Source organism: Natrix helvetica, assembly GCF_964273705.1.
Source record: "Natrix helvetica genome assembly, chromosome: 1".
In the NCBI taxonomy this organism is placed as follows: domain Eukaryota; kingdom Metazoa; phylum Chordata; class Lepidosauria; order Squamata; family Natricidae; genus Natrix; species Natrix helvetica.
In genome coordinates, this window is record NC_138548.1 from 129,387,244 (window position 1) to 129,509,139 (window position 121,896).

General features: G+C 43.0%; 1 protein-coding gene across 1 annotated transcript; it reads left to right on the plus strand.

Moving 5' to 3' along the window:
- Positions 1-59,230: 59,230 nt before the first annotated feature.
- Positions 59,231-109,424, plus strand: IGFBP5 (insulin like growth factor binding protein 5). The gene is made up of 4 exons (XM_081971180.1): positions 59,231-60,323; positions 101,574-101,803; positions 103,027-103,146; positions 103,734-109,424. The coding sequence occupies exons 1-4, from the start codon at positions 59,993-59,995 to the stop codon at positions 103,863-103,865; spliced, it is 813 nt and encodes a 270-aa protein (XP_081827306.1). The 5' UTR covers positions 59,231-59,992; the 3' UTR covers positions 103,866-109,424.
- Positions 109,425-121,896: the final 12,472 nt, after the last annotated feature.

Consider the following 121,896-nt stretch of genomic DNA (forward strand, 5'->3'; position numbering starts at 1 on the left):
AGCCATGGAGCTTACTGGATTTTCATAGTTGCAGAATCATCTCCCAGTCTGATCTACCTTCCAAAGTTGCTGTGATGATAAAATGGGAAGGCATAAACCCCTCCAGGAATGTCAGAAATCAATCGTGAATAATACTGAATAGGCCTGAAGATATACAGTAGATGGCTAGAGAAGGGGTGGAATTTCCTGCATAAGCTCTGTCAAAATTCCTTTGCCTAATATGCTAAACTGTATACTTGCTGGCTCATTCCAACACTGGTATTTCTTTCCTCTCCAAGTTTTTATTTGAGAGCCATCAAAAAGTTCCCAGACATTTAATAGATGTGCATTCACATAAGCAGATCCTATTTCCCTCCAAATATAGCCTCCAAAAAAGTAAGCAAAACTTTATCCTGCATTCTCATGATTTATTTGACCTTTACCAGTTTGCTTTTTTGTGGTTCACCAAATCCTTCTCTGGCACCCCCTGTGAGAACAGTCAAACGGCTTCAAGACATCATGAAGTCGGATAGCTGAAGGAAATGAGAAGGCAGGTAACAGCAGCAAAATGTCTCCCACCCTTCCTAGGAATTTGACCGTAGGAGAATTTTACATTTAGTCATTCTTCAGTCTCTGAGTGCACAACCTCTCTACCATGGCAAAAAAAAAAAAGTTCTCAGTTCTCCTCATCTTGAAAATCCCACCACATCTGGCAATTCTTATAAAGCAGGGATGTCAAACTCTATTTCCTTGAAGGCCACATCAGGGTTGTGTTTGACCTCAAAGGGCCGGGGTGGGCGTGGCTGGGGTGGGCGTGGCCAGCTCAACATCACTCATGTCGGGGGCGCCTGTGGAGGCCCGAGAGCTTTGCCAGCGATAATGGGCTCACAAGCTCCGTTTTTGGCTGCGATGGTGTCCTGCAACCCTCTGCCAGTGAAAATGGCTCTCGGGAGGGCTGCACACGGCCCTTGTAAGCTACGTTTTCACTGGAAGAAGCATCACAGGTCAATCCTTTGCTATTTCCAGGGCGACCCCGTGGGTCAGATCTAAGTACCCCGTAGGCTGGATCTGACCCCAGTCCTTGAGTTTGACACCCCTGTTATAAAACATCTACAACTTCTTCATTGCAATCATTTTATAAGTACTGTACTCTGACTTTAGATGGGTTGATATTTTGCTTCACTGGCTTTATGAAATACTTTTTTGCTTTTTTTCCCCAACAAAATGAGAAAAGTATTTTTTTCTGTTTAAGAACATGAATGTGAGTAATCAATATAAATGTGTGAGCATACATGCATGGAGACAAACACACTTGGCCTGAGTTTCTAGGAATCAGAAGAAAGCTATATGGAACCTGTGATGATGGGTAATTCTCCCTCTTGGGAATATTTCAGGATCACGGGGGAGCAAGGTCAAACAAACACACAAAGCTTTCTTTTTTCTCCAAAGCTTTCAGATCTTGAACTTCAACCAGCGTGGAATAAAACTGCCTAATGAAGAATGTAGTAAAAACAGACATTAAGATGGAAAACTCTCCTCTTCGCAATCTTTCATCATTTTGTTTCCAGAGAGAAAGTTTGTCACATCTTAGCAGTTTCTTCACATCTCCATAAATTCATCTGTACAATTTGTTACTGCCATGCACTCTTCACACTAATGGAAAATCATAATGAGGTATAATGAGACTTTTACACGGTTATTCTACATGATCTTCATTCTTTTGGAGATATGAACTTAATGACATGGATTCCTCAGCATCCCTGGACCTACTGACCATAAGGGAATATCAGGGTATGCATAGAATATTAATTATGTATTCTGTAAGCCTATTTGTTTGTTACTCTGCCTGCTTTTTTTACAAGATTGCTACTTTAAAATCATTTACCTTTGCTTTCTTCACAGGTACCCTTGCATAACATGCTGTGACTCTCTTTCTGGTAGGATGTACAGCATAAGTATAATCTTTATTGTCATTGTACTTAAATGCGATGAAATTGGTTGTATGTAGTCAGTTAGGTGCTAAGCTTTGTTTTTCTCTGTAATGGATTTCCTGTGAACAAATCTCCTTTCTATTATTTGTTTATTTATAAAATTTATAGGCCGCCCATCTTACCTCAAGGAAACTCTGGGAGGCTTACAATCATTAAAAACTAAAAACTATATAAACTAAAACCATAAATAAGTTAATATAAAAATCCAGAAATTCATGGCTCAGTTAAAAGATGGGGGAGGGAAGCAGGATGGGGGAGAGTTGGGATCTGTTGTTAATTCATCAACCACTTCTACTGTGATACTCCCCCATTAGTGCCCCCAAGCTAACTGGCAGAACTCTTCCGGAAAATCAGGAGGGTCAGGGCTGATCTTACACTGAGGGGAAACATGTTCCACAGGACTGGAGCAAAGGCAGAGAAGTCCCTCTGGATTCCACCAGCTGGAATAATTGGGCTGATGGGCCCCACCACAGCATGCCTCTTTTACCAGCACAGGTGGGTCAGGCCAATCCCAATGGGATTAGACAATCTCTCAAGTAAACTGAACCTACGGCATGAAGAGGTTTAAAAATGATGGCCAACACCTTGACATGCACCAGGACGCAGACCAGTAGCTAATGCAGCTCATGGAGCAGGGTGTTACACCGGTCATTCTTGAGACCCCAAGAACTGCCCATGCTGCTGCACTTTGCAACAGCTAAAGCTTCTGAATGTTCTTAAAGGTTAGCCCCATGCAGTAGTTCAATCGAGAGATGACTTGGGCCTGAATGACTGAACAAGGGACTCCCAATCTAGGAATGGCCACAATTGGCACACAACCCAAGTTGCACAAAGGTTCTCCTAGCCACTACAGCCACCTGCTCTTCAAGCAGGAGTCACAAGTTCAAGGAACCCACAAGTTGCTAACTGGATCCATCTGGGATGATGCAATTCCATCTAGAATTAAAGATGACAAAGTCCCAGATCTCGGTGGCTCATGCACCCAAAACCATTTGGTCTTGCCAGGGTTCAGTCAAAGCCTGCTGTTCTTATCCAACCCCCGCCCAACCTCCAGGCACTGCAAAAGGGCAGCCGCAGCATCACTTGGATCACCAGGGATGGAGATATAAAGCTGAATATAATCAGCATACTGTTGACCCCTCAACCCATGGTGACAGATGATCTCACCCGGAGGTCTCACTTAGAAGTTAAAAAGGAGTGGAGAGAATACTGAGCCCCTACAGCATGCCACAAGATAGTAGCTGAGCTGAACCTCTTACTTCCTATTAACACCAATTGGAACTGGCCTTGGAGAAAGGAGCTGAACCAGCTTGATACTATGCCACCCAGCCACAGTCCTCATAGCCAGCTCAAAAGTATACCATGGTCAATGGTATTGAAGATCACTAAGAGGTCAAGAAGATCAAGGATGGGTACACTACCCCCATCATTTTCTCACCAAAGATCATCAACAAGCATGGCCAATGCCATTTCTGTCCCATAACCAAGCCTGATTCCTAATTGGAAGATTTTATCGTTATGAAATCTGCTTCACTAATCCTCGCTCTCGTTAAATTCTAACTCTCAGGAACATTCATACACAGAGAGAGAACATGTCATTGACCTATAGAATTATGGGCTACCATAGCTGTAGTACATGTGCAATGAAAGTTGTTGTGGAATTGATAAATTGTGAGTCTGCTAAGTAGCTCAAGGAAGCCATAGAAATGAAAGCAGACAAGTTTCAAAGATGGAATCAGGGAATGTTCACTCATGGAACAGCTGTAGGGACCAGAATTTGACTCTGCTATTGTTCATTTACAGGATTTAAATCTGAAATCTTTAAATTTGAAAAAAAAAAAAACCTCTCAGACTTATATGAGAAAATATCCAGGCTTTAAGATGAGTATTTTCGAAAGCTATTCAATAACCATCTGGAAGAGAAGAGGAGAGAGTCTAAATCTTCATGAAACTCATATAAATAATACTGCAAGTTTATTTGATCAGCTAACATTTGCTATTCGTTTTCACTTTGAATTCATTGCCTAGAAGTTAACAAGCTGTGATGCATGCAGCAGAAAATGGAAAAGGAAGAAAGGCTATAATCTGCATGGTCCAGAAGAGCAAGATGTGGACAAAAAAATGGGCTTTTTTGGAGGGGGGGAGATGGGGGAGGAAATGCGAAAGATTTTGGTAATTTGCAAAACCAATTGTCCTAAGACAGGGGTGTCCAAACTTGGGAACTTTAAGACTTGTGGACTTCAACTCCCAGAATTCCCCAGGGAATTCTGGGAGTTGAAGTCCACAAGTCTTAAAGTTCCCAAGTTTGGACACCCCTGTCCTAAGAACAAAGGAGAGAATAAACCTGCTACAATGCATTCCAAACATAGTGAGTCATATCAGCCAGGATAAAAATAGGCCAGAAAGAAGATAGATAAGAGTAATGAATTGCACATGGGTCATCAATGACATCTGTTTTAATTCTGAAGCAACCTCTAATTGCATTAAAGAGAAAGAAAGTTCTGTTGAACCAAATTAACATAAATTTGTCATTTCCTTGACAAATGGACAAAATGTCTTCAGCTGAGAAGAAGTTCTGTAAGATTCCACTGCACATTAGACAAAAGGCGCTCAGTTTAACAGATCTGGTGTCTAGTCTGTTCTCAGTAAACTATATCACAGAGAAAGAGGATGAAACGAGAGTGAGGTTTAATGGCAACCATTGTTATGCAAGCAATAAATTGCTGCGGTCACAAAAATGCATTTATAGCAGTGGGAAAGGGGGCAAAGACCTACAGTGATGACTGTCAAAGGGGAAAGGAAGACACAATCATGAATGCTTCCTGAGAAAAGGGGCCACCTCTTTTGTACGTGCAATGTGATGTCAAAAAGTGGTGGAGTTTGTGTTGTGATGCTGTCATCGTTCTGATGCCAGCAGAAAGGTCCACCAGAGTCACAGAGATGCTGTTTGTAATTTGAAAGTTTTAACCAAAGAACATGTTGCCATGTATAAGTCAGTCCAGGCAGGGGTAGGCTGCTGGGGGTTTGCAGGGGTTCAGGAGAACCTCTAGCTAAGATTCTGTGCAGTTCGGAGAACCCCCAAATCCCACTCCTGGCTGGCCACGCCCACCGCGCCTCTCCCAGGAGTCCCCACATTGCCCAATTTGGATTCAGGTAAGTGCAGGGCACTTGCGGAGGCTGAGAGAGGGTGAAAAACTGCCCTACCGGAAGTTCAGGAAGGCTGGAAATGGGCCCGTTTCCAGCCTCCAGAGGGCCTCCAGAACTTGGAGAGGCTGTTTTTGCCCTCCCGGAGGTTCGAGAAAGCCTCCAGCACCCAGGGAGGGCAAAGCACGCACACCCACCATGGTGCAGGTGGCCAACTAGACCAGGCCCACCATGGTCACGCCCACCCAGCAACTGGGCAGAGAACCCCTTGCTAAAATTTTTGAAGCCCACCCAAGTTCAGGTGTGCATAAAGTACAAATGCGAACAGAAGCGTCAAGCTCATAGTGTCACATTATCGTCATGTGATGTACCACAATTTCCCCCCCTTCACTAAACCAGGGGTGGGCGTGGCCAATGCATAATGCATCTGGCCCATGGCCCGCGGGTTTGACAGCCCTGGCCTAGAGCTAGTATCCAATAGCTTCTATGGGCCACAAATAGCATTCTTTGGAGGGATCACAAATTAGCATGATGGCAGATGGGCCATGATATTGCAAATTCCGCCCCTTTTGCATATGCATCGATGTACATTCCGGTGCTCAAAAAACAATACAGCTTGCAATGCAGTGTTCCATCTATCATCCTACCAACGCTGGCTTTGCTCCACTTCCTCAGATGCCGCTGGGTGGAAACAACTATTTTCCTCACATGCACAGGCTGTTATGCAAGATTCGGCTTTTGCTGTTGCTCAGTGAAAAGAATCAAATGCTAGAGACTTTTTTGTGGCGCTTTCAGATAATGTTCAAGTATTGCACACACCGTCAATGGTGGGGAAATATATATATATACACACCAGGTCCCAGTGTACCTTAAAAAGAGCAAAGGACTGTGCATTAAACCACAGTAACCTGACCCCAGAAAAATAGGGTACGGCAAAGATGAAGAATCATTCCCTAACTGAAATAATGAGGAGCATGTTAGAAGATGCAGAACTGGGAGATTAGGAGGGAGTGGGGGGGAAGAGAAGCAATTCACTAAGCCAACTACCTGCTGAACAGACTCCCCGCGAAACGGCAACTGCAGATCCACGGCAGAGAAGGAAGGCCAGCCTTGGATACATTAAAAAATGTTTGGTGCTAATGTGTATGCATGGGGGGTGGGGTGGGGGGTAAAGGCTGATTTATAAGCAGTCGAAACCAAGCTGTGGGCTCCTGCCAAACCATATAGATGTGGTGGCAAGACAAACAGAAGGCTTGCGAAGCTGCCTGTGTCAACATAAACACCAGCACACGTGATGAGGTTCATGGAGTTCAGGCAAACACTCCAGAACAACAGGGAAGCGAGTGTAAAGTTTAAACCACACTGAGAATGGATCCAGTAAAAAGAGAGGAAGGTTACAAAAGAAGCGGGGAGGGAGGGGGGGAGGCAGAGAGAGAGAAACATCTCCTCTTGCTTTCAGCCATTTTGTCACTATGGGCAAGATTGGAAAGAACCGCACACATAATTCTCAGAATTACAGGATTAATAGAAGCGGGCAAAGTGTGGCTTTCTGAGAACAACAAACTTGCAAACTTGCAGGAATTTTTTTCCCATGCAAAGCCATGGAGACCGAGCCCAACTACGTGTTCCTTTTGTCCCTTCTCTCCCCAGCTTCTTTGTGCCTCCTGCCCCAAGACTCCTGGGAAGTTCCACCAAACAGAAACTCGAAATGTGGTTTGAGGTTTGCAGGGTTCTGCAAAAGAGGATGATCTATGGTCAAAACCTACACTTAGTATTTATTTACCAAAAGATTCTCGTTTTGGGATCGTATTCTGCCCCATACATCCCTACGACCCATCCGCTCGCACAGAGAGGGACTTCTCCAGGTGCCGTCCACCAGACAGTGCCATGGGGCGGCGCCTAGGAGCAGAGCCTTCTCTGTGGCGGGCCCAGCCCTGTGGAATGACCTCCCCCCGGATATTAGGACCACTACTGACCTCCGCTCCTTCCGTGTCAAGCTCAAGACCCACCTTTTCCAAATAGCTGGCCTGGCTCAACCATAACTTCGTATCGCTCCTGATGGGTTTTTTAATTTAGTAATTTTATTTAAGGGATTTTAAATTGTGTTTTTAATTGTCTTTCACTTATAAGTCAACTCTCCTCCATGCACATATGTATATGTCTCTGTTCTTTTTGTATATATGTTTGTCTTATGTGTATTTTTATTCGTTTTGATTGTACGCCGCCCTGAGTCCTTTGGGAGAGGGTTGCGGCTAATCAAATAAAATTATTATTATTATTATTATTGTTGTTGTTGTTGTTGTTGTTGTTGTTGTTGTTGTTGTTGTTGTAAAATAGCATGGCGCAACCACAGCATGGGGTTGGTTGCAAAGGGTACCATTGATGGTATTTGGGAAAGCATACAACCAATCACCTGCCTGGACTGAGTTTTTTGCTCATTTTTGAACAGAATCTCTAACTGAACTCTGGGTGAGTGGCTGCTTATTCCATTACAACAAAAGCTAACAAAACTCCTCTTAAGGTAGCATACATTCATAGAAATCTAAAGTAATCTTTTCCCTCCAATTCATCCAAGTACATATTTTAGCAACTTGCTCCTGTGATGTCAGAGTTAATCATCATTGTCCCCACCCATTAAGTGTGTCTGTGTTTATTAAATGCAAATATTTTTAAACCCACTGGCTGAGTCATGGATCAGCTCCTATCATAAAACTAACAGATTTTAATGAGTGCGTGTTTCCTGGGCATATCTGTTGTCAAAAAGGACATGTCATCCTGCAATAACTTTCCAGCTCCTTCCCCTGGGGTTCATTAAAGGTGGCTGGACATTTAATTTATTACAGAGACAGGTGCCATAGACAGCAATGGGAAGGAGAACATAAAAACTGATGGGCCAAAATCAGAAAAGCATAAAAAACATATAAGCCTCTACTCTCCTTTCCTGAAACAAATACATATGGAGTTTGGCTGAGTTAAGCATCAGTTCTCACTTGCCATGAATTGCCTATGCTAACAACATACTGGCTGGAGGATTTTTATATATCCCAAAACTGAGCTCCAAACTCTCTGCAGGCTACAATCATGTCCCTTTTTTCCTCCCTCCTTATCTTTTCTTGCCTGCCAAAATCTTACCACCTCACTTCTTTCCATTGTATTGCAAACATTTGGAGCTTTATTCCAGCCATGAGGCCAAAGACTCTCAGAAACAATGACATCCACAGCCTAATTTTAATTAGGACATAACGCCAGTGGAGTAAAGTCTTTGTAATTAATGTATCCATTGGGAACAAAGCATTTGAACAAAGGAATCCATGATGTCACTTTGAGCCTATTGAGTCAACTCTCTTTACATTCCACCTCCTTGTTTTTCTTTTATTTTGAGTTATTTTCTATTGAACAAGCATTGCGCTTTATTTTTCTCCACACCCTTGGTTCTTTCTAGCTGGTTGCTCAAGAGTCATGTACCTGCAGCCCTCTCCAGGTTGGTGCCTTTCAGATATGTTAAATCAGAAAGGTATAAGCCTGGGCAAACATAGTGATTGGGATGCTGGTAAACAAAGTGACCACATATCTGGATGACGCATTGGTGGGATTCAAATAATTTAACAACCGGTTCTCTGCCCTAAAGACCAGCTGGGTAAGCAAGGCTCAATGGTCATGTGAGTGGGTGAGCATGGCCAATTCAATGTCACTCAGGTTGATGGGCACTTCACCTTAGCTGTTACAATGTAATAAGGGTTAACCGGAGAGGCAGTTTCTGTAAGCAATCAAGTTTAGGCTAGAAACAACACCAGAATGTTTCCTTCCTGCCTCCCTTACAGGATTAGCCCTGTAATGTGAGAAAAAACAAAATGAGATTTCTTCCAACAACTGGTTCTCCGAACTGCTTAGAAAGTTAACAACCAGTTCTCCTGAATAGGTGCGAACTGGCTGAATCCCGTTATCCCACTGGGATAACGTTAGGAAAGCTGTGTTACATAGTCTTAGTTCCACTGAAAAAAAGGATATTTACACATTATTTCTATTTGGGTGGTGAAAGTCTCTAGAAAGAAGATAACTTTGTGACATAAGGAACTTTGGATTACATTTAAAGCAGGGCTGTCCAACCTTGGCAACTTTAAGACTGGTGAACTTCAACTCCCAGAATCCCTCAGCCACGTATACTGGCTGGGGAATTCTGGAAGTTGTTGTCCACAAATCTTAAAGTTACCAAGGTTGGAGATCCTGATCCAAAGGTTCATACAACCCAGAAATTAGCTTTCCAGAACAATAAACTGGGTAATGAGGTAGAATAGACCTCTTATATTTTTATTCATCCAATCATTTGCCAAGAATCTGTTGCCTCTGTAAACGAAAAATTGCATTTCAGAAATTTGAACACAGAGTCATAGGTGGCTATAGTTATCCATTCTTTTCCTCTTACTTAAAAAAAATGCACAAGAAATTTACATACTTACTTCCATGATTTGATCCTACAGGGCTACAATACTAGTGTGTGAATTCCATTACCAACTGAGTGGGAACTGATCTATCCAGGGCTGGCTATTGGCATCCCATTGCTCCAAACAGTTGTGCAATGCAATTTGAGAAGTTCAACTCAAGGTCCCTTTAAATGTCAAAGGGGAGGTTGGAGCATCATTCTTGGAAAATGCACAACAATGCCTGACTAAAGAATACCCTGGCATGCCTTGAAATATACAAGAAACTTGAGTAGATCTCTGATGGTGCTTTAAGGATGCCTATAAAACCACTGCTATTCCAAGCAAATACTTAAGTTAGGGGTTCTATGGGGCTAGCCCTGCATTTGTTTTTCCTACCCAATCATTATCCCATTAGAAGAAAAAATAATTGGATGGAAAAGCCATATATGCTTGGTCTGGCACTGGTGCTTTCTGTATTTGCAAACAAGCTGCTAGGAACATGAGTTTACACTACACTTATGTGGCAAGTGTGGGTCCATAAAGCAACACACCTATAAAATGACAATGAATTCTAGACTAGCATGCACCAATCATTTTATTGTTCCCTAACTTCTCATGCTGTCATACTTCCAGTTATCTTTACCCTGTGTCCATCTTTAGTTTATTTTGTTTCCCTTCTAAGGAGAGAAAACTGAAATGGTTTTAGCCTTTTCCGTAAGGAAAAAAAAAGCAATTTCAGCTTCCCTTGATCTTTTTAGCTGAAATTTCCAAGAGACTTGTAAAACTGCAGTACACCCTTATTTTCCATTTGATTCTCCTGCCGAAAAGCCAACATTCCCCCCGATCATCACAATAGGTTTCCAAAAACTAACATATTCTTAATGAGCCATGTAAAAATCCATAAGCATATAGATGCCATAAGATAGGAAGAGGGGAGAAGCTTTGGGAATGGCTGGAAAGTTACCTCAGGCCTTTGCCAGTTGGATGGCTACATCTACATTCCAAATATTGTGATCTACTTCAATAATTTGATCCTTGGCAACATTTATGTGAAAGTAAATGTCATGGATATCCAAATAAGAGTGTGTGGTCTCGGTCAGTCAGAGATATTGACCATATGATTTGAAAACATTGTGTGCCAATTTCTTGGGAAGGAAGGAAGGAAGGAAGGAAGGAAGGAAGGAAGGAAGGAAGGAAGGAAGGAAGGAAGGAAGGAAGGAAGGAAGGAAGGAAGGAAGGTTTCTACAAAACTTATTTTCAGGTCAATGTTACAGCAAGGAAATCTGGAGAAAGAATGAGATGAAGCTGAGCTTCTGGTTTACATCTTCTAACATTGTTTGTAGTTTGTTTTCATTTATCATTCATCAATAGAGTCTTTCCAATCACTAGGCAGAGAGATCAAATCTGTCTTCAACAGCAACAATTCCACATACTGTATATAGGAAATATAATCCCACCAAGACCAGACTTTCACTTCCATCAAGCATTATACTCAGTGGTGGGATTCAAAAATTTGAACTACCGGTTCTGTGGGCATGGCTTGGTGGGCATGGCAGGGGAAAGTTACTGCAAAATCTACATTCCCTTCTGATCAATTGAGACTCAGGAGGCAGAGAATAGAGTGGGGTGAGGCCAGTCAGTGGTGGTATTTACAGGTTCTTCAAACTACTCAAAATTTCCACTACCGCTTCTCCAGAACTGGTCAGAACCTGCTGAATACCACCTCTAATTATACTGCTGAGATATTTCTGAGTGGTACCCAGAGTCTCAGCAGTGTAGTGCTTGATGGAGGTGAAAGTCTAGCCTTGGTGGGAATATATTTCCTATATACAGTATGTGAAATTGTTGCTATTGAAATGTTTATAAGCATTTTAATGGAAAAAGACTTGAAGAAAAAAATTGGAACTTTGATCTTATATATATTGACAGCAGAAAGACTATTGTATGCACACAAATGGAAGGACAATTTGATTCTCACTAAGGACAAATGGCTACAGAAGCTGATAAGAGTTGGCAGAAATGGCTAAATTGACCGTTTTGGTTAAAGAAAAGAATATAAGTACCTTTGTTCCCACATGGAAACTGTTTCTGAACTTTGTGCTTGAAGTGGAAAAAAACTGAAACATTGATTTTGGGTTTTACCAATTAGATTGATATGTTTTTTATAGAAATGACTAGTTTATATTATGTGTTTGATGTTAATGCTTTACTGCAAAAGAGGGAATCAGAAGTCAACGTTTCTTCTTTTCTTTTCCCCAGTTCCCCCTCATCTTTCTTTCCCCCTTTCCCTCCACTCTGTCTTCCTATTTACTTTTGTATTTTGTATTTTATTATATCTTATAACCTATGTTTAAATCATCAGAAATGTTTATAAGCATTTTCAGATGTACATCTATAAATGATCTTAATTAATCATGGAATTTGGTTTTTCTGATCTTGGGATTATGGGTTTTCTCATACAGTCAAAATTGGATGGAATTAAAATCAAACAGTTTACAGCGTAAGACTTCATGCACTAATTTCCTTTTGTGATATTCAAATATAAACAAAGCAACAATGATTTCAGTATGACGATGGATACGGGGTATACTGTTTTGTTAAAACAAAAGCTGCTTACTTTAAAAAGGAAAACTACAACTGCAAAATATGTACAGTAATAGAAACTGCTATTCAAAGAATTGGAAATTTGTTCTTCAAGTTAATACAGAGTAAAAACAGGATATCCAGTAGTAGAGATATTATAATTGTCCTGATTGTTCCTTTCCAGTTTACCCTGTCTGTCTGCCTCAGGGATGTCAAATCACATCATCACGGTGTCGTCACGTGACGTACTGTGACTTTTTCCCCCTTCACTAAAACATGGGTGGGCGTGGCCAGCAAATGACACATCTGGCTAGCGGGCCGCAAGTTTGACACCCCTGGTCTACTTTATACAGTTCACTTTATGGCTCAAGCATTGTTTCATAGACTCGTAAAATCTGAGATGTATCGGGAGGGGAACTTTTAGAATTGCTAGTCAGCAGAGCCAAGGCTAGCTAGCTTGGGAAGTTGAAGATATATCACATCTGGAGGGCAACAGGATGGGAAATGCTTATATAGATATATTATATTTTCCTCTTCTTCTGTGTCTGTTTCACATTTCTGAAAATGTAGTAGAACCAACCATATCAAATTCTGGTATGTTCAAGTACAACATAATTAACTGTTAAATATTCTCTGGAAGCTGCCCCATTGATATCATGCTGCTGTTTTAATATGGTGCTAAAAAGAATGACAAATCAGATAGAAAAATGAAGGGTGAAAGGATTAAGGCCTTCCAACTTCCCTGGTGTCATTACCCCTATGGAATACTCTAAGTGTCTTCCTTTCAGAGCAGATATTTGAAATGTGATAATGATCAGCTGACACATTACACCAAAGATAAAACAAATTAGGAACATATTTTAAAAACTTCTCATTTATCCTAGCCTTTGGAGGGGGCATATTATGTAATATTAATCTAGATTAAGGAAGCAGGCACAGGGTTTAGGTGTGAGAGGCCTGAGCCATAATTCTTGGCTGCTGTAATGGATTGTGGATATTCTCTCCTGGCTTTTTAAAAAGAAAGAAGAACTCACATACTTGAAAGGGCTTATTTGCAACATCTCATCATGCCACAGGCGTTTTCTGGCAAAGCCTCACGCTGAGTCACTTAGAAATGCATTGAAACAAAATGAAGCCTTATATCTCCAACCACCGCAACAATCCAGGTTGTATAGGAAGAAGAAGCAAAGAATGTGTGACAGTGGCTAGATTCCAATGGAAGAGAATATCTGTAGGTAAGGGTTGAATTGTGGAGTTCACACAAACAACCAAGCCCAGAGACCATCAACGACTCAACAGTGCATAGATTGGCAAAAATCCCAAAACATATCTCAACAGCTTCCCACAGCTGCTGCTCACTTCCACTCATTTGATTGATGATTATCCAGTCAACTGAACCATTGGCTATCTTGTGTATTACATGAACTATACTTCCATTCAACTTTGAGTAGCAGAGACTGAAAATTCTGAAGATCCAAAAAGAAACAAATTAATTTAAGTAGCCAAGAACTTCATATTCACTATGACTCTCATCTTAAGCTCATTCTGATGAATTAGTCTCTGCCAGATTGTCTGCAGATGTATTTCTCTGTTTGAGATTAATTTGTTTGATTCCAGATTGTATGCTTGGTCCATCTATCTGACAATACAGGTAGTCCTCTTTTAACAACTCGCTGCTTAGTGACAATTTAACATTGCAACAGCCTTATAAAGGATGCTTTGCAGCATGTTGTGCCACTGCATGCTTGGCAACCAACTTACATTTATGACCAGAGCAGCATCCCACAGTCACGTGACCACAATTTTTGATAGCCCATTGGATATGCTGGATTCATTCAACAAAAACATGGTTCACTTAATCATGATGATTCCCTGTATGGCTATCATAAAGATAGTCATAAAATTGAGTCAGATTATGTGTTGATACATTTAGCAACTGCCCTGGTTTATGACCCAAAGTCTGGGTCCAGTCATGGTTGTAAATCAAGGGCTACTTATATCTATCCACATATGTGGACTTTCTAATCCTATCTGAATATATCAGATAATTCTGTCACATGCAAGCATATCACCATCACTTCCTGGTCTGGTTACTGAGGGAGAATAGGTCTCAGCTATTGGGACAGTGCAATTCATGCCAACATGATTTTTACTGATTCAAGGATGGAGAATAGGGATCTTGGAGTCCTAGTGGACAACCATTTAAATAGGAGCCAGCAGTGTGCAGCAGCTGCCAAAAAAACCAACACAGTTCTAGGATGCATCAACAGAGGGATAGGATCAAGATCACGTGAAGTGTTAATACCACTTTATAATGCCTTGGTAAGGCCACACTTGGAATACCGCATTCAGTTTTGGTCACCACGATGTAGAAAAGATGTGGAGATTCTAGAAAGAGTGCAGAGAAGAGCAACAAAGATGATTAGGGGACTGGAGGCTAAAACATATGAAGAACGGTTGCAGGAACTGGGTATGTCTAGCTTAAGAGAAAGAAGGACTAGGGGAGACATGATAGCAGTGTTCCAAAATCTCAGGGGTTGCCACAAAGAAGAGGGAGTCAAACTATTCTCCAAAGCACCTGAGGGCAGAACAAGAAGCAATGGGTAGAAACTAATCAAGGAGAGAAGCAATTTAGAACTGAGGAGAAATTTCCTGACAGTTAGAACAATTAATCAGTGGAACAGCTTGCCTCCAGAAGTTGTGAATGCCCCAACACTGGAAGTCTTTAAAAAGATGTTGGATAGCCATTTGTCTGAAACGGTATAGGGTTTCCTGCTTAGGCAGGGGGTTGGACTAGAAGACCTCCAAGGTCCCTTCCAACTCTGCTACTGTATTGTATTATAATAGCATTTTAATATAACCATGAAGAGCTTCAGTGCAGTAATGGTTTCCCCTTATCTTCACTACTGTTTCGGAACTGGAAGCACATGCGTGCTGGAAGCACAGGTGCCGAAATATCTGCACATGCACAGAGCATCCACGATGTTGTCTGCTGGGTGGGCGGAGCCTCTCACCCCCACCGCTACCAGTTCGCCTGAACCGGGATGAACCAAGAGAATACCACCTCTGCTTCAGTGTTTTCCCATCCAAAGTCACAACAGACATGCAGCATTAAGAGCCGCAGTAGCATAGTGGTTAGAATGCAGTACTGCAGGCTACTTCTGCTGATCACGGGCTGCCAGCAGTTTGGCAGATCGAATCTCACCAGGCTCAAGGTTGACTCAGCCTTCCATCCTTCTGAGGGGAGTAAAATGAGGATCCAATATGCTGACTCTGTAAACCGCTTAGAGAGGGCTGTAAAGCACTATGAAGTGCTATATACTGTATGTCTAAGTGCTTGTGCTAGTCCTATTAACACTGCTATAGTAACGATCATAGGTGAAAGGAGAAAAGGATTAGGATAGGATAGGAGAAAAATTGCAATTTCCTCAGCTCAGATTCCATCCTGTTTCTTCTAATCAATTTCATCAGGCCTGGCATCCAACATTCACTTGGCATGCCTCATTCTCAGTTATTGAAATAACTGAGATTCCTTGGGGCAGTTGTTTGTGTTTCTCTCACATTTATACAAACCATATAGGTTAACTCAAAGCCAGTGCAGAAAATATCAATTTCAGACACTATTGAACTACTGGAAGCTAGACAGTAGATCCTCCAAAAATTTAACCAAAAGGGCCAACAAGTAACAGACTAGTACTTTGATTTGTTTGATGTAAAAAGATAATTAAGAGTTTATTATACAATCTTCATTGCAATGGAGTTGATGTTGTGAAGAATAGTGACAGACACACTACTGTCATGCATTTATGCCAATTTCCTGATAAATAACCTTCTAACGGTGTATGGCATCATGCTAGACATTCACCATTTTCTCCTATAATAATGTGCAAAATCATATCACAAATCTGTCAGAATCTTGCAGAATATGAGAACGCCACTGGGAGCAGTTTTAACTAAAGAAAAGAGTAGATATGCAGTAAAGGAATAAGCATACAGAGTTAGACTTGGTCTATCGAACTAGCTTTCCTCAGTGTAACATCTCCAGATAAATTTAAGCTTAGTTTAGTGAATTTAATTTTAATGTAATTTTAACACACATTCATTAGTTTAATAATCTTGTGAAAGAAATGAAAAGCTTAAATTTAAATCTTGTTAAATTTGAGGACCACAATAGATGGAAGAGCTGAATGTTAAACTGAATGGGGATCTGAAGATACAGCGGTGTCCTTGTTGATAAAGACAAAACTTCAAAAAAGAAAATACGTTTAAGATGTGAAACTCTCTCAAGGTACGACGAGAGCTCACCCATCTCTGAAGATCAAACCTCGGGTGTACTGAACAGAATGTCCCACTCTTGCCTTGAAACCTGAAACAACTACATGCAATCTGCATTGGAACCAGTTTTGAGACTGCTGTCGAAAATTTCCTTGCCCATGTTTAATCATGGCTCCTCTCTCTGTCAGTGATTGGCAAAGAGTAGTGCTTAATTTTCTCCGAAACCAGCTTCCTTGCATTGGCAGACATTAGAAACGATGTGGAAGGGACGGAGGGAAAGAGAGAGCCTGTTGGGAGAAATGACATTTCATCCATTTTTAGTCCTGCCAACATTCCATAGACCTCGAAAGCCTGACAAACTGGCGGCAGAAAGAGATTTTTATCAGGTAAGTTATTTCAGAGAACTGTCAGGTGTGTATCTATGTTTAGGTCTTTTGCAGGGTGGTGATTGTTTGGGGATCTACTGCAAAAAAAAAGTGAAAGTGTCCAAATTATGGCTACAAAAAGCCAAGATGACAAGAGATGACTTTTATTGGATTATGTCTTCCATTATGTAACCTTTCATGACTGTGATCTCCCCCTTAAAAGGTTAAAACTCTCCCAGAGTCTTTTTTAATAACTTGCATGGGGCTGAAATGTAGCTGAGGTCCAAGGGAACTGTGCACTACTTTCTTATGCTGTTGAATAATCTCAACCCAATGTCTTACAGGCCACCCAACTTGACTCATCTTTGTGTAATCAGGTGTTTAAAAGCCAGTTATACCCAATTGGGTATAAATTAACTTTAAACTATTGTGAGAGGAAAGTAGGAAGAACAGTAAACCTCTAGAGCAGGGGTGCCAACTTACATCATCAACGAGGTGTCATATGACATATAGGGACTTTTTTTCTCCTTCACTAAACTGGGCATGGGTGTGGCCAGTGTGTGACACATCTGGCCCATGGGCTGGGAATTTGACAGCCCTTCCGTAGAGTATTACAGAAATCACCTCTGCTGCCTTGCGTTTAAATTAATGATGCGGTGACTCAGTGGCTAAGCCGCTGAGCTTGTTGATCAGAAAGGTCGGCAGTTCGGTGGTTCGAAACTTTAGCACCGCGTAATGGGTGAGCTCCCATTACTTGTCCCAACTTCTGCCATCCTAGCAGTTCAAAAGCATGTAAAAATGCAAGGAGAAAAATAGGAACCACCTTTGGTGGGAAGGTAACAGTAATCCGTGCACCTTCATCTTTTAGTCATTCCGGCCACATGACCATGGAGACATTTTCGGATAGTGCTGGCTTTTTGGCTTTGAAACGGAGATAAGCACCATCCCCTAGAGCCAGGAATGACTACCATATATGTCCGAGGGGAACCTTTACCTTTACCTTAGTTCCAGATCAATTTCCATAAAAAAATTGTTCTGTACTGATTCCCAGTTCTGGTCCTAATTATGTGCAAAGTATCTCTTACCTCTAAGTAAGCATCACAGTCCTTCTCCATGTCTATATCTCACTTCAGGGAAAACATATTCCAAGTCTGGAAGAAAGAAGTTATGGGGTTCTGTTATATACAGATAAGGTTGTAAAGAATTCATTTCAGCACAAAACCCATTCCTCAAACAGATTCACAAAATGGAAAGGCTGTGTTTCCTTAGTTTCATGGAGAACCATAAGTAGGCCTGTCATGTAAGAATATGGGAATTGCATTACCCTTCCATCTCACTTTTGTATAATAAAAAGAAGGGGGGGGAAGTTATTCGACGATACACTATCCCTCCCTTGCGTCTAAAATGAAACTTGATGCAACTTAATATCTACCTCTCTCATGATATTAATTTCAATAATACCAGATGAGGAACTATAACATGGTGCATTTAACATTAGGAAAATGGTCCCCATATTTCAACCATCAAATCTGGCAGAACAGGTATAAAATCTGATCTGGGTTTGTTTAAAAAAGATTGGAGGTGTGGGGCATTGGTCTTATTAAATAAACCAACAAGCAAGCAAGCCAGAGATTAAGCAGTGATAGGTTTCAAAAAATTTTAGAACCTCTTCTGTAGGTGTGGCTTGCTTTGTGGGAGTAGCTGCTGGCCATGTGACTGGGTGGGAGTGGCTTGCCAGTCATGTGACTGGGTGGGAGTGGCTTGCCAGCCATGTGACCGGGTGGGCATGGCCAACTTGTAAAATGTGGGGAAACTCACTTGACAACGCTCTTGCTTAGCATCCAAAATGTTGGCTCAGGAACTCTGGCATTAAAGCGTGCAAGTCTTAAAGCTGTTAAGTTACAAGACCCTTGCACCCCTAACCCTTCAGAAGAAAAACCCAGGGGTGTTCAAACTTGGCAGCTTTAAGACTTGTGGACTTCAACTCTCAGAATTCCTCCTCTCGCTCTTCATCTTGATGATGTGTGGATGGGCAGGGGGGAGGGAGCTGGAACTGGTTCTAAACGGCACTGTAGATTTGTGGAACTTCTTCTATAGAAGAGGTTACAACTGGCAGGAACCCACCCCTGATATATATACATACATACTTCTGCAACACATACATACATACATACATACATACATACACGCATACACACACACACACACACACACACACACACACACACACACACACACACACACATATATATATATATATATATATATATATATATATATATATATATATATATATATATATATATATATATATATATTTGTTTTCGTAGATTTTCATGGGTGTAGGTATGCTGGTTTGCTGGTTTTGTTGTATTCGGGTCTTTTCCCGTGTAAGATTGAGATTGTCTTTGCAACATTTCAGCAAGATCTCACTTGCCATCTTCAACCTTGGGCTTAAAATGAGAATGGAGCTGCCGTCTTTCTGTAAATCTTGGTGGGAGGGGAAGCCAGCACCCCATCCCCGTTCCCATTTTATATATCTGCCTTGCATGATCAGGTACGTCCAACAGCCCCTCAGCTTGATCCACAAGCTGAAGTGCTCCAAACAACATCACAGCTGTCCCAGCCGGATCCTGTGTGTGTGTGTGTGTGTGTGTGTGTGTGTGTGTGTGTGTGTAATACAGCCCAGGTTCAATTCCCAGTAAGGGTATGGCTAGCTGATGAGAGCTAAATAGCTTGAAATAGATCTACACTAGTCTCCCTTTATTTATTTATCAGCACAAAGCTCCTGGTTTGCTCAGGGATGTGCTGCACATGAGCGCTTCACATGAATGCACTACTACAAAATGCTTTTGTGCATGCACAGAAGCAAAAAACAAGATGGTGGTGCCTACGGCTCCGCCGAGAGAACCGATTCGGGGGTGTGGCAGGCTGAGTTACTACCTACTTGGCTGAACCGATCCAAACCAGTAGGAACCCACCTCTGCTCCTGCTCTGCAAGCAATGGGTTTCTTCCTTACAGCCCATCTGTTTGCCTCATAGGAAGGCAAAGGCAGTGCTTATTACAGCCAATCAATGCTTGGGATTCTAACTACAAAACGTGGACTGAGAAAAAACACCCAGCCCTGGGATACAGTGAGCAAGATTTGTTTGGTCATGCATGAGTCACTCACATGATTGACAGCTTCTGTTTGTGCTGAAAGATTCCTTTGAAAAGTAATGTTTAAAGAAGGAAGCAAGATCAGGCAGCTGTACTGCTCTCCTTCCTGAGTTTGGGTTGCATCATCTAAGGGCCACCATGGGTACTCCAGACATTCCCATCAAAGATAATAAGAAATGCCTTTTCCATCTAATACTTTCCTACATGTGAGAAAGTGGAATAAGATTAATAGCTTCACTGAAAGTTAAAATTCATGATAAATTCTCATTTGGGAAGGCGTGGAATGAGGATGCAAAACAGACAGTGGTTTTTGCTGTGATAATCACTTTTACCAGACTACAGCAGTGATGTTAATTAGTTATTTTAATAATCTATAAAGTCCTCTGCAAAAATCTCCAGCAATGTATATATTAGGAGAGTGGAGCTGCCCCATGTGCCCTGCACTGGCTTACCTCAAGGCTCTGGCAGCCCCATCCAGCCCCATCCAGCCAGTGGCCTTTAGCAATTTTTACTACCGGTTCTGTGGGCGTGGCTTGGTGGGTGTGGCAGGGGAAGGTTACTGCAAAATCCCCATTTCCTCTTGATCAGCTAGGACTCAGGAAACAGTGAATAAATGGGGGTGGGCAGTCAGAGATGGTATTTACTGGTTCTCTGAACTACTCAAAATTTCCACTACCGGTTCTCCAGAACTGGTCAGAACCTGCTGAATATCACCTCTGCCTCCAGTCCAGTTCTTCTACTTGCTCACAGCCACAAGAGAGCAGGCAAGCCAAGAGATGGTGGGGTGGAGTGGGTGGGCAGGCACGGCAGGCTCCTCTTTGTGGCTGTTGGTTTTCCCGCAGCCCACATGGTGCACCGGGATCACCTGCCTTCCCCCCCCCCCCGGCCGTACCTCTGCCTCCATCTGCTGCCGGTGCTGTGTGTGAAGACAAGCCTCCCATGACAGTCCGCCTGTTCTGGCCCACCGACTCTCGGCTTTCCTGCATCCCATGCATTGCATCCATTGCATGTCTCTCCCCTCCCATGCCTCTGCCTGCTGTGGACAACTCTCCTGCACTACACAGGCTGCAGCTTCGGCGGGACACCATCAGCCCCCGTATTCATGCTGCCTCCAGTGCTGGCCATACACCCTGCTGATGACCTTAACTAGGGCTTATTTTTGGGGTAGAGATTATATTAGGAGCATGCTAATTATAAGTGGACTTACTTTTGGGTAGGTCTTATTTTAGGCGGCGGTGTGTGTGTGTGTGCGGGTATATTTTCATTCATTCATTCATTCTCCAGAGTGGGGTACTTGTACATAATATTAAACAATGCCCTGGGGGGAAAAGCAGGGCAGATACATGCAGATCCTCAACGCAGGAGCCATTTCCTTGCAGCCCTAGCGCTTATCAAAGAATCTCAACCTAAGAAGCTCTCCTCTACAGCCGAACAGCTATTTTACCTCCAACATATTTGTTGGCTTCTGGAAAAGTGGAACGGCATCCAGAGCATTGTCCGAAGATTCCTCATCTCATTCCACCAGTTCAGCATGACGCCTTTCAGTCTCTGCTATTCCCCCTGCACTTTTCAAAGGCTAATGGCTTTGATTTTGGCAGATATTCAGCGGGCCACATGTTGGGTTTATCTGGATGATGTGATTGTTATTGGGAGAACTTTCCAGGAACATTTAAATTGCCCAGAGGATGTGCTTAGTTGGCTTTCGGAAGGCTGGGTTTTGAAAGCACAAGGTTATCTAACTGTGACGACATCTTCCCGTCCCAGGTGCAAAGCCCCAGCCACATTTTTTTTTCACAAGGGCGTCTTCTCTGCTCTTGCCAATATCAATATTATTAACAAATACACAGCCTATATACCAGCAACAGTGACAGAGGATATAAGTCTTAGGTAGCTTATTCTAATTTTTCTATTGCTCTAACTAAAGCATTTTTATTCCAACTCTGCAAAATTAGTTTACATATGGGCCAAACAAGGCTGCTAAATATTAAGTTATATCACATAGCATGATGTCTGGAACTGAGTTTTGAGAATACGAGCCTCCTCAGCTCAGTTAGAGCAGTGGAGAGGAATTTATTTCATTTGAACCATTCACCATCAACCTTTTTTTCCCCATTTATGTGTAAAAGAGGCCAGGATCTTATAATGCAATATTATTTCCTGATTACCTTTCTGAAAATATATTCCAAATTCTTGGAATGATTTCATAGATTTAAAGCACTTTTTTTTTACAGGTTGTAATTTGGAGCACTGGAGAAAAGTGCTGGAGAACTTGGAGAACATTGAAGAAAAATTTGGAGAAAAACCAGGATAAAGTTCCTGGAAATGCAGTTCTAGTAAAGATCCCCTGTGGTTGCCTTGAGAGGCAATGGATGTCTTTACAACTAAAGCCCATGTGCCCACCAGCACTGTGGCAATGTAAAAATATAGAGAAAGCTGGTTAGGCGAAAATGCTCTATGCTTGCCAGACCTCTGCACACATATCATTTTACTAGCTGCAAAGGGGAAGCTTCACCAATGCACTTTTCCCCCAGAGATAAGTCTGCAGGCAGCCCTGATGCCAGTTTCTTTTCCTCTTCCACCTGGAAGAAAAGATTAAGTCTTACAGGTTATTACTTTTTCACAGGAAAGTGGATCAAAATCATTGTGCCTCTATGTACTGTGTGAGTGCACATGCAGCAGAGGTGGTATTCTGCTACTTCGCACTAGTTTGGGTGAAGCGGTAGTGGCGGTGGCGGGAGGCTCCGCCCACCTGCCCAGACATCATCACGGACGCTCTGAGCACGCGCTCCTGGTAGCGAAAGTAAGAGGATTTCATGCCTGACATGCAAGTCTATGTCTGTCAGAGGAGAAGATTCCAGACTCTATAACTGTTATTGTTTTATCAATCTATAAAACACAAAGCAAAAGAAAAATAGGAAATTAAGGGGAATGGGGAGAAAAGGGGAAAGAAAATATGAGGGACAAGGGAAAGAAAAAAGCATTGACTTCTGACTCTTGTCAGCACAGTACAAGATAACAACATTACCACCTCAATTTTGTACTTTTACACAGTGGTATATAACTAGCCATTTCTATAGCAACAAATCTATCTAATCGGCAAAACCAAAATCAAAGTTTTATTATTATTATTTTCATCACAAGTACATAATCCAGAAGTGATATCCAAATTAAAAAACACAGAAATATATGTTGCATATGACGTTTGGAAGAGATTCTCCATGTGCCTCTACAGGAATTTGTATATGTGCTTGTGTCCCTAGGTGTGTAGCTGTAGTCAGTGTAGATGGGTGTCAGAGCAGGTGAATGAGTTTGCTTCAGCTTGTCAGTGAAGGAAATGGTCAGGTTGTTTTCCTTCATGAAGCAGCCTTTAAAGCAGCAATCCGCAAACTACGGCCTGCGGGCTGGATACATAAAGTATCCGGACTGCAGAGTAGTGGGATTCAGCCCAACCCCTCACCCTACCCCTCATCTTATCTTCCAGTGAGCATCCACTCCAGCTGCTCTTCTGGTTAGTTATTTCACTGGTTGAGCTGCACTTCTGATCACACCGCTGCTGCCGAAGATAAGGCCGAAGGGTGTGGGGGAGGGCTAGCTGACTGAGGGATGCTTTCGCCAGTGCAGCCACATGATCCAGGGATGGTGGGTGAGTAGGGGAGGGGCTGCTGCTGGCTTGAAAAGTAAGTGCTTTAAAAGTCTTTAAAAATGTTTTAAAAACACTTTAAAAACAGCCTTTCAGGATGTTTTTCCATAGCCATATGATCCAGGGCTGGTGGGTGAGTAGGGAAGGGGCAAGTACAGTGAGGACAAAGGCAAAATGGACTGATAAATTGGCCATGCCCGCCCAGTCACATGACCACCTAGCCACGCCCACTCAGCTGGTCCAGCCCCCCAACAGTCTGAGGGTCCATGAATCAGCCCTCTGTTTAAAAAGTTTGAAGACCCCTGCTTTAAAGGATGCTTTGCTAAAAATTTCATTGTTATCATGAGTAAGGGAGCAAAAGCTCTTTCTTTTTGATTTTGGCTTTTCTTTTTTATAGAAAACCTCAGGAATGGAATTAGATGGCTTGGCAATTTGAAAAAAAAAGTATTTTTATAATGTTTTTTGTTATCTACTTGTGATGAAGACCCACCTAATTCAGCAAGAAAGGAACAAATGTAAGGGGCCTGCTCTATACCATATTGAGATAAATGGAAATGTATATTTGGACTATCCATGTTGACAAAACTCATAATTAACCAGTTCAAAATACAGATTTGCCTTTGCTCATAATAGAAACAAATGAACTAATGTTATTTTGGTTAGAGGTCATTTCCAGGCTGGAATGGCAAATGATGTAACAGCACATGCACAGGAGAACTGCAGTGCAATCCACAGGTTTTTAACTCTTAAGTCTCCGGTATCTATATCAGAAAGGCAGACTTCCTTCTCTCCTCCTAAACCAGGGGGTGTCAAACTCGATTTCATTGAGGGCTGCATCAGGGTTGTGTTTGACATGGGGGGGGGGGGTCAGGGGGTGTGTCCAGGGTTGGCATGGCCAGCTTGACATCATTCATGTTGGGGGCGCCTTTGGCGACCTGAGTGCTCTGCCAGTGAAAATGGACTCCCAAGCTCTGTTTCCGACTGTGATGGCCTCCTGCAACCCTCTGCCAGGAAAAACGGAGCCCAGGAGGTCCACATGTAGCCCTCCTGAGCTCCATTTTTGCTGGCAGAGGCACCACGGGCCGGTCCTTTGCTGTTTCCATGATGGCCCCTCAGCCAGATCTAAGCACCCATGGGCCAATTCTTGGACCTTGAGTTTGTCGCTCCTGTTCTAAACTTTGCAGTGCACAGTGAAGATCTGGGAGATAGTCTCTTGAGTCACCAAGATCTTAAAAGATCATGAGCAGGATAGGACAAAGCTCTAAAGACATATAAGTTGATTCAAGCATTTTGAAATATGCATCAGCCCAGATTCCTCTGAATCTGGTATCCACTCTCTTTAATGGGTAAGCCCGGTGAATGCATATAAAGGCATATGGCAGACAGCATTTCAGTTCTCATTGCCGTAGGAACTTTGAAAAAATAGTGGTGAGCAGATCAAATTTATTGTCAATTCATCTTGTTGATTTCTCCATTGAATTCAGTAGTTTGGAATGTTGATTTGGGAAATGCTAGGCTTTGCATGGCTGGATCCGCTGCCCCCCAAAATACATTTTAAATTTTAAACTGACGGTATACATCATCTTCAAAAGTGTTCCATGGGTGAAGCTGAAGCAATTTTATTCATCACAATCACTTTAGGTTCTTGTTTGCTCAAAACCAGAGCTGTATCAGTGCCTGTACTTAGTCCCCATCTTTGCATAGCCTCATTGTTTGATTGATAGATATTCACTAGTGACATAGAAATCTCCTGATTCTCATCTCTTCTTCTTCTTCTGCAGATGCTTGAAAGCATGTAAAATAAGGTTATCAGAACAACTACCCTGGATTTGTAATGGGTTTGACTTTTATTTGTCAAAGGAAATAGAGTTTGGTTGAAATTTCAGCACAGAGTACATATTATGAAATAGGAGGTGGATATAAAGAGTGTATTGCTGTTGCAAACTGTGATGTAAAATGAAGAAAACTGTATAATATAAATACTTAAAAAAAGAAAAGAAATGGGAGGTATGTGAGGGCATCTCCCATTATATATCCATCACTCTAATGATTTGCAGCCTCACTGGCTGCCCACACTTTAATTAAATGCTAAAAAAAAATAAGGAAATTCCCCTGATGGGACATTTCCAGAAGGAATTGTGGCAAGCCAGAGAAGCTTCAGAGTGAGGAGAAGATGTATCATAAAAACCAGCAACAGTTGTGCTCACTGTCATCTCCAGCAAGCTTGGAAATAAACGAGAAAAGTTGACCGAAATTCCAAAACACCTTTAGAAGGGGGTAAATAGAAGCCTCTTCACAAAGGAAGAACACATCTAAGAAACTGTCAAGTAGAGTTTAATGGGAAGTCCAAGCCCATGTTTCATTCAGATCCTTCCTGCGCCAATTACAACAAAACCCTGTCTTGTTATGTGGCTATTTAAGACAGAGATTCTGTCTTTTGCTTTGCTTTGAGTGTAAGTCAGGAACCTTTTCTTTGGCACATGAGCCATGCTGTGTTAAGGTGGCTATTCCAAGTGCTATAATCTAGAAGGACAACACTCTGGAAGGATGCCATGCATTTCCCCAAGAGTCATGGTTTGAAGTCAATTTCTGTGGTTCTTCTAGGACTGTATGGATCCAGCACGCTTTTGGAGCCAACATAGCAATGGTTTTGCAACTGCCTTATTATTTTCCTGCTTAAAAAAAAAGAAGTTTAAGTATCCAGGAGGAGGGGAAAAAAGCAGCATAAATGAAACCCACATAAATATACCCACTTTAAAAGGCATCCAACTGCCATAAAATGATTCAGAGATCGGAAGCCAGGGTCATTCTGAACATCAGTGCTATTTTTCCTCTTCTTGTTCTTTGGAAATCTGTTCCTTGCAGAGGGAGTGTGATCGTATCGCCCTGACTCCAAAGGGGTTTCTCCTCACCCCTCCCCAAGCCACCACTGCCTTTATAGATATTGACTTCAGATTTTTAAAGGCTAGTAGCAAATTATATAGTTCATGCAGCCTGTATGCAACAGGATTTTTCTGGAAAAGCTGGCTCCAGTGAGTCTGGCACCCCATATCATTAGAAATATTTAAAGCCACTCTATGGAGCCGAGCAGATGGCAATGAACTTATCTGAAACTGCCTTAACTCTGAGGAGTGAGCTGATGTCTTGAACTCTGTGAACCAAGACGCTCACTGAGAAAGGAGGGGGGGAGGGGGGGCTGAAGAAGTTACTTTTGCTTTTGGGGATGTTGTCATTTTCACCTCTCAAATGGGAAGGTTGTGGTAAAAAGTGGATTTTTTAAAAAAAAAAAAAACCTCAACGTTCCATGACTTTGGGTAAAAGTTTCTTTCGCATAAGTGCGCAGTACAACAGTTAGAGCTAATGAGGTATAGAGGTCATCTCGCTTTCCAGGGCTGTTCACAGCAGTTTTGCACAGCTCGTTTTTATTACACGTTTATGTGAGATGTTTTTGGCTCTCCCAAATATGCCATTTGGCTGGGGGGGGGGGGGATCTCACAGACAAAGGGCTGGTTGCATGGAAGGATGGCCCAAGCTCCATCATTATCTGTCTCTAGTTTTAAAAGTCAATGGGAGAGATTTCCCACCTGTTCTAAAAGGTAAGGTAAAGGTTCTCCTTGCACATATGTGCTAGCTAGTCATTCCTGACTCTAGGGGGCGGTGCTCATCTCCGTTTCAAAGCCGAAGAGCCAGCGCTGTCCAAAGACGTCTCTGTAGCCATGTGGCCGGCCTGACTAAATGCCAAAGGCACACAGAATGCTGTTACATTCCCACCAAAGGTGGTTCCTATTTTTCTACTTGCATTTTTACATGCTTTTGAACTGCTAGGTTGGCAGAAGCTGGGATAAGTAATGGGAGCTCACTCATTATGCGGCGCTAGGGATTCGAACCACTGAACTGCCCACCTCTCTGATCGACAAGCTCAGTGTCCTAGCCACTGAACCACCGCGTCCCACTGCATCCCACTGTGCCACCACCTGTTCTAAGTCCCTACAAAAGGAAAGCTAAGCAAAAATGGACAGGTCAGTCTGGCCAGGAAAAGAGGATTCCTTATCTTCAAATTGTGCAACAATGCTGCAAGGTTATAAGTACACTAACTAACCCATCCTACCCTATAAAAGAAAGCAACCTACAAGGCTGAATTATTTTTGCCATGCTTACTCATTCAACCATTTCTTCCCCAGTTTTCTATAGATATACTGCCCAGCATATAACTTTGCTAAAAGAAATCCATAGAATAAATATGTGATTAAAAGCAAATCCAAAATCAGTGAAAAGAGAACAGCATACAAGAGCAGGCTAAAACAAGTCACTAAAAATCAAGTGGCCATTTTTTTTTTGTTAGCGTACCTTAAGGTATGTGTGTCTCTGTGTTGACTCAGGCCTTTTGTCTAATGGTTTTGAACAACCTCATCTATTAAGCTCTCCATCAAAACCACATTCTTACCCAGAGCTTGCTTCACATTCACATACACACGCAAGGATAGTCCAACTGAATCAAATGATGAATTACAGGGCAAATTGGATATGTAGCAAATTATATGTGCTGGAGATCTGGATTCAATGAATGCATGACTTTCCCCTCTAGTGATTTAATAGTTATGTGTGCTGTGGCAAGGGCAGCCATTCTGAGTTAAGTTGTTGATATTGCACAAGATGAGGGATTTTCCCTCCCTCCTCTAAATAGCCCTGGAAACAACAGCTGTACTAATATGGATTGTTCAAGATTTCCAATAATCCAGGTGGTGGAGGGAATATTTAGAACAACAAATTGGCTGAGAACTGGTCTATACTAAAAGTCAGAACTAAGCCAAAATGATCTTACTAGAGTTAGAAAAAAAAAAGACTGCGAAAATCATACTGTAATGACATTGTACAACTAAACACAAAACTCTTAACAATAGCATTTGTAAAAACAATCTTGGAAGAGAGGTTGCTTACAAACTGAATATCAGGCAATATTGTGATGTGGATGCAAAAAAGATAAATTTGGTTGGAGTCTGCGTCAACAGAGATATAGTTTTCAAATCACAAAATGTAATCGGTCCACTTTCTTCTGTATGAGTCAAGCCCATCTAGGATATTTTGTCCAATTCCATACATCACATTTTAAAGGCGGATTTAAACAAACTGGAACAGATTTAGAGAAGGGTAATAAGAACACCGAGGAGACCAGACACTATGAAGATAGATTGAGTATGTTTAGCCATGGGGGGAGAAATCAGGGAAGCTATAACAGCACTCTTGAAATACCTGAAAGAATATCAAGACTTTTCTCTATAATTCTAGATTCCAGTTCAGAGAATAAATGCACAAGAAGGGACACTTTAATTAAATGTTTAAAATGTTTCTTAACAGTAAAACCAATTCGTTATTGGAACCAGTTGTTTAGAGATGTCATCAGCTCCTCTTTGTTGGATTTACACCAGCAAAGGCTGGCTGGAAAATTACTAGAGATGCTTTAATATGGATTCCTGTACTAAAGAGGGTGGTTGGCTTATTAACATCTTCCATCAGAATAGAATAGAATGGAATAGAATGGAATAGAATGGAATAGAATGGAATAGAATGGAATAGAATGGAATAGAATGGAATAGAATGGAACAGAATGGAATGGAATGGAACGGAACGGAACGGAACAGAATGGAATGGAGTAGAGTAGAGTAGGGTGGGACGGGACGGGGCAGGGCGGGGCAGGATGGGATAGGATAGGACCTTGGATGTCTTCTAGTCCAGCCCCCTGCTCAAAGCAGGAGACCTTATACCATTTCAGAGAAGTAACTGTCCAATCTCTTCTTAAAAACCTCCAGTGATGAAGCGCTCATGATTTTTGAAGGCAAGCAATTCCACTGGTTAATTGTTCTCACTGCTATGATGTTTCTCCTTAATTCCAGGTTGCTTCTTTCCTTGGTTAGTTTCCAACCACTGTTCTTTGCCCTGCCCTCTGGTGCTTTGGAGAATAATTTGACCCCCTCTTCTTTGTGGCAGCCCCTCAAGTACTGGAATGCTGCTATCATATCACTCCTAGTCCTTCTTTTCTCTAGACTAGCCAAACCCAAATCCTGCAACTGTTCTTCATATGTTTTAGTCTCCAGACCTTTGATCATCTTAGTTGCTCTTCTTTGCACTTTTTCCAAAGTCTCAACATCTTTTTTGGAGGAGAAGGAGACCAGTTTCTTTGTCTCTGATGTATCCTGTGAAGAAGGAAGGCATCCAGCTTCTGAGACAACAGTGTTGTCTAAGCAACAGCATGCAATATACCAAGAAAAGAGAGAATGTGAGCCTTGTCAATAGGATATTTCCCCTCTTATATAAAACCAAACAAATATTTGTTATCTGTTAACAATGAACACATTTCGTCATTTCATCAGATGCAGAATTACCACCCCAAAATAGGAGTATATTAATTTATATCCATGGCTAAGAGGCAGGTGGATAGTAAACAATGAAATCAAGGGGCCGGGGGGGGAGGATGAAATGTTCCAGGAATTCATTATGTATGTTACTTTCCTGATCATGGTTACTCTTAGAAAACTATGATCAAAGTCTACACCTTTTTTCCCAAGCATCCCTTAGTGGACTTTGTATGTGGGCAGATAGATGCACATCCCTAGCACTACAAGTGTGAAATATGCCAGTTTTCAGGAGAACTGTGAACAGGCCAAAGAGTTAATGTTGCAGTCCTGGTCCGGATTATCCCATTCCTGTTCATGCTTTTCATTAAAATAAACACATCATGTCATTGTTCACACTGTCTGGTCTTAATAATATTCTATCTGGTAAAACCTTAGCTCTATGCCAGGAAAAAAAGCCCTGGAGGAAAATTCTGGGTTTGAGGTGTAGGACAAAATGTCTTCTGTTCAATTAGCGGCAACCCTGTCCCTTGTCTCTTAAACTCTGCCATATTATATGTAGTAGATTGTTCTCAACATCAGAAAGAATTTACCTTGGTTCCATCATCTTAATCTTGTTAAACTATCCTCTGGCAGAAAGAAATACACCTACAATCCTTTCTTAACTCCTCTTGTTTCTTATTTTGATGGGACTCATTGTATTGTGTCATTGATCTCTATGGCATCCTTTGGGAGGGAAGGAGTGTCATGCAAATATGACAGCGATCCCAAAACATGAAGTGCACACCATGGAAGCATTCAATGGATTCAACGTATTTCATTCATTTGGGACAGTGTTATGCCATCTCTATGAACATGATGTATCATAAAGCAAAGGCATGATACTAGTTTCAGCACATAATTTTTCCTTCATTACTAATCCATTGTGACAAATGTCTTATATTGTTCTTTCTTCCCCCAGGCACAGAAAGTCTTTCTTTCCCCTCTCCTTAACCCCACCCTGAGTTGTCCAACCTCATGTTAAGCTGTCAAGGTTGAATCATATCTCATGTATTAAGCTTTTAGTACAATATGACCACGGTATGTGACTCTAACAAAATGGTGGCATGAGCCAAGGAATGGCAGCATAGTGAAACAACAGCCAATCGCTGGCCATCAACACACCAATCAGCCAATAGGAAGGCACCACATAAATATGAAGCATAGAATAGCCCAAAGCACATATTCCAGTAAAGAAATTCCCTATGGATGAACTCCAGTACGAAAACTCATAAGACTAAACTTCTGATCCAAGTGACTGACCCAGATTGGATTTTGCAACTCCACTTTTTACTTAGCTCAGTCTTAGCTCTGGGTTCTTTTGAAGATATCACATCATCTCATCATATATCAAACAGCAGCAATCTGAGTGCAGGAATTAATACTCTGCAGAAAAATTATGTCCTTTATTTTTCCCTTTCCATTTCCATTCAACATCACGAAAAAGAATTTTGAATTTTCTTTTAGAAGAAAAGAGAACTTTCATGGGTAAAATGGAATGTCTCTGAACGGATTTAGCAAAAAAAGGGCCACGGGAACATGTGAGTGTTCTGCTTTTCATTGGATAATCGTTGTACAATCATATCCTCTGCTGCCTCTCTGGCTTCCCCCACTTCAGTGAAAACCCAAGGTTTGGAAAAGGGAAACAGCCAAGGAAGCTGCAGACTGATTTTAATAGCAATAGCACCTAAGACTTATCGTGTTTCCCCGAAATTATGACATGTCCTGATAATAAGGCCATGCCATATTTTTCCTGTGGGCAAAAATATACACCCTCCCCCAATAATAAGCCCTCTGGACAAACCCCCCGATTCCAGCCAGTCAGAGCGCCATTCACCAACCTAGCGATATCCCGAAGGTGCAAAGCCGCAGGAGTCGGGCGAAGGGGTGGCAAAGGCACTCACATACCACATATCACTACTCTCACAAGCAGCCTCCTGGCAACGCCCCTTTCTGGTGGGACAGAGAGTCTTCCCACAGTCAGCCCACAACCATAGAGCGTAGTCCCAGAGTGGCCGCTGCTGGAAGACTCGGCAGTGTATCTCTGGAGTTTGGAAACCGGTTATGCTCGGAGCATGGCGGCGGCGGCGGCAGCAGGGCGGCGGCAGCAGCAGGGCTATGGTGGTGGCAGTACCCTGGCCCGGCCCTGCAGGGAGAGCTGGGCATGGTGAGGCTGGGAGGCATGTGAGCTGGAGGCAGAACAAGTGCTCACGCAACCTCTCTTTCCAGCCGGGCAGACCGCCATGCGGCTTAGCGCCTTTGGGATAATACTGGGTCAGTGAGTGGTGCTCTGCCCTGCTTGAAAGGGAGGTTGCCAGGCAGCTGCTCATGAGCATGGTCACCTCATGGTGGCTGCAACACAGTCGTTTGCCCCTGAGGCTGTGCCAGCTCTTCGGGCATCCGCTCACAAGAGAGCAGCCACCCGGCAACCCCAAACCAATAACCACCACCACCCCAATAATAAGGCCCAAGCAACATTTGAGGGGGGGGGTCAAAAGAAAATAAGACCTTGTCTTATTTTCGGGAAAACATGGTATATACCACTTCACAGTGTTTTACAGCCCTCTTTAAGTGGTTTACAGAGTCAGCATATTGCCCCCAACAGTCTGGCTTCTCATTTTACTGACTTTGGAGGGATGTAAGGCTGAGTCAACCTTGAGCCGCTCAGAATCAAACTTCTGGAGTGAGCAGTGAGTTAGCCCTGCAGTACTGCATTCTAACCACTGCATCACCACGGCTTTAAAATGAGAATTAGAGAATCACAACACCAAGAAAAATTGAAAAAGATTCTCAAGTACCCCAAGAATAAATATCAAGTAGAATTATCTTTGGCAATCTTTTCGGACACAAGATTATAGAGGTTTTTCATGCATTCACTCAGCTGTAGCATGTACTGAATCTATCATTTGGGGTGAATTAGTTGTATGAATGGGCTGATATTGTACTTCTCATCTTTGGCTAGTTACCACCTCCTTTTTAAAAAAAAATCATTTGTAATAAATGGGAATGTGGCAGCTGATTCCTCATCATACAATAAAGATACAACTGCCATCAAGGATGCAAAAAATCTGAAAAGGGACACACTTTACATTTGGCCAAAGGGCACTCTAATAGTGAACTGCTGGTCTTATATTTAAAATAAATCTATTTAGCTTTTTCATTAAGCAGGATTAAATGATAAGTGGATTACTTAAAGAGAACCAACAAATAAAATAAATGAATAATGAAATATGCAAGAAAACACCCTAACTTTATACCTTTAGTAATGCCACAGGGTCAATTTTTGCCAATCCTGCCCATAAGACTTCCTTATGTACAAAAGAGCTGGTGTCTTGGTTTTGTTTATCTAAGTAGCAGCATTCTGCTGTACTGTAAGTTACATGAGCCAAATTTCCCTCTTCTGCAGGGAGGGTTTTACAGATGCTTTGCATCTGCAACAAAGAAAGTCCCCAAGGGGGTGGGGGTGGGGACACTGGAAATGAGTGGTTTGAACGAAGCCTCCCTGTCAGGGCACCCTTAGTTGCAAAGTCATTGTAAGACTATAGAATGTGGTATCCTAAACAAAAAGTCTGTGCTCCAAATCTACGGAGCCTAATAAAGTATACGTTTTCAGTGTACCTTGGAGGCTCCCTCTTCTGTCATACTGATGTCCCCCCCTCCCCTTCCTCTCCATTCTCTTCAGCATCTGGACATTATAACTTCATTACATGGCAAGCTGTTTCCCCTGCAGTTAATGCAAAGCACACCAGCAGAAAATTGTCCAGTGTGATGTAGTGTTTTGAGTGTTGAACTAAAGCCGGAAAGACCGTATTTAAATTCTCCGCTCCCCTCAGATGTGAAACTCACCTGGTGACTTTGGGGCAGCCACTATCTCTGGGGTTAACTTACCTTCCAGGGTTGTAAGGATAATATATGGTCGAGGGAGACCAATGAGCCCCTGGAGGAAAACTGAGATTTAAGCACAGCTAGTAAATAGTCTGCTGTGAGGCACGTTCCAACACATCCACTTTTCTAAAGCTTTGCAACTGCTGCTCCTGGTAGCAAAATTACCCTGCCGTAGCATAACAAAAAAAAAAAAAAAGGAAAGTCACAGTTGCAGGACTTTCTTATACAAACATATAGAAAGAGTTTGCTTTCACCTAGAGATTTCACCTACCCATTTCTGCCGATTCTACATGTTCTGTTCTGATCTGATTCTTTCAGTGTGGGATCCTTGGTGCTCTCTCAGCTTGCTTGTTTTCTTGCAAATGTTTCATTACCCTAACTAGGTACCATCATCTAGCACTAGTAAGGAGTGCTGTTGACTGTCGGTTTATAGTCTTGTGTCTTGCCTGTCTGTTAACTAAGGTTAACTTCAGGCCAACAATCAAGTAAGCAATACCCCAATCAAGAAACTGCCAAAAAGCCATCAGTAAACAATCCAACCAAAGTATCTTACTAGCACTCATGATGTTACCTACAGTAGTTAGGGTAACAAAATGCTCAGAGAGCACCAAGGACCCCCACATGTCGACCCTGAGCTACAAATATTCTCCTTTACTGATTCTTTCAGTGTTAGCAATTATCCCTTCATCCAACAAATTACAACTTTAGAATTCAGAAACCTTAGAAAAATGTTTTTTACATATAGGACTATGTAATGTGGGTAGAGGGGTGGAGACTTCAGGTCTTTGACATGGGTTTAGTGTTTTGGAACTAGGGAGACTGTTATACATTTAACAGTACAATGCCCCTCTGCTTAGCCTGGATTGCTTTTTTTCCTTCCTTGTATCTTTCTTAGAATTTTCAGTCCATTACTTCTACTCTTTTTGATTTGGCATGCAATGCATATTTTTAATAGCTGGCTTACGCTTTCCACAGGATATGCTTTGCTGGTAGCGTTATTGCGGAAGCACAAGACAGATGGTCCTCAGTTAGTGACCATAATTAAGAATGGGAATTCTGTCACTAAGCCAGCAAGGTTGCAACTGGTGATTTACATAGCTGCGGGATGCTGCAACTGTTGTGATTGCGTGCCGGTTGCCAAGTGCTCCAATTGTGATCACACGCTGTGATGGCCACAACTTTGAGGACCTGCTGTAAGTCTCCTTGTCCATCACTGTTGTAACTCTGAACAGTCATTGAATGAGTGGTTGGTAAGCCTTTAATGATAAAGAGTTCAACTCCATTGGTGACTGTGTTTTAATATAGTCTGTGTCTTTCCCATCTCCATACATCCAACAGGAGATGGCTGGAGAGACACTTAAAAACCTGAAAAAGAAAAAAAGGTTTCACTTTAGCAGGATGGACAAAAGACATTCAGAGAACATTGGTAATACCTGGAACTTTGTTACTATACATATACCATACAGCAAATTGTATGCGCAAGAAATGGACAGACACTTTGATACCTACCACAGAAGAATGGATGCGGAAGCTGATGGAATTGGCTGAAATGGCAAAACTGACTACTCTGATTAAAGAAAAGAACGTTAAGTATTTTTGTTTCCACATGAAAACTGCTTCTGAATTTTGTGCTTGATGTGGGAAAGAATATAAATTTGACTTTGGGTTTTATAGACCAGATTGGTAGATCTTTATAGAAATGACTTGTTCATATTATTATGGAAAAACAAAAAGCTGTGATTTGATGCGAATGCCTTATTTTACCGCAACAGAGAGAATCGGAAGTCAATGCTTCTTCTTTTTCTCCCCCTACCTTTCCTCACTTCTCTTTCCCCTTTCCCTTCCCTCCTCATTGATCTTTCATTTACTTTTGCATTTTATAATACTTAATAACTTAATTTAAAAAATGTTTGAGAGCTAATACCTGGATAGGATACTCCCTCTGCTTTTCCTGCCATTGGATATCAGCAATTTCATTTGCCTTTACTTCAATCTTCCTATAAACCTGCAGTAGCTAATCATTTTGCAATCAAGAGTTGGTTCAGCATATTAAAAAAATAAATAAAGTTCAAATCTGCAGCAAGGAGAGAAGCAACAAGATATCATGGAAGCACAGTAACTTCTTCCATCATTATTCCATACCGATTTATACTATGTTGGTATGTTTTAGGAAATGTGCTATAGTACTGACACTATTATATTACTTTATTGCAGATACTGGCTTTCTGATTCTGTGCAACACTTAGACAGAAGTGCATGCTAAATAAAAATTACTACCCCTGGTGCTTTTTAGAAGTTCTTTCCAATGTCATGGAATGTTGGAAAGAAATTATGTAAAGGAGCTCAGCCCTTCATCCGTCAGCAGGATAAGTCTCCGAAAACAGAATAGAACAGGACCAAACTTGGTGTTGCGGGGAGAAGCTAGCTAAAGAAAGATCAGGTTGGAAAACAGGCTGGATCATACCCAGGGCTGCGGGGTGGGGGTGGGGGTTGGAGGATACAGAAAACACTTCCCTGGAGTCATAGCTTTGGTAGAGGCAGATGGGCAACGGCTTGGAATGATGCCAACTGCTCCACTTTTAAGCCCCCTCCTTCCTCCCTCCCTCCTTCCTCCTGGTCATGTGACCCAGAGGCTCTGCAAACCGTCCGTACCTTGTTTTAGTCATTTATAGCAATATAAGAGAGTTGTTAAATCTGCCAGTTGTTAATATATCTTTTCTTTATATTCTTTATATATCTATTCGTTTCCTTACAGTTCTCTCCACATAACAGGTCATGTGTCCATTCTGTGGCAGCTGTGGCCAGAATTTCACTTGGGAACTCACCATTTCTGCTGGCTGCAAGTAAAAATAATAATGATAAAAAAACTGGGGCTGGGGGGGGGGGTTGTTCACCTCCGACCTAAACTCTAAATGCCATCTCTGTTCAGATTTCCTTTAATCCCGGCCTTTTCTCTCTGTTTCCATCATGTCATCTCTCTCTCCACTTACTTGTATATGTGTCCATCCAGAAGTCAGCTCCCCAAATTCCTCAACAAGTGCAGAACACCAGACATATACATTATGCTCTTGCATGCAGCTCCAGATGTTTCACATCTGCCTCTACACTTGTTACCCTGCCAAATTGCTGAGTCTTCATGGCAGGTTTACAGTAAAGAAAGATTGTAGCTATAAACAGTTTTATGACAGGTTGACATTACAGGGAACTGGCTCTCTGCCTAGTGTCTCGAAGGCTGTTATGATTCCACAAAGCCAAGCCATTCCCAAACCCCAGAAGCCCAACAGAATAAGGGACCTTTGAACTTACCATATGACCACACAGGTCCTCCTCGTTCTGTAAATCTGCAAGCACCTTGTGGATCTTCCAAACTGCCGGCTCACATCACCGCCACGGGGATAGGGGACATACGCTGACCATGACAGTTTGATAGGAAATGCAGCATATTGTCTTATTCTGCTCGTTGTGCTAAGTCTTCGTTTGTTCAGTCATGATTTATTAAATAATCCACAACTGTCTGGGCTTCTACTATGTGCTAATTTGTAAACTATGGCTTACAAACCACAAGGGCCTAGGTTCAAATCCCATGCTACCTGGGAACCAAACAAGCAGCATTTTGGCTAGCAGGATGTATGAACCTATTTCCTGAGTTCCATTTTCGAGGGAGTCAGCATTAAAATTCATGGGACTAAATGCCTTGAAAGAAAGAAAAAAGACACATCCACTAATTGACCTTCATGAAGACAAGCAGAGAGGGACCATGCTTGCAGCTGTCTCTTACCCAAAGGTTGTATTTAGCCAGTTCTGACAGGTTCTGGAGAACCGGTAGTGGAAATTTTGAGTAGTTCGGAGAACTGGCAAAGAGGCTGGCTCTGCCCCCCGCTGCCTCCCAGCCTCCCAGCTGATCTTTTTTGGTTGCCCTGAACAGGAGAATGGAGCTGGAAAGCAGGTTAGTGGGGTGGGGAGGGAATGGGGATTTTGCAGTAACTTTCTCCCAGGAGTGGGGAGGGAATGGGGATTTTGCAGTATCCTTCCCCTGCCATGCCCACAAAGCCATGCCACGCCCACAAAGCCACACCCACAGAACCCTAACCCACCACTGCTCTTACCACAATGTGCACAGTACATGAAGATTTGAGGCTCCAGGCACCACGAACAAGGACACAAAGAGCAAAGTTAGCATACATGACTGTGTTTGTTTCCAATATTTCCTCACTGAACCCCTGATCCAGCAAGCAATTCCTAAATAAATGAACTGTTTCCTTTGATACAAGATGTATTTGGTGACTGGAGGGATCAGTATGGAAATCTGAAATTCCTTTCAAGGTACTTCCAGGGACTGATTTGTTGGGCTGTCATCCTGCTTCAATGACGGCTTTTTTATGAATGCGTGTATGATTCAGGTAACATGGTTTTCTACTTGGAAGCCTACCATATTTTCTCATCATTTTCCATGAGAAAAATATGTTACGAGGGGAAGGCAGAAAAGCTTCACAACATCTTTTGATGGATAGCACCATCTGGAAGCACCCCGTAGCTGTGATTCTTTGCCCACTTAACTGAGACAATGTGTTGTCAAATATTGGGATATACTTCTAAGTAAACATGCAAAGTATCGGATTGCACATCTCAGCTATGCCATCAGTATGTCTCAAAATGTTTTACAAGTTAGTGTTTCCTATGCCTCTTGTAGCTGCCTATTGCTCCATTGCCAACTCAATCCAAGCTACCGGCAATTGTGTAAAGTTGTGATCAACCTTCCTTAAAGTGATGCTTCCTGAAACTTTCTTTGAAACTACGCATCCCAGAGTTCCCAGCCATATAGAAAATGCTTTTGTGGAAGAAGGTTGTGCGTAAAAGGGCTGACATGAAATTGAAACCTCTATTTCAGCATGGCTGGCTGGGGAATTCTGGGAGTTGAAGTCCACAAGTCTTAAAGTTCCCAAGTTTGGACACCCCTGCTCTATACCAAACCAGTGCTTTACAACTGATTGGAAAAAGAGGCATCTTTTAATTAATTGATTACAATGCAAGTTTCATGGAAGTTTTAGATTGTAAGCAGCATGGTGGCCTAGAGGTGAAGCTCTTGCCTCACTATCAGGAGTTTGCGAGTTTGATTCTAGGTAGTGACAGCTATTTCTCTCTCTGGGCGCAAAAAGAAAATATCTGCTGTGAACTTTGCATAGGCGTCAGGAAGGGCATTTGGTCACTAAACACCCAGCTCCATTCAGTTGCCCCAATTCCACCCCAATGCAAGAGATTACGGGGTTGTTAAAAGGGAAAAAAACCTGGAAGTTTTAGATTATTCAAAGAACCATGCAATAGTCGATTCCTTCATTTATTTTTGAGGAAAACAATCCAGTGTAAAGTTCAACATTCTGATGTTTCTACAATAGAAAGCAAGGCACTGTAATAAAATAAGTGTACAGTAAGGAATACTAAGAGAAGGAAAGTGGAGATATGGGTAAAAATATAGTATGCTATAGAAAGATCATAGAGGATATCAAGAAGGGGCCTTTAAATTAGATTATGTCTCATGTCAGTCCAGATCAGTGACAAGTGTGATGAACAATAATCAAGCATCACACCGTAATTATGAGAGCACTGAGGAAGCTTAAATAGTATTTCAAACACAGGTAGTACTTAACGTATGACCAAAATTGAGTCCAAAATGTCTCTTGCCAAGTGAGGCAGTTGTTAAGTGTGCTTTGTCCCATTTTATGACCCTTTGCCACAGTTGTTAAGCAAATCATTGCAGTTGTAAATGAATCAGGCGGTCCTTAAGCAAATCTGCTTTTTCCATTGTCTTTGCTTGTTGGAAGCTGGCTAGAAAGATTACAAAGAGTGATCACATGACCGCAGTGCCAGTTGCCAAGCACCCTAATTTTGATCCTGTGACCATGGGGATACTGCAACAGTCGCATGTATGAAAAAATGGTCATAAGCCACTTTTTTCAGTGTCATTGTAACTTCAAACAGTCACTAAATGAATGCTCATAAGTCAAGGACTATCTGTAAGAAAAGCTTTCTAGATGTACAAGTCAAAGGATGGGTGAGCATCAGGAGGAAAGAATGGATGAGCAAGAGAGAGAAAACACCCAGAGCTGTTGCAAAAACAAAACAAAAAAGGCAGAAGCATTTCCTTGAATCCTTGAAAAGAAGGGAATATTAGGAACAGATTCAGTCTGATGACTTCTCTCTGATTCAATGGGGAATAAAAATAGGGGGTTGGGTGGGGGACACGATCAGACTTGCAAGCTTCTGTTAATATGGCCTATTTCAATAAAGCTTACTTCTGGGTCTTCTTGTGGAGCTTGAATAACCTTGAAGAGTTGACATGGGCTGGTCCTGCCATTAGGTGGAACAGGCAGCAAATGGTTGCCTTTCTTTTTTTAATGAGTCCTACACAGTGGTGGGACTCAAAAATGTTTACTACCGGTTCTGTGGGTGTGACCTGGTGGGTGTGGCAGGAGAAGGATACTGTAAAATCTCCATTCCCTCCCAATCAGCTGGGACTCGGGAGGCAGACAAGAGATGGGGGTGGGGCCAGTCAGAGGTGGTATTTACCGGTTCTCTGAACTACTCAAAATTTCCACTCCCGGTTCTCCAGAACTGATTAGAACCTGCTGAATACCACCTCTGGTCCTACAGCAGCTAAGCTACCTTGAAGTTTCCATCCGTTGAAGATCCTATCCTTTCCGAATATTAAGGTGACCAACTGTCCTCCTTTAGGGAGGACAGTCCTTCTTTTGTAAGTTCTGTCCTCCCTCGAAAAGTGTCCTCCTATATGTCCTCCTTTTTGATATTTGAAGACTAATCTGTTGCGCGTTATGTGACGTATTTGTATTTGACATGACAATTCGTCAAGACTCAAGAATTTTTATCTAAAGAAATGCTAGACATTAAAATAGACGACAATTGTCTCTTTGAAGAAATTAGAAGACTGAATGTATATTTAAATTCTGAAAAATTAATACAATGGGAAAATCAACATGATGAAATTGATAAAAGATGGGTGGATATTTTCAGCCATTTCAAAAATGAACATATTCCATGTGAACCTTTATTTATACTTGTTCAATTTACGTTGTGCTGCCCTGGAACTAATGCAGCAGTTGAAAGAGTTTTTTTCAATTGCCAATGATTTTTTGACAAGTGACAAATCGAGATTGAATGTTGATACTCTAGCTGCAGCACTTGCCGTAAAATTCAATATGAAGGATATTTCTTGTTCAGATATTTCCAATATATTGTTAGAAGATGATACATTGACAAAAAAATTAATTCAATGGAAAAGTACTCATTTAAATAATAATTAACAGTCATGTAAGCATAATTACAATATAAAATGTTGCAAATGTTTTTATTATGCATATATCATATTTTAGTGTATTATTGTTGCAATGAATAAAATATTTCTTTTATTTACGATATATTTTTTCCAATTTATTTGTCTTCCTTTTCATTGTAAAAAAGTTGGTCACCTTAGCATTTTGGACAATAGAACGTGTTTTGTCCTCCTTTTCACTGTAAAAAAGTTGGTCACCTTACGAATATTCAAAATAAAACTGTTAGATCAGGTAATGGATAGGCACACACAGGCTAACGGTAACAGTAGCTCTTTATTAAATGCAACAAGTGAGAACAATCGAGCGAAGGTTCAGTCTGACAGCAGCCCTTTTAAAGGGAGCTGTCAGACCCTTCGACCAATGAGATTAAACCTCTGTTCCCGCCGGGACAGAGGACCTTGGTGGAAACCATTATAGCTGATGCTAGTATCTAACAAAAACAATATCTGGACTATTGAATTCTGACTCAGCTGATGTGCCTCTTGCATCAATATGATTTGGGGCACCCATTCAGTTTTGCAGCTTGGATAGTTCTGTGTAAGACAACTGGTCTCATACATACAAGATTAGTGCTTCTGCACATTTCTTTAAATATATAGAAGAGGGCATACTTACAGCAGATGTTGCTTGTCATACGCAGGCTATAACTGTGGGGCACTGTAACCTTTGGAGGAAGTAATATGAGAAATAGGGGGAGGGGGAGAGTAGGGCTACCTCTTTCCTTACATTCATTTTTGAATGCCTGGAAAAAAAATTGGCTCTCCTCTTAATGCTGGGACCTTGTCATATGGAAGGCAGCATATTTATTTCTGTCAGTTTTTAGCAAGAAAACAATGTGTGAGTAGACAAATCCAAGCATTCTGCAACAAAACACTGCAATGTTTCTTCTTTCCACGTACCAACTCATAAAGAGAGAATGACCTGTTCAGCTTCCTGGAGAGCAGACTGACCTGAAAGGATCTTTCTTTTCTGGTGATTTAGTTCTCATTGTCAAATGAAACAAAGCCCAAAGTCAAGGAAAGACACATTCATCTCTCAGGTTTCTCTCTTTTCTCTACTCATTTTCATGTCTCCCTCCACTTCTAAAATGTAATTGAGAGTGGAGCAGGAGGATCTGCTTAACTTACTGCAATTTTGAAGTGTTCAAATAGTGGGTTGTGATGGGCCTCATGGAGTTCAATAAAAAGAATACCATATAAAAAATAGTAAAAACGAAAAGTCAGATTGTCTTCAAGTTGGGCTTGTATCCCAGTGACTTAAAAGTAAAGGTAAAGGTAAAGATAAATATTCCCCCTGTCCATCGTGTCCAGTTCTAGGGGGTGGTGCTTGTCTGTTTCTTAGCTGAGGGAGCCAGCATTGTCCAAAGACACGTCCGTATTTAGATGCACAGAACGCCATTACCTTCCCACCAAAGTGGTACCTATTTATCTACTTGCATTTGCATGCCTTCTAATTGATAGGTGGGCAGGAGCTGGGGCAAGTAATGGGAGCTCACCCCATCATGCAGTGCTTGGCTCTCAAACCCAAACTGTCAGCTTTCCAGCTGATAAGCTCAGTGTCTTTAACCACACAGCAATCCTGCCCCCCTCTTCCTGATGACTTACATCCATGCATCCATGCAGTTGCTTTGCAGTAATAAGGCAGTAGTTTGTTGTCACCTTCTAATAGGATGTTTTCAACTGAGATTTCCAGGTGAATCCCCTTTCAAATATTTACCAGGGTTGACACTGCTTAACTTCCTAAATTACCCAAGGGCAGCTAAGTGCTGCAATCTGGGGAGGCAAATATAAATAAATACTTTTTAAAAAAAAGTATATAGCAAAACCAGACTATTCGTTTCTGTAAACGGCAACGCACATGATTGTTGCCATAAATAATAATGAAGAATGTATCCAGGAATACTCCATTCATTCCTTGGAAGTGCCTCAAAAGGCCCATTTGCCTACTTTCTCTGTTTCTCTAGCTTCTTTTCACACCCTCTTTTAGACCTGGAAGGAAGATCAAGCAGCTTCCTAGCAATGGCCTTACTAGGTCCCCTGCATGGTAAAAGAAATTATTTACACAGTGCCTGGAGAACTCATGAGGTTAAAGCATCTGCTTTGTCTTTGGAGAAGACCATGCTGGATTTATACTTCCTTTAAAAAAAATATCAATATCCTTTGCTGTTTGCTGACAGCGGTTTTTGCTTGTTTTTATGAGATGCAGCTGTTGTCTGCGCTTCAGGTGCTGGTCCTTTCCCTTTTTCCTAGCCAGCTTCAACCCCAGTTTCTATTCTCTCACCTTTTGGAGAATAAATGATATGCAGGAGGCCAATTCTGTGGCTTCAGCAGATGGAGGCAACCCCTCTCTTCCGTTCCCCTCCCTACCTCACAGCTGAAAACCAAGCTGCATTTCTGTTTCCGATGACAAAGGGAGCAGTTTCAAATGAAAAAGCGAGATGAGGAGGAGGAAGAGGAATATTTCCCCACTCTATGGTCCTGTTCATGCAACACACTTAAATGGGTTGGGGGAGGAAATGGGAGACACAGTACTGTAAGTGCATCTTGCCATTCTAAACAGGGCAAGCTAATTAACCCAGAATTAAATAGACTTAGCCCAAACAGACGTGAGCTTGTTTGTGAATTAAATTAATTCCTCCTGTGCTGTGCAAATGACTTATTGGCGAATAAATAGTTTCTTTCAAGGTCCAGGACCGAGATGAAATCCTAGAGCGGCCACACATACGTCTTTGTGGGTAGTAAAAGAAAAAGAAAAAAAGAAACAGTGGGGCAGAAACAACCATTCAGTTTAGGCTAATGATGATGATGATGATGATGATGGACTAGAAATCAGAAATCTGAGAGTTCTAGTTCTGCCTTACGAGAGAAGTAGCTGACTGGGTGATTTGTGGCCAGTCACTTTCTTTCAGCCTGACCACCTCAGGAGCTTGTTGGCATAGGAGGCAGGAGGATTTGTCATGTACGGACCCTAGAGCTTGTTAGGGTGTGAATTTCGCCCTGAATTAAGGAGATGAGGATCTTGGCATTCCTTGTAGCATACTTTTGAATAAGCGAAAATAAACCCGAAGCAAGATCTAATAAAAACATTTTTAATATAAAAGAAAATAAAAATACAAAAGTGCTAACTCAATTAACTACATTTTGGCAAGAGCTATGTGCCTGCCTCCTGGCAAGCAAACAGAAGATCAGAACAGAAAGTAAAGGAAGGAATGTGAAGGAGCAGGTGCACTAAATCACTTGCAGATAAGAACTGTGACCTGCGCAGTAAATTTTCAGCGCAGCTAGCAAACCAATTAACGCAGTGACAGAGCTGACCAAAAATAAAAGTGGGACAATAATGTAATAAATATGGACATGTATTCAGTCCCACCTATCATGCCTGTAGCTGTAGCTCTCTTATCAGATTACTATAGATCAGTGATTGCCAATCTTTTCAGTACACGCACATCCTTGTCAGGGCCGCGCTTTGGAAAAGCCACACTTCCAGCCACACTTCCAAAGGACAGCTGATAGCACACACATGCCCGATGATCAACTGGCCGGCGCACATGCGTAGGCCGGTTTTCATCACTGCCACACGTGCAAAGGACAGCTGATAGTCATGTGCACATGCACACCAGAAACCGGGAAGACAAACAGGCAAGGCTGCGTGTGCCCGGCTATATGGCTTCATGTGCCACACGTGCCGTAGGTTCGCCATCACGGCTATAGATTGTTTACATTTTTCCCCCTGGTAGGTGGGAGGGTCTAGGAAGCTGGGAGGTGGGAGGTGGGAGAGAATAGGATGCTGGGTAAAATTAATAGTCTTCCAGCCTCCTTTCTAATAGCTGGGAAAACTATTAACCTGTATGGCTGATCTAATCACCTGGGGTGATCAATTGATACAATATAAGTGAATTAATTGACTAAGAGATGGGATGGTTGGCCTGAACAAGGTCAAATCTGTTGGCACAATAAACACAACCTAGTTAGAGAATTTTCTGGTTCCACGCTAGGTCTAACAATAAACCAACAGGCTGAATCCACCCATTATGTTAAAATGTACACTAGCCAAGATTAGAATAAACCAAACTGAGTATGCTGTGTCTTGGAAGATAAAAGCCTTTATATTATTGTGCGTGACTGACTACCCAAACAGTGTCACGTTGAGATTTTAATCAGTGTAACTGGCCAGGCCTACATACCTTGTAAGCATAATTTACCTGTTATGGGTATATCTTCCTTCTAGCAATCTAATAGGGAAGTTACCTGGGGGGATGGGGTGTTACACATAACCTCCCTCTAAGATAAAATATTTGTTTTTCTAGGTTTTTCTGTTAAATGGTATTATGTTTTTATCTCTGTGTGCCACCCAGCATTCCACTGGTTAGATGGGTGGCTATATAAATTGTTAAATAAATTATTTTTATAGCTTAGTGCAAAGTCAAACTTGATTTCTTTTTTCAGTCTTAATATATCATGCTAATCACTTCATTACCTTGGAGCCTGTGATCCACGAAGCTCAATTCAGCCTACACAGTTACATACAATGTATTTCCTGGTATTATAGTCAAAAGGGGGAGAATTGTTGTTTGGCAAGCTGTGATTCACAGCTCCATGTTTTCCTGGATCAAGCCAATTATAATGCAACCACTGTGTCAAGTTGTTGACATTTGCGCTGACTCCCAATCCATTTCTGGACTCAATCCCATGAATTGACTTTAAAAGCACTGTTTGATCTGAAGGTGACCCAAAGAAGCACTTATTCCCATTTTTACCTTCCTGAAACTTAAAACCTTTATTTTATCTTCTTCTGTTTTTTTATAAGTGTCAAATGCAGTGAAGACAATTCTTTTTTTTTTTCATTTGTGGCTCCTCACTGTGCCTTGCCACTCCTAAAACAGTTCTTGCTCAACATTTACATCTTGGCCCTTTCAACACCAAGACCTTTATGAAACTTTATGAAATTATGAAATTTTTAAAAACTGTGTAGAATGCTTTCACATTTTTGGAACTGCTTTATTTTTGCAGTAGGTTTTGTGCTTTTTTATGTCCCTTGGTGTTTTCATTGCATGATGCCAGTGTTTTCTAATGTATTGTTTGATACTCATTGTTTATTTTGACCTTTTAGTTATTAATTTAACACTATGCTATGCAGCTGTCAGTTGATCCAAAGAGGAGAGAAGCATTTATTAATTTATTTATTAAACTTAAAGGCCTCCCATGTCACCTTTTATATATTTAAATACATAAAAATCGAATGATTTCCCCTCCCTTTTTATTTGCTATTTTATTTATTAAATTTATATGGCACCCATGTCACTATCAAAAAAAACCAAACACTTTATCAGTTTATCAGTGGAATGGCATTGGTTTATGAAAGGCTGGGGCATCTGCTGAGAGTCTTTCAGACTGTCTTGGCTTGAAAGTTGGATTCAGATGCAGGGGTGTTCATATTTAGCTCCTGTCTACCATTTGGATAATCCTTAGATGTACTGCATACATTTTCAGAGAGGAGACAAATTCAATAGCAAAGGCAACTTATTTTGCATTGAGACAGACAGCCCTGGGCTCTACCTGTAGGTCTGACTTCTATATAAAGCACTGGAGACCAGTGGGAAATTGGTTGGGGAAGCCATAAATTGGAGATCTAAGCACCAGATCTACAAAGATGCAGGATAAAAGAGAAGTTTGCAGAACATCTCTATTACTTCTCCATCTCGTGCAAATTCATTTGCTGTCTCTTGGGCATTCATACAAGCCCCACAATCTTTCAAATCAGTCAGAACACTAAACTTCTATACTAAGTCAAGAAGAAAACATACTCCCTCCCAACCTAGCAATAAGTAATAAGGAGCCAGCAAAATTCAAATGAAGGAAGACTATTTGATGAATGATGGCTTTAGCACTTGGTGCGAGCCACGTTGGAGGCCCCAAAGTGTTACAGAGAGCCAGCAAACTATATGCATGATATATGTATGACAGTGACATGCGGTGAGGTTTATGGCTGGTGAGGCTGGTGATGTCATCAGCGCAAGCCGCGGTCCCCTTCATGTTGACTCAAGAAGGCGGGGAATGGGACCACGTGTGCAGGAGGCTGAAGCTGCCTCAGCCTCCTGCACACATGGTCCCATTCTTCGCCTTCCTGAGTCAACATGAAGGGGACCGTGGCTCGTGTTCTGCGGTCCCCTTCATGTTGACTCAGGAAGGCAGGGAATGGGACCACATGTGCAGGAGGGAGGCTGAGGCTAGAGGAGCCTCCTGCACATGTGGTCCCATTCCTCGCCTTCCTGAGTCAACATGAAGGGGACCGCGGCTCGTGTTCCGCGGTCCCCTTCATGTTGACTCAGGAAGGCAGGGAATGGGACCACATGTGCAGGAGGGAGGCTGAGGCTAGAGGAGCCTCCTGCACATGTGGTCCCATTCCTCGCCTTCCTGAGTCAACATGAAGGGGACCGCGGCTCGTGTTCCGCGGTCCCCTTCATGTTGACTCAGGAAGGCGGGGAATGGGACCACATGTGCAGGAGGGAGGCTGAGGCTAGAGGAGCCTCCTGCACACGTGGTCCCATTCCCGGACCACGTGTGCAGAAGGCTCCTCAGCGCCTTTTCCCTTTTCCCCCTTTTTTTTTTTTCGTGATGAGAGCGGTGAGGCTCTGCCTCCCCTGCCTCCCCTGACCGCACGTCCCTGATGTATGATATAGATGATATTTGGCTGCATAGTACTGGGCTGACAAATGATTTGTTGTGGAATAAAGCAACTTAGATATATACTGTTTAATTTTACCCATGATTTTACTCTCAGAAACTTTCCCTGGCAAAGAGGATCATGATAAGCAGATTTTACATGGATATTGTGGCCATACTTTTCCATCTTCCGTTCCAAGGTGATGAATTTCAAAGTGTGGCCTGCAGACACTGCTCTCAGTCTTCCCGTGGTTACAGGCCAAATGATTTAGCAACCGGTTCTCTGCCCTAATGATTTCTTCCAACCACAAGCTCAGAAAGTTAACAACCGGTTCTTCTGAAGTAGTGCGAACTGGCTGAATCCCACCACTGGCTTTAGCCCATTCCCTCCTCAGCTCCACCTCCCTCACACATTAAAAGCTAATTCATACAGATGGAGCGGTAACTCAAAACTGTTTCACTGAAGCCCACTAACAGGTAGCAATGGGAAAAATAACGTTCAGAAGACTGATCACAGTGAACTGGCTCAAGTGCAGTTATTAATAGTAAGTCTACATGTGCTGTGCTAAGTAGCACTGGGATCTTGCTCAAGCAACTTCAGAAGAAATGAGTGAATAAAACATACAACGGCAAGTACCTAAAAAACTTTTTTTAAAAAATTAGGCTGAAGGTACTCAGCGATATCAAACATCTTGATCATATATACTGTTTTTATCTGCTTTACCTGTACAGTGTTGTATTGCCTCCTCTTCTATGTTTTTATGTTTCCATGTTTGTAGTCCATTTTATCTATTTCATTTGACTGTACACCACCCCGAGTCCCTTTGGGGAGAGGGGGCGGTATAAAAATCGAAATAAAAGGTAAAAGGTAAAGGTAAAAGATCAGGCTAGTGCTAAGAGAGCTTGTTCTTATAGCATGGGGTACGTACAATGATTGAAGTAGTAAATAAGCACTTAATTGGGTTTTTTTTTTAAATGTACAAAAATTAGTTTTAAAAGCCCCTTAAAAATCAAGGGGAGAGGAGGAAGTCATGCACAGATGCAACCATCGTCATTATTTTATTTGCCAAAAAATCTGAGCTTACATGCATTTAAAGATAGAAACTTAGGGAGGGGAGCATTTGTTTGAAACTGGGTGGTCCTCACATTTTCCAAATGTTTACTTAGTGATCCATGATTGCAGAAACTCTTGAGAAACATGCTTTTCAAGGAGGAACAGAGAAAGGAGAAAATAGGGGGGGGGGAATCATAACCCAGTTGGTTTTTTGTTGTCATTGAGGTTGTCATCTACTTTTTATGATAACCATGCATTTGATCTTTGGGAATGTCAACGCTCTTGGCCAGCTACCTGAGAAATGAAGTCCTTGATCCAAGTCCTTCACCAGTAGTCAGTGTTTCCTGGGGGACCCTTGAGCAGCACAAACACTGTTGCTGTCATCACCATTTGTTGTACTTACTTAGATCCATAGCAGAATACTAAGAGGAGGAGGAGGAGGAGATTGTGTGAGGCAGGATGCGAACTGATGTCCAGCTGCAGCAGATGTGAATCCAGATGCCCCCTAGCCTTGACCATGATGATTGCAACAAACACAGACAAAAGTCCTAGTCATGCTGCTTTATTGAAAAGGGAGCCCTTGTATCATGCAACACCTTCTTGCTTTGTTCCAGGCATTGGGGGCAGGGGGTGGGGGGAATACTCTAGCACAATAAAATTTAGCGCTCCCCTCTCCTTCCCCAAGTGTTAATAGGTTTAATGGATACAAGAGGGACTTTAAAAAGTATGTCCAAATTCTGAATATTTGGAAGATAATGTGCGTCTGTGCAAGGATTGAGTAATCTAATTCATGTTCCTCACATATTTAAATCTCTTATTATCAGAAAATATTTTCCCAACCCAAAATAAATGAAGGTTATGTTAATCACTCCTGCAGATTCCATTCACACATAAAATCCTGGATTTGGAGTGCCAGACAAATAGAAACTTCCAATATTTGATTTATGCCAGATAAAATCTAGGAATGTATGTGGAGAGTTGCAGCTCCTATCCAAGACATGGCAGGAATAAGTGGGATGTTGTTGGAGGCCCATGTCCTCCAATATATCTCAGTTACTCAGCCCTCCACACACTGGCAGGTGAAGTGGGGAACCACTGCCATCCTATCAGCTCCATGTACAATTTTGATCCTTACAGATCAAGATTCTAAGAGGTTTTTATATTGGATGGCTGGGAGAACAAGAAGACCTCTTTTCTCTCACACACTTCCAATCTTCTGCCCAGACTAGCTGTTGCAGCTACAGTATATGGTCTATTTGAGTTTCTTTAATGCTATATACAGTTGAAGGGACGTAGTGGTTCGGGGGCTAAGACGCTGAGCTTGTCGATCAGAAGGTCAGCAGTTCAGCAGTTCGAATCCCTAGCACCACATAATGCATTAAGCTCCCGTTACTTGTCCCAGCTTCTGCCAACCTAGCAGTTTGAAAGCACGTAAAAATGCAAGTAGAAAATTAGGGATCACTTTGGGGGGAAAGTAACAGCATTCCGTGCGCCTTCCACATTTAGTCATGCCGGCCACATGACCACGGAGACGTCTTTGGATAGCGCTGGCTCTTCGGCTTTGAAACAGAGATGAGCACTGCCCCCTAGAGTCGGGGGAACCTTTACCTTATATACAGTTGAACAATTCAAAATAGGTTTTAAGGACTTCTAGGCCAGATTACCTTTTCAACTGAGAACCAGTTTGCTGTACTTTACTTTACTTTTATTTGTGCTTATAGACCGCCCCCTCTCCCAAAGGGACTCGGGGCGGTGTACAGTCCATACAAAAATACATCACATGAATAGTTAAAAATTAGATAATTAGATTATTAAATAGATAGATAAAGATATGGAGGAGGTTAAAAAGAACTGCACAGCTAAGTAAAGTGTCTAAAATATAGTTTTAAAAAAACCCTACAAAGTATCCCATAAATTAAATTTAAAAACAATTCCCTAAAATATCAGTTAAAAAATATATCTGCCGGGAGGTAGAAGATATGAATGTGCCAGGCCAGCTAATCGGAACAGGTGAGTCTTCAATTTTTGTCGGAAGGAGCGGAAGTCGGTGGTGGTTCTAATGTCGGGGGGGAGGTCATTCCAGAGGGTTGGGCCCATCACAGAGAAGGCCCTACTCCTTGGCGTCGCCCGTTAGCATTGCCTAGTGGACGGCACCAGGAGAAGCCCCTCCCTGTGAGAGCGGATTGGCCGCAGGGATGTGTGTGGCAGGATGCGATCCCGCAAGTAGCTAGGTCCTGTGCCATGGAGCGCTTTGAAGATGGTAATCAAAACCTTGAAACGCACCCGAAAAACCACAGGCAGCCAGTGCAGCTCGCGCAGGAGAGGTGTTACGTGGGAGTACCTAGTACTCCCCATGACAGCCCGCGCGGCTGCGTTCTGGACTAGCTGCAGTCCTCGGGCGTGTCCCAAGGGAAGCCCCATGTAGAGAGCATTGCAGTAGTCCAGGCGAGACGTCACCAGCGCGTGAGTGACCGTGCGTAGGACATCCCAGTCCAGTAGGGGGCACAATTGGCGCACCAGGCGAACCTGGTGGAACGCCCCCCTTGCCACGGCTGCCACATGATCGTCCATTGACAGCTGGGCATCTAGGAGGACGCCCAAATTGCGCGCCCGTTCCACAGGGGGCAATTGTTCGCCCCCTATGGCCAGTGATGGAGTCAGCTGGCTGAACCGAGGTGCCGGTAGCCACAGCCACTCAGTCTTGGAGGGGTTGAGTTTGAGTCTGTTGTCCCCCATCCAGACCCCGACGGCTTCTAAACACCGGGACATCACTTCGACAGCCTCGTTGGGGTGGTTTGGGGTTGAAATGTACATCTGAGTATCATCAGCGTACAGATGGTACTCAACCCCAAAACCACGGATGATCTCCCCCAGTGGCTTCACATATGCGTTGAACAGAAGAGGCGAGAGGACCGACCCCTGTGGCACCCCACAAGTGAGTGGCCTCAGGGACGACCTCTGCCCTCCTGTCTGTAGTGGTTAAAGCATTAGGTTAGAAACCGGGAGACTGTGAGTTCTAGTCCTACTTGGACACAAAACCAGCTGGTTGACCTTGAACTACTGTAGTGAGTTTGGGCCATCCACTCTTTCTCAGCCATGAAAACCTTGCTTTAAAAAATCCTGTAGGGACTTGTTCAAGCAGTCTCTGAGAACTGAACACAAATAAACAGGAAAAAAGTATCCCTTTCCATTGCAGTAAGACCAGTGTCACTCAGAACTGTATCTGGGAATTGCAATTCCTCCATCAGCTCTAAATACGCTGCTATGGGCAGAATCATCACCTCCCCAAATTATAGACAATTCTTTTTTTCTAAAAACCTGCAGGCAGCACTGAACAGCATTCATTGCTAACAGTATGTATGTATGTATGTATGTATGTATGTATGTATGTATGTATGTATGAATGTATGTATGTATGTATGTATGTATGTGTGTGTGTGTGTACACATGCGCACACACACGCACACACATCCATTTCTGAGACAGCTGCCTGAGTCTGTACCAGCTCCATTATAGCTACTAGTCAAACCAGATTGGCAAGTTTTCAGAGTGCTTCCAGCTTTAAATTGAAGGATCCATAATCACTCTCCCCCTCCCCCCCCCAAAAAAAGAAATATGCTCATTTTGGTGGGACAGTTGCAGGATGTAATGCTCATATCAGAGGATGATGCTCATATCAGAGGGCGCTTCCTATAAATCACTGTCAGAATACAGTTTTAGATGAGATGATATGAGATGATATGAGATGATAGATAGATAGATAGATAGATAGATAGATAGATAGATAGATAGATAGATAGATAGATAGATAGATAGATAGATAGATAGATAGATAGATAGATAGATATGGTAGAGAAATGTTAGAGAGAGAGATTAGGGAGAGAGGTGGTGTGGTGTGGTATGGTATGGTATGGTATAGTATGGTGGGTGAGAGAGTTGGAAGGAGAGGGAGATATTGTGTTCTTTATTTCTTGAAAACAATGGTTACTTTTACCTAGTTCCCTTTAAAGATGAGATGCCTTTTAATGCATCTCATTTTGAATGTATTGATTGATTCAGTACATTCAATGCAATCCTTTCATTGATCTCTTTGGTAACAAGGCAGATGGCCAGTTTCTAAAACATCTTAGTCAATTTTGTATTCATACAGCAGCTATCCAGATTCACTCATTCATCAGCTCCCATGCCAGCAGCATTAACCCTTCCACGGCCTCCCCAGTCACAGAAGAGATATTGTGTGTGATACCCAGGAAGGGTCACATTGTGTATGCTTTGTTATATTTGGGGGTGATTGTTGTTAAGAAATATTCCTTCCTAGAACACATGATGAGATGAAATACATTTAAAGTAGTAGAAAACTAAACTATATTTTAATGAGCTGGAGACTCCAGCAATGGCCAATTCCCATCATGTCTGCCTTTGACTTTTCCAACATAGATGTTTTCTGATGTTGGAAAGAAACAACAGGGAAGGCTGTAGGGGATTTTAAATGCATAATGTCAGATTTCTCCCAGAAGAGAGATTGGATGGGATTTCAATTTCTGAGGATAGTGCTTTGTCTTTGACCTTGAAAAGTGGTATCTAGGACCACACTGACTGAAAACAAATAAATGCCAATCTGTTTGTTTCCTTTCCACTTTCATCAACCAACTGAATTTGGTTAGCCAATAAAATCTTATTCATTTTCTCCTATCATTGTCTCATTTCATTCTCACTTGTTGGCATTGCCTTCTGATATTTCAGAAGAGGGACATGTAAGTTTCTAAGAAATATCATCCTTGCTTTTAAAACAAAAAAGCATGATCAGTCTTTCTTAGGTGTGTAAAGCTTTATTTACCATGGGTTTTTTAAATTATTGTTTCTTTACTTCTGCTTATAAAAGTATCCTTGTAACACACACACACACACTTCAGAAAAGTCTTATCTTTGAGTCATCTATCTTTATTTGTGGCCCTGGGTATGTGTGATGTAACAAGAAACCAGAGTGCAGATCAACTCAAACTTTCTGGAAAATAAATGCCGTACCTCTTCATCTGAATTTGCAGACCTAAAACTTTTATTTGTTATCCTACAAAACAGGTCACAAAGTGGTGCACTGAACCCCAGTCATGTATTCAGAAGCAACAATAATTAACAAAGTATCTAGAGACCAGGGACGTGCGGTCAGGGGAAGCAGGGGAAGCTCTTCATGAAATAATAGTATATAATATTATTATATACATCCATCCGGGCGCGCCCGGGAGTTGCGGAGGGCGGAGGCAGAAATGTTGTCGGCGCTCCCGGATGACGAAGGCACGAAAGCGACTGGGGAACGACGAGAACCTTCCTGCCTCTGTTGGATTTCGCATGCTCCTCGCGACTGCAATATGCAGTCGCGAGGAGCGCGCAAAGTCCAGCAGACGCAGGAAGGTTCTCGTCGTTCCCCAGTCGCTTTCGAGGACTGCGGAGCACGAGCCAGTGGAGCACGCTCAGGAAGGCGGGGAATGGGATCACGTGTGCTGGAGGCTGAGGCAGCCTGAGCCTCCAGCACACGTGGTCCCATTCCCCGCCTTCCTGATGACGTCACCAGCCTCACCAGCCATAAACCTCACCGCACGTCACTGCTAGAGACCCATCTACCTTGATGGATCATGCAATACACAGAACACTAAATTCAGTCCTATATTCCAGAGAGCAAGTACCGTATCTGGCTTCAGTGAATAATGAAGAAAAATAAATGCTGAAACTCCTTTCCAGTTTCCAACTAGAAATAGATCAGAACCAAAGTTCTTCACCAAAAAGTCCAGTGTTCACTTCTATATTTCTTAAGTCTGTAAATCTTAGTCATATGAGGCATATGCATATGTGCATAGCATTTACATATACATCACTTGTATAAGCAGAAGACTTCGCTCTTAAAGTAAGGTCAGCCTGAGATACAAATGTAAAACTATTTTAATGGGTTTCTTGATTATTAATTCTACAAGATACTTTTCAGTGAAAATAAATATTTAAATGTTTTATAATTAGAACAAGTTCATTCTTGAAACTCCTAGTGGATATTTTAATAATTTAATTTTAAAAGCTTGAAAGCCACTGACTGTAGCCTTCTTGGATGCCAAAAAAAGCTTTTGATATGGAACAGCTTCAATTTTAGGATCGTGTTATGAAAAAAAATTAACGTTTATTCCTTGGTTCAAAATTGATTGTATTAGTGCATTTGCTTGAGTTCTGACAAATGGGATCCCCCACCCACCCCCACAATTAAAATGTATGATGGGACTCCCATCAAGAAAGTTCTTTTATCTCCAATCGGTAAAAAGGTTTTCCTGAAAGTGTGTCAATATAATGCGGTTAATGATATTCTAGCAGTGCAATCCTATACATTCAGAAGTAAATTCTAATGAATTCAGAAGGCCTTTTTCCAAATGAGAATTGCAAGCAACTTCATGAGTTCCAACAGCATAAAGGGCTGGGTCATATGCCAAAAGATGATTATGAGTCAGAACTCATAATTAGTCTTACTTGGAGGAACAAGATCCCAACATATCCTGCAGAACTTCAGAAATATCCTGAATTCCTGGCCCCTTCATTTTGAGGGACCTAATATTGCAAAGAGGTATTGATAAATAGATTGAACATTATTCACTTTTGTTGTAGTTCTACTGTAGCTTTTAAAAGATGAAGATGGAGACCAGATTGTATTCGCTACACTTTCACAGTACCCCGGGGTGAAAAAATCCTGAGTTCTGAAACTTCTTCAAAACCATCCCATCCCATCTTTTGGCTTCTGGAAGTGTGGCCTGAGTTGATAGTGGTTAGAATCCAACACATGCAAAGGTACTAAGCCAACACAAGTGTTGTGCCCACACCCAGAATGCAATGCATGTGCCACATCCCCCCATGATCCCCGCCCTCTGCGCATGCACATGTGCCCTCCCGTTTTCCCCCATGTGTGTGCGCGCACACACACACATGCTCCCCCCACCCTCCCACGCATGCACCTGTATCTCCCGCATGTGCCCCCTGCACATGAGTGGCAGAGACTTGAAAATCAGCTGGCCGGTGGGAGGTGCACACGCATGCGTGGTAGAGCTAAGCCGGGGCAATGGCTCGCATGGCCCAGAGAGGATTCCACATGCCACCTGTGCCATGCGTGCCATAGATTCACCATCACGGTACTAAGCCAATGCAGGACATAGCTATTTATCCTGGAAATTACCCCTGCGTGAAGAACATGGGCAGATTTGATACTGATTGGCAAATACTCCAACCAAAGCTGATAAAGGTACTTAGATTCATGGATGCCATTCACAAATTTCAGAACTTCCCTGTCCTCCAAGCTGCCATGTAACTCCATGTAAATGTAGTGGGATTCCTAACATCCAACTTTGCCACCAAATATGTTCAGTAAAGCCTATGGGAAATGAAGACAAGCATCTAGGAAGCTACATATCGCCAATGTCTGCTTAAAAAAACACATGCTTCATCTAAAGCAGACCAAACAGTATGATCAACCACAGAGTGATGGCCAACCTGTCACTCAGCATCAAAACCAGGTTGACAGCAGGATCAGTTGATTCAGGAGTAGGCTACCTGTTTTTTGCCTCGAGGAATGATTTTAAAATGCTTATCTTTGTGCTGAGAAAAGCATCAGCAGCATATTTCGGCTGATAAATTACACCAAGATCATCATCTTCATCATTTGGCAAGTAAGATGAGTAAGAGAAGTATAAAATAGACCCAGACCCAGTGGTAGGATTCAAAAAATTTTACTATCATTTCTGTGGGCATGGCTTGGTGGGTGTGACATGGCATGGCTTGGTGGGAGTGGCTTGGTGGGCGTGGCAGGGGAAGGATACTGTAAAATCTCCATTCTCTCCCCACTCCAGGGGAAGGTTATTGCAAAATCCCCATTTCCTCGGGAGGCAGAGAATAGAGAGGGGCAGGGCCAGTCAGAGGTGGTATTTACAGGTTCTCCGAACTACTCAAAATTTCTGCTACCGGTTCTCCAGAACTGGTCAGGACCTGCTAAATATCACTTCTGCCCAGACCTCTGTTTATTCAGAAGTTCTTTTCCTTGGTGTGAAAAAAAAATCACTCTTATCCATCAAGCCATATAAATGCTTGGAATATGAATTATCTTCCTGGATGTTGCTAGGAGGGACTCAGAAGCAAAACATTTTTGTGACAAGAAGATACTTGTCAAATGCCTATCGGTGGTGGAAAGTGCCCAGGGAGCAAGGCAAAAGTATTGTAAGCATGGGATGGACATGTACCCACCACCGAGGATCAGCAAACTCACTTTCAGAAGCAACAGACACTTGCTTCCATATTCTTTTCTCCCACTTACAACTGCAACATTGAATAGGCTTGCATCCGTTGAGTTTCTGCCTGTCACATGGCATTTCAAGACAGAGCCTCTATCAGAGAAAACGGAGCCACACCTCATGAATCATCAAAGGGGCTAGTATTCCATTAGTTTCTGGAGATTTGCCAGATTCCACATAGAGAAAGAAACTGACCGCTATTTGGGCAACTCGCTCTCCCCCATGTCCCCCCCTCTCCTCCAATTGCTTCATTAATTTCTGAGGGCTATAATCACATCTAAGTGGAGAGAGAGGGGGGGAAGAGAATTTGAGGTAGTCCTCAAGCAGCAAGGTAAAAAGTATAGTCAGGTTAGCAGAAAAGTATTAAAATACATTTTGCAGAGAGGCTCAATGATTATCATAGATTAGGGTGCATTCTAGTGGCAGAAATAAGGTAATGCAGGCACAGGACTGTCCAAGCTGCAAGAGGGCTGGCATCTAACTTGAGAAGGAGAAGTCTGCTTGAGATCTCAAACAAACAAAAAAAAGACTCTCAATCACACAGATCCCCATTTTCCTTTAAATGAGTCGTCTCCACCTTCCAGATTTTAGGCAAAAGGCAAAGCTACAGCTGCACTGTGGTTAGAGAAAAAAAGCCTGAAATGAGAGAAAGGGGACTGTACTTTTTCTAAGCAGTTACTGAATTTTAGGGTTCTGGGAAGGCAATTAATACTCCTCGTCCTGTCCGTGAGTAAGAAGAGAGCAGGGTATTGTTCTGTCATAGGTCAAGCGACATCCCAAAGATCATCTTATCATTTAGAATCCAAAACGTTTCCAAGTTGTGGGATGCTTTGGAATGTTTTGTGAGGAGAAAGGTGTAAGAAGAAGAAGAAACTTTTGTAGTACTGTATGTGCCTTAACAGTCAACCCCCTCCTCCTTGTCATACACTGTAACTGATTCCCCTCCCCAAGGGGTTCACTTCCATGGATTCTTCCCCTCCTCTCCCCCCCCTTCTCTGTCCCCAGCTCCTGCTTTCAAATTAAGTCGGTTGTGGTGAAGGGGGAGGAGGCGATCATGTATCTATCTCCGTCCATCTCGCACATGCAAACACAGAGTGGCAACAAAACCCTCGGGGGCTCAGCCTTACAGATTGCAGACTTTAAGTCTTGCAGGGCCATATCATGCCATTATATAGCCACACTCATCACCTGAACACCCATCAAGCCAGAGTTGGTTCCAGAGGAGGTGTAAACTTGATCCTGCAAGGAACCCCCTCAGTTTACAGCCTAGCTGTAATGCTTCCCTGCCTGACAACAAGAGTCTGCACAGTGCTGCCCTTGGGCATGTATTTTAGGGCATGGAGCATGTGGTGATGGCAAGGCAATGGCAACTGGATCAAATTTCGTAATGAACATTGCTAGCTAACTATGTGCAATTATGGTTGGTTTGCTTCTATGCTTTCAGAAACACGGCTGATAAAGCCTTTCACAGCATAGAGATAAGTACTATCAAACTCCTGCATGTTGTGGCTATTATAGAAGTAAATTTGTGCTTCACCCCCCCCCCCCAAAAAAAAGTTGGCAATCTGATATGTTCCTCCATTCCCACACAAACTTACTTGGAATAAAATCCCAATAAATTGAATGAAATTTGCTCCAAAGTGTGGGTACACGTGTTTACAATTTGGGGCACTGAGAATAAACATGACACCAATTGAGCCCGAACTTCTCAATGTTTTGAAAAAGAAAAAAAAATCCCTGTAGTTTAAAAGGAGGGGGGGGAAAACACTTGATTTCTTCTTGCACAGCATAAAGGTGGCAATTGGATGCCTTTGGGTGGTGTGCGTTGGAAAGCCTAGAAGTCAAAAGCTGCACAGTCACCCCACCCTACTCCCTCCCCTCCCTGCACACACACACACACACACACACACACACTTGGAGTGTGCACTGAGCTTGCCCTGGTTCCTGGCACCAATTCAGGCTGAGGTGTCATTGGGATCTCAGATTGCAGCAAGGGTCTGGCAGCCAGCCAGGGGCAGTCTATTTAAAAGACATGCCTGCTCGGCACTATTCAGTCTCTTTAGAAACTTCTCCAGGGGGAAAGTGTTGGGAGATCTACAAAGTGGAATTCTTTTCTTTTTCCTCTTTTCCTCCTTTGCTCTCTTTGTCAAAGAGACTTTGTAAAAAACCCTTCAACAGAAAACCTCTTTGTTGTTTTTAACCCAATCTAGGAAAAGGAGGGGGGTTTTTTTAACCAAAAAAAAAAATTACAGCCAGTCCCAAGCTAAAAATCTCTTCTTGACAAAGCTCAGCTTTTTACCTGCTTTAGTGCTACTCCAGACATTTTTTAAATTTGCTGCAGATCATATCAGGACAGTCGAAAAGAAGCTTGTTCAGTTGTTTGCTTCCTCCCCAGCCTCTTGCAGACTTTGCTTCTTAGTGGGGCGTGTGGATTATTTTATACTTCTTTGTGCAGCCTCGCCAAAGCTACTCTTGCTCTTTAATTTTTTTTTTAAACCCCTTTTCCGGTGACTTTTTTGTTTCCCTTTTTTGAAATTACCAACCTGTTGCATCTGTACTTCTTGCAACTGTCAGCTGCAGACAAACCTGTGATAGCCTTTCTTTCATAGCAATTTAGGTGTTCTCTTTTTTTCCAACATTCTGATTAAGCCTCTTTTGGAACCTTAAAGGAGAAGAGACCTTTTCCTCCCCCCTTTTTTTTTTTGGTCTCCAAAAAAAAAAAAAAGAACTTTGTTTTTTTTTTCCTTTCACAACTCCTGCACCGGTGCTCCTTGACAAGAGCCTTGAAGATGTTCCTGATGCAGGCGCTGCTCGTGTCTCTGTGCCTGGGGCTTTCGCAGGGCTTGGGTTCCTTTGTGCACTGTGAATCTTGTGACGAGAAAGCCCTCTCCATGTGCCCCCCCAGCCCTGTGGGCTGCGAGCTGGTGAAGGAGCCCGGTTGTGGATGCTGCATGACATGCGCCCTGGCTGAAGGGCAGTCCTGTGGGGTGTACACAGAGCGATGCGCCCAGGGCTTGCGCTGCCTGCCACGTCAAGGTGAGGAGAAGCCCTTGCATGCCCTGCTCCATGGCAGAGGGGTCTGCCTGAATGAAAAGAGCTACCGAGAGCAAGCTAAGAATGGTGAGTCCTGCCCTGGGCCCTTGGCTCAGCTTCCTTGCTTTGCTTTCTTCTGCTGGTGGGGTGGGGAGGAGAGAGAGGGCTTCCCTGTCTATTTGTTGCTTGCCGTGCACTGAGCATCCTCTGAACATCTTTCTTTACTTCCTTCAAGCAGGTTTAGGCGTCTCTGGGTCATTTTTCTTAATCCGATTAATGCTCAGGTCTGATGCCTCCCTGGCATTCTCCTCCCTTCCCACTTGCCTTCTGCAGGGCAGCTTCTCTTTCTCCCTAGCTATCTTCCCCCTTCCCCAGCTGAGTCTTCCAAGCGCATTCTCATCTTGCATAACTTCTGTTACCTTGGCTAGACCCTGGTTTCTCTCTCTCTCTCTCTAGTGAAGTTTCCCTCCCTGCACCTTCAAACATCACACCTCCACCTCCTTCCATCTTTGCTCTGTTCCTCTCCGCAGCCCCAAGCCAAGCACCTTCGCCATCTGTTGGGGTTGAAGGACCTTTAGGGCAGATCATTTGGGGCACCCAGGAAAATGAGCAAGATGCCCCTAAGAAAGGGGTGCAAACCTCCCCCATTTTGAAGTAAATGCATATTCCCGTCTAAAAAAAAGGAGGGTGGGAGTTTAAGATTAAGTCCCCAATTCTACAAATAACTGCCTTTGGTACTTACCCCTGGATCTCCATTACCTCCATGACCCTTCCCCAATAGTGGGAAGGCTTAGCAGCAGTCTATCTTCTCAGACCTTTGTGAATCAATATATAGCACCCTTGGGATCAATGTAGCAGCACCAATATCCAGGTGAGTCCCACTTGACTTGACTTTTCATACCTGTCTCTGTAGCTCCTTCCCATCCTCAGACTGAGTATCCCTCTGACTCCATCTGTAGGTTGTTGCAGGGGAAGGCAGGGTGGAATCAAAATGAAACAGGTGCAACAGAATAAGGAAGAAGAGTTGGAGGGGAGGGGGAAAGAGAGTTTTGAAAGGAAACCTTGGTCAGCATTCTTGCCTACGAAGAAACCCTCAAATCCTATCCTGACTCTACTTTTTTTCCTGGCTTATTAGCAGCCCCCTTCCTCTTCTTCCTCTCTCCATAGCAAAATTCCAGAGAGCTTCTTTGTTTTCTTCTCCCCCCACCACCACAAAACAAAAGCCACTCTTTTATCAGAAGTCCCCTTCTGCAAAATCTAGCATCCAGGGAATGCTTGTTGTATCTAACCAGTGAAGAACATCAGCTATAAGCCTCTTGCTAACCCTCAATAAATCTTGTTCCATCCATTCATTGTATTCCCCCCCTCCTCACACACACCCACTCACCCCGCATCTCTTCTTTGAAAGCATTGGCTCCCTTTGGTTGTCATTTCATTTGGCAGAGCAAAAGTTTCTTTTAAAAAAAAAAAATCAACACATTTGCCAAACTTCAATTTCTGCTTTTAGTGGGGGAAGACGTTAAAGCCAGAGATTTTGGTCAAACTACTGTAGTCTTACTGGTGGGAAGAAGAGAGGAGAGGAGATTTATTTTTGATTTTTCTTGCCTTGGAAATTTTGCAAAGAATGGCTTCCTCTAAAGCTGAGTAAAATACCCTCCTTGCACTCATATCAGCTTCTTTAGATTGTGAGTACATGTATGTTTGTGTGTGTGCAAGAATGCTGGCCAGGAACACAAGCGAAATCATTACCTACAGGGAGAGCAGCAGCAATGTTGAGCAATTCACTCTCCTCTCTTTAGAGTTACAACAGTGCCCCTTACAGACTACTGAAACCTGCAGCATTTTAAGTTTGGGTTTAATCTGAATACAACCTTGCATTTTTGTCTATCTGCCCCTCTGTTCCCCCCCCCCACACACACACACATATACACAACCCACCCACACACACACACACACACACACAACTCCCCCCCACCTTGCACACACATTTTCTGGTCCCAGCTGAGCAGCAGGTGCTCCAAAACGGTGGGTGTCAGCCAAGTGGCCACAAGCTGATGCATGTTTTGTGAAGACCAAAGAGTGATTAAGCAAAACATGGCACCTCCCTCACTTGCCTGTGGCTGATTGAAGGAGATTTTTATACTGTCTCCTGAGGGGGAGAGGGGGCAAAATCATTGTCAACCTTGACAGAAAGGAGGAGTCCAGAGGTTTATATTTTATACTACACCATTTAATTCAGGGGTGGTGGGGCTTAATGTATTGTTCGCAGCCAACCAGGGGAGTTGCGGTTATGGCTTACTCTCTTCTAATGATCCAGTCCATTGTAGCTTTTTTAGCAATTGACAAAACCATGGTGTAGCCCATATGTCTTCAGCCAATTCATCTGATTCATCACTTGTTTTTCTTTCTGTCTTTTTTCATGTAAATGAAATGTCTGAATTTGTCTATCTTGTCTATTATGGTTTTTAAGAAATTACTGACAAACAGAACAAATGTGGCACAAATGACTGCCCATCATTAACCTCTGCTGAGTTACAGTGAACCTTGGATGGAATTGCAGGAGGTTTGCAGATCGCTAGGCTGTGTTGGTGACCTGTGGTGTGCAGTTGTTTGTGATGCCTTCTGGATCTCAGGAGGCATCAGAAACAATTGGGAAACAATCAGAAGCGATCAAGAGTCTGATCCTCACCAATCAGATTATCCTTGGTAGATTGCATTATTAAAACGAAGGGAAACAATTGAGATGGACCAATTCATAGCTTTGCCTCTCAGGTTGGATATTTAGATACCTATCAATACTAGGCATCTTCATGAGATACCTGATGCATTTCAAGGGTTTTGAAATATTTTAATGGAGCTGCTAATTTCTAAATAGTTTTTCCCTTAAAAATACTTTGCTGTTCTGTCAGCTTGCCAGTCACCTTGTTCTCTATCCCAAATCTTGTACATTAATTTCAAAATACCTTGTTTTCCTTCTCCAACATTGTTGGAACTTTAATCCAATAATGTTAAAGGTGGACCACCAAAGACTTTTTACACATACAGAAGTTTGATAGGAATGGATGGTTCAGCTGTAGTCAGATATTGATGTCCTCTCCCTCCCTCCCTCCCTCCCTCCCTCTCCCTCCCTCCCTCTCTCTCTCTCTCTCCCTCCCTCTCTCTAGCTTTTTTTTTAAAGCAGAATATTTTTCGAGGGCAAGAGTTGGGTGGGAACCTCTTAGCATCAGAACAGCAAAATGTGAGAACTGTGAAGTATATTTTTTGTAGGCATGTTTCTAAGCAACTGGTGAAGGGGAAGAAATAAAGTTTGACTTGAACTCAAAAGCTTGTGCCAAGGTTGGAGAAGACTTCAAGGAGTGAGTCCTGGCTATGGTTTATTCATCAGAATTGGCCCTGTGCTGGGATAACAATGAAAAGGGTAAAAGTCAAAGCTCTGTCTAAATGGGAGTCAAGCACTTTTTAAAATAACAAGGAGCACCTGTTTATTGCTTTGTTTTAGTGCCTGATTTCCATTTGGACAGAATATGAAATATGTGAGATCATTAGAAACCACACTGACATTAGATCCATGGGGTGAAGCAACACAGAACAATATCCGCTGCAGGAAAACTAAGAGCAGTAAACTCCCATGTCCAAGTATCTAAAGGGTCCCTCACAGAGAAGTGGACTTACACCCTATTGCCCCAGGGGACAGGATTCAAGCTATGAGCCGGTGAAACAGATTGCCACATGAAGTGATGAGTTTGCTTTTGATGGAAGTCTTCAGACCAAGCCTAGGTGATAATGTATAAAAGTTGCTCTATGGATTCTGCATTGAGCTAGGGCAGGGGTCAGCAACTTGCGGCTCTGGAGCTGCATGTGGCTCTTTCATCCTTCTGCTGCGACTCCTTGTCGCTCAAAATATGTGTCACAACTACCAATCTGCAACACCCGCCAGCACATGATTTATTGAGCTTTTCGATCCCCAATAGGATACATCCATGGATAAATCCAAGAAAAGAAAAGTGTCAGAAGAAAACAGAACCTTTAATTCCACTACATGTGCTAGTTTTGTGGCCACTCAGGAAATGGTCAGGCACAGGAAGAGTTTTGTGGCTCCCGGTGGTTTTTTTTTTCTGTGGGAAACAGGTCCAAATGGCTCTTTGAGTGTTTAAGGTTGCCAACCCCTGAGGTAAGGTTAGGACTAGATAATCTCTAAGGTACTTTCCAACCCTTACATCTTAATTTTTCTGGTACAGTTGCTGGTTTAAGTTCTCCCTGCCTGTAAAAAGACAGCAATGGGTTTTTTTAAAAAAACCATTTCATATACAGTATATGGTATCAGTTCTACTGGTTTCTTTATGCGCCTTTAACTGCAAACAACACCGCACATGGATGTTTAGTCCTAGGGTAGAACCATATTGCATGCAGTGTGTGAGTGTATTCCGCATGTCTCTTCCTCCGTGTGGTTTTTTTTATATTTTTCCTGCATGTAAAAAAAAATAGATAAAAAGGAAGGTGATGTGTTTACAAATCTTTTCTTCTAGTTCTTGTACCCTGGGAGGTTTTGGGTGGGGAGTTTTGATTCTTTATCTGAATTTGAAAATGATTCCCCACGAGGTTCTTTAAACTTTTAGCTCTTGTTCAAAATAATCTACACCCTTTAACCCACCTGAGAGAGAAAAGGGCTTCCTCCACACTTGCAGACGTTACAGAAGCAACCCCTGGCGGCCACATGCTGCAACTGCAGCTCAGTAGAAGAAATAAAACAGTACCCTCCAGGTTATACAGGTAGTCCTCGACTTACGACCACGATGGAACCCAAAATTCCCACTGCTAAGCAAAACAGTTGCTAAGCTAGCTTTGCCCCGTTTTACGACCTTTTTTTGACACCCTTGTTAAGTGTATCACTGTACTTGTTAAGCTGGGAACAGGTTTGCTAAGTGGATCTGCCTTCCCCGCTGACTTTGCTTGTGAGAAAGTTGCAAAAGGTGATCACATGACCCCAGGGCAATGCAATTGCCATAAATACATGCCAATTGCCAAGCATCCAAATTTTGATCATGTGACCATGGGAAGGGGGGGAATGCTGCAGCAGTCGTATGTGTGAAAAGCAGTCATCAGTCCTTTTGCAATATCATTATAACTTTGAACAGTCACTAAACAGATAGTCACAAGTTGGGGACGACCTGTAATTGCTGTCCCGGATTTTCTTTTTTTCTGCTGCTTGCTTTGGCCTTGTGACAGCACATCAGCTGTTCTCTAACTTAACTTTCAAGGAAGAAGTTAGTAGTCCAAGCCTATGTTTACTTCTTAAAAGTAAGAGCAACAGTGAGTTATTATCACACCCTGCATTTTCAACTTGCTCTGTAATAAGTGGGAGAGAGATATGTTTGCAGCAGAAGAGATCCTTTCTCTTGCACACTGTTAGTGGATGCAACTTGGAAGGGTGGCTGGCTGCAGAAGAAAGTGCATATTGCAAAAAGGAGGGAATTCCAAGGTATGTCAATTACATTACAGTGGATGAAATGTCCTCTTTGAGCCTCCTATTAAAAGCAAAAGAGACTGTTCTATTTTGTCAAATCTCTGAAATGAAAAGTCCCTGCTCTGCTTTCATTGCTACTTCCTATCCATGAATAATTACCATTCTGGGCTCAGGTGGGCAGTGTCTTGGTTCAAATAGCTCACATTTGGATCAAACCAAACGCATTTGTAATAGCCATGATTTGTTGAACAAGTCACAGGGAAACCATAAATGCTACTTGCCAACCACAATTACTGCATGGCCTGCCTAGGTGAGGAGCCTAGTGATTAGTGATCCCTGCCACCTATTTATATCTTTAGCTACATGCATTTGTTGCCTGTGTGGCCTGATGCTCACTTAGACTGAGTGGAGTAACACAACTTGGTGCAGTTTATGCAGAAAAATAGAGGGCCGCTTATTTCAGGGGTGTCAAACTGGTGCCCCGGGGGCCGGATGCGTCATGTGCAGGCCACGCCCACACAAGCTCCGCGAAGGAAAAAAAGTCATGGCATACCACGTGACAGCAATGTGACGCAGCAAGTCTGACACTTATTTGGATCCATAACACTATTTACTGGGGAGCTGTCTCGAAACTCCAAATTGTCTGTTCCATAATCACTTCTCCCCCTTGCACACTTATTTTATTTTATTTTATTTTGCTTCTGAAGAAGCAGACAGCCTCGAGTTGACTCCTGATTCGTGTGATTGAGAGTGAAGCCAAAGCTGTTATTTGGAAGAAGGTTGCCTTATAACTTATCTTTTCAAATGTCCCGGGTTTTGTTGCCTTCGCATTTGCAAAAGAAGTGGGAAGATTGTCCTGCTAGGCTGTATACCTCCCTCTTTTCTTTTGCCTCAGACAGAGTGCCTTCTTGTAGCCTCTGTTCAAATGAGTTTACTTGGGCTGGCAATCCCATGAGCAGAACAGCAGCAAAGGAGCATCTGCGACCGAAACGTGGGGGCAGGTGCAGCGTCAGAAAGGGGGGAGGAAGGCTGGGGGTGACCTGAAGGTTGGCAGGGTGAGGGTTGGGGCAAGGGTCATGGGAGCAAGTAAATGGCATACCTTATGCAGGGTTGAGTATGTGCTGTCTGGGAAGCAACCAGCGATTCTAGCCGGGCAATTTTCTTTCTCACCACACAAGCTTCAGATCCATCTATGGTAATAACCAAGGCTGGTAGCGACAGGCGCATGACTCCCCCAAGAAACTGGAAAAACTCCATTCTTTTTTTTCCCCTTTTGTTAAATCTGCAATGATATATATATATGAGAGGTGGGGGGGGGGGAATCGAGAAGTTTAATCCATCAGGTCTGAGCAGGAAAGTTGAGTTTCTTGTCTTTTGTGGAGAATCGGAGAGGGGGGAAAAGCATCCCCTGGATTTCGAGTACAGGAACAGGTTTCTGCAAATAACATAAAAACACTGCAGCAGATGATTTCATGTTATTTGATCATTTCACAGAGAAGCAGAAGCACGGGGAATAACCAAAGAGCTAGGAAATGTGACTGTGTTTCCTTGGGTGGGGGAATGGCAGCCACACCAGGGGTGGGTTGCTAGTGACATTACTGCCAGTTCGGTGCATATGCAATTTTGCATGTGTACTCTCTCGCTTCGCTCTTGCACGTATGCACATTTGACCATAAATTGCTGCCAGTTCCAGCGACCCAGGCCGCCAAACTACTACTGGTTCGGCTGAACCGGTCCGAACCAGTAGGAACCCACCCCTGGGCCCCCACTCTTCTATTAGTTCAATGCACAAAAAGGGTGTAAGGATGAGAGTCTCCTGAAACATTCAATTTCCAAGCACAGACTAGGCAGAGACTTCACGCTGCAACGGTTCCCAGGAAATACCTGTTCATTGATGAAGAAAATCTAGCACTTGCTTTGAGCAATGAATCAATGAGCCCCTTGAGCGTAGCCTTCTCCACTTTACACTGACAATTGGGGCCTTTCCGGGATTTTTGGCAGAATGACTCTTTCTGAATTTTTCCTGGGAGATGCTAGGAAATGTTTGAGCTGACTTCACTGGTGGGCAGTATGTCTCTTAGCAGCTGATTTACACCATTGCTCCAGGTGGCTGTTATCAGCTGCATAAATACACCTTTAGCACCTGCCCAACATCCTGATATGATAGAAGATAAACATCTATGAGCCACGATGGCACAGTGGTTAGAGGGTAGTACTGCAGGCTACTTCTGCTGACTGCGGCTGCCTGCAATTTGGCACATCGAATCTCACCAGGCTCAAGGTTGACTCAGCCTTCCATCCTTCCGAGGTGGGTAAAATGAGGACCCAGATTATTGGGGTCAATAGTAACGTGTGGTGAGGTTTATGGCTGGTGGGGCACTGACACAGTGGTGGGTTTCAAATATTTTTAGACTTGTGGACTTCAACTCCCAGAATTCCACAGCCAGGCAGGCTCAGTTCCAATTTAAAATGACAGCATTTGTTTCTCTCTACCTTCCTCCCCCTCTCTCAAACACACACACACACACACACACACAAGTTGGATTGGACTATCTCTCCTACCCCCTTCCCTCTCTCCTACCCCCTTCTCACTCTCAAAAAAACAAACACACACACACACAAAAGTTGGATTGGATATCTTTTCCAGTGGCTTGAAAGCAGCTCCTCTGCCATCCCCCCCCCCATTCCCCTGCTGCCTTCCCCAAACACCTCCACCATTGCAAATGCAGCCTGCTGTCTGGGTGGGAAATGCCTGGAATGCAATAAAGCCCACCCACTCAACTCCTGCTGGCAGACTGGGGTGAGAGGAGAGGCAGAGAAACCAGACGGGAGCCGATCCCAGCCTTCCAAAAGAAAGAGGCTAGGGGAAAGTGTGTGTGCTACAGCATGGCTCTTTGCCTGGCTTCCGTGGATGACTCTGCTTAACTGTTTAAAAAAGCCTCTAAAAAAGTGCCCTCTACTATGAGGCAGGAGAAACTGCTGCCTCAACTACATCAGGAATTTTTAGGCTTTTAACCCTTGCTTAACTCTGCTCGAGTGATCATAAAACGCCTAAAGTCAGACTAGAGGAGGCATGCAGTTCTCCTGCCTCATAGTAGAGGGCGCTTTTTTAGAGGCTTTTTTAACAGTTAAGCAGAGTCATCCACGGTGAGGCAGCAACTAGCTCAGCTTTTTCCTTTTACATATTTTTTTTCTTTTCATGATGAGAGCGGTGAGGCTGTGCCTCACTTGCCTCATCTGACTGCAGGTCACTGGCTGACTCTGTAAACCGCTTAGAGATGGCTGTAAAGCACTGTGAAGCAGTAGATAAGTCTAAGTGCTATTGCTAATGCTATTCCTGCTAAACAGCTGCCAGCTGAGCAGCAGGAGGGGATCAGAAAGATTGGAGCAAACCATTTCTTAGGTTCCAGGCTACTTTCACTAAAATGAGCTTTCTCTTCCGAGGGCTTTCCTCCATTACTTAATCCAAGCACTGTCCACTCATTCTTGAACAAAATAATGCAATCAAAACATATACTAAGGTTGTTCCCAGTCCTATCCTGGCTATATAGGTAGTCCTCAACTTATGACAACAATTGAGCCCAACATGTATGTTGCTTAGTGAGAAATTTGTTTTTCCCCATTTTACAACTTTTCTTGCCACATTTGTTAAGTGAATCACTGCCGTTCTTAATTTATTAACATGGTCGTTAAGTGAATCTGGTTTCCCCGTTGACTTTGCTTGTCAGAAGGTCGCAAAAGGGGATCACACGAATCCTGGGGCACTGCAACCGTCATAAATGTGAGTCAGTTGTCAAGCATCCGAATGTAAATCACGTGACCATGGGGATGCTACTACGGTCATAAATGTGAAAAATGGTCTTACGTCGCTTTTTTCAATGCCGTTGTAAATTTGAACGGTCACTAAATGAACTGCTTGTTCAAAGTTGAAGATTACCTGTACTGAATTAGTTCCTGTTTGCGTTGACCTGATTTATTAGTATACCTGTCAGTATAGGTAAGGAGATTAACTGTTCTCCTTTAGCTTTGCTGCTCTGGCATTCAGAACTTTATCAAGGGGTGCTTGAAGACTTGGCCAGGACGTCAGAGTAAAAATAAATTCAGAGTGGCAAATCCCTCCCATCTTTGGATATGTACTGTATTGTAGCTGCATCCTAGAATTAGTGAAAGTGACTAGCTGCTGGGCCACCAATCTTCTACAGTATTTTGATTCCTATATGACCAACAATCATGAAGAGCCCAGTTCAACATTCAGATACCATTTCTGAATATAACAACATTGACGTACCGTATGTTAAGTACACTCTCCTCCCTCCAAAGAAGTCGTATCAGAACAGCATTAAAGCTGAATTGCACTCTATGTCCCTCTTTTTCCTTGAATAAAATAGATGGTTTTTTTTTTTTAAATAAGCCACCATTCTTTCCACACCTACATTGTTAGAAGCCTAGAAAGAAGTTGGTTTTAAAAAATGGATAGAGGGAAGGAGGTGAAAGGTATGCAAAGAACTAGAAAAAGTCCAGTGCTAATGGAGAAGGCAGAAATAGCTCTGATAGATTCCTGCTGGTGACCCAAGGGGAGAGAACACCCATCCTTCCCCCCCTCCCTCCCCACTCTTCTGATACTGCCAAAGTACATCTCAGGTCATATCTAGCACAGAACATCTAAGCTTGCTTCCAAGAATACGAGAGACTAAATATCACAGGTTTTATACACTTTTAATCGTGTGCTGGGATAGTCTGGCCTTAGTATTTATTTACTCTTATCTTTGTTCGATTATTCCACTTATGCACTGCCTGACTCCAGACTGACTCTGGGCAAACTCACAATGAAACCAAGGAGGCAGAAAGTACAAGGTAAATAGGATTATAAAGAATAATCAAATATAGAATAAGATGGTGGCGCCTGCACGTATAAATATATCTTAAGGCTGTTTCATTCATGAGCAAGAGAGAAAATGTGGTAGCGTGATGTTCCCATGGTAGACTTTAAGCAGGACAAATTCTGAGTGATACACTGGAGACAAATGTCTTCATCCACAAATGCCTGAAAATCATATTATTGTGAAAGACACAGAAACCGCTACAGTTCTAGAACCTCTGTGGTACTCCTGTGGGTTCAGGACTGGGTTTATAGACTGTCCTAAACCAACATGTGATTTGCCTGCTTGAAATTGAGCATAATATGCAAACCAAGTACATAGTAAGTTACTCAACAAACCTGGGTAACTTGGTAGATAGCAGACAGGTCTGTGGTTGGGACTATTCCCAGTACATCAGGGGTGGGCTTCAAAAACATTTTAGCCAGGGGTTCTCTGCCCGGTTGCTGGTTGGTCATGGCCATGGTGGGTGTGGCCTAGTTGGCCTCTTGCACCACAGTGGGCGGGGCTTTTTGCTCTCCCCAGGCTCCAGACGCTTTCCTCGAACCTCCAGAAGGGCAAAAACAGCCCCCCAAGGCTGCGGAGGTCCTCTGGACATTGGAAACAGGCCCGTTTCCCGAACTTTCAGTAGGTCCATTTTTCACTCTCCTTGAGCCTCCGCATGTGCCCTGCACTTACCAGCATCCAAAACGGGCCATGTGGAGGGGAGAGTGGGCGGGCAGGGCAGGGCCAGACAGGAGTGGGATCTGGGGGTTCTCCGAACTGCGCAGAATCTTAGCCAGAAGTTCTCCTGAATCCCTGCGAATCCCCAGCAGCCCACCCCTGCAGTACATCCAATACCCTACGATGCCAAAGTGCTCATTCTTTCAAAAGCATGGCACACAGACCTAATTAGCTAATGAACTGCATGCTACATTTGGATGCCAAGTCAGGGTAGGTTTGTTTGTTTTTTCATTGGGAGGAAAGTCTACCTAGATGGAAATTTTACCAGGCAGAGATGTCCCAAGACCATTTTCCTGAATTTCCTGAGGTCAAGTGCCTGCCTGAAGTCACTTTGCTTTCCATTTAATTTGAGCATTGTCTTCCTAGTTTGCATTTCCAAGAGGAATGGGTATTACTCTGGCCCTTCAACTTCCCACATCACCATTCTGTTTTTTTTTTTTAAACAAAAGCCTATTATGTTGTTGTAATGGCTGATGAGACAAGGACAGTATTCCTCTGCTTTTCTGCACTGTAGCATTGCAGAGTTCTGCAATGGATGTTACTGGCGAGTGGACTGCAACAACACGGTGCCTTCTTTATTAAGTGCCCAGAAATATTAATCTTCCTCCTGCTTGTATTTCATCACACTATCAAGGAGCAAGTGCCAAAGGAATGAGAGTTGTGTCTCTTAAATAACTACCTCAGTTAAGTAACTGTCTGAAGATTCTGGAAGCAATTTACTCAGAATAAAGCCAGCTGCGGCCTGCCCTGTACAGCCATTAGAACTAGGATAGGGAATCTGTGTCTCCAAATTTGTGGGATGTTCAATTTCAATTAACCCCAGCCATTAGCAAATCAAAGGGTTCTTTGCAGCCTGCTTCTGTCTCTGACAATTTTCAACTTGCTGACCTTAAAAAAAATGAAGAGGAGACTTCAAAGTATCCTTTTTCCTGCTCCCTGCAGTTTGCAAAAGTAAAATTCTTTCTATTGTTGTCAGGCTTCTCTACTAGCTTGCTGCTTAGCAAACCTGAACTCAATCGGTCTAACTTCTAACAATTGAGTGACTTATAGCCCACTCTTTCACAGCTTTACTTAACACAGCAACATCTTTTTTTCTGCTGCATCCCCACAGCATTACCTTCAGATCATCCTCAGCCCATGAGTGAGGCAATCTTAAGCCACCCTAGGCTGTATCAGTGTTAAAGGAGAACTTTCTGCTTCATTCCAACACCATCTGGGAGCAGCTGCAACATACATTAACATCTGTTGGGTTTTGGTATCCATTGTTAGAGAAGACATATGAGTGGACCAGGAATGGAGGCAGGTTTGGCAAAGGAGAAGCAAAGTCCAATATATGGGTGATCCACAGTAGACATATTCCTTGCACAGTAGACATATTCCTTGCACAGTAGACATATTCCTTGCATATGTACATCCCTATCATTTCTTGTACTGGGAGCTGAGCCATAGAATAGTTAAGATTTAGTAGTGAATAACATTTCCAAGAAGGACATCTATTAAAAACTACCACATTCAAGTACTGCATTCATACAGTTAACTTTTATTCTGTTTTAAGAAAATTTTAAAACTATTGTAGAATGGCAATCAGCTTAGCTATAGCTGTCTCTTTCAATACTATTATTTTCATCACTGAAAAATGACAAGGCTTGTCATATATATATGAACCAGAGTTCTCTCTTGGGTTCTAGGCAGTTCTAGAATTCTTAGCATTTTGCATAATCTTTGGCTATATTTCTAACTTCTCCAATCAAAGTTACTGGGCTAGGGATGATCAGAGGTTTCTAGATAGTACTAGTTATATTACTTTCATAACTTAGTCCATTTATCTTGAGAAAAAGGCAGAAACTATGTAGACTAGAGGCTCTCTAACATAGACAGGCCAGCTAGGTGAAGTTAGCTAAAATCACCTTCAGCAGCTGACTGCAGTTCTGTAGTACTCTTTAGATGAATGGGATGTTATACAGTTCAAAGACAAAGAATTATCAGCTCTGCAACAGGAGACTGCAGCTGGGGTCGCACAACCAGCTAACCTGTGATTCACTTGACTCTGGTTTATTGAATAGATCTCAATCAGCTGAGCTTTCACTATAGGGTAAGCCCAACTCAAACAAATCATTTTACAACTGAACATAAGATGTAAACTTACACTCCCTGTCTGTTTAACAGCAGTCTTATCTACAGCAATTAACACTTGATAATATATAGCTCCATACTTTGAAAAGTTTCAGCTGCTGACTTTTGCATACCAAACTATTGTTAAAGAGGCAAGCCAGGCTCATTCCTCTCCCTCCATTTTCCCCCTTGGGCAATCAATGCCTTTACTGTAGGTGATGGAGGCAACTTAAGGAGAAGATAGCAAGTAACAGATGGCAGCTGGAATAAACAGGCAGCGCCCTGCCACCCTAGGAAAGGTAAAGTTACCATTGGCCTCAAGGGAAAGGATTAGCCCCTTATAAGATGCAAATTAATGAAAACAGAACCAAGCATTAAAACTAAGAACATCCTCTAAAGTAGAGTCCCCCTTACCAAGAGGTTAAAATTGAGGCAGCCACTTAAAGCAACAGTGGCTGAAAGAAGAAGCACAAATGGGAATAAAATGCTAGAGAATACTGTGGCATGTGAAGTGCTAAATAACGAAGTAGCCCATCCCATCTATTTTAGTAAGGGGCATCCTACAATCCCAAAGTAACATGTGCCGCTCAAGTCCCCATTTTTTGAGCCCCACCCCCACTCCCTCTGATCATGTCTAAAAACTGATGGGCAGGATCTGAGCTGGGCAATGGTCTAAAACAGACACCTTCCACTTTTAAGGTGAAGAAAGCCCATAACTCCCACCCACATCTATGATAGGTGCACATCTACTTTGCAGTCTTCTGTCATGTCATATACTGTACTTCTTGACCATTCATGGCCAAGAGTCTTGCACAAAATCCAACCTCCATTTTTAGTTTATGGTTCAGTGGGTTGATTGAATAAGTTATTGGTTATTCACTTAGCCATGGTTATTCATGTAACCATGAGTAAATTGATCTAGGTGTGCATATCCAAGACCTGCTAAATCTGATACTCTGGTGACTAATTTTAAATGACACCAGATTTCCACTTCAGTTGATTTGGCTTTGGGCAGCAAAATCCTTTGATCAGTCAAATCCTCTCTAGCAGCTTATGAGCAGTCGTGGTGCAGTCGTTAGAAGGCAGTACTGCAGGCTACTTCTGCTGACTGCCGGCTGCCTGCAATTCAGCAGTTCAAATCTCACCAGGCTCAAAGTTGACTCAGCCTTCCAGCCTTCTGAGGTGGGTAAAATGAGGACCCAGATTGTTGGGGGCAACAAGCTGAATCTGTAAACCACCACAGGGGGCTGTAAAGCACTGTGAAGTGGTATATAAATCTAGGTTATTATAAATGGACAGAGAGAGAATCAAAACCAAAGTTTTTATGCTATGTGTTTGCAACCAGAATGCCTAGGCTAAATGTTGTCCTTGTAGGAATGCTACCTTTTCCATAGTTATCATTGATAAACAACAAACTGATCTACAAGGCTTGTCTATGCTGAATAGCCCTTCTCAAAAATACCCACTACTGTAAAAAGAGAGGCAGCAGCTGAATAAAGCAGGGTTCTTGGAAAGCAAAAGAAATAAACAAGCATAAAGTTGCTTCTGTTTTTAAACATTCTTTCTTTGCTCAGTCTCTGCCTGTTGTACCATTAGTCTGAGGAGAGGAAGATGTGGAAAAGTGTACAGATGGATTGAAAGTAGGAATTAGTAACATTATTAACAGGAACACCCAGTAGAAGGCGAGATAAATAAAGAGGCTTTAAAGCTAAGTAGCTCACACCATATTAAAAAATTGCCATTTGATTGGCACCATAAAGTGAAATGTACTGCAGGGGCTGATCAAGTATGCTTTCCAGCTCATCGTGGCTCTCCTAGCCTGTCTTTGCAGGGAGTTTGCATTTACAAACAGGTTGACTTTATCTAAAGGATACCAACATAGTCTGAACTGTTCAGGAATTTAACCCACTATGACCTGGACTTCAGTGGTTAATTCCTAATTCTTCCACCTGTCTACTGCCTACTGTAGGAAGCAATTACTATATACCAAACATAATACACAGATCAAAAAAAAAAACAGGCTGGTGAGAAAAGGGGGAAAGTAGCTGGAATGCAATGATGACATCTACAATTTTGTTAAAGTGAAGAGTCAAATCTTGTAAGTCACTTAAAATCTCAAGGCAAGATGGGCAGCATATAGCTTTAAATAAATAGATATGGGGAAAGAACCTTTCTTTAATCTACAATAGAACAATTGTGGCTGCCCAGACTTTGCCCCCAATACAATGCCTTCTTTTTCCAAATGTTACAAAGATGATTTCCTTACATTGTGGCAACTGTATATGAAACATTTCACAGCAAATATTCCAGGGGGTTATGCATTTTTATCAGCTCAGCCTGTTTTATCAGTCAAGCCTGAGGGAATTGGGAAGAGGATATTTTGCTTTGGGAATAAAACAGATTCTAAGAAAGACCATTTATTCTGTAGCAAACTTTCAAAGCATACCCATGATTATCCAGATATTCTTCCCTCTTTAGATTTTTCTAATTTACAAACACAAGGCAAAGGATTTTAAAAAGCCCCTGCTCTTTTCTAATATCCAGGACTGCTGATCATCATGCGTTTAAAATGGATTATAAAGCTAATGTTAAAGAATGCATTCTGCAGTGTCTTCCTCTCTCACCTACCCTCTTAAGGGACACTATTAGTTCAATCCAAATTCATATCTGATTGAATTAAACCAATCCATCTTTGAGATCTAGATCCTTTCTTCAAAAGTTGTCATTTTCAGGATGGTTAGAGAAGTTTGCAATAAACAGAGGACACTCACGCAATGTTTGTCAGCTGAGGTTCTCGGAGGATGAGGAGGGCCGTCATAGCATAATGATTGTATATATGAAAAGATGAAGTGGAGACCCAGCTTGGTGTAAAGGCATTGGACAAAAACCTGGGACACTAAGTTCTAGTCTTCCTTTAGATCAGTGGTTCTCAACCTGTGGGTCGGGACCCCTTTGGGGGTCGAACGACCCTTTCATAGGGGTCACCTAAGACCATTGGAAAACACATATTTTCAAAAAAAATACGGAAAACATAAAATAATTTTATGGTTGGGGGTCACCACAACATGAGGAACTGTATTAAAGGGTCGCGGCATTAGGAAGGTTGAGACCCACTGCTTTAGATGATTGTGAGACAATCACTCTCTCTCAGTTCTAGGAAGAAGGCAAAGGCACATCACTTTCAAGAAACCTGGACTTAGATGGACTTATCTAGGTAGTTACCAGGAGTCAATACTGACTTAGTCTCTCACACACAAACACCACCACCACCATAAAAAGAACCATATTCTGGCTCTATTTTACTTGGCCAACGTTGAACAACACATCCTTTCATTTGCAGGTCTTTGCACATGATAGAGGCTAATGATAAAAGTATACATAGAAAATATCTCTGCCCTCACCCGCTAAGATCAGTGGCACTTAGTGAATGAATCTGAATGTAGCCAAGAAAATCAGTAACTACTGTTATCTAAATGAAACAGTCATTCGTTAGCAATACAAATGACTGTTAAGTGTCATGTACATGTACACAAAATGCCCAAGGGGGACATTCTTATCACACACCTCCAGAGATTGGAGGAGTTCAAGTCTCACTGGCAAAGTGACCAGATAGTTCTGGAACTCCAGCCAATATTTGAAATGAAAATGGGGGCTGAGTTAGTGATAGGTTTAATTATGCTAATCAATCAAGTAATACTGTTAAGTTTGGCAATTCCTGGCATTGAGGGCTTATAAATTTAGCTAGCTGTCAAGGAATCAGGACCCCTCACCCTCCCCATCAACGCAATCCTTTGGCTGGACCAAAATGTAAGAAAATTACAGAAAAAGAAGCATGTAATGATGGTTCTTTTGAGACCAAACCCTGCCTTTTAAGAAGCTTACTGTTTCAAGGACCCGCCTATCTATCACTCAACTCCTCCACCCTACAGCTCTTGCCTTTCAGGGATCTTGTTGAAATCCCTCTTTCAGCCAAAACACTGGGACAGAAAAACACTGTATAAACAAACAGGATAAATACATTGTAAATGGGTTTCCCAAAGTCACCAGGTGTATGTCCTCCAAGCAGCTGCCCCGGGGGTCCGTCCTGCTGAGTACTGGGAAGCCACTTCAGAAAAAGGGTTGAAGGAGCTCAGGGATAGGGTGTGATTGAGACTTTGTTATGTTGAGATCCCACCTGTCTGTCTGTGTCATTTGTTTGAGCTACATGGTTGCTGGTGGAGACAGTCGGTCTGCCTTTTCAACAGAAGGGAGAAAAAAGAGGTTGGGTTATCAATGAAGCAGCTGAATCAGGAGCTGCCTTAACAAGCAGAGATTTTAGAGAAGCAACCAAAATGGTTACCATATTTAAGACCCCAGCACCTTTTCCCTTTAAAATAATGTACTTTGAGTGCAGTTGTAGTGGGAGTCTGAAATAAATTGCCCAGTTGGGTGGCAGAAACACCCTGACCCTAGTTGATCTGAAATAGAAAAACATAAGCAGAGTCAGATCTCAGGGTGAGAATCCACCAGGAAATGCCAGGACTTACATCCCAGAGCTCCATGACAAACCACTTCTTGACTGTTGGTATGAAAAGGACCTGCTCATAAAATCACCAGGATTTGAACTCAGCCTGAGGAAGTGAGAGTGGGTTTCACTGTGTTGGAAGAAAAATCTGGTGCAATTCCAAGCCGGGAGAAAGACGCTGGAAATAAAATGGAGGCTGGCTGCAGGAAAGAAGGTCTCCCATTTATTTGGATGCCAGAAACTTCAGCGACAGCAGCATGTTTCTGGTGTGGCTGGAAAAATGGGGTTGGGATATGCTACGTTCTATAGGCAACCTGTTAGCATTAAAACTGTTAGCATTTTGAAGTCCTGGCTCGCCTCCGTTCGTCCGCCTGCATTCTCCCTAGCTAGAACATTGGTGACGAAGGTGGGATGCTGAGGTGGAGCCCAGGCAGAGCTGATAAGAGTCACTATCATAAGCTGAGTCACGAGAGCTGAATTCTCTCAGAGGAATCACTCGACGAGTGAAGTCACAAAACCTACAAGGACTGCGGTCTGATTATCAGCTGAGCCAACAATTTACCTCAGAATGGCTTCAATGAACACGTTAGCAGTTTTTAACAGGGCCACAGAGACCTGGGACTCATATATTTCCCGATTTGAATGTTTTTTAGAAGCCAACAACTACACCGGGCTATCTGAAAACCGGAAAAAATCATGTTGCCTAAATTTGCGTGGCACGGAGATGTTTAATATTGCGGGGACGCTAGTGGCTCCCCAATCTGCACACACTGTTTCATGGGATGTGTTAATGGCAAAACTGAGGAATCATTATGCTCCAACACCATCCCGCACAGCTCGCCGGCATGCTTTTCATAGGAGAAGCCAATGTGAGGGAGGAATAATTAATGAGTATGTGGCTGCTTTAAGAGCCACTGCTTTACATTGTAATTTCAGAGATTTAGATGATGTCCTTCTGGACCAAATTGTTGTTGGTGTGCGAGACCTCCATATACAGCGCCGCCTCCTGGCCAAACCGAATTAGATCTACAGACCGTGCTAGATGAAGCCAGAGCAATGGAACTGTCAACGCACTCGACAGAAGAAATTCAAAGATCTTCCAAGCCTCAATTTGTGGGAAAACCGCTTGACGTGCATTATGAAGATGTCAGCCCTGAAGAGTCAGTTACTGAGGACGACAAAGTCCACCGGTTGAAGGTGGAGCAGGCCAGAGGTCAGCAGGGTAAGCCCCCAATTACCACCAATAATTGCCCTGGATGCAGAGGTAAACACGATAGAGCGGAGTGCCATTTTAAAAACACAATCTGCCTCCATTGTGGGAAAATGGCCATTTAGCCAAGGTCTGCAGGGCAGCTGCTCCTTGCACTAGTGCTTTAGAGGGCACCTCGCCCAGCCCTAGCCAATATTACAGACAGCCCTCCAAATTCACTAAGGGGTCTACTCTCAGGAAAAGAGAATCCTGTTTCTCTGTCAATGAGGGCAGGGAGGAGACTGAAGTTGACCAGATTACCTATAGTCCGAGGGGAAAATTTTTTTATAACAGTCAAATTGGAGGGGCAGTCCTGCCCTATGGAAGTGGACACAGTCTCCACTGTTTCCATAGTTTCTTGGATGACTGTTAAAAGACTCATCCTAATTTGGTCCAGACAAGATTGAGACCATGCCTGTTAAACCTAAGGTATTTCCAGGGGAATCCCATTCCGGTTTTAGGCAAATACATTTGTAGGGTGTAGTTTAAACAGTTTTGCATGAAGTTACCTTTAATTATAGTTAAAGGACCAACACCAAGCCTACTAGGATTGGAGTGGTTTGAAGCCCTGGGGTTGAGGGTGACTGGAATTGACCAGATCCAATGTAATCCATATCTAGATATGTTGACTAAAGAGTTTCCAGAAGTTTTTTGGGAAGGGTTAGGTAGGTACACTGGCACCCCAATTTCATTTAATCTAGATCCCCAGGTTCTTCCATGGTGTCTTAAGCCACACAGTGCCTTTCGCATTAAAACCAAAGGTTGACGCGGAAATAGATAAGTTAGTGGCTCAAGGGCTACTAGAACCTATTGATCATGCCCGTTGGGAAACGCCTATTGTGACCCCGATTAAGAGTGATGGGTCTGTATGCATATGCACTGATTTTAAGTGCACTTTGAACAGGGCATTGCAACAGAGTGCATACCCTGTCCCCCTGGTACAGCATTTGCTGCATTCTCTGGGGCAGGGAACCATTTTCGCTAAATTGGACCTAGCACAGGCATATCAGCAGTTGCCTGTAGATGAGGCAACTACTGAGGCCCAGACTATTATCACACATAGGGGTGCGTTCAAGTGCCACTGACTCCTACTGTCCTGCCTCCGTACTGTACTTTGCTGGTTCAGAGATGTCAGCTTGAAGTTAAAGACAACCAAATGCCAGATCGTGGTGCCTCAGGTCGAATTTCTGGGATTTTTAGTAGACGTGAAGGTTATCCATCCTACCCCTAACAAAGTGCAAGCTATACAACAAGCTCCAATGCCGTCCACTAAAGCTGAGCTACAAGCTTTTCTAGGGCTCTTAAATTTTTATAACATTTTCCTGCCGCATAAGGCATCGCTGGTAGAGCCCCTACACCATTTACTAGATCGATCAGCAAAATGGGCATGGAGAAAGCAGGAAGCCATGTCTTTTCAAGCTGTAGAAAAACTCCTCACTTCTAACAGCGTCCTCCTGCAATACGATGAGTCTCTACCTTTAGTGTTGGCATGTGATGCTTCCCCTTATGGGGTTGGCACAGTCCTGAGCCACAGACTGCCATCAGGATTAGAAGCTCCAGTTGCATTTTTCTCTTGCACTCTCTCCTCACCAGAAAGGAATTATAGCCAACTCGATCATGAAGCGTTGGCTATACTGGCAGGAGTGAAATGTTTTCACGCCTATCTTTACAGCCGCCACTTCCATTTAGTGACTGACCACAAACCGTTATTAGGCATCATTGCTGGGGACAGACAAACTCCTCAAATTCTGTCTCCACGTTTCACCAGATGGGCTGTTTTCCTGGCAGCATATAACTATACATTACATTACAAGCCAGGAAAGCATATTTGACACTCCGATGCTTTGAGCAGATGCCCGTTGCCCATCACAGTTGAGGACCCAGCGCCAGCCTCCACAGTTTTGCTGATTGATGACATGCAGCTGCCAATCATCACTGCTGATGTAGCTAAACACACTGCCTGGGACAAACTGTAATCTAAGGTATTGGGGTGGACGACAAGAGGATGGCCGACGGGTCCATTCAGCACTGAATTACGCCCATTTGCACTCTGTCAAAATGAACTTTCATCTCAACAAGGGTGCCTCCTATGCGGCAGCAGGGTGATCATTCCGGCCTCCCTTCGAGACTCTGTGCTAACCACATTACACGAGGGCCATCCAGGCATAGTCAGGATGAAATCCCTGGGCTGAATCTATGCCTGGTGGCCTGGCATGGACCAGGACATCGCACAGTAGGTTTCTGGTTGCCCCCCTTGCCAAGAGTCCCGGCCGGCATTTCCCAGGGCCCCGATCCAAAACTGGGAACAACGTAGCACTCCTTCACACCTAGAATGCGCATGCGTAATTTTCCAAGTAGCCAGGGCTGCGCCGGATCTGCCCTGATCTTCTCAGTGTGCTTTCGGCAGCTGTAGTAGGTAGTTGGCTCATTGGAGCTGGCTGTCCTTTAATATTTTAGTGGCTGTTACCTATGGGATCACGTAGGGGTCAAGGCTGGCTCTACAGACAAAAGGGGAAATGAAAATCCTAGGTGGTTGTTTGAGCTAATCTTGTCAGCTCTAGCTTGCCTAATTGTGTTGCTTATTTGGAATTTTTTTGCTTATGAATAGATTGGCCCAGTCTTTCTGAATGGGTACAAAATCTCAAGCTTCTGCTTGAGGCTGTTTTCCTATGGCAGGAAGACCAAGGGTGTGTGTGTGTGCTTTCTTCCTTTGTTAAGATTTTTCTTCATTTCTCCTTTGGGGAAAATGTTCTATCCTGTCTCTGTTTAATATTAGGGATAAAGAATATTTTTATCTTGGGAAGGGGGCATTGAAAAGAAATGATTTGGGAGGGTTAGGGTTAGACCAAGGAGCAGGAGAACCCATTTGCCTTGCCTTTCCCTTCTCAGAAAGGATGTCAAAGGATCACCTTGTTCTGTCCTGCAATGCATTTGGAACTCTTTGCAATGGAAACATTAACAGTTCTTAGCCTTGGTTAAAAATACTCTGCGAAATCAAAAATAAACCCTCCTCAAAAGAGGCACAATACTAATAATTCCCCTCCAAAGCAAACAGCGTGGAGAAAAAAGAAGCTCCAGTTGCAGAGTTTCTGTCTGTCACACACCTGTTGTCAGTTCAGAAGCCCTGCCAATTTTTAAAAAAGGAAAAAAAAGTTGGCAAGTGTCACGCAGGAGTGACTCAGCATCATCCAAGCAGACCATTGGAAACAAAAATGGGGTCCTTCAAAATGTCAGAAGCACTTTGGGTACTCAGGACAATCAGGCCCAGTCTGTGAAATGTACAGTGGGGTTTCTTTGGCTGCGTTCCAGTTCTCGCAAGTGGGTCACTGCTGATAACCTTACCGTCACCATGCCATCAATGGCCGCATCTTTTCCTGGGGGGGGGGGTTGTCCGTCCCAAGGCAGGAAGCTCTGCACCTGTTGAAAGTTAACCTCTCATGCAAGTTATTTCTGGCCATCAGGAAATGGCACGCCTAATCCAGAGTGAATTAGCAGAAATACAGTGTATTTTTGATCAATGTGCTTCAGGAGAGATGAACCATTTTATTATGATATCATTTATCACATAAGCAGGTAGGCTGCTCAGTTTATTATCAATTCTAGGCTGCTTACAATCACGACAATAACATGCAAAATTAAAACATTACCATAACCCTAGAGAACAACCCTTGATTGGCAGTTGTTCCCAGTCAATCCCTGCACTGGAAGCTTTTTGGTTGAAAACTGTTTTTAATGTTCTTTCGGAAGAACAAGTGGGAAGGAGGAGGCCATAATGATCCCATAGCAATAGCACTTAGACTTATATACCGCTTCACAGTGCTTTACAGGCTTTTCTCTAAGCGGTTTACAGAGTCAGCATATTTTCCCCAACAATCTGGGTCCTCATTTTACCCACCTCAGAAGGATGGAAGGCTGAGTCAACCTTAAGACTGGTGGGATTTGAACCGCCAAACTGCAGCTAGCAGTCAGCAGAAGTAGCCGGCAATACTGCATTCTAACCACTGTGCCATCACGGCTCATCAAACAATTCCATGCCAGGAGCTGATAACTGAGAAAACCTGTCAAAATCTTGAGAGGGCCCTGGAGCATGACCTCCAGACAACATGATACTGGACAGGTGAAATCTATTTAGGCAGACAGTCCCCAAATCCAAGCCATATTGTTACAATGTCAGTCAGAGGCGGAGATGAACAATCCTGGAGATGCTGCTGAACTAAGAGTCTCCCACATCTTAGCCAAAATGATCAATGGTAAAGATATTGAGAGCTGCATTTCAGCCACCTCAAGAAAGTCAAAAATGTCTTAGCCTTTTTGGAGCTGAAAAGCTGATCCAGAGGCAAAAGCCAATAATCTATATCCCCCAAAATAAGTTATCTTCTTGCTTCAATTAAAGGGAGTTAGGTGGACTGGGTTGTTGTTTTACAATGCCGTTTTTACTTTTAGATTTGAAAAATATGATTTGTCAAAATTGGAAAGAATCAAGGGGCATGTGTAGCTCATTAAGAGAGCTCAGTTTGCAAAGGTAAATACATGGATTAATTAATGTTACTACATCAGTGTTTATTCTTTCAGACTGCCTATTGTCAATAAATAAACCGGCATGAATGCTTGAGAGCTATATGTTCCCTCAACCTTTTATTCTGAGGTTTGTGCATAGTTATTATTATATTTTCTTTGGGTCTAAAGAAAAAAATGTTTCTAATTATGATAATTTGAAAACAAGGAAAAGGTTTGGGTAGGCATTCAGATATATTTCTTAACTTTAAGAACTGTTTTCTGATGGAATAAAGTGCCCAACAGTTTATTATGAGTTGGTCATTGTCAAGAAATGACTGGCAAGATATCAGTAAAGGAAGCTTTAAGTATCTTTCCTGTTAGGCTGATTATCCAATGGGACATTTCATTACAAGGATTCCAGAAACTTTGCCTCATGGGCATTCTCTGGAAAGGGATACGATAACTCTGCCCACTTTAGATTCTGGTTACAGACCTTGCAAAAGGAAACGTCCACTTATGAAAAGTAGTTATGTCAGTACCTTCTTTTGTGTTAGTATCATCCACTCTTAATTTCTATGGGTTAATTCATTCTTCAAAATATATCAGCTCTATGGCTTAGTTAAGATCTGTCCACCTTTGGCAAAGATCCTGGAAGAACCTTATACAATATAAGCTTGCATGTATGCATACACACACACACACACAGAGGAAAGAGTCAAGCTATATTTTATTAGCAGCCCTCAGTACTTGAATATAAATAAACAAATTAGAAAGAGGCTGAGTATGTGTAATCTACATATGCACACAAAAACACACACATATACATGTAGGACAGGTCATACTCCATATTTCATAGGACAATCATCATATATTTTATTAGTATTTCGTTTCAGAAAAATATTTTGGAGAAAATGTTACTGTTGGAAAATCATGTGCACAACAAGAAAGCAAGGATTTAGAAGGAAAGGGCAACAAATTTAAATATTTAATATTATTTATATAATGAATGGTCTCTGGGGCCTGACTTTAGGTACATCCTGTTTATACTGTAGGGAGGGAGGGAGAGAGAGAGACAGAGAGAGAGAGAGATGCAAAGTTTCACTTAGTTCCTAACAGTACAAAATCCAAAATGCTGAATGCTTTGCAGACTAGCAAACTCTATGTGACTTCAAGCCATGTCTGAGATTTTGTATGTGTGTGAATTGCACAGATTCAACCCTTGGATCAGTTTCCAATTTTTTATTCTTAGCAGAAGGCAATGGGTCCCCTAACTGTTGCATCATAGACAAGGTATGCATTTCCCCCTTTTCAGCCATTAATTCATCTTCTAAAAAGTAGCTACAAAATAGTTACAGAGGGAAAAGCTTTCCAGTCTACCTCTCGCTTTCTAATGATTTCTGCCTTATTTGATTAGGTCAAGATAAAGTACCCTTTAAGCCAAGTCCAATACCTAATGATTTCATGGGCAACTCCGTGATGTTTTTCTTGAGGACAAGGGAAAAGTGGTTTGTCACAGTCTTTTTTCTGAGGCGATCAATTGATTGATCTACTATACCACTCCAAAATTCCCAAGTCAAGCCCAACTATTAACCAAATCTGCCCTTGCTTAAGTCCGTACAGGGCTTCCCTCCCCACCACTCAAGGCTGTGGTAGTGGCAATGGCTACTTTGTTTGAATCCATAGCATGCCCGTAGCAAAACACAAGCAGAATTCAGGCATTTCACCTTCAATCTCTTGTGTTTGACCTGGCAAGACAATTTTCTTAAGATAGCATCTCTGCCCTGGACCTTCCAGTCTGTGGCCTTTCTGGCAAGAAAGGAACCTAAAACGCATTAGCAAAGGATACAGTTTCTTGCAGAGATACTTTATCTCTAGAAACTAAACTGTGATTAATCCTTCCCCCACCACCACCACCTCCCTCTTCCCCCATCCCCTTTGATAGCTGGGCACCAACAGCTGTCACCTGATAACAGCTTTCACTCACCACTCACATGGTTAGGAGCCCAAATGAGAATCTTAGAAGCAAAAAGATCCCTCTCTTGTTACCATAACTTGGAGCAGATTCTAATGTGTCTACCTGCCCTTCATCTCTGGAGTCACTGATGGTGAGGAGAGAGAGATTTCTAGTGGGGATCCTTGACTCCGGCATGTCTGTTTCAAGCCTGGAAAGATGTGATGAGAATCTACTATATCAGTGATGGTGAACCTTTTTGTAAAGGCATGGGAAAATTGTGCATGTGCGTGCTATCACACGCGTGTGCATGCCTGCACCCACAACTCAGTGTGTCCTACCCACATACACATCCAGCCCGGGGGGGGGAGTTTTCACTCTCCCTAGGCTCCAGAGGCTTTCCTGAAGCCTGGGGAGGGTGAAAATGGTCTCTCCCAGCCACCCAGAGGTCCTCCAGAAGCTGGAAACAGATCATTTTCAAACTTCCGGTTGGCCCATTGGGCCCGTTTTTCAACCTCCCCAGGCTCCGGAGGCTTTCTTGAAGCCTGGGGAGAACAAAAATGGCCTCCGGAGGACCGAAAATCAGCTGGCTGTCACGCGCATGCACGCTGGAGCTGACAGCTCGTGTGCCAAGAAATATGGCTCTACGTGCCGTAGGTTTGCCATCACAGTACTATGTGCATTGGGCTAGGCTTCTGTTTTGGTTTTACAATCGTGGTGGGGTTGAAGCTGGGATTGGTGTCATGGTGCAATCTCCACTAGCAGCTGCTCCCAATTTGGTGACAAATGTAAAATTTATTTGCACATTGCTGAGTTAGTGAGTTGTTATCGGAGCTGCACAGTGCAAAATCCCTTGGCTTGCAGATTGTTGTGAAAGGTAGCTGTGGGAGGTTTGAAAAGGCTTAAAAACCATGTTGGCCGAATTTGAGAGGATTGGAGACCGGCCGGAACCTTTGAGGCCGGCAAAGACTGGATGGGTAGGCCAAGAAGGAAGCTGGAGGCCGATGGGAGGCCGGTGGGAGCGGCGTTGGGGCCTGGAATGGTGGTTTGGGGGCCAAATTCGCAGCTGCAGGCCAAGGCAGGATTAAAAGCCGAGGACCTGGTAGGAATAGGACTACGATTCAGGAGGCTGTATAGAGACCGGGGGGGGGGGGGAGCTTTGTTGGTGGATTGCCAGGAGGCCCTTATCGTGCACTCTGACTGCACCCCACCTACCCCCCCCCTGCTGACTATTTATTAACAACTGCCACGGATTCCATCTGCGTGAGCCCTAGAGGACTTCTTCCTACCCTATATGATTTACTGCTGATTGACCATCTGCCCCCTGCCTATTCCAACTACAGTCCAACTACCCCTTGCCATCCGCCACCTACCACCCACCGCCCCCACCTCTTGATTGTCATCTAACCAACCTATCACCATCACCCCCCCCCCCATCTAAGACTAATGACTGGACTATTCTGTTTTGCTGCAACCATGCTTTTCAAATTATTACTGGATTATGACATCTTCAGCATAGACCCTAAGCCCCGACGATGAACTCTTTTAACACTCTATGTATTTAAGGTCAGACCTGATCCTACTGCAAGAGTCCCCCCTCTCGCAGGTGTGGCCCTCCGCCCTTTCGAGGGCCCACCTTGATGACGGATTTATTAATCCCGAGAGGTGGAGGAAGCGGAGACTTAGGGGTTTTTTAGTTAGTTGTTTTTTAAAAATTTGTAGGGGTGGGGGCTCAGGGGTTGTGGGGTGGATGGGTCAGATCAGGAGCGATGTGAGAGCCGGGCCTCCAGGTGTGGTCGCGAGCAGAAGGAGCGGAAGGGAGGAGGAGGGGGAGGATATCATTCCTATACAGGGCTCTTTAATTCCAACGGTCGCAGGGAGGGGCAGATACGAGGACAGATTAAGAACTTACAGTCGGTTGGGAGACCGTGGTTGCTGGTTACACCTGGTCGCTTGTACCAACCCCCGCGTTCTAGGTGGTCAAGAGTTACAGACCCAAGGCCTGAGGCTGTTGTTATGCAATGCGAGGTCCGTTGTTAACAAGGCCCCCCTCATTCACGATCTAATTTTAGAGGGGGAGCCGGACCTCGCGGGAATAACGGAGACCTGGTTGGGCCATGAGGGAGGTCTTCCCCTCGTGGAAATGTGCCCACCAGGCTACCGAGCATTTCACCAGCCCCGGGCCCAGGGAAGGGGCGGTGGGGTGGCAGTAATTATTCGGGAGGACTTAGAGCCGAGGGAGTCTACTGTGCCACAGACGTCCGGATGTGAATCCCTTGTTGTGAAATGGGGCCCTGGGAGACAGTTGGGCCTGCTGATAGTATACCTGGCTCCTCGCTATACATCAGCGGCCCTGCCCGAACTCCTCGAGCTGATCGCATCGGTGACGGTTGAGACCCCCAAACTTTTAGTGATGGGGATTTTAACCTGCCATCGACGGGAGAAGCATCAGAGGGGGTTCGGGAGTTCATGGCTTCCATGACAGCCATGGACCTGACTCAAATGATTCAGGGCCCGACACATGAGGGAGGACACACTCTGGACCTTGTTTTTGTCTCTGGCCAGTGGCTGAGTGATCTGGGAGGAGGGGACTTAACCATCACTCCCCTGTCATGGTCAGATCACTCACTCCTTCGTCTTGACTTCCCTGGTGCTACCTCCCGCTGCGGGGAGGTGGAACCGGAAAGTACCAGATGGTTCCGCCCCAGGCGCCTGATGGAACCTGATAGGTTCCAGACGGAGCTTGGGCCACCTCCTGTAACCTTGACCCGCCCCCGGGTAGAGGACCTGGTGGTCGCGTGGAATAATGCGACTACCGGGGCCTTGAACCGGGTGGCGCCTTTGCGGCCTCTCCGGCGGCAACGATCCACCCTGGCCCCTTGGTTTACCGAGGAACTAAGGGTGATGAAATGCCGCAAGAGACGTCTAGAGAGTCATTGGAGATCCTCTCGCTCCGAATTTGATCGAACACAGGCACGAGCCCATTTAAGGACGTACCTTGTGGCATTGAGAGTGGCCAAACGCCAATATTGTGCCACTCTCATTGCATCCGCGGAGAACCGCCCTGCCGCCCTGTTTCGGGTGTCCCGCTCCCTCTTGTTTCAGAGGCCGCGGGAGGCCCCTCTACAGGGCAGGGCAGAGGAATTTGGTAAATATCTGCAGGATAAAATCGCTCAAATCCGGAGGGATTGGGTCCCTGTCAGTGGTCCAATGGAGACGTCCATGGCGAGTCTTGAGGAATCGATCTGGGAGGAGTTTGACTTGGTTGCCATCGAGGATTTGGACAGAATGCGTGGACGACTGCGACCCACCACATGTTTATTGGACCCGTGCCCCTCCTGGCTTGTACTGGCATCCTGGGAGGTTACACGAGACTGGCTCCTGGGCCTAGTGAATGCTTCGTTGAGCGAGGGGTCTCTCCCGGCCGCCTTGAAAGAGGCGGTGGTGAGACCCTTGCTCAAGAAGCCTTCCCTGGACCCTTTGGAGCTGGCCAATTATCGTCCTGTCTCCAACCTTCCCTTTTTGGGGAAGGTTGTAGAGAGTGTGGTGGCCTACCAGTTTCCACGTCATCTGGAGGAAAATGATTATCTAGACCCGCGCCAGTCCGGCTTCCGCCCCGGTCACAGCACGGAGACGGCCTTGGTCGCGTTGGTGGATGATCTCTGGAGGGCCAGAGATAGAGGTTGTTCCTCTATCCTGGTCCTATTAGACCTCTCGGCGGCTTTTGATACCATCGACCATGGTATCCTGCTGCGCCGGCTGGAGGGGTTGGGGGTCCGGGGCACCGTTTTGCGGTGGTTCGGCTCCTACCTTTCTGGCCGGACGCAGCGTGTGTTGGCAGGAGAAGAGAGGTCGACCCTACGCCCCCTTACTTGTGGGGTGCCACAGGGGTCGGTCCTCTCGCCACTCCTGTTCAACACATATATGAAGCCGCTGGGTGAGATCATCCGTGGTTTCGGGGTGGGATACCACCTGTACGCTGATGATACTCAGCTGTACTTTTCCACCCCGAACCACCCCAACGAGGCCATCGAAGTGATGTCCCAGTGTGTGGAAGCCGTACGGATCTGGATGGATGACAACCGACTCAAGCTCAACCCCTCCAAGACGGAGTGGCTGTGGGTACCAGCTCCCCGGTTCAGCCAATTAACTCCATCATTGGCCATTGGGGGCATTCAACTTGCCCCCGTGGAGCGGGCGCACAATTTGGGCGTCCTCCTGGATGCCCGGCTGTCCATGGATGACCATGTGACAGCCGTGGCAAGGGGGGCATTCCACCAGGTTCGCCTGGTGCGCCAATTGCACCCCCTACTGGACCGGGATGCCTTACGCACAGTCACTCATGCGCTGGTGACGTCTCGCTTGGACTACTGTAACGCTCTCTACATGGGGCTTCCCTTGAAATGCACCCGGAGGCTACAGTTGGTCCAGAACGCAGCCGCGCGGGTAATTATGGGGAGTACTAGGTACTCCCATGTGACACCGTTCCTGCGCGAGCTGCACTGGCTTCCTGTGGTCTATCGGGTGCGTTTCAAGGTTTTGATAACAATCTTTAAAGCGCTCCATGGCTCAGGACCTAGTTACTTGCGGGATCCTATTCTGCCCCATACATCCCTGCGACCAATCCGCTCGCACAGAGAGGGCCTCCTCCAGGTGCCGTCCACTAGACAGTGTCGGGGGGCGGCGCCTAGGAGTAGAGCCTTCTCTGTGGCGGGCCCAGCCCTGTGGAATGACCTCCCTCCGGATATTAGGAATACCTCTGACCTCCGCTCCTTTCGTATTAAGCTTAAGACCCACCTATTCCAAGTAGCTGGCCTGGCTCAACTTTGATCTAACCATATCGCTCCTGACGGGTTTTTAATTGGGTATTTTAATTATATTTAATTATTTAGGGGTTTTTTAATCACTGTATTCTAATTGTTTTTTATTCATCAGCCAACCTCCTCCTTGTGTATGTCTCGGTATATGTCTCTGTTATATGTTTGTTTTGTCCACATATTTATTTCATATCTTTCATTGTACGCCACCCCGAGTCCTTCGGGAGAGGGTGCGGCTAAGAAATAAATATTTATTATTTATTATTAAGATTACAGAGGTCGGCAAGCCTGAGTGTATCACAAGCAATCATTTTATTTTGGCATGAAATATCTAGAGTTACAACTGGCGGGGGTGGAGGGGGAATGAGGGGGAACACACAAACATACACAGTGGTAATTGCTTTTTTTTTAGTCTGCATATGATAAGGTATCACGCATTACATAAAAGGGGAAAGGATTTATGCTCACTCTGCAGCCTAAGTCTGATTCACTCGCCACCTTGTCTCCCAGGTCATAGGATCTTGGGTTTCTAGAGCTGACGGCCATATTTTCAGAGTTCGTCAGGAATGTATTAAACAAGAAAGGTAGAAGGGGATGTAAGTTTACCACCAGGACATGAAATTCATGAATAATAAAACTGCTGGGCCACACAAATCTTCAAATCCACTGTTTCTATTAAGCATGAGATGGAAAATGCTACCTAGAAATAACACATGAGCAAGACATCTGACTTAATAAAAAAGTATTTCAGGAAAGCGTGAACCAAACAATATACTCCTTGTTTAAAGTATGATCATGTAGGTGGTAACATGCTTATTATCAATCATTGACTTGCATTGGTTTCAAGGTTATAACTTTTTAAAAAAATAATCTCAGTGGTAGCAGGCAAAAAGGGTTATCATTCTTAACCCAGTATTAGTCATCCCCTCAAAATAATTGCCATCTGTATCACACTATTATCAGCATTTTGAGGTAGGTCAAATCAGGAAATAGAATCAGAAGAAATAAGAAAAATCTATTTATTGATATAAATTATAATAAAATAATTTTGAAAGCCTAATTGTATTTCCATTTCCTTCCCTCTTATACCAAAGAGACTCAAGGCAAGCCAGTCTTGAGTTTCTTTCTCATGCATTCCTGTTTTCCCAGGCTAAGCTTACGTTCTACTAATGGGCGCATCTTATTTTCTCCAAGATCATCTTTGTATTTCTCTACACTGGTTCACTTGATTAGAGAAGGAAAATATTTTGTTACTATGTTTCTTTTTTCTCTTCTGTTGGCCAAATACATTTTCTAGAACTTTTGTTCCAAATTCCTGATCCTGAATAACATTTTGAATTAGATTTTCTTCTCCAGATGTCTTGGACTCTAGCAGTTGTTATTCCCAACCAATATAGTCTTTGGCCATCCACTCGGAAAGCTAATTTTTAAAAATGGTGAAAATGCTGACTTCATAAGCTAAAGTATTTGCCCTTTGAAAGTAAAAGATGAAACAAAGCTTAAAACTGCATCCAACTGGTAGATGATGCTATTTGTAGGTTGGCCACAGACCATGAGAAATAAGCAGTGCATTTAGCTATGCTTTTTCTATCTCATAGTTATTGGCTCAACAATAGCAGTAGAGGAATAGTCTTTTAAGGAGAATCAAAGTCATCTTAAATTAGTACATCATTTTCACTGAAAAAGGTTGATCAAAGCCAAAACCCAAAGTATTTTGGTAGAAGATATACCTGAATATGTAATCCAAATGTTTATATTTTCTCTTTTACTTCTCATTTCTATTCTAAAATTCTGTCAAGCATCATGAATCCCGACTAAGATTTGAGTCCAATTAAGAATATTAATAGTGTATACATTTTAAAATCCCTGTTCAGTTTCCATGTTTGTTTTGAGATAAAAGAGGGGTAATATTTTACTATAGCCTCTGGTTTTTTAATTCTCTGAAGCTTGCAAATACTTTATCTTCTAGCATGATCAGGTAACTTGCCCCTGGCATGATAACTTAAAAACACATTTTAACACGCTTTTAAAAATGCAAACGCATTGACTTCTCAAGAATATTCATTCCAAATAGTGAATCCTAAAATATAATAAGTGATGGATTCTCATGTTCCATTTTATCTGTATTCAACTTCCAAGAGCTACACATGTGGCTGGTTTGCACAAGATCTATGACAATAAGGGTCCTTCATTCATCTTCTGCTACCATCAATGGGGATGTTTCCACACTTTTAAGAATGAGGACTATTGCTTGGAGGCATCTCTTTGATGTCTCCTTTGGTCCCTTCCTTTGATATCTAGTGGGACAAATTCCTTACCATTCCTCTAAATATATCCAGAATGAAAGTGTCAGGCATCCCTCTCTGTCATGTTCTTGCAGTAGGGGTAGGAGGAGGATATTTTAAATTGTTAGGTGCATTAATGTGTGTTTGACTTGGGTGCAGAATTCTAATTCTATCACGTTTAGTATCAAGAATAAGACTGTCAGATCTGGCATCCAAAACTCCAAACAGCCATCAGGGAGCAGCAAAAACATACCGAAAAGTCTCACTGCAATTTTTTACAGCCCAGCTACAATAGCACAAGGTAGACCCAGTAAGACCTCCATTTGTTTCAGCTGATGAAGCCAGCTCCTCTTCATTCTAGTCAGGGGACACAAGATTCCTTGGACAAACCCAAGTTTTTGGGCAGGGGGAGGAAAGCAAGAGAGACCTCCTGCCCTTCAGAATTCCAGCTAACATTCCACCCTGTCAGGTCCAGCACCCTTAATGCCTGGGAGCTTTTCAACCCCTTCCTCTTGTTCTCACTGGAACAGGCAGAAAGGAATTCTAAAGATGAAGAGACCCACCAAGCATTGCTCTCTGGCTGCAGTTCAACCAGTCTAACCAGTTTACTGCTAAGGCTGCCACCTGGCCAGATTTTTGTTTGTTTGTTTTGCTTTAAAATCAAAGCCTGACTAGAGTTATTCAGAGAGATCAGCCCAAAATGTAGCCTCTTTGAGTGATTGTCTTTCCCCCTCTCGCATCTCCTGACAAGTGAGGCACAGCGTTGCCAAAGAAAAATCAGAACTGAAATTTGATTTTTTGGGGGGAGGGGGGGTTACTAACACACAGGCATGGATATGCACCTGCCCAGCAACAAAACCAAAAATGTAAGATGACTTCCAATCTAATCTTGCAGGGTAGAAACCTGGCTGTCCTATTTCAAGTGGTGCTTGCAATGTTTTCGGAATCTATAAAACATAAATACTTTATTTAACAGAGATTGCTTCCAACCTCTCTCTCCCCACTTCCAAATGGAAACTTAATCCCTGCTTTAGTAAAGTAAGTGAACCAGACAGTTACTTGATGCCCCAATATGGTTTGTTTGTTTGGGCACTGCATATTACGTGAACAAAGTGTTGGTATAGTATCTGCTAACCAAGATTTAGCATATCATGTGACCTTCATCTAAGTATCCCTCCAGTTTCCTCTTTAATAATATTATGCTAGGCCTCTTCCTTATACTATTTCTTCCCAATTTTTGTCACTGGCCTGCCCTTCCTATCTCTCCCACATAGTTATACCCACATAATTATATCTTTATGTGTGATTATTATATAATGAGAGCCAGTTTGGCATAGTTTATGTTTGTTGTTTATGTTTATTGGATTTATATGCTGCCCTTCTCCCAAAGGACTCAAGGCGGTGTACAACATTAAAAAAAACACATATTGCAAAAGTTAAAAAGAAATTAGATAGAGTATCCAACAAACCCAATTAGTATGAACAATAACATTTTAAAAATTGGATTAAAATGAACAATTAAATCAAGCATTTATTTTATTTTGTTCAGGCCAGGCCGGCTTGCTGGAAAAGCCAACTTTTTAGGGCGCGTCGGAAGGACCAGAGGTCGGGGATTATGCGGAGCTCCGGGGGCAGCTCATTCCAGAGGGAAGGCGCTCCCACAGAGAAGGCTCTCCCCCTGGGGGTCGCTAGCCGACACTGTCTGCCAACTGCACCCTGAGGAGGCCAACTCTGTGGGATCGCACTGGACGGTGGGAGGCTACTGGTGGCAGTAGGTGGTCTCACGGGTACCCTGGGCCTAAGCCATGGAGCGCTTTAAAGGTCATAATTAGTACCTTGAATCGTACCCAGAAAACAACCGGCAACCAGTGCAGGCCGCCTAAAAGGGGTGTAACATGGGAGCACCTAGGTACCCCCATGATAACCGGTGTGGCCGCATTCTGCACCAGCTGAAGCCTCCGGGTGCTCTTTAAGGGCAGCCCCATGTAGAGAGTGTTGCAGTAGTCCAGGCAAGAAAAGATGAGGGCATGAGTGACTGTGCACAGAGCATCCCGATCCAGGAAGGAGTGCAACTGATGTACCAGGTGAACCTGGTAAAAGGCCCCCCTGGTCACGGTGTTCTTCTAAACTAAGCTGTGTATCCAGGAGGACTCCCAGATTGTGGGCCCTCTCTCAGGGGGCTAAAATTTCTCCCCCTATCATCAAAGATGGAACTAGTGGTTAAGATACCAGGCTAGATCGGGATTCTATGAGCTCTAGTAATGTCTTAGGCACAACTGGGTGACCTAGGATCAGTCACTTTCTCTCAGCCCTAGGAAGCAGACAATGGTAAAACCCTTTCAAAATCTTGCCAAGAAACTGCAGGGACTTGTCCAAGATTCGGAGACTGACTTGAAGGCAGCAAAAAAAAAACATCCACCCTTTAGACAATACTACCACCAGGTTAATCAGTAGCATATTTCTGAATATCGTCACTGGAAACAAAGATAGCCATTGCCCTTACAGCCTGTTTTTTTAATTACCCATTAATGTCTTCTTAGTAAGTACTCATGATAGTAGACTTGTATGCTCATAAGACCTGTCCTGTCTCTCTGGTATAAAAATGAAACTTGGGAGTTTTTCAGTAGCCTACTCAGAGGTGGTATTCAGCAGGTTCTGACCAGTTCTGGAGAACCGGTAGCGGAAAGTTTGAGTAGTTCGGAGAACCGGTAAATACCACCTCTGGCTGGCCTCGCCCCCATCTATTCTCTGCCTCCTGAAGTCCCAGCTGATCAGGAGGGAATGGGGATTTTACAGTATCCTTTCCCTGGAGTGGGGAGGGAAGGGAGATTTTACAGTATCCTTCCCCTGGCACACCCACCAAGCCATGCCCAGAGAACTGGTAGTAAAAAAAATTGAATCTCACCACTGAGCCTACTGTATTAGCAGTTAGCAATTGGCCATTAACAGTAATGGACTGTGCAAGCAAACAAATCACTAGGTTATTTTTCTCCCTACACTTTCATTGGTAGGTATAAATCAGCATAGACAAATGTTATGCAAATTAGTGTTGTGTGTTTCTGTTGTGGGGTTATGAATAAATTGATCCTTTCCCTCACCCCTCAAAATACCCCTTTGGACTAAAATGTTAAGGTTTAGGTTCGATCCACCAAGGCTCAGGCTTTCTTGTCATTACACCTCAACCTAATCTGGGGTTCCAATCTCCAGTCTTCTTCAAAGCCTACTTTCTTCATAGCAAGAATGCTGGAACTCCTGTTAAATGATGCTATTTTGTCCAGAAAAAAAAGAAAGAAAGAAACTTCCCCCAGGTCATCTTCTGGACTAATTCTATGTCCATCTCAGCAAAATAAATACCGTAGCCTTGTGATATCTTACTTAAACCAACTGGTTTTTTTCACAGTCCACTTTGGCTGCAACGAATTGATGCAATGTTTTAAATTGATATAAAACTCGTTAGAACTTTCAGAGTTTTTCAGGAAGACCATAAGACTATTTCTTTCTCCAAACCACTTGCAGTGAAGGAGAGTAAGCAAAGATGGTTGGGAAGAGATTAACATTGTCACTCTTTCTGGGCGGCTTACAGGGAATCATCTTTTACTCATCCTAAGCAAACCTCCTTACTTACTGTGGTTTGTTTATTTTTTCCTAACTTACGAAGTTAGATTTGTGGAGGACACTATTGTATGGAGAAATTTTAAAGTAACTAATTTGGGCACCGTGCAAATTACGCTTGTGTATATCCTATGTGTTCTCAGAGTAGCTTAAAGATAGGAAAGAAGGAAAGTGAGTGCTTTATTTCACCACCACCACCCCAAACAACAGGGATTTTGAACCAGTTGGGAGATGGACTAGGCCAGGTCTACTTATACTGCTGAATAAGATAGAAAAAGGCCAAGAGAGTACAGATACACAGAAACTAACACAGCTCAAGTCACCATTACCCCTCAAACTGCTTTCACAGAAGACGATGATGTATCCTTTCCCTGTCTGTCGGTCATCAAACCATACTGGCTAAATGGAACATCCATGTGGAGAGGCAGCGTATCTTAACCAGAGCAAAAGCAATTGCTTTCATCAACCGCTACTCAGCTTTCAAGAAGTATTTATATATTTATGCAAAAGGCATGCCCAGGAAGACTTTCCTTGTTTCCAACATGCTGGAGCACACATTATTTCCCCATAGACGCCCCTCCTTTTTTTGTGGCTTCTGAAATCTTACAGGTTTTTAAAGCCAGAATCTCTGGCAAGGAAGTTATGAACTAGTCTTACAGAAGTAAAGTTAAAACCCACCAAACAAATTAGAGACCCTTCCGATCATTACTACCCCTATATCATGCCTCCCATTTTTGCTGTTTTTGTTTGTTTGTTTTTGTTTTTCCTGGAAGCTGCTGGTATCTCCATGCCAGGGCCCAAAAGGAATTAGAAGTTGGCCGGTGCTGTGCCTTGCCGACAGATTCCAGGTTTAAACTGTTTATATTTTCAGTAATTTATAACCTAGTTTATTTTTCAGTAATTTATAACCTAGTTTATTTATAACCAGATTATATTTCTCAGGCATGTTATGCATGCCTCTGGTGCCCTCTTCAGGATGCAGGGTAATGATCTATCCGTGGGAAGGAAATTTTGCACAAAAATACTACTTCTCTGTTTCTCACTGTACTGGTCTGTGTGTGTGTGTGTGAGGGAAGGAGGGAGGGAGGGAGGGAGGGAGGGAGGGAGAGAGAGAGAGAGACAGACAGAGACAGAGACAGCGACAGAGACAGAGACAGAGACAGAGAGACAGAGAGAGAGACAGAGAGTCCATTAAGCATTTGATTTATGTCAGAAAATGGTGGCTGACCCTAAAAAGAAACACCCATTTTAAGCAAGCAAAGAAACTGTTGATACATGCTCACAGTTGATTAAAGTTGAATTGGGTTCTGTCAGAAATGGGTTCCTACCAGTTCGGACCGGTTCAAACGAACCAATAATAACTTGGCAGCCTGGGTCGCTAGAACCAGCAGCAACCCAGGCCTGCCATGTTCCCGAACCGGTTCTCTTGGCGGCATCATAGGCACCATCTTGTTTTTGCCTTCTGCACATGCGCAGAGCAATTTTTGTTGCACTGAGCATGCCCACGCAGCGCACATCAAGTGCATGTGCACAGTGCGTCCCTGAGCAAACTGGCAATAGTGGCAGCCGGAACCCACCCCTGGGTTCAGTTCTGTCTCTAACTCTGAACATGTGCAGGTATATTTGGAGCCTGAAGCCAAATTAATTTTAGGTGGTTAAGGTACCAGACTAAAAACTAGGAGATGGTGAGTTCTAGTCTCAACGTAGGCATGAAGCCAGTTGGATGGCCTTGAGCCAGTCTCTCTCTCTCTCTCTCTGTCAGCCCTAGAAAGCAGGCACTTCTGAAAACCTGCCCAGAAAAATGCAGGGATTTGTCTCGGCAGTTGCCCCAAAACTCCACTGAAATTGAAAGCAGCAACAACAAAAATGAGTTGCACCCACAGGTACTGGAAGAGCCCAATAGCAATTTAATGGCATAGCTGTCAAAGCATAAGCCTATGATCAGGCCTCCATCATGGAATTTTAGAGCTGATTTTGGGATACTTCCCACCTCTGCCTCATAGGGTTGTTGTGAAGATAAAATGAAGCGGGGCGGTGCATTCTTTTACCACTTTATCTCTGTGCCTTTAAAAAGTGCCTATTACCTTTCCATATAAAGCTGCTTCTGATAAAAGTGCAGCACTAAACAAGAAGGGGGAAATGACCCAAATGCCAGACGGCAATAACAACAAATATGATCAAGGAGCTTCCTTTTGTAATTAGAAGTCAATGAAATGTCTTCGGTACTAGGAAAATATTTTCCTGGCCTCTAGCCAGTGGTGGGATTCAGCCAGTTTGTACCACTTCAGGAGAACAGGTTGTTAACTTTCTGAGCAGTTTGGTGAACTGGTTGTTGGAAGAAATTATTAGGGCAGAGAAGCGGTTGTTAAATTATTTGAATCCCACCATTGCCTCTAGCACAGTGATGGCGAACCTTTTGTGGCGGGGGGAGCGCAGGGGGATCATGTGCGGGTGTGCCATACCCATAATGCTATGTGCACGACCCCAGCGTGCACGCGCGCACAACCAATACTCCCCCCCCCCATTTTTGGTGTGCTTTTTCATCCTCTCCAGGCTCCAGGGACTTTATCGGAACCTGGGGAGGGCGAAAACAGCCTCCACCGCCGCCCGGAAGCCCTCCGGGAACGTGAAAAAACGGCCCTATGGGCAAACCAGAAGTTCGGGAACAGACTTCTGGTTTGCTCGTAGGATCATTTTTCTTTTGGAAATTAGCAGCAAGCTTAGCACCAATTGGGTATTAAAGAGTGTCCAGAAAACTCTCATCTCTTTGGATATATAGATACAGAATGCCATGTTTCTACTCTTCTTCCCTGTTACCATCTTGTGCTCCCCATGCCCCTCTCCCCTGTTCTAGTAGTAGACATGGTCAGTAGAGGACTCCATAGACTCTGGGAGTTAAGATTCATTTAAATTGGGAACCAAAAATAAACCTCTTTTGCTTTAAGAGCCATATTAAAGGTCATAAGTTAGCTAAGTATAGCTGTCACCAACTTGTTCCTATATATAAACCACCCTGGAGCTCTGAAAATGACCATCTATTAAAGAGATCACATTGGCAGGGATCAGGTACAAAATTTAAGAGGTGGGATGTATTTGTGGAATTCACTGCCACAAAAGCATGGGAAAAACCACCAACGTGAACTGCTCTCCAGGAAAAAAAAAAAAATAAAACAAATACCTGGACAAGAAACAAGTGCCAACTAGACTATGAAACTCAGAAAAGTAAAATTCCTTTTAAGTGGCAATGTATTTTTAGTGATCAAATACTGAGGATTAGCAAGAGGCTGGTATCAGCAATTTGTCAGCTTTGAAGGTTCTTGGGCCAGCCAGTAAGCCAAAGTCAGAATAGAAGCAGGTAACTCTGTCAAGTTAATTTGTTACAGTTTTATTACTTAACTTTCCCTCCCTTCTTCTCTCTCTCTCTCTGTCTCTCTCTCTCTCCCACTCATACTCTCTCGCACACTACAAAAACACACACCCATGTAAATTAATGCAATTTTCCATAGACTTTCCCTAAGATGTGAACTTGTGCGCACGCATTTGTTTTTAAATGCAAATATTTTTCCAATAGTAAAATGCTTCTCTTTTTTTATTATTTTTTGCACACTTTTATCTAATACAAACTTGATAGAGGATCTTTTTTTCGGATGCCATCCATGTTAAAAGTTGCTATTCAGGCTTGCCTTGGGAGATCTAAAAAAGAAATATTGACTTTAAAAATTTCTCATGGTACAATTTTTTAAACCCTTTGTCAAAATATACACTTCTAGACAATGTTGATAAAAGTTACCGTTACTCCCACTAATTCAGCTGGGGGATGTCCATTGAAGTAAAAGTATGATGGGCACTCCAGAGCTCCCTCTTGATGGGGTAGCACTATCCTGAAAGGAGCCTATCCATGATCTAGGGGTGCTTTCCAAAGTCAGAGCTACTGCTGGATGGAGCAGAATAGCCTTTACCAACTTCAGTTAGATCACCAGCTGTAGGCCTTCCTGAAGCAGGAGGACCATGCAGTACAGTGACGTATGGTGAGGTTTATGGCTGGTGAGGCTGGTGACGTCATCAGGAAGGCGGGGAATGGGATCACGTGTGCTGGAGGCTCAGGCTGCCTCAGCCTCCAGCACACGTGATCCCATTCCCCGCCTTCCTGAGCGTGCTCCGCCGGCTCGCGCTCCGCAGTCCTCGAAAGCGACTGGGAAACGATGAGAACCTTCCTGCCTCTGCTCGACTTTGCGCGCTCCTCGCGACTGCATATTGCAGTCGCGAGGAGCACGCGAAATCCAGCAGAGGCAGGAAGGTTCTCGTCGTTCCCCAGTCGCTTTCGTGCCTTCGTCATCCGGGAGCACTGACAACATTTCTGCCTCCGCAGCTCCCGGGCGCGGTTGGACGGATGTATATAATATTATAATATTATTTATATATATATATATATATATATATATATATATATATATATATATATATATATATATATATATATATATATATATATATATATATATATATATATATACATATACATACATACATACATACATATATATATATATATATATATATATATATATATATACACAGAGAGAGAGAGAGAGAGAGAGAGAGAGAGAGAGAGAGGGGGGGGGGGGGGGAGAGAGAGAGAGAGAGAGAATATAATATTATATACTATTATTTCATGAAGAGAGGTGAGGCTCTGCCTCCCCTGCCTCCCCTGCCCGCACGTCCCTGGTGCAGTAGTAATTCCCTCTCCCATCACCATTTGTTTGGACTACTGCAGTACACTTTAACATGGTGCTCCCTTTAAAGACAATTCATAAATTGTACTTGGTGCAAAATGCAGCAATCCCAGATGTTAGTTACCAGTTCGCTTATCCAATGGGCAAGGATTATCCTTATCCTTCAACCCAAAGCAAGCCATCCAACACAGACAATGTCAATGCCTCAAAGCTGAGTGCATAGATCTCTGTCTATGGGTTTGAATTAGGTCCAATAGTCACATAGCCACTGTCTGAAGTTACAGCAGCATTGGGGGGAAAATGATTTATGGACCGATCCTCACATTTACAATTATTACAGCACCGCCACAATCATGTGATCAAAATTAGAGCAGTCAGCATATTTATGACCATTATCATATGACAGTATTCCCAAATCATGTGACCGCCATTTGGAATCCAATGCATTGATGAACATGGCAAAAAGTCCAAACACAAATTGAAAATGTTCTTTCTGTTTTTTTCCCCATCTAGAAAGGGAATCCCGTGAGCACGAAGAACCAACCACTTCTGAGATGGCTGAGGAGACCTATTCATCCAAATTGTACAGAAACAAGGGGCTCGGGCGCTACTCTGAACTAAAGGCAGAGGCAGTGAAGAAAGACCGCAAGAAGAAATTGACTTTATCTAAGATTGTGGGTGGGGCAGAAAATACTGCACACCCTCGAGTTGCTGCTCCAGAACTAAGACCAGAATTCGAATTGGTAAGAGCCATTCTTCCTAAGGCCTCTAAGTTTTCCTTTGTCTATATATATTTCTGTCTTGCTTTTCTCCCTCTCATATTCCTGCTACCTTTACCTTGAGTGGAGGCCATTACCCAGAAGAGCTGGGAATACTATGAGGCAGACATAGAGTTGGTGGACATCCAGCGAGACAGCATTAAAAGCAGTTGTACCATTCTACGGGTTTACCAACCGGTTCTCTGAGCACGTGCTTCACTTCCCCCAGATAAAGATGGCACCTTCTTTCCTGGGGTTCTGGAAAGCTTTAAAAACCTGGTTTTGGCCCCAAGTCTGAGATTTATTATTTCTTCAATGGCCTCTGGTGGTGGTTTTTTTTTCTGTGTGTTGTGTGTTTTTTAAGTTTTTTATTTATTTTTGTTACATAATGAAAATTCTTGTGTGAACAGAGTGTTGTATGAATTCTCCCTTTAACATTCCCACCAAAAGACATACTTCATTTTACATTATATTTCCATTATTTCCCATTTTAGCCATATTACTTTTCTTCTCCTATTTTCCAATTTCTAGTTTTTAATATGTACAAACAATATAAATTTTCTTTCTCTTTAAAAATGAACAACTTATCATTTCTTTTCCATCTGTTTTCTATTAACAATATAAATCTTCAAGTTTTCAAATTTCAAGTTTTATATAATCAGCACAACCTAATTATTTAATAGCTTTAAGGTTCTTAATATAATTCCCACACATTCTAATTAAAACATATCTTTACCTGTTTTATTTTATTCATCTTGTCTATCGGATCATTTTAGTCTGTCTTGTCAGTTTGATTTTATGTTTTTAGCTGATTTGTTTGTTTGTTTTTCAGTTTTGTAAAAAGTGGCCCAGAGTCCACTGAAATTGGGTGACCAATACGTCTAAATCAGGGGTGTCCAAACTTGGGAACTTTAAGACTTGTGGACTTCAACTCCCAGAATTCCCCAGCCAGCAAGGCTGGCTGGGGAATTCTGGGAGTTGAAGTCCACAAGTCTTAAAGTTCCCAAGTTTGGACACCCCTGGTCTAAATAAATAACAATATTAGTCTTCACACTCAGATAAATTGAGCCATTGTCAAGATTGGTATCCCCATGAGTATATTCTAGTTAATCTGACTCCAAGTCGAAAACTCTGTGTTCATCCACTTTAGCCTTGAGTTTCTTGGTATTCCTTCACCAACCTTTCTGTGGTTGCTTCTCTTTCTCCAGGGCCCTTGCCGTCGGCAAATGGAGGCATCATTACAGGAACTCAAATCCAGCCAGCGAATGATCCCTCGAGCTGTTCATCTTCCCAACTGTGACAGGAAAGGATTCTATAAAAGGAAACAGGTATTATTTCCTGCTGGGTTCAAAATAAAAATGTATGCTTTGCAACTAAGGAGCAGGGACAAATTTGCACCATTTTGTTTTTTCATTGTCAAGCCAGACACCAGATTTGAGTTTCCACCAATGGGAAACCTCTTGTCCTACCCCCATGTGGGAGCTTTGAATCACAGGCCATAGCTGAGACAGAAGTTAAATTTGTTCAGTTGTAGGAAAGCTATAGAAGCCCCACAAAACAATGAGGAGAAGGCTACATTTTAGATCCAGAATCACTTCAATTGTTGTATATGCCTGGTTCCAGATAGGATAGCTTATCCCCTAGAAACGAGGCCAGCCACCATCTCAAGAGTGCACTGCACAGCCTCCTCCCGCGCCCCAAATAAATGAATTTCTGACCTTGGGGGAATATTCTGTAAGATCAATCCTGCTCGACTAAGTAATGAGCTGGATTTATATTTCTGTCCTCCTCTCCTGATAGTTTGATGATAAGTTGAAAGTTCAGGTGAATTTCATGCAAGATGAATCAGGTGTTAGAAATGGCAGCCCAGCTATCCTGCTGCTCACTTGTTGATCCTTTTCCTTCCTCTCTCTAGTGCAAACCATCTCGGGGCCGAAAACGTGGCCTGTGCTGGTGTGTGGACAAGTATGGATTGAAGCTGCCAGGAACTGATTATGTAGCTGGAGACCTGCAGTGTCACAATTTTGACAGCGGAAACACAGAATGAAGATCCTGGTTGCCTCTCTCTTTGCCAGAGCCCTTCCCCACCCATCACCCACCCACACCTCACGATGCCCCAAAAGACTGATTCCTTTCATCTCATTTAAGGAACTGTGGACCTCGGAATCTACAGCATATGTCATCAGCTTCTCTCAGTGTCAATGACAGAGACTGAAGGAGAAAAGGCAACCCATTAAGGCAGAAGGGAAGGAAGGAAGGAAGGAAGGAAGGAAGGAAGGAAGGAAGGAAGGAAGGAAGGAAGGAAGGAAGGAAGGAAGGAAGGAAGATCACCATGATGACCACCTCCATGGAACAGGTCCATCAAGAAGCTCATAGGCCACCATGCTTGCCCTTGACTCTAACCTGCCACCCAGAGAAGCACTGACCTAGGAAGCTTTCAGAGGCACTTGAATAATAATTTCTTTTCTCCTTTCTTTGATATTGCAGTTTAAAGCCTTTCCAGTTTAAAAAAAAGTACTTAGTTTAAACAAACAACTCTTAGGACAAGCAGACCTCTTGTTATCTCTTAGGGCATGTTTTTCTTTCTTTCTTCTTTTTTTTTTAAAAAAAATGTTCATTTCTGGAACCTCTTCTCTCTTTTCCCTTTCAAGGACTAAAAGCATGTTGATGCCCTTGCCCTCTATGACTTCCCTTTTATTAAAAAGCAAAAGGTCAGATGACAACAGAATCCTATAGTGGGATGAAGCAAAATTAAGAATTAAAAACTTACTGTCCCCAGTGGGTTTCTTTCCCAGGACAGCAAAAGGGTTCAACCTGATTATTTAAAGTGTCTTGTACAGTCCTTTCCTATGTAAATACAGATGTGTGCACAGATTTTTAGTCTTTGTTCTCGATTTAAGAATCCCATTTCCTGACATGCAAAGCCCTTTGATTTTAATTGTGCACGAAGGCCCGGCAACTTGTTCAGGGCTACTTGCAAAAGTCAAAGGTGTTCAGAGTTGTGTATTTGCAGGAACAGTGCCCAAGTTGAAACATGGTTTGCCAGACATCTTGCAGGCACTTAAAGCCTGAAATGTTTGTTGCTTCTATAAACACACCTGTGGATTTCCACCTTCTGACAGGCTAAAACAGTAAGATCTCTTTGCTTTTTTTTGTTTTTTGTTTAACTCTGGAAGGACACCTAATTCTTCACTACCATATCCCAAATGTCCTTTACAATGAAAATTCCAAGAGGCCGGTTGATGATTCATAAAATTACACATACTGGAAATGTAAACGTGATCTGTATGAAATGTTTTACCATTTCCCCATATCTACAACATTCAGAGAAGTCTCTGTAGGGCAGAGGCCGGTACTATTTCAAAGCCTACTTGAGTGGCTGGAAAGAAGTTATCCCTTTTTCCCCCTGCCTCTCTCTTCTAACCGAACTTCTAGCATCTCTAACAGCTGCTTAGTAAGCAGAAATTCAACAGTGAAGATTTGATCTATTACATTAATGTGTTATTTGTCCTGGGGAGAAGCTGTATCTATTTAATTTTTGACAGTGCCCCACTGAAAAAACCTAGGGACCCTGTCAGGAAAGCAAGAGAAACCAAACCCACACAACCACTTTCAGAGACCATTGATTCAACAGCTTTGGCATTCAGGCTTGGGCAGACCACTAAAGCCGTTTAATTTCTTTGTAATTATAATTGTTGCTTTATTTTTTTGTTATGTTTCCGTGGACACTGCCATAACAAGGTCGTTGTTGTTGTTCCCCCAATGCCCATAACAATGACTGAAAGGCAAGGCAACAGCAAGAAGGAGCAGCTCCCATTCTGATTGTGGGACTAATCCTTGAAATAGAAGCCAGCGAGAAATATTGGCCCACCCTGATCTAACTAGCCAATACAAGACAGTCCTGAATATATTTCCCCTTCCGAGAGAGGACTCTAAAGGACTTGAGGATCTTGCTGGTGCTGACTGCAAGCACTTCCAAGCCAAGTACTGATCAGAAGCATGGAGGAAAAAAGCTGGCTTCCTAGGAGCAGGAGCAGCAAGCCCACATGTGTCCAGCATTCGGAATGGGTGCTACTGATGGGAGAACCAGAAGGACACCCATGATGCACAACTAACACAGATGAAAGGAAATAAGAAATCCTCCTGACAGGATTGGCTATTACATCCAAGTGACACTGGTGGGTTTTGCTCCCCGGCTCCTCTCCCTTCACCACTAATATTCAACTAGGTTCCAAAACTACATTGGAAAGCTAATGAATACCTGGCTTTAGCAGGGATATGGGAATTGACAAGAAAATTGGGACATTTGGCCTCACTATGAAAGCAGAAGGCAAAATCCTCTTCTTACAAGGATGGATGCAAACATTTATTTCTTCAATACATGTTTGAAGTCTGATTAGTTGTCGGTTACTATCCACCATGAAAGAAAAATTCAGCTCTATCCATTTGTCCCACGTCTTGATATCTGATCCAATTTTTTGTTATTTCCAGAAATTGTCACCTCTAAGTGCTCCATCTGTCATCTTCCCTGGGCTTTGGCAGCAGAGATTTCATAGCTATTCTTCTAAGAGTTGCGGCTCAGCCTACCATGAGCTTTCATACAAACAAATGGTTGGACTGTACTTTTGATTGAAATATTTGCTACTGTGACAGCTGGACCCAAGTACTTTCCCCCTTCCCATCCTGCTTTAGGAAGAGGATAATAGGCCTAAGTTTACTATCTACACTGGGCTGGAAGCTGGTTGAATTGTTTCTGCCCTCTTCTCTTCTAAGCAAGCCCTGGAGTATTCTGCTGGGTCTATAATTAGTCAAGCTTTCCTTTCAAATTCTATGATAGATAAGATGCTAGATATCACTAACGCTAAGTAATGACAGTGTAGCTCTTTTAGAAATCCTGTGCCAGCTTTTCCAACTTGGCAACTCTCAAAAGTGTTGGGAAAGTGATCCTCAAAACCTCCAGGGAAAATCTCTTCTGTTAGGGTGGCATTAAGTAGGAGAAGGTTGGTCTACATAACAAATCCAGAAATTGTATGAATGGACTTCTCCGTCCCAAGTAGGTGATGTATGAAAAGAGTACATATCAATGTGATGGTGAAAGGAGGAAGAGAATCTGTGCTGTTGGCAACTTGAGGCACTTTTTTTGCCAGCATCTGTGGTAACTTATTGCCCAAGCAAGAAATTTGTATGCGATTTTGATTTTCTGTCCCGAGGACAGAATTTCTTCTCCAACGACAGCCAAATGGCAGTCAGGGGTCTCTTTGGAAAAATGGCCAGCGTTCCCTCCCAGCTGGGATGACCTAATGTTGTGAAAGAGTCATTTGTCTTAGAATTCCTTCAAGTGATCAATTGCTGCCATGATTATTCCTATCTTTACTCTAGGCCTAACATTTCCAGGGGAAGTTAATTTAGAAAACCCCTTTGCCTTCCATCCATTATAACTGGACTAGACTAGAGAAACAGAATGGTGCTTCTTATGTATGTCATATCTGCTAGCTTCGGACGTTTGATGGTAGAGGTTGAATTGAGTCCCCTTTTGAATGAAACTGACCCTGCCTAAGGATGGGTTGAAGCCTCTTAATTTTCTATAGGGCAGGGACTCTTCACTGGAGCATTTGTCTCCAAGCACACGATTGTTTTAAGAGAGATAAAGCCTGAGGATTCTAAAATCGATATCCCTTTCTGTAAAGCTAGCATTAAAGAGGTATATACATCGGCAGGTGCATCTGTCTAGAACATAAAGTGGGAGGAGATGAACTAGGCACATAAGAAAAGTAAGTGAGGCAAATTTGCAGATCATGCTGGGTTTCTATTACTAGAATATATATATTTTTGCTTAGCTTTTTCCAAAGTATCCTGACAGCAATAGCTTTCTAAGACTGTCCAGAATCCTACTATATGACTGAATTTCCTGTTTCCTAGAAAGAGAAATAATCATTCATTTAGAAAGAAAAAGTATTGTTAAATGTCAGCCTGAGATACAAATTCATCCTAAATTGCCTAAGACGAAAGAATGTAACTCAAACACTTCTTCCTTCCTTCCCTAGTTTTAACTCAGACCATGTTATTTCCTTTTCCTCCTCTCCCACCATCCTTGATATGAATCTGTTGTTTCCTGACACTTGAAATCATTACCCTGCATAGAAAATACTAGCTTTTCTTCCTCCATAAACAGGCTTGAGGAAGGTCACTGGTCTTCCTATCCATGAGACACATAAGACTAATTCTACTGTCAAGGGAAGTGACTCAGGGGAATCATTTCCCCATATAGCTGTTCCCTTGTCAGCTCCAATGCAATATTTCTGCCCCCACTGTTTCAGAAATTCATCGACTGCCTCCAAGGATAGTCCCTTCATCTTATTATTTGGTTGACTGAGATAAGAAAGAGAAACCAACCCTAGTATGTTAGTTACGTAGAACTTCCCTTACATCTGTATTATTTAATCTTGACTTACGGTAAACAGCCTGGAGGATAGGTCACCATGGTAGACTTCAACACATAGAAATCTTCACTGGATTTCTTGCCCCAGCACTTAAAATCTCGCTGGAAATGCAACAAAGCTCCTTTTCTAAGCCATCCCTGCAAGCTTTGATTCTTTTATTCTAGGAAAGGTGAATAAAGCAAATTTGGGGAGGGGGTTCTTCCCCATGAGGGCAGCTATCCTTAGAATTAACCTTTATTCTTTCTCTACATACTAATTTCCTTTACCTTCAATTCCAGTCATTTGGAAGAAGAGGAAATTGCTTCAGGCAGTTGGTTCTGAGTAAAGATCCCCTTTCTTTCTTTCTTTCTTTCTTTCTTTCTTTCTTTCTTTTTTTTCTTTCTTTCTTTCTTTCCTGCAAAGGAAATAAAGATCTTTCTAGGTTTCCTGCCCAAGTTCCAAAATAATTTGATCAGCCCTGCCCTAAGTGGAGGAAAAGGGAAGCAAGTCACTTTGGTCAACAATCCTGCTGTTTTGAATCCCATCTTTATCCTTGACCAAAGGGAGAAGGCTCCCCTGTTCCCCCCTCCCCCACCCAAAAACATGACCCTCCTCCCATCAGAGGAGTGAATCACAGTGAGAGGAGGTAATAAAAATGATAAAAGACAAAGCAGTGGGGGACGCTCCCTTCAGAAGTATAAAGAATGCAAGTGGGAAGGAGGCTTTGGAGGCGCCAAAGGTAGTCAGTTCTGAACTCCAAGAGCATCATCAACCAGTTGGGATTAGGAGCACACCTAGACCTCCAACAGCCTTCTCCAACCTGAAGGCTCTCCAGATGTGCCTTAACACTCTTCAAAGGTTAAGCCACCCTGGCAAGACCTTAGGGTTCCAATGCATCTGGAAAGCAGCGAAGTCAGAGACGCCTTCTCTAGAGAGTCACACTGCAGCTGATAATATTCAAAGGCAGGCAGCTTCTAGAATAGCCCAAACCTATTTGCAGCCAGAGAGCCTTTGTCAGTGCTGTGGTGGGCCGTTGTATTTTGAAACCACTAGTTCAAAGAGGAGGACTGCACTATTTCTCCACTTCATCCCTCTCTCCTTCCTTCTTTCACTTTTAACAGAGCCTAGATGACTTACGCAGTTAGCCAGTCACCCCGGTTCCCAGCCCCACCCAGCCCATTCCCGCCTTCTTTTAGGAGCTGCTTGGCTAATGCCCCAAAACTTGAGTCCTTCCATTTGCAACCTTGCCCCCCTTTAAGCCCTTCCAATGCAATGATTACACCCCACGATAGCACAGTGAACAGACAAGATTCCGAGATTCTGCCTGGTTTTATTTTTCATTACACCATTTATCCACTACACATTTTACAGTAGCTTTTAATAGCTTTACATACATACATACATACTTAGTTCTGTGGCTGTTTTGTTTTTGTTTTCCTTTGCAGTAAGCAAGAATATTCATACTTTTACCAGTGGGGGGGAAATGCAGTTTGTGGAAAAAAAACCTGACAATGGATGAGGAGTGTAATGCTCTGTTTAGCATTTTGTACTTAAAAAAAAAAGAATCTCACATTTTATTAAAAGGTGAAGATTGCTGTATACTATTTATTCAACTTATAATTTATGTTACTCTTTGATCTTTGTCTTTTCTTATGACAAAGCAGTTATTTAATAAAGTTATGCATTCAGTTAAGTCTGCGTGCATGGCCTAAAACAAGTCTGTGTGTTCACTATACACTGGATTAAAACTGGCCAGCCTGCTATTAAGCGGGCCAATGGAGAATCTTTTGACTCTTTGGAACTGCCAAAGTATTAATGGACGTGGACAAAAGACCAACATAGACATGGAGATGGATCAAAGACCTATTATTACACAAGTCTTGGAGGTTATAGGGCACCTCATGGCATAGCTGAGCATCAGAATTATCCTTAATTCATCAGGGTTCCCCCACTGTTTTATGTCACTTTTCCACTAAGAGCTAATAGCATCTGCTTTTTCATGGGAGAGAAGATAAAGAGTTTGGAGTATCCTTAGGTCAAAGTCACATTTGCACCATGATGACACCTGACATTGTGAATCCAAAATTATTCCTAGCTAGCTCATGAAAACATTTGCTCTATTCTATTGACCTCTTTGGTGTAGTCATATTTGGAATATTGATTAATTCGCTAGAATGTAAATAGCTATTGCTATTGCTATCGAGCTTGAAACCAGGAGACTAGGAGTCCTGCTTTAGGCACAAACACCAGCTGAGTAATCGTGGACCAGTCCCTTTCTCTCAGCCTTAGGAAGGAGACAAGGCCAAATCATTTCTGAAACTTGCCAAAGGAAACTACAGGGGCTGGTCCAGGTAATTGCCAGGTGTCAAAACTGACCGGAAAATTGATTCAACATACATACACACATGCATGCACATGAATGTGTGTGCTTCTGCTTTCTTCCTCATGACAAAAAAAATTGTCATGTTTTTCTTACATTGGAATAGAGGAGATTCAAAGACATCCGTCAAGCTGCCACTCTTGTCAATGTAGCTCAAGTGTAATTCTTGGACTATTTCTGATGTGCATGGTGGGGAAGATAAAAATGCACAATACATTACCCAGCTAAGAGTTGTAGTTTCATCTCTTCCTCCTCTTCTTCCCATGAATACAATTGCTTTTGAATACATCCCCTGTATTCAGTGGTGAAATTCAATTTTTTTTACTACCCGTTCTGTGGGCGTGAATTAGTGGGCATGGCAGGGGAAGGATTCTGCAAAATCTCCATTCCCTCTCCACTCCTGGGGGAAGGATACTGCAAAATCCCCATTTCCTCTCCACTCAAATCTCCATTCCCAACCCACTCCAGGGGGAAGAATACTGCAAAATTTCCATGCCCACCCCACTCCAGGGGGAAGGATACTGCAAAGTTTCCATTCCCACCCCACTCCAGGGGGAAGAATACTGCAAAATTTCCACGCCCACCCCACTCCAGGGGGAAGGATACTGCAAAATTTCCACACCCACCCCACTCCAGGGGGAAGGATACTGCAAAGTTTCCATTCCCACCCCACTCCAGGGGGAAGGATACTGCAAAATCACCATTCCCACCCCACTTCAGGGGAAGGATACTGCAAAAACTCCATTCCCACCTCACTCCAGGGGGAAGGATACTACAAAATCTCCATTCCCACCCCACTCCAGGGGAAGGAGACTGTAAAATCTCCATTCCCACCCCACTCCAGGGGAAGGAGACTGTAAAATCTCCATTCCCACCCCACTCCAGGGGAAGGAGACTGCAAAATCTCCATTCCCACCCCACTCTGGGGCCAGCCAGAGGTGGTATTTGACGATTCTCCAAACTGCTCAAAATTCCCGCTATCGGTTCTCCAGAACCTGTCAGAACCGGCTGAATTTCACCCCTGCCTGTATTCCACTTTTATGATTACTGGTTTACTTTATTTTGTACAATCAACTCAAAATGACATACATAAAGTCCCGATCTCCTATATTCTCCACAACAATAACCCTGTGAGGTGGGTGGGGCTGAAAGAGAATACTTTTGTGCTTGAAGGAAGAATGCACATCTTCTGGTTTCTAAACCCATACCTTAACCACTACACTCAACTGTTTCTTTTATGATAAATATGGTTTTTTTAAAAAAAAAATCAGTGAAACAGTCATTTCTGTCATAACAACAAAGAGACTTGGGGAACCTTAAAGTCTAAGTAATCTGGAAGGCATAAACTTTCCCTGAAAATAATCTCTATGGTGCCGTAAATCACCACTATTTAAACGGTGCCGGGGGGGGGGGGGTGTACACTGACTGCTACTTCACCTCTGTCCACAAGAGGGAAGCACACATTAGAGGTTCCATCCAACAAGTGGAAAGGAAAAAAAAAGAATGAGTTACAGAGCTACTGCACAGAGAACAGAATTGCTGCACAAATAGCCATAAAAGTGCTACATTATATTCCATCATAAAGTATAACAACCACAGAGTATATCTGTCAGAGATATGGAAAAATGTAACATGGCAATGCACCCAATGTGCACAAATTCTGGTCCTATCCATCATTGCAGCTCTTTTCACATCCTCGGGAGGGGGGAAGGGGGGGTTTTCTGCCAGCATTACTGCCGGTTTGGTGCACACGCAATTTGTGTGCGTGTGTGCGCAGTTGCCTATAAATAGGTCCACGCATGCGCAGAACATTAAAAATGTCCAAAAAAGATGTTGCGGCAACTGGGGAACCAGTTCTGGGATGTGGTGAGCATGCCATCCCTACCAGTTCAGCGACTCAGTTGCCATTTCCACTATCGTTTCCACCGAACTGGTGCGAACTGGTAGGAACCCACCTCTGGGGAGGGGGGGATCTACAGATGTTCACATAAGCATTTCAAGAGTTGTCAAGAATTGTTAGCAAGGGGTTATTTTTAAAATGCACACCTAGCTGGTACATCTATCTAACCTTTGCTTTGAATTATTGAATAAATATTAATATTTAATTTAATATTAAATATTAAAAGAATTAGAGAGGAGGGAGGGGAAGTATACCTATCAAATGCTAAGAACCCAACAGACAAAGCTCCTGGACCAATGTTTGCACAACATCTTTTTCTCTGGAGTTTTTAGTCTATGTATGGTTCGTTGTGTTTGCAACTTTTGCCATCTTTTATACTTTTCTTAAGGGGCAGGGAGCACAGCCACCTAGAGATGGTTTGGTAGCACATCCCATACCAGCATCTCTTAAGCTTAATTTATTTCTGATCATTAAAACAAACAGCAATTAAAGGCCTCAAAAGATGCTATTATTGATGCAGCTCAGCCAAGTAGAACTTAGTAACCCACCAAACTATCAAAATTGCACCAAACACAGGGTGGGAAAAAGAATTGATCCCATTCTTAAGATAAAATTTCAAAATGATAATAAGTTCTGGAAGATCCAGTTGGGGCAAAATGCAGCAGCTCACATGGTTTTGTGCAGACACAGGTGTGCACGTGTATTACCTCTCCTGCGGGAGCTGCATTGGCTGCCAATTTGCTTCCGGGTACAATTCAAACTGCTGGTTGTCACCTTTAAAGCCCTTCGTGGCTTGGGACCATCAAGAAGTTATCAGCGCTGGGAAGCAGGGAATGCTGTGGGTCCCATCCCTGAGGGAGATACACCTGGTGGGACCCAGAAGAAGGGCCTTCTCTGTGGTGGTTCCCTCTCTCTGGAACATCATTCCCCCAGAGATTAGAACAGCCCCCACTCTAACACTCTTCCAGAAGGTGCTGAAGACCTGGTTCTGCCAGCATGCCTGAGAAACCCAAAGCGGGATGGAGCCCATTAAATGGCTCTTGTGATCTGCTGTCACTGAAGCAGAAGGTGGGGGGTTATTTTATTATATTATACTATATTAATTTATTTTATTATTTTTATTATTTTTATTGTTTTAAACGTGGTTTTATATTTTGTAAGCCGCCTTGAGTCGCCGTGGGTGAAGAGGCGGCAATATAAATTCAATAAATAAATAAATAAAAGTTGGTGGGATCTCTGCCCACAAAAATCTCTTTCAGATCCTATGGCTTTTTTCTTACTTCCCTGGATTTGCAGACATGATTACTCGTCCCAAACGTTGAGATAGGATCAGGGCAAAACTTGTTCCACATTAATAATATGGTGTGGTACTTTTTCAAGCATCCAGCAGATTGAAATATTTTCATTGGTCCTTGTTCCAAAGGAACCTTGTTGCTAGCCAAAGCATATTTATTTATAATGCCTGCTTTTGATGTCAAGAATGTGCCCCATTATCCCACTCTGTTCCTTTGGCTAAATTCTAATACCAAGAGAAGAACATTTTCTTCTTACAATCACACAAAAAGCAACTTGCTTTCCCAACACTCTCAGCACCACCCCAAACATGGGACATAATATTAACAGGGAAAATTGTTTCCCAATGCCATACAGATTCCCCTAAGGCTGCAGTAGGACATCTGAGCGCTTTTGATTTCATTAATCTTGATCTGTAAAAGGGAACAATTATTATGGAGGAAGAGTGATCAGGAATCTAGACTGATTTATTGACCGAAATGGAGCTGCGGGAAGAGAAAATAAGGAGAAATAATTAAATCCTGGACAGGATATAGATGGGATTGCATAACAGAGACTTTTTAAAAGAAATCCCATCTATTCAGGTCTTTCAGCACTGGATCAATGCATGGAGACTTCAAAAGAGCTAAGTTAGCATGTCCATTCCTTAAAATTTTTAGAAATTAACTAGAGATATATGGATGGAGAAATGTGCTAAAAATGATTGCTGGCCTGTTATGTCATTGTGCCCTTTACCAACTCTGCTGGTTGACTTACTATAGAAAATGTCTCTTTTTGAATGTAGTTTTCCTGGACACATCCATGTAGAGTTTTTATGGGGATGTGATCCAGTTGATTGCCATTGCTGCCTTCTGGAACTTTGTCCCTACTTAACAGTAGAGCCTATAAGCAAGGATTATCTGCTGGACTCCCATTGAAATACTAAGAGCACCACTACTTGGTTTTTCTAAACTCGATGTGTCTTTCTTCACAAAGTGTGTTTGTTATTCATTATAAATCACCGTTCCTATGTTGGCTCCAACTGGTGAGCAGCAGAATGAGCTAAGTATAGACTACATATTGTGCCTCCTTTCTCCTGGTCCTAGAAACATTATTGTGCTGCATGCTGCAGAAGGAATTGCAATTAACTTTCCACCCTGTTGGGAGACAGGGCACCAAGGCCTTGACTACAGAGCTAGGCCAAATCAGTCCCAACCGTACATGCAGCCTCTGAAGCCCTTTGTATTTGTTAAAGAGAAAACTTTTGTAAACCTCCAGACAGGCTGAACGTGATTTGAAAAAAAAGGAAGCGATTCTCCCTCAAATTTAGAGGGAATCAAAAATTCTACCTGCATTACGTAGATCCACTCACGTTGCATATAACCCACCCGCTGTCCCCCGAAGGTGCTTTTCAAACGGCAATTGGACTTTCTTGGGTTTTTTTCTTTGAAAACCTTTCACTTCTCATCCAAGAAGCTTCTTCAGTTCTAGAGAAACAGAAGAAGCTCCTTGGATGAGAAGCAAAATGTTTTCAAGGGAAAAAAACCAAGAAAACCAAGTTGCCTTTTGAAAAGTACCATGACCTGGATGATTGAGAATCTCCATAGACATCCATTAATTGCTTTTGACATTTCAATCTATTTACCAGGGAACAGTGTAGCATTTGTAAGAGACACCTTAGGCTATAGCATTTTATTATTCAGCACTCAAAGTTGTTGAATGCTCAAATATTTGGGTTGCAGAGAGAGAATATGAAAATTCTGACCATGATGTTTTGAAGATCCATGGCTGCTCATTTAAGTTGCTGCATTCAGTTTTGGTCACCACGATGTAGGAAAGATGTGGAGACTCTAGAAAGACTGCAGAGAAGAGCAACAAAGATGATTAGGGGACTGGAGACTAAAACATATGAAGAATAGTTGCAGGAACTGGGTATGTCTAGCTTAAGAGAAAGAAGGACTAGGGGAGACATGATAGCAGTGTTCCAATATCTCAGGGGTTGCTACAAAGAAGAGGGAGTCAAGCTATTCTCCAAGGCACCTGAGGGTAGAACAAGAAGCAATGGGTGGAAACTAATCAAGGAGAGAAGCAACTTAGAACTGAGGAGAAATTTCCTGACAGTTAGAACAATTAATCAGTGGAACAGCTTGCCTCCAGAAGTTGTGAATGCCCCAACACTGGAAGTCTTTAAGAAGATGTTGGATAGCCATTTGTCTGAAACTGTATAGCAGGGGTGGCGAACACGCGGCTCGCGAGCCGCATGCGGCTCCCGGCCAAAATAAATGAGGCTCTTTGCCTCTTATCATTATTTAGTATACTGTGGCTCGGATCGCGCGCTCCCTTTCGGAAGCTGGGGAGGTCCTTTGCTGGCAGCTAGAACGGGCCGCCTGCAAAGGACTTCCCCAGACTTGCTTTGAGGAGCACGGGGCGACTGAGGCTAGTTGTGAAGCCCCAAAGCCCCCACCGCCACCGGAAGAACTGCTGCCACCTCCTCCTCCTCCTCCTCTAACAGGCAGCACTGCCGGATTTGCCGCCCGGTGCTGCGGCTGAGATGAAGCCGCCAAAGCTCCAGCCGGCATCTCCGCGCGTGGCAGCAGCGCCTCCCCTCCGCTCGGAGCAGCTGAGCTCAGTCAGCGCTGGGTTACCCCTGCCCCCTCCTCCTCCTCCCCGTGCTTTTGAGGAGCCATGAGGCTGCAGGAGCCAGTAGGAAGGCGGGGGGGGAGCAGGGGGAAAAAAGCCTCATGGCTCCTCAAAAGCACGGAGGAGGGGGAGGGGGCAGAGGTAACCCAGCGCTGAGCTCAGGAGCAAATCTGGTGATTCTGTTGGAGGAGGAGGAGGAGGAGGTAGCAGCAGTTATTCTGGTGGCAACTCGTACTCGTCGGCATCTTCAGCAGAAGCCCTGCCCACAATGAAGAAAGCAAAGATGGAGCAGATCCACGCAGATGACGTCGCTGCAACATGACTGGAGGAGGAATTCTGGGAGTTGAAGTCCACAAGTGTTAAAGCTGTCAGGTTTGAAGACCCCTGGGTTTTTTTTTCCCTAAAGGGTTAGGGGTGCAAGGGTCTTGTAACTTGACAGCTTTAAGAGTTGCGTGCTTCAAATGCCAGAGTTTCTGAGCCAACATTTTGGTTGCTAAGCAGGAGCGTTGTTAAGTGATACTGATATTATATAACACTTTGAATTAAGCGGGTACCTTGAAGAAACATAACTTTGAGTTTCAAATAATACTGATTTCGTTGTTGTCTTAGGTGACATCTGTGAAAAAAATTCGGGTGCTCAGGCATGAAAATGTGCCGCTCAAACACTATACGTTTCTGCTCACATCGAAAAAAAATTAGAGGGAACATTGCTTCCGGGTCTGTTTTGGCAGGTCACTGCGTGGTGTGGCTCTCTGACTCTCACAGTTTAAAATTTTGGCTCTTTTTGTCGAACTTGTTCGCCACCCCTGCTGTATAGGGTTTCCTGCCTAGGCAGGGGGTTGGACTAGAAGACCTCCAAGGTCCCTTCCAACTCTGCTATTGTATTGTATTAATCTATATACTGTATATAAAAGGCAAATACCACTCACTCATCACGAAATCTCCAGAACTGTAAAGCCTACAAACTTGAAATTTGGCACATATGTTCCTCTTGGCTTGTAGGTGCTCACTAAGAAAGGATTTTTCAAAATCACCATGAGATCATTATTATTTCTTATACAGTAATTAACATACTCTAATGCTAAGGAGTTCTACTCCCCCTCCCCACCCGAAAAGAATTCTGTTCCAATTGCCAGTTGCCTCCCATTCCATTACCTCAGTTCAAACTGGCAGACATTTCACTCCTTCACTCAGGAGTGATCTGGGGCTCCTTAGAGTATTAAACATCAGTACCTCACCAAAATGTCTTCCAGCAATGAACAGCTTCCCAACTCAAGGCGGCGGGAGCGATATCCCCTTATGTGTTTCAATCATGACTGAGCCAATTTCTTCTGCATAGCCCAATCACATGGTTTCATCGCAAAGCACAGGTATCCAGCTAGTACTTCAATAAATCTAAAGATTCCCCGAAGTCCTCAGTACTTTTTTTCATGCATCTTTCTTGGTGCTTCCATCATATAAGCAATGGAGGCCATTGAACAGCTTGCACATTCTTCTGATTTGGGGAAGGCATTGTGTGGGTGAGGCATAGACATTTTCGATAAAGAAATAGTCTGGTTCCCTGAATGGGCCAATTTAGGACTACATCACTTCAGGGCAGAGGAAGGAACACAGTGACCTTTAAAAAGTACATCTTCTACTTAGATGGAAATGGATTGCGTTGAAATTGCCAGTTCTTTGTCTTTTCTTTCTTCTAAATACAAATGCTACTTCAGGATCCAAGAAGCAATAGAAGATGAAATATTCCTTGGTAAACTAGGCCCTATATACTCAAAAAAGATGAATGGAAATTCCCTTAGAAAACATTTTCAGTTGATAAATTCCATTTCTCTACATCTGCCAAGTCTTGAAGTGGGGAAAATGTTTTCCGTAGCTCTGAAATCTTGGGATTCAGGAAAAGAATTACTTGGAGTGGGCTGAGTAAATTTTCCACAACCCTGGGCAGGATAGGGGAAAGTTCGTGAACAGAAAAACTTGGGATTGTAGCTTTTTGCTTTTTTTCATTGCTTAGTTTAAAGATAGCAGGAGGTTAGTGTGTATACACTCACACCTCAGAAGGCAGGTAATGTGAAGTCCAAACATTTGCAGTCAATTAATGCAAAAAAGAGCTTTCAAACAACCAGCCTTTCAGTTTCCAATTACTTTTGATTCCAATTTTTCCCATTATTATTGCTCCAGACTATTCTGCCATTTCTGGATATTTTGGAAATTGGAGACATTATGAGGATTGGCATGTCCATATGCAGGAAACCTCCAGTATTACTTCCTTTGGATTAACAACAAAGAGCAAAGAATTGCCAACCAATCAATATTCAAACATAAGCCAGATTTGTGGCCAAACATCTTTCCACTCTTCAAAAAAGTAAAAGGCAGATCATCTCTTCAGCACTTAGAAAAGTTAAATCAAACCATTCAGACAATATCCCAAAGGTGATTTTTTCAGGAAGCAACTGGACTTTGTTGTTTTTTTCTTTTGAAGATGTTTGGCTTCTCATCCAAGAAACTTCTGACGGGATAGTGGGGAATGGAAGGATTTATATTCCTTGCAGACAGCTGGTAATCTGCATCCTTTTAGAGGGTCATTGAAGCACTTGGAAGTTTATCTGTGTCCTCGGGGTCACCCGAGTAGCGCTCCTGGTTCCTGTAGTCTTCAAAAGAAAAGAAAAAACAAGAAAGTCCTGTCGCCTCCTGAAAAAGCACCTTTGGGACAACCATGCCCTCAATGACTACAGACATTCAGACAACCAGAGTTCACTGCAGCATAATTCCTATTTTCCAATGACTGGAAATCTTGGGTAAGATTGGAATTCGTAATTTTTGCAAGCCTTCATCTACAGTATCATATGATCTGCAAGCAGGACTGTTCAGAAACAGGGACAGAGTGAGCATATCAGCTTCTTAGCATACCTTTATCCCAGTCTGAAAGTGATCTAAGGGGATGGAGTGTGCTAAATTCTATTATATTATATTAGGGATTATATTAGAAATAATTTCCATGGAATCAAATCATTTCCCAGCATAAAATTTTGAAGGACATAGATGAATTTATCTGGGCTAAGAAGTAATGTCAATCCTGATTATTATTTGTAGGGGGGGGGCTCCAGAGAATACCAGAGCTGTAGTCACTCACTCTCTCCCAAAAATAAACATCACTCACTCTCCCCCCAAAATAAGGTCATCTACCATCATGGCTTCATGGCTTTACAAAAGGCTTATGACTCAGGTTAGGAAGGGCAGGGGCAACTTCAGAGAGACGGATCTATGGGAGATAGGCAGTACTGCAAATAATCTTGCTGTGTCATTTTAGTGCTTTATAAATGATAACTAGCACCTTGAATTGCACCTGAAAGCCTGCTGGAGCCAGTGTAGCTTGCAGTGTAGTTACATGGGCATATTGTAACGCACCCATTACTACTTCCACTCTGGACCAATTGCAGTTTCTGAAAGGTCTTCAAGGACACCCTCATTTCATCACAGAAATCCAACAAGAGACAACTTGAGTGATAATGACCAGCAACTCCCAATTCAGAAATGGCTGAAACTGGTACCCAAAATGGAGCTACACAAAGATGATTCTGACTGTGGTTGCCACCTGCTCCTCAAGGAGGAGCTATGAGTCTAGGAGAACCTCATAGTATCCTGGTTCTGAAAGGTTACAAGACCTTGGATTGTCATGCCAGTGATCTGGTCTTAAGAGGGTCACTGACTAAGATATTGCCAATCACTAGAAACATCTGATCCTCAGAGTTACTGCCGAATTACATATGTTTGTTTAAGGCTTACAAAATGGTATTGTTCTCTCTCTTTTCCAGCAAATAAAATATATGTCCTTTGTTTCCATGTACCAGTTTTGCCCTGGTAGACCTAAGATTTTATTTATCTAGATCAGAGGTGTCAAATTCATGTCATCACGATGGCGTCATGTGACATATTGGGACTTGTTTTCCCCCTTCACTAAACCAGGCATGGGCGTGGCCAGTGCGTAACGCATCCAGCCTGCCAGGCGGGAGTTTGTCAGCCTGATCTAGATCTCATGATTTAATCAAATACCTGGTGACTTTAAGAAAAATGAAATAAAATTAATGGAGAGAAATCCTATTGTTTTTCTTTAACCCTTTGTGCAACTGTTCAGTTACTCAACTAAAATGAAAAAAAATAAGAGTTAACTTATTTTCGTCTCCGTTGCCATAGTATGTCTTAGATTTTGTAATGAAGTACCCCCTGACTCTGGGTTTAGTTAGGAAAAATAACAGGAAGGAACTAGTTATTCATTTGGGTTAAGTAGTAACTCAGCAAAATTGCTGAAAGGTACAATTGAAAGAAGAAAAAAGAGGGTAAAAGCAACAATAATTACACCCAACAAAGGTTTTCATTTCTAGGGCATAGGTCTTCATCTACTATAACTCCAAAGTGAACTAAGCCTTGCCTCAGATTTGTACTGACTGGTAATTACCAATAACAAAAGTCAGTTTATTTTCCTTCCCATTAATTTAACACAATTCTTTAGGTGAGATTTCTGTTGATCTAAATACCACAGCTCTATCTGTACTGAAAAGTTCTTAGATATTGAACTGTTTGTGATCAAGATTTTCCATCTAATTGGGGGTTTGCTCTCCATAGGCAAGCCACATATTCTAACCATTGCAATCTAATTAAAAAAAACTATGCAAGAAAACAAGCTAACCATAAGAATCTTTGTCTTCTCCCCGCCCTAAGAAACCCACCTTTGGGTTCAGATATCATACCAGACCAGTGACGTGCAGTCAGGTGAGGCAAGTGAGGCATAGCCTCACCACTCTCATCATGAAAAAAAAAAAGTAAAAGGAAAAAGCTGAGCTAGTTGCTGCCTCACCGTGGATGACTCTGCTTAACCTCACTGGTGCTCTCCCTCCCCAAGTGTAGGGACTTCCTCCCCAGGCCCCCATTCATTTCTCTCTCACACACACACAGCTGGATAAAACTATATAAAAATCTAGCCCAGCTTCACTGATTACAAGTTTGAAAAGGCAACGTGGCTCCGCCTGCAATCAAACTACACTTGGGGAGGGAGAGCACAAGCGAGCACTGAGGAGACCACAGGAGGAGGCAGGAAGCCAGGCAAAGAGCCATGCTGTAGTACACACACTTCCCCCCAGCCTCTTTCTTTTGGAAGGCTCAGATCGGCTCCCCTCCAGCTTCTCTGCCTCTCCTCTCACCCCAGCCTGCCAGCAGGAGGTGGTGGGTGGGCTTTATTGTGTTCCAGGCATTTCCCACCCAGACAGCAGGCTGCATTTGCAATGGTGGAGGTGTTTGGGAAAGGCAGCAGGGGAATGGGGGGGGATGGCAGAGGAGCTGCTTTCAAGCCACTGGAAAAGATATCCAATCCAACTTTTGTGTGTGGGGGGGTTTGTTTGAGAGTGAGTGAGAGAGGGAAGGGGTAGGAGAGATAGTCCAATCCAACTTCTGTGTGTGTGTGTGTGTGTGTGTG

What these genes read in the sequence shown, in the direction of transcription:
- IGFBP5 (XM_081971180.1), top strand. Translation starts at nt 59,993, where the DNA reads ATGTTCCTGATGCAGGCGCTGCTCGTGTCTCTGTGCCTGGGGCTTTCG. An exon ending in CCGAGAGCAAGCTAAGAATG is followed by an intron (nt 60,324 to 101,573) that starts GTGAGTCCTGCC and finishes TTCCCCATCTAG; the next exon opens with AAAGGGAATCCCGTGAGCAC. An exon ending in TAAGACCAGAATTCGAATTG is followed by an intron (nt 101,804 to 103,026) that starts GTAAGAGCCATT and finishes CTCTTTCTCCAG; the next exon opens with GGCCCTTGCCGTCGGCAAAT.